The following is a 144179-nucleotide window of genomic DNA, read 5'->3' as shown; positions in this document are numbered from 1 at the left end:
AGAGAGCATACAGGTACCTTTCTGTTTTTAAAAATGAAATACTTTCAAGTGACTTCTTTGAAAGAAGATTCAAAGCACAAAATTTGTCGGATGGCAAAAGGGTACGTGGTAAAAAGCCTCGAAGCTTGTTTCCACCCAGCCCCCCAGCTCCTAACCCCGAAAGCACGCATGGTTGAGCAGGCTTTTATGCAACCTTACAGATATATTACGTGAAAAAATGCGGCATTGGTACACAAAGCCAAGTGGATACTTGGGACATTTGTCAGGGCAGTTCATTTCCCTCACTTTATGAACAACTATAGCTGTATCTTTAAAGTCTCTCAGTAGTTCAACCGAAAGTCTTCAAGGCCCAAACAATCCAGATATGAGCCTCAGCTCTAGCTAGATTTCTAGGTTCTAGTGTAGTGTTTTAAATCCAATTATTCAGAAGCCTAACAGTTGTGGAAGATTACTATCCCCCGATGTGATTAATTGTCTTAAAAGATTGAAATTACACCTAAATTCCTGTCCTTTGCATTCACAGTTTAATGGAGTTGGAGAAATAAAATTATAAGCTCTAACAAACTCAGCCGATTAGGGGGAAAAGATCTGTCAATATTATTCTCTCTTTGTTTTTTCACAGTTTCACTCTCTCTTTTTCTTTAAGGTTTTTATTTAAATTCTAGTTTGTTAACTAACACACACTGTAGCAGTTTCAGGTTGTCAATATTATGCTTATGTTTCACCATCTGCCCTTCATGGACTCGATGCTGATCAGATCTGGTTTGAAAAAACAGCACCCCCCACTGCCCCTATCCCCACCCCCATCTTCGTAGCTATTTGAAAGGACTTGTTATAGGAATTGTCATCTGCTTGCTTGCTTCCCTTGCAGTGGTCTTTGACAAGACAATGTTTCCTTTTTGATAAGCATTAAATGTACACCTAAACAAACAAACAAACAAACAAACAAACAAAATGCCAACACACTGGGTCATTTCCTGAATCTACCATCCTTTTCTCTGAGAAAATAGAGCTTTTCCTTTTGAAGCTACTGCTAGCACTTAACCCTGATGGACGTCTTCCTTGATGCAGGTGGCTATTTTGACATACGTATAATGTTGTTCTATGAATCAGGCCAATATTAGCTATTTTTTGACCAGCCCCAGGGATCTTTAAAAGCTTTCTTAATGCAGATCACTATACAGCTATATTCAGTATTAGGGAGAGTCCTGGCTGGAGATGGGGATGAACGAGGTGACCTCTGGAGTTCCCTTTCAGCAATGAAAATGCTACAGAAATGATTCAATGACTTCTACATATTTTATTTTAGGCCTAGCATTGCAAAAAAGAGAGTTCTGCCCCAAGACAGTAAATGCAGTCCATGGGGTTACAGTGACACTGTGTACAGGAAAAGTAGATTTTAGACTTCATAAATACATCTTGTCAGTGGAGGTACCTAACCCATCTGGATTGTTTATAGAACATTCCCCTTCCCATTATTCAGAGCCTTGCGTTATTTTGAGTGAGATCACCCATGAAGTATGATGGTTACTATGCAAACTGTGAAACTGCTAAAACAATCCCATTTCTATTTTATAAGAATTCAAACTAAATATGCTAATTTCCCCTCCAGTGGTCCATTACAAGAATGAATACACAGTGGACAGTTCTGGCTGTTGTATAATTTACTGTTCAATGTTCCTTTGTCTTCACAGAATGACCATGTGTCTATTTTTCTGGATTCAGAATAGTTGGGGGTGAGGAAGAAGAAATAAAGCATTTAATAATATTTAAATTTCCATTACTTGAATACTAGCAAACAAAGGAGTTGCTAATGTAAAAACCTAAAGCAATGTCACCTAAATCCTCAAAAGATTAATTGTATGCATTCTGCCCCAGTCTCATACATGGTGAGGCCTGAGACCAGGGAGGTTATGTCTGATTATCATGTCATCAGAAAAGAGGGGCAGACTCAGGAGAGTTGCATTAGCTCTCAACTTCTTAATTATTTCTTACGGCCAAACAAATGCTCTACATTTGCCGAAGATTGAATTTAAAAACCTCAGGACCTAATCAGGTTCAGAGAAATGTTTAGTCTGACCACAGACCTCTTGAAAAGAAAAATGCCGATTGTTAAAACTTTATTTGTGGTTTTAAAGTGAAACCATACTGGACATATCTCACAAATAATGATAAATCTCCATCTAAATAGAAATCAAGATTTTCATGGTTTTGTCCTCTAAAGCATATTTCCAGAGCATGAGCATGCAACAAACATATAAAATAGTTTTATTTAACATCTCACTTAGTGGGTGGCTCAGAGTGTAGGAGGCTTAGTTGTTAAGCGTCTGCCTTCGGCTCAGGTCATGATCCCAGGGTCCTAGGATCGAGCCCTGCGTTGGGCTCCCTGCTCAGCGGGAAGCCTGCTTCTCTCTTTCCCACTCCCCTCCCCCTGCTTGTGTTCCCTCTCTTGCTCTCTCTCTCTGTCAAATAAGTAAATAAGATCTTTAAAAAAAACCATCTCACTTATAACTGCTTCTGAAGTTCTAATCGTTATGCAGAAATATACATTCAATAGAAACTGTTTAAATTCAATAGTGAACCAAGAGGAAAGAATTCTTAAATATTGGCATGAAAGGAAGGTCTATTACTTAGATTGTAAAGACTTAAACATTATCTCTTCCACTTCTAGTCTTATTGATATAATTTAATAAGTATAAAGGATGGCCACAGAGTGGTCATTTGGACTTGCAAGTAGCTAATAGAGCAAGTCACTGACACTTTGGAGGCATTTCTAGAGGGCACTAGACTATTTAGCACATCCCATTCTTAGGGGTTTTGTTGAGCCTAAACTACAATTTTAGGGATGTCTTTAAGAAAAAGAAATCATGAATACAAAATTGCTAGGGTATCTTTCAGGATCTGGAAGGGCCCAAGTGAGTGAAGCTTACATTTCTTTCTCTCTCTTTTTTTTAAGATTTTATTTTTAAGTAATCTCTACACCCAGTGTGGGGCTTGAACTCACCCCTAAGATCAAGAGTTGCATGCTCTACCCACTGAGCCAGCCAGGCTCCCCAAGTGTCTTTGGGTTCATCATAAATCCCTATCTGCTCTTTCTGAAATTGTTGCTCCATTCCCAATACCTAGCCATTGTTTGTAAGATGGTAGCAGTGACTGCTTTTCTCCAACATCTTGGAACCAGAATGACTGTTTGCTCCTCTTGAAGTGCATCAAATAGTAGATAACGCAGGCAAGGGCAGGTTGGGGCTCCGTTCATCTCAGTCCCACTCTGCTCTTCTGGGCTACTGGCTGGCCGAACTATGTCACTGTCTGGTAATGGGAGCTCTATTTCATCCAGGCAGTTCTTTTCTGTTGTAAATTGCTTCTCAATGATATAAACAGAAGAAAAATCTAGAACCGGGGATGACACAGCTACACAGCTAACTTCTAAGCATGTCACAGAAGGACAGAATCACTGAGGCTGAGGAAAGGGCTGTGGAAAAAAAAATAACATCGTTCTTATGGGAGAAGATGTGGGTTTTAGCACTGGTTGTGATTCCTAATCAAAAGGGAACATAACTTCCCTGGTCGCAGTTTCTTCTATAAAACAGAGGGGTTTGGTCTGGATGATCAGTAAGTTTCCTTTTCACCCTAATATTCTGTCACAATCCCCGGTGGTTATTACTGAGATTTTATTTAACAATAATGTAGCTGTGTAAGCTTAACATCAACAAGAGGCCTTACATTTTAAGCTATCTTTCTCTAGAATATGTGTGTGTAGGGGCACCGGGTGGCTCAGATGGTTACTCTTCGCCTTCGGCTCAGGTCATGATCCTGGAGTCCAGGTATCCAGCCCCCACATCAGGCTCCCTGCTCAGCAGGGAGTCTGCTTCTCCCTCTCCATCTGCTCCTTCCCCCCCACTCATGCTCTCTCTCTCTCTCACTTTTTTTTTATTTTTATTTTTTATTTATTTTTTTTTTAAAGATTTTATTTATTTATGTGACAGAGAGACAGCCAGCGAGAGAGGGAACACAGCAGGGGGAGTGGGAGAGGAAGAAGCAGGCTCATAGCGGAAGAGCCTGATGTGGGACTCGATCCCGGATCGCCAGGATCACGCCCTGAGCTGAAGGCAGACGCCTTAACGACTGCGCTACCCAGGCGCCCTCTCACTTTTTTTTTTAGAGAGTTTATTTATTTATTTGAAAGAGAGAGAGAACACAAACAGGGGGAGTGGTAGAGGGAGAGTGTAAAGCAGACCCCTGGGTGAGTGGGAAGCCAGATGTGGGACTCCATCCCAGGACCTTGGGATCATGACCTGAGCCGAAGGCAGACGCTTAACCCACTGAGCCACCCAGGCGCCCCTCAATCTCCTTATTCTTAATACTTCAAAGTCGACAGCTTTCAGAATAAAGAAATAATTGTGAATTTCTCTTCCTTGAAGATATGTGGGATTCCAAAGTAAATATGCTGTTCTGTTACAGAAAAGAGAAAAAAATATCCAACTTGTTCCTGCTTTCCATTAGTTACCCAAGCCCTACTTATTTTTCCTTCAAAATGTCTCATGTCTTTTTCGCTTCTCCGTTGGCTCAGGCTTTATCATCTCTCATTCAGCTACACGATGGATGTCCTGCTGATCTTCTTGCCTCCAGTCTCCTTCTCAGCCAATCCATTTTAAAGCCCTGTCTTCGTCGTGTTGTTCCATTTTAAATTCTCAGTAGCTCCTGGTTGCCAGTGGGAGAAACTCAAATGTTTTAGCCTGAGATTCGAGTCTCTCAACATCCATGTTGATCTCATGCTGTTGCCTGACGTAGAAACTTCACCCTAGTTAGTGTGATCTGTTCGTTCTTTTCCCCCAAGGAAATTTATGCTTTTCTGCCTCTGAACCTTTTCTAATGCTATCCCTCTCTCTTATAATTATCTCCCACCTTCTCTCCACCTATCCAGAGTCATCCTTTATGGCACAGCTCGAATCTCATCACTGTGAAATCTATTTGCACCGTCCAGATTTGCAGTGAGCGCCTCCCAGCTTCTGGAGGTTTGCGTTACTCATTTAGCATTCAGTCTCCTTCTGTCTCCCTCCCCGCCGCTGTCTCCCTCTTCCCTGTTCTCCATTAGTTTCCTCACCTTTGCTGTGTATTTCATCTCTCATGGAGTACCTTATACATAATGGTGATTCTGTACTTGTTGCTGAACGTTGGATGCAGTTTTATTAGATCATCACAAACAGGGCTGCTCACTAGTACTTCCTCTATCAGGGGAAGAACATTCTAACAATTTATTCGCTAAGTTGTTGTTTTTTTTACGTATTCTCTATGCCCAGGGAGGGCTCGAACTCACAATTCCAAGATCAAGAGTCACGTGCTCTACCCACTGAGTCAGCCAGGCTCCCCATGCTAAGTATTCTTTATATTTCATATTTCATTATTTATAGTAGAACACGAGCTATTCTTGACCACACAATGCAATACAAATAGGAGGCTAGGAGGTAAGGAGGAACCATAAACTTCCCTTCTTGTGCTTCAAGACACATTCTTTTGACTGAATACATTGTAAACCAATGGAGAGTGGGAATGTTATCTGAACTGATCCCTTTCATCCTTATAGAATATAATGTATAATGGACTTTTGCTGTTGTTTGAGGCTTTGTTCATTCATTACTTACTATCATCACTTGAGTACCTTATGGGAACAGGACCATTGGAAGAGGATTTTTGAAACCAAACAAGGTCTAGTGTGGGGTTTCTCAAGAAGGGTCTGGAGACAATAAATGTAGGGGTTACAAGAGTGCATCTTGGAGGCAGACAGGCTTGGGAGCAAATCCTAAAATGGACAATGCAGTGTCACCTCGCTCTACATTCCTCCCTTAAAAACCGGAATAATAACACCCTTATTTCATTGACTTGTGAGGATAAACAGAGGTAATACATGCAGATTGCTTAGCACAATACCTGATGCTTAATAAACATTCACAAATTATTTATACAGGATGAGAGTTATAACAGGCAGCTAGGATGGAAAGACACAGGCTGAGGGAGAGAAATATTCATATACATATATACAACAAATATTTATTGAGCTATTAGATACCAGGCACAGAATATTAACCATTAGAATTGAAGCGATATTGAGAAAGGAGCAAGAATTACAGGGAATCGGGTTGGAGAGAATAAGTAAAGGTCTAGGGTTATTGATAAAATTAGCAAAACATAGGTGGTACATCATAACAGACTAAAGTAGAATGGTAGTTAATGGATACTTGATGGGAGCAATGGCTAAGCACGCACTGAATTAAGAGCCCAGGACCTTAGAGGATCCCAACCTGGGAGAAATAAGGATGAAAGGGGCATTAAACCATTGACCATTGCTTCCAATTTACTGACCAGGCAATGCAGAAAACTTAAATTCATTACGCGTCTGCTTTATTTTTCCCCATCTAAAAGGACATATGAATTCACATGCATGGCATTTTGAGAGTCAGGTGTCATAAATTACATTGCTAAGTGATGATTTACATGAGTTTCCTACATTGTGGCGCTTCCCCAGGGTTGAATTTATCATCCTTAAACATAGAGACTCTGGTTGCTGTGTTCTGTTGACATCAAAGTTAAAGTAGGATCAACTACATTCTTGACTCTGTTGTTACAGAAAGAAGAAATTCCTCCCTCTACCTGCTCTGGCAGTGGGGAATCATGAATTGTCTTAACTGTGCATAAACCTGTAACATTTCCATTGTGCATTTATGAAAGCCTGCCCTTAAGCTGGAAAAAAAAAAGGCTTGCTGCAGAGGGACTTTCTGAGGTCTAATTAATGGCAAGACAGTCCTATGTAAATAGAAAGTATTTTATTTTACCTAAATGCCTATGACCTAATTGTCAAAATAGTGTTAGTATTCAATTGCTCGTATGAATAATTACTCTACCATATATAAATGTTTATATCTGCTCTTACATTTGAAACCTGAGCTACATTTCAAATTTGTGAAGTGTTTTGGCTTTACTATAGGGGGCAAGAAAAGAAATTACTAGCTTATTAAAGAATTGTAAAAAAGATAGGTTCACAGTAAATAAAACGAGCACAAAGGACAAGTTAAAAAATATAATATTTCTTATTCAGACAAGGATATGCACAATTTGTCCCTAAAAATGTTTGATCGACTTTAAAAACAATTTAAAGTTCCTTGGAGTGGGGTACCTGAGTGGCTCAGTTGGTTAAGCCTCTGACTCTTGGTTTCAGGTCAGGTCACGATCTCAGGGTCATGATCTCAGGGTCGTGATCTCGGGGTCATGAGATCAAACCCTGAGTTGAGCCTTGCACGGGGCTCTGTGCTCAGCCAGGAGTCTGCTTGATATTCTGTCTTCCCCTGCCCCTCCACCCACTTGCACTTTTCTCTCTCTGTCTCTCTCACATAAATAAATAAATAAATAAATAAATAAATAAATAAACAAACAAACAAACAAATCTTAAACAAAACAAAACTTCCTTGGGTTAACCTGCTAAGAAGCCCAATTTATTCTTGTTTTGACTGCAGATAAAAGCCCACATGCAAGCACAATAATCTATTTTTCTAGCAGCATATGGTTCCCTTGCAAACTTCAAAAACAGCTCTGTTTGTGTCTCTGAAGATGCTTTGGAAGTTGTTACATGGTGGTGCTATCCAAGAGCTGCCCAAGTTTACTTTTATTGAAAGTTTGTGATTTTTGGTTGGCCCTGAATTTTGAAAATTATATAGTTTATAAGAAAATGTTATTGATTTCTTAACTGGTCTCATATAAAGAAAAACTATTATAAGTTACATATTTTTATTATACCAATGGACTGAATGAATTTCAGTCTGATTGATCAAAAATGAACAAATGTATTGCTTTATACCTGTCCCTAACTTCATAAGCATCACAAAGACAAAGCAAGCTAACCCTAGATTATTTGTAAATAAAAGTTTCAGATTTTCCAATTCTATTCCTTTGCAATTTTAGTTGTAAAAGACAATTATCATTTTGAACTCAAGACAAGTAGAGTTAGCTTAAAGGTTTCTCCATTAAGACTATGTAGTATTAGGGGCACTTTAGTCTTATTTATTTATTTATTTGAGAGAGAGAGAGAGAGGGCACGAGCTGAGGGGAGGGGCAGAGGGAGAGGGAGAAGCAGATTCCCCACTGAGCCGGGAGCCTGATGAGGGACTCGATCTCTGGACCCTGGGATCACGACCTGAGCCCAAGGCAGATGCTCAACCCACTGAGCCACCCAGGTGCCCTAGTTTTTTTGTTTTTAAGTTTTATGTATTTACATGATTTCTACACCAGACATGGGGCTCGAACTCACAACCCTGAGATCAAGGGCTGCATGCTCCCCTGACTGAGCCAGCCAGGTGCCCCAGGGACACTTAAATAAAATTGAAAAACACATTTGGGTTGCTAAAAAATTCAAACTTTTAAATATTTTCACCCCTTATTGTCAGAAGGCTACTCTTCTAATAAAGAAGAAATAGTTATCTGTTAGTTTCATCGATTTCTCTTGTTTGTTAAATTTAACGTTTTTATTTAAAAAATAAAGTGCATGGTAGGTGCCTAATTTTATACAGTTATTCTGTGTACCAAACTCTCTCTCCATGTGTTCATCTACCATTCCTCCTATCTGCGTGTCTACATAGAGAGATGTCAAAACAGATGTTCCCCTAATGTTAATGATGATTATATCTACATGGTAGGCTTTTGTTGATTTTTTTCTTTGTAGTACTTTTCTATATTGCTTAAAATCTTAAAATAATGAATCATTAAATGTAGAGATAATAAAGTCATTACCTTAAAATATATGAAAAAGGGAAAATTGCATTTGATAGTCACAGTCTTTGCATTTATTTTTGCCAGTGGAAGACCCCAGAGGAATTAGATAATGCATCTCATGTGCCAATTCCTGAATAATTAAATAAAAATGTCTGTAATATACATGGGTGTACACATGAGCCGAATAAATGATAGATAAGGTCTATCATTCATTTCTTCAACAGGGAATTCAGCACTCGGGTGTCACATATGTTCAATTTTCATCCTACCAGTTGGAAACAAGCTCTGAATTGTGCTGATAAAAGCAGACTTCATGAACAGAAGAATAAGAAAAGAATATCTTTAGCTTAAGTAAAATGGAGAACCAAGAAATATGGAAAATGATACTCTATTTTATGGAGCTTATTTTTTTTTAATTGAAGTGTGGTAGACACACAATGTTACATTAGTTTCAGGTGTACAACACAGTAACTGTACAAGTTTATTATACGTTATGCTATGCTCACCACAAGTGTAGCTGCCATTTGCCACCACAGGACACTATTACAATCCCATTGACTATATTCCCTATGTTATACCTTTTATTCCCATGATGTATGCATTCTATAACTGGAAGCTTGTATCTCCCTCTCCCCTTCACCTGTTTTGCCCATCCCCCACCCCTCTAAAACAGTACGTCTCATTTTTCCATACTTACAAAGCAAAACTCAAGAAATGCTGCTTTTTATATTAAAAGCAAGTTTCTAAAGATACAAGCAAACTTTTTATGAGTATCTTTTTTTATTAAAGATTTATTTATTTAGAGAGACAGAGAGCATGAGCATGGCAGGGGGGTGGGGGCGGTGGGGGGGAGGGAACCGAGGGAAAGAATCCTTAAGCAGACTCCCTGCTGAGCACAGAGTCTGCTGCAAGGCTCCGTTCCAGAACCCTGAGATCATGACCTGAGCCCGAATCAAGAGTTGGCCGTTTAACCTACTGAGCCCCCCAGGTGCCCCAAGAATGAATATTCTTTTTTTTTAAAGATTGATTGATTTTTTAAAAGATTTTATTTATTTATTTGACAGAGAGACAGCGAGAGAGGGAACACAAGCAGGGGGAGTGTGAGAGGGAGAAGCAGGCTTCTTGCTTAACAGGGAGCCTGATGCGGGGCTCAATCCCAGGACCCTGGGATCATGACCTGAGCCAAAGGCAGACACTTAATGACTGAACCCCCCAGGCGTCCCAAGAATGAGTATTCTTAATATGCTTTGCATTTTTTTCTGGAGAGCAGCCCCAGAATATTCTTTGATATCTATCTTTCATTCTTTTGTAGAAAGACTTATGAAATTTCATGGTGGCCTATGAGAGAAACACACCAAAACACAGGTCTAGGTAAGCCTCTAGGAGGCTAGTGAAAGGTTAGATCACCACCATGAGAAAATGCTAGTTCTTTTGTTGGCTTTATTTCAAAGTTGTCATATTTTTATTAGCAGCTTGATACCTCTAAGTATGTGTGAGAAAATTTAAAATAGAGATGTATTCTCTCTAACTGTACTAGGTACCTTCATTTGGCTGAAATTACTAAAATTCTGTGGGGCATCTCCATTGCTGCTGCCATTGGTTTGGTTGCTTCGCCTGGCCTAGTGCCTACTCCTTCTTCCTCTAGCAGCTTTCCACTTTTTCTGGGGGTAAAGGACTGTCAGATTCTCCTGCCCATGGCAGCAATGCCGGCTCTGGGACCTGCACTGGCTGCCACCGAGGGAGGTGCTCCTGGCTGGCTGTAGACCTCCTCTGAGTGTAGTTCCGTGGCCCTCCTAGAGTAACTAAAACCTAACCCCCCCCCCCCATTTCAGTGAGCTTGTGTGGGTCCCATGTTTGCCTCTCAGAACACCGTGGGATGCACTGCCCTCAAGGAACTTAAAAACTCCTAGTAAGGGAGATCAGACAAGTCCCAAAATAACTTTAAGTGCTTTAGGGGAACTTCACATGCTTAGGACTGCGTCTACACAGCACAAAATGAAGTGGCAGTCTGGCGTGCATCCCGCCGCTTTAGCAAACTTGGCAGCCCGCTGGATACACAAGACTTCAAAGCCTATCATGAGATCTCTGGAGAAGGGCTTCCCCAAGTTCGGCTGGAAACGCATGTGAGCTGCTTCATAGACTGGCACTGGGGATGTGGAGCAGGTTTTCTCCCTTTCATCTCTTTTGGTTTCCAGGAACTTTCTCAGCTCACAGCAGGAATTTGAAATGAAATGATGACAAAGATCCCACTACCAATTGCTTCTTGCTTTGTTTCATAGTTTGATTAACTTTGATTCTTTCCGTTTCTAAACCCTTCTGCACTCCGCTTTGCCTTTTGCACAAACCTTTATTATGGAACGACTGCTGTTGCAGTGAACTGCACCGACGTCTGTCTTCCCGGGAAAGGAGCTGGGATATTCATCTTCCTAACACTGGACTCCCTACTGTGTCTGTTTAGCGTTATGCTGGGTTTCTACACTTACTGAAGAGGTTTTTTTTTTTTTTTTAAGGAATTGTCCATGGGCCCCACTCTGGTCCTGCTAGAAGGTGCTGCCCCCCATGCTTGGGTTAAGATGATAAAGTAAGAGATATGCGTCTCTGTATCTTCTTTCCGATCACTTTCTACTCCTCCTCCATCTACCCATTCCTTCCCGTCAGTTAGCGCTAGGCACCAGCCAGCAATGTTCTCTGTTAACCTGGTTACACGAGTGGGTGAACGTGTACACGAAAGTTTAATGTACCCTTCTGCAGGATATGCTGTATCTCACAATCGAAGTAAGTGAGGGGCACCTGGCCGGCTCAGTTGGAAGAGCACGTGACTGTTAATCTCAGGGTGGTGAGTTCTAGCCCCATGTGTGGCATAGAGTTTACTTAAAATACAATTTAAAAAATAAGTCAAATAATGCTCACTCGAAACAGGTGTCCAGCCTGGTTTCCCACTGAATGAGAGAGAAAACTGTTTTAATATGTGTTAAGCTTCTTCTAAAGGCAAGAGTGAGGCACTGAGAAAGTTAAACTCTGGGGTGACATAGAAAACAGTGCTGCGGGGGCGCCTGGGTGGCACAGCGGTTAGGCGTCTGCCTTCGGCTCAGGGCGTGATGCCGGCGTTATGGGATCGAGCCCCACATCAGGCTCCTCCACTGTGAGCCTGCTTCTTCCTCTCCCACTCCCCCTGCTTGTGTTCCCTCTCTCGCTGGCTGTCTCTATCTCTGTCAAATAAATAGATAAAATCTTAAAAAAAAAAGAAAAAGAAAAAGAAAACAGTGCTGTGAGACAGACTGGATAGGAAGAGGCAGAATCAGCGAGGCCATTTAAGGGCTCATGTCGATAGCCTTCACGAGAGGTGATGAAGGCTTGAGGCAAGGAAGAAGACGGGAAAACGTCAGACAGACACTTTGGAGGAAAAACGGGAAGGAGTTAGTAAGACCAGATACAGACCTTGGAGCTCTAGCAATAGAAAAGATTGGAGAAAAAAAATTTTTTATTATGGTAAAATATACATAAATGAAAAGTTATCATTTTACCCACTTTAAAATGTACAATTCAGTGGCATGAAGTGCATTCACATTGTTGTGCAATCATCACTACTATCCATCACCAGGACGTTGTCATCTCTCCAAACTGAAGCTCTGCACCCATTAAACACTAACTCCCCAGTCCCTCCTCTCCCCAGCCCCTGGTAACCACCATTCTCATTTCTGTCTCTATGAATTTGCCTATTCCTGATACCTCGCATAAGTGGAATCAAATAATATTTGTCTTTTTGTGTCTGGTTTATTTAAATTAGCATAATGTTTTCAAAACAGAAATGATTTTTCTGTGCTTCACCTCCATTACAAGTCATTTAAGATAAAATTGTTTTTCAAAATGACACCAAATTATACATAGGCTTAAATTTAAGAAAACATATCTCAGGGCTTTCTGATTGCAAATTTTGGATAATTGAAGCTGGACGTTCCTTTCGTTCTGCATCTGGGGTGTGAGTGGGATGCGGGGGCAGGAGGTGCTCTCGCTTCACCTACTAGGTATTCAGCTGCTCAGAGGCCTTCCAACACCTGGAAATGCTGCAGTGTCAGCTCTTTCTCAAATTATCCCTAAACTCCAATATATGTCCCAGGTCTCCTATTTCCCTCGGGCTCTGTTCTCTGCTAACAGGTCAAAGATGGTGACAACGAGTTGGTGTACATTTCCCAGGGAACATATTTAAATTTTAATCAGGGATTTTTTTTTTTTTTTACTAGACCCTAATGAGTCCTAGAAACAATGTGGAAGTGGAAACTTAAAGAGAGAGGATGTGAGACTTCGGCCAGAGCAGACTTGGGACTCTCCCGAGGCTCTTGTGCAGAATTGCACCTAGGATGTCTGTATGGTCCCAGCAACGGCCACTAAAGATGGTTGGTGCTGTAGGTGCCATGAAGCAAGGAGTAGAGGAGGAGCTTTTCACAGCATAGAATCCTCTCTGTTTGGGCTGGAAAGAGCCTTAGTGATTTCCCACTCCAGTCCCAAAACATGGGCATGGAAATCAGAGGACCTGTGTTCAAATTTGGACTCCACTCTACTATTTGACCTCGGGCAAGCCATTTGACCTCTCCTGCGCTTCACTTTCCTTATGGGGGAATGAACAAAATGGTATCTACCTCATGACTGTGGTAAGGATTAAATAAAACAATACGTAAAAAGTATTTCTGTATTTGTAAACTTCGTAGCTTAGAGCAGCAGTAACCGTCCATAACCTCACCGTTTCTGTGGGTCGGGAATCCTGGAGTGGCTTGGCTGGGTTGTTCTGGCTCAGGATTTCTCACAAGGTTACAGCCAGATGTCAGCTGCTCTGCAGCGGTCTGATGGCTTGGCTGGGCCTGAAGGATTCACTCCTAACATGGCTCCCTCACAATGCTGGCAGGTCAGTGCTCTCCGTGGGGCCTCTCTGTGTTGCTGCCTGAGTGGCTTCATGACATGGCTACTGCCTCCCTCCAAAACAAGCAATTCAGGACACGAAGGCAAAAGCCCCAATACCCTAACTCCCCCGAAGTGACACACTACACTGCGGAATGTTCTACTAGGCACACAGGCCTGCTCTGATCCAGTGTGGGAGGGGACTCCACAAGGTTGTGAAGAGCAGGAAGCCAGGACCTTGGAGGCTGGCCACCACTCCCGTCTTCAGCTCCATTTCTAGTTATGAATTACCCCAGGAATAGGACAAGCACGGGGATGGGGTGAGGTCAGGAGGGAGGCCTGAAATTGGTCCTGAGGGGGGAGGCAGGAAGACATGGAAGCGAGCCTCATCTACCTTTCCCCGCCCCAAGAGAGGGTCCGAGAGGCAGCTTGAGTCAGGAAGGTGCAGCCCCTGAAGGGAGCTACAGACCTTGGGAGCATGCTGGGGCCTGGAAAATATAGATAAAATGATTCCTCTTTTAAGCAAATTGGGTACAACTTTGAAACGTTTGACAAATGTCCTAGTGATCCCTGTCACCTGGCTGGGCCAGCAGTTTTATTTATTTACTAAAAAAATTTTTTTTAAGATTTTATTTATTTATTTGACAGAGAGAGAGAGCACAAGCAGGGGGAGAGGCAGGCAAAGGGAGAAGCAGGCTCCCTGCTGAGCAGGAAGCCCGATGCAGGGCTCGATCCCAGGATCTGGAACTCGATCCCAGGACCCTGGGATCATGACCCGAGCTGAAGGCAGACGCCTCACCGACTGAGCCACCCAGGTGCCTGGCCAGCAGTTTTAGACAGCCGCTACTGCTCCGGCCAACATATTGTATGTGACAGCAAGTCCATCTCTTCATGTCTTACTGCCTCCCATCTTGGAAATGGGTTTGACAATACTAATTCATTGGTGGTTATTTTGAAAAACAAGTTCATCATTACAAATATGAAGTATATTTATTTTCATGTTATTATTTTACTTTAAAATATTCATTAGTTTGTTTAAAAGATAGCATAAAGATCCTCATAGATGCATTAATCAACACATTTACTTGCTCATTTTTCTTCTAATTTTAGTTTTCAGAAATACCCCAAGGCTACATCCATTACAGGGTAATGGACTGCAAAATCTTATTTAATTGCAATGAACATATTTAGTGGAGTTATAAAAAGGAAAAAAATATGTAATTCTGTGAACATATGTCAGCTTAAAAGAATCAAAACCATTGTTCTCTCCTCTACTGCCCCCCTTCCAACCTCATTCACTCCGACTTCACAGACCTTGAGAGAGCAGGTGATCCTGGGTGTCTACACGCAGAAGCCTCAGAGACCCACGGCGCAGGACTCCAGGGAGACGGATGTATCGAACACGCTCTAGGTTTGATTCTAATATAGGGCTTTAGGGTGGCTCGCCACCAGCCATTTCCAGAGCCTTCCTCCTCTGCAGACTGAGAATGTTCAGNNGGCAGATTGTGTTGGGGGACACTCGGGCCACAGGCAGTCCCACTGTCTCTGAGCTATTCTGGTGCCTTCTCTGCTACCTTGAAGACAGCATGAGCATTTTTTTAGGTGATTAACTATGGCCTTATTTATGATTCTTGAATTATAAAATGTTTTAATGGAAAAATTTTCCCAGAAATTTAAAAGCAATAATTAAAAATAGATAAAACACACAAGTTCAGGAAAACTTATTCTTCCAGCAGATCCCGGTACCATTACATATATGATTATATTTAATTCAATCTGAGATGATTACTTCAAACTGGATTCTCTTGCTGTCTATTTCTGGTTCCTCAGGGATCCTATGAAAAATCTGAGGAAATTTCTTGCTGATTGGGGCGATATTAAACTGCAACATATGGCGCACACATGTGATTAGTATTCCTCTAAGGAAAAATGCAAAGGATTATATTTAGAATACAGGGTATGTGTTCAGTGGTTCTGGATGACCCAGGGGATTATTAGGTTGTTCTTGTGGAATTTTCTATAGTTAAAAGATAAATCCGGAATTCTGAATGTTTGGTGTGGACACTGGAGCTCATCTGTAAGATTTTGCAGGTGTGAGGCCTGCCAAATTTTCAATATCATGTAGTTTCTTGAAAGATATTCACATTGTTCTTCAGAGATTTTCTGAGTTTCAGGGTCTCTGCCATATATTTTAGAGGAGTCTTTTCACACAGGTATCTTCTGAGGTAAAAAATTAATAACAATATGTTATTGGCTCCCAAATAAAATGGGTTGAGCCTGTGATACCATTGCTGGTTTTGTGCCTACAGGACCTTAAATGAAATCATTCAAATTTCATTCCTTTTTGTTCTGATGTTTCACCATGAATATGTTTTACCACATATTCGATCATGGAACTAGGGAATGGGCATAGTTTCTGATGAAATTCTGACTCTTACATTGTGGTTCTGGAAGTCCAGGGGCAGATATCAGGATGACCTGCTGCCTTGCCATCTGACCATGTCAGAAGTTCCTCAGTACCTTTTCCATCTTCTGGTAAAATGTCCTACGCTGCAATGTGAACTCCTTGTTTTGTAAGTATCCGACTGCAACCACTAAAGTCCTCAAGAATGTAAGGGCTCCCAGCTGTCTCTATGTGGCCTTTCCACTTGAATATCCTACTGTCAACTCAAAATCAATATCCCCTGCCCAACTCACCCCTCCAGCAAACTGGTTCTCCTTCCTGGTTACCTGACTGCTGTCAGTTTAGTGACACCAACTTCTCCTCATTTCCAGTCACTCAGGTGAGAATTTTGGGGAAGTACACTTTTGTTCATTCTCTTACACTAACCTCTTTCTAAGTCCCTTTACTCATTTTTCTCTTCAAGCTTTCGGATTCGCTTTCCACATTCCTCTCCTTTGACAGCACATGGGAAGTTTTGATTCTAGCTCTTTTCCACTACTCCGGTGTCCTTCCTGTCCAGCTCAGCCTCAGTTCTGTCCAGTGATTCTTCATGAACCATCTCCCTCTCAGTTGTGCTACCGCCTGGGGTTCTAGGCAAGCTTCAACTATTTTATCTCACTCTCAAGGTCAAGGGCCACCTCTAATAAGAATCTACTCATCTGGCCTGATCTCCCACTATTACCAAAAAAACCTTCTACTTCTATCAGATTAATTTCCTTCTGTTTTTTTTCCTCCCCCCCCCCATATTAGGTTCTTACTTGTTTCTGTTTCATTTTTTTCTTCCTGAAATATTTCTTTTCCCACCTTTCAAATCTCTATATTCAGACCTCTGTTAATCCTACCTCACAGCAGCTGCTTTCCCTGCACTTAAAACCAACAAAAGCAAATCAAAACCATAAAAATGTGATACGTTTCAATCCAGTAATACCATTGCTAGAACTGTATCTTAAAACATGAACATTGACGAATTAGAAAAAGCTTTTGTGCACAGTTTCCCCTCCCTCCCACCGCTACTGATGATACTACTGAAGAATTGCGAAAGAACTGTGTGTCCCGAGATGGAAATAAGTTATTAGCGTGCATCACTTTACAGCATGCCCAAAATGAATATTATAAAGACTACGTAATTATATAAAATTTCTAAAAATATAAAGCTAACTGGACAGTAGCAACAGAATGTAATATTGTATGCATATAAACATGTTAAATCAGTCCTTAATATGCAAAACACTTTAAATCAGCCCTTAATATCCCAGATGTACATAAGCTGGATTATGAAATGGTGAAGGGATAATTTAACCCTAAAGACAGTGCTGACACAAGAAAAACTCATCCACTTACAAGTTTCTATGTAAATAAATTTGGACTTTTGTTAAAAAGAATCTAATATCTCTTATGTGCCTCTGGCATTCTAGTTATTTTATATCTCATTTAATCCTTACAACCTACCCAGGGAAGGAGGGATTATTAGCTCCATTTAACAGATGGATAAAACAGGCTGCAAGAGGTTAAATAATTTCCCCAGGACCACACAGTTAGGAAATGGAAGGTTCAGGAACACTTCTTTATTCTTAATACAATTTCTGTTATTGAGGACTTGATTATTAAATAATGTGCCTATTGTAAACTTTAAAAAGTAGGGGACAAGAAAAAGGGGGGGGAGTTTGGGATTTATTTACATGGACTTCTTAAGAAGTAGTCAGAAACAATACGGACGTTAATGATAAAAGCCATGCTGGTGGACAGGGTGCCTTCTGGGAGCTCTGGTTCACCATTTTTAGCTTAACATTTATGATTCAGAGGTGACAATTACGCAGCTATGCAAGCGCTTGGGTGATTTGAGCAGGATGCAACCCACCCTCAAAATCAGATAGAAGAATGGATGCTACCACCTTTCTATAGACCAGAAATTCAGCTGGTCCTTTAGGAGTCGGGTTTCAAGTAATCTTGCGGCTTTCCAAAGATAGTTGGCTCTCCAGACTCAAGTCTGTTTCTGTGGCAGAGGATTCTGTAGTCATGCCCCATATATGGACCATAAGAAGCTCTGAAATTTTGGCAATCTTTGATGGCAAGTAGTATGTCCATCTGCAGAGAATCTTGCAAAACTAATGTTGGCAGAAACCTGATATTACTAAATTCATGGAACTGGTAGCCACCTGGGAAAGGTGTTATTTCGGAGATCCATACATTTTCCCCTGGAGACTTGAAAACATGGATTCCCCATTGAATAGGACAGGCGAGATGTTTCTGAGCTTCTTCCACGGAGGTCAAGCTACGTGGGGGGTTGCCTAGGCACTGTGGATGAAGTGCTAGTGAGAAGTGGAATCTTACAGTGACTTGGTTATTAGGTCAGTCTTTGTCTCCACCCAAAGTATACTGTACTTCTCAGAGCCTACTGATAAATAATGCCATTAGTTAAAAAGATGAGGCTGTTTGTGCCTAAAAGAGCTCAAAATTTATTTCACATTGGTGTGGCCAAAAAAAGTTCTGTTGTCAATTTATTTACTCACAAGCACCAGCAGATAATTTTCAGAAGAGTCTATGGGGGTAGCATGAATTGGAGTGCCATTGCCTGGAAAGCCCTTCGTTGCCAGACTGACAGAGATAGGCAAGGAAGGACTGGACGTCTGCTGTGTGGGAGGGGTGTTCAGGGAAGAAGGCTGAAGCTCAACAAGGTTAAAGGGCAACGGTACTGCCTCTCCCCTTCCTGTACACGCAGTTCAGGCTTCATGTTATATTGTTTTGACTCCTTTTTTTTTCATCCTAGTTTTGTCACCAACATCTTGTGAAAGAATTCAGAAGAATTCAGTTGTGTGGTATTTGCTAATGTGGTATTGAAATCTTGAACAGTTTTAAGGTGTTTGTTATTATTATTCATTTGAGAGAGAGAGAGAGACAGAGAGAATGGGGGGGGGAGGCAGAGGGAGAGGGAGAAGCAGACTCCCCACTGAGCTGGGAGCCTGACGCGGGGCTCAATCTCAGGACCCAGAGATCATGACCTGAGGCACCCAGACACGCCCCCCTTTAAGATTTTTTTTTATTCATTTGAGAGAGAGAGAGTGAGAGAGCACATTGAACAGTTTTAAAAATTAAAATTCTTCACATGAACAGCTTTAGCAGATAGGAAATGCTGAAATTAGCCAAGGTGCACGGAATGACTCAGAACGTCCCCCAGCCCTTCTATCTGATGACCGTCACTGCTGTGGGAGAGAGGAGAGGCCCAGTGGAGCTCTTTGTCTCTTCTTTAAAATACCTTTATGCCTACCTAAAATCTCTTTTTATTATGAAACGTTAGAAACAGTTTGGCTTCTAAACTTAAGAATTAATGAAATAAAATAAGACGAAATCAGAGAGGGAGACAAAACATAAAAGACTCTTAACGCTAGGAAACAAACTGAGGGTTGTTGGAAGGGAGGCGGGTGGGGAATGGGTAACTGCGTGATGGGCATTAAGGAGGGCACGTGATGTAATGAGCACTGGGTGTAGTATGCAACCGATGAATCAGGAAACTCTACCTCTCAAACTAATAATACACTATATGTTAATTAATTGAATTTAAATAAAAAAGTCAATAAACAAATAAACAAAACAGATAAAGAATTCTATTCATTTGAATGATTTTCAAGCTAGATGACTAGTGATTCAACTTGATATTTTCTAAGCTGCTATTTTCTCAAAAAGAATTGAATGTTTTACTTTTTTTTTTTTTAAAGATTTTATTTATTTATGTGACAGAGAGACAGCCAGCGAGAGAGGGAACACAGCAGGGGAGAGGGAGAGGAAGAAGCAGGCTCCCAGCCAAGGAGCCCGATGTGGGACTCGATCCCAGAACGCCGGGATCACGCCCTGAGCCGAAGGCGGATGCTTAACGACTGTACTACCCAGGTGCCCCTTTACTTTTGATGTATATCAGATGAGCAGAGTATAGGTTACATGACTAAGTATACTATCTAGGGATTCTATTATGGAGAAATTTTAGAGTTTATCCTATCATATTGTTACATGAATGGTAGTATTTTTAATAAAAGCATGATAATAAACGTATTTTTAACAAAAGCATTTTATTTCCCCTTCACTGGGGTATAAGCAGCATCAGACTTTCTTCAGATTGTGAAGGGAAAGCCCTATTATTCTATCAGTGACCTTTGGCAAGCAGCTGCTCTCTTGAACTCTTCATGTCTCTGGAGTGTTTGACTAAGGTTTCTTCTGGTCAAGTCATCGACAATCCAAATGTCAAACAACAATGTGGCCATTTTTCATCTTGAGATAAGTGTTTCTTCAATAAGATGATCAATTAGTCTTATTCACATTACAACACACCTCCCCATGTATTTTTATGCCGTACACAGATCTCTATAGTCCTATTACCTTCTTATTAAAAACCCTCTTCATTTAGATTTCAGGCTATTAGAATGTATAATCAATCCAAACACAGCTCATGTAGGACCTATGCGTATTGACATTCTTTATACCAATGCATCCTCCAAAGAAAAATCTCTATTCTCAAGGATATGAACTAAAGTCTTTCATAGAAAATGTTCCACTTTTGGTAGAACTAATGTTCTGGAAATGGGCTTTTCACAGAAGCAGCACTTACATTTAATTACAATTCCTTGGGATCTTTTTCACTTGGAAACCAGGCATTTCATGGAATGCTTTACAAGAAAAATTCTAAAATTTGTTTGCTTTTTGCTGGAAGACACTTAAGATCCCATGCCTGCTTCTAAAGAAGAGTCTAATGTGGGAAACATTGGGTGTACATTTTGGGAAGAATTCTCAGCCCATCATTACAGGTCACTTCGGGAAGTTTTGACTGCTGTCTGGGGTTGTGTACATAAAGCTGCTTCAAATGCGGCCAGATTTGAAATAGGAACTACTGCTTTTTCCTAGTTCCTTGGTAATGGTAGTATCCTTCACATCTACCTACATTTTCAAAAGTGTTTTACATTACAGTTGGGCAATTTATAAATCCTTCCCAAGAGATACCTATGGTTTAGAGAGACCTGTGAATGCTCTCATTTTTAGAGATCTTCTTTTTAATTAATGAAACTTAAAAAGGCCCTTTCTGAGAATGTTACTTGGAGCTCAGAGTGCTTATACCTCTGAATATAAACTGTTGTAAGTCATTTTGGGGAGCATAATAAAAATATAGTACTACAGATATATGAGCCTGTGAGCCTGTGTGTAGGGAAGGAGAAAAAAATTCCATGTCCAGAATCAGTCTTTAGCAACACATTTCAGAAATTTGGAGTATTTAACATATTCAAAATAGCTGGCTTAAAATAATAACAAAATACTCTCCTACATTGAAAGTGAAACAGCAGTTCCAGTAAGCATTATAAATAGAACAATGTTCCCCGGTTTATTAATTCATTCTCTTTTTCCTATGACAAGCCAGTGACAAGCACCTAATCTGGGCCAGGTAAGTACAAGGCACTGGAAATACAAAGATAAATGACAATCCGTGCGCTCCTGGAGATATTTTTCCTCCTGGAGTTTTAATGTTTAATTTCATTCGTGCTTTTATTAGGAAGGAAAGGCAGAAGAGGAGGGAAATGACTGTCTAAAAAAGGGATGGGAGTTTGAGTCAGAAGTTATTATTCAGCTTTTCTTGGGAGATTCTGAACTCATTCTGTTATTATAAAGTTCTCACTTTCTTCTTCATCTGAAATGAAACATACACACCCCCTTTCTCTCCCACAAAGATAGAATGAATGGTAACAAGCTAAGATCATGGGGTCTGGGGTCAGATAGGTATGGTATGGAATACTAATCTTGCTACCAATTCGATTGTACCTTTCCATAGTTTACTTAGTTAGCCTCTCTGTGTATTGCTTTTCTCATTACAGAATGGGAGTAAAAATATCAGTTGGTCCTTGCTAAAGGCTGTTTCTTTCCTCTTCTAAGCTCTTCCTTTCCCTTCACGCACTGAATATTATTGATCTGAAAATGAGGCACCACACAAAAAATTTAAAATAATTTGAAACTTGGGAATTGTATCTTTCAAATGATGTAGCCTAAGTGCTAACCATGATGTTTTATAAGGCACTGGAGTAAAAATGATGTCAGGGCTCCCTAATCCCGTGGTCTGGCTATACATGTTTGGCACAGATCCCAGACTAAATATAGCAAGTCTTGCTTCTTGGGTCAATATAATTTCTAATCCCTAGGTTGAATGAGCAAATCTTCCCAGACAAGACTTAATTCACAAATGCGTTTAGGTAGACCCTGGATCTATCTAACAGTACATCGTCAGGTGAAAACAGATCATCAGCATCAGCTTGACTAACTGAAAAGAAACTTGCATTAGGAAACCAACAATCTCACCAACAAATCCTGCTGGGGTTTGACTAAACATAATTGTTAATTGAAAAAAATTAAAAATAGAGTATTAGGGATATATTCTCCCACTGATAGTTGCACGTAGTTCCCTGAAGTGTTAATGGAAGCTCAGCAAGTGCACCATCAGGAAACCCTCTTAACGTCCATGTTCATCTGTCCGTCTCCATTCACAGACTCTTGAAGTGGAGTGGAAAGGGAAAAAAAATCCCATGGAATTTTCAGGTAAGAGAAGTCCATCTCTCTGTACTTAACAATTCACCACACTACAGCCTTAGTTTTAAAATGGCTAAACTATTTGGAATCATGTGTTCCCAAGCCTGGAGGATGGACTTTGCTGTCTTTGCCTTTCTAGAATAGAAAGGGATTAATGGGATTCCATCTAATTTAACCCATGAAGGACAAGTTTTAAGCCAGGTCCCTCTTACTTACATGGACATTATAGGATTTTCCCTTCTTTTCTTCCTTCCTCCCTTCCTCCCTCCCTCCCCTTTCCCTCCCTCCCTTCCTCCCTCCCTCTCTTCCTTCCTGCCTGCCTGCCTTTGCCTTTGCCAAAATGTCTCTGCATTCTTGGACTTAGAGCTGAGAACAGGCTTTGTATTCCTAGAGTATCAGAAAAAGTTAAATGTCTTTATTTTTTCATTCATTTCTATTGAAATAAACAAGCATATATTTTCCAATTTCTCTGCTAACTAAAATCAATTTCTGTGGTGGGTGAAAGTTACTATCACAGCTCGGTGTGAGAAGTCAATGAGAAATTGAAGACCGCTTTTTCTGTGACTCCTAATGATTGCAATGGCAGGCTTAAACTGCTTTCACTAGAGTCCTGTAAGCCAGGCCCCAAAGAATTCTTATATTTCTGTATAACCCCTTGGAGGAAAACAGCATTCAATCTAACTGAGACTGGGTAAGCTATACTTCCGTGATTTGCTTGGCTTGTGGCTTCTATTGGTTTTCTACTACTGCCTTAGCAAATTATCACAAACTTAGTGGTGTAAAACAACCCAAATTTATCATCTCCAGGACCATCAGTTCTGAAGGCAGAAGGCTGATGCAGGTCTCACTGGCCTAAAAGCCTAAAACTAAGGTGTTGGCAGGGGTACGGTCCTTTCTAGAGGCCTGAGGGGAAAACAGGTTTGCTGGTATTTCCAGTTTCTAGAGGCACGTGTGTTCAAAGAAGTTGCTGAGTCCTAGTCCCCAAAAATAATGGGTCATGGGTGGGATGATAAAAAGAAAAGAGGAGCTCTATTTCATGAGTCTTTCATTTTAATGACCACTGTGGTAGGCAGCCTTTAATGTGGTAGGCAGCCTTTAAGGTGACCCCAATGATTCCAATTCCTTGAGTGTGAGCTGGACCTAGTGACTTGCTTCCAACCAACAGAATATGGCAAAGACAATGAGATTTTGGTTCTGAGATCAGGCCACAGGAAGACTCTGGCTTGCATCATGCTTGCCCGCATGTGTTTGTGCTGATGAAGATCAGCTGCCATGTTTTGAGTGCTCTCCAGAGGGGCCGCATGGCAAGGAACCAAAGCAGGCTCCCGGGTGACAGAGAGTTGAAACCCAGGCCCTCAATGCAAGAACCTCAGAGGAACCGAATCCTGTCAACAACTGCTTGAGTGCACTTGGAAGCGGGTCTTTTCTTGCTCAGGCCTTGAGGCAGCTGCCGTCCTTGAGGCTGAGGCGACCGGCAAAGCTGGATTGCCTGGATTTCTGATTCACAACACTGTGGGGAAACAAATGCTTGTTGTCTTAAGCCTCTAAATTTGGGGATAATTTGTGTGATAACAATAGATAACTAATACAACAATGAGATGGCATTACGGAAAGTTTAGAAAACGGGGGAGGGGAAGTCACCCAGAATTCTACCACTCAATCACAACTCTGGCTCTATTTTTGCGTGTTTTGTTTCAGTCTGCATACATATATACACAAACATTTCTATTGCTGATGAACAGAATGTGAATAAAATTTTGCATCCTATTTTTTTTCATTTAACACTAAAGCCATAAGTATTTCCATGTTGCTGTAAGAATTTTTCTACTTACGTGGTGCCTGGCTGGCTCAGTCAGAAGAGCATGCCACTCTTGTTTTTTTTTGTTTTTTTTTTTTTTTTAGTACTAAGTTTTTTTTCCATTTTATTTAAATTCAAGTTAGTTAACATACCGTGTTTTGTTCTAAGTAAGCTCCACAACCACCATGGAGGGCTTGAACTCACGACCTTGAAATCAAGACCTGAGCTGATATCAAGAGTCAGATTTTTTTTTTAATAATGATTTTTTATTATATTATGTTAGTCACCATACAGTACATCCCTGCTTTCTGCTGTAAGGTTCGATGATTCATTAGTGAGCATGCCACTCTTGATCTCGGGGTTGTGAGTTCAAGCCCCGCGTTGGGCGTAGAGAATACTTAAATAAATACGAATCTTTTCTAAAAAAATTTTTTTGTACTTACAATTTTTAATGCCTGCATTATAGTCACTCAAGAGGAAGTACCGTAATTTAACTAACTTCCTCATTCTCTTTGGGCATTTCCATTACTTCTTCTTTAATTTGTAATTAAACATAATGTGACAACCATCATCTTGTGGATGTGGTTCTTCTTCTTTTTTTCTCTCTTTTACCACTTTAATTTTTCCCATCTCTTTCTCTTTCTTGGTACACGTCTCAATTTGCTCTAATAACTCTTCAGATAATTCTCAGTGGTTGGTGGATGGCAAAATTTCTGAGTCACTTCTTGCTAAAGCTGTCTTTGTTTTTCTGTTCATTAAATATTAATTTAGATGGCTATTGATTTTTGGTTGAAAATTGCCATGCCCAAATATATAGCAATATCAAACCTGAGAAAAATTCCACCTCTCCAATAAGAATATAGTTTCAAAGTTTTTAGTCAGCTTGAGTAGACAATTTTAGACATGGAAACAATATAGGTAATGTATATTTATAATTAATTTTGTCACACAAGCATTTAAATCGACATATTACAAAAATCAATTTTTTAAAATTTTGAATTACTGCCTTCTTTTTTTTCTTGTTGAATTCTTAAATATTTTTTATTGTGGTAGAATACACATAATATAAAATTTGCCATTTTGATAATTTTTAAGTGTACGATTTAGTAGCATTAAGTACATTTATGTTGTGCAACTATCACCGTTGTCCATTTCCAGAATGGTATTGCCCGTCTTTCTTTCTTTCTTTCTTTCTTTCTTTCTTTCTTTCTTTCTTTCTTTCTTTCTCGACAGAGATAGAGACAGCCAGCGAGAGAGGGAACACAAGCAGAGGGAGTAGGGGAGGAAGAAGCAGGCTCCCAATGGAGGAGCCTGATGTGGGGCTCGATCCCAGAACGCCAGGATCACGCCCTGAGCCGAAGGCAGAAGCTTAACAACTGAGCCACCCAGGCGCCCCTGCCTTTCTTTTGGAGTAGGAAAACTTCTTGTAAGTGGGATTACTGGGTCAGAGAGTTTGAATTATGTGCCCTTTTTGTTTGTTTGTTTATTTTTAAAAGATTTTATTTATTTATTTGACTGAAAGAGAGAGAGAGAAAACTGGCAGGGGGAGCAGCAGAGAGAAAGGGAGAAGCAGGCTCCCTGCTGAACAGGAAGCCTGACTCGGGCTCCATCCCAGGACTCCAGGATCATGAACTGAGCCAAAAGCAGACGCCCAACTAACTGAGCCACCCAGGCGCCCCTATGTGCGCTTTATGAAATTCAGTTATATTGTAGTGTCTAAGAACCTGGGCTATGGGGGCGCCTGGGTGGCACAGCGGTTAAGCGTCTGCCTTCGGCTCAGGTCGTGATCCTGGCGTTATGGAATCGAGCCCCACATCAGGCTCCTCCGCTATGAGCCTGCTTCTTCCTCTCCCACTCCCCCTGCTTGTGTTCCCTCTCTCGCTGGCTGTCTCTATCTCTGTCGAATAAATAAATAAAATCTTTAAAAACAAAAACAAAAACAAAAAAAACAAGACAAAACAAAAAAAAGAACCTGAGCTATGGAGGTAGACCAAATTGGATTTGAATCCTGAATCTGGGTAATACTTGGCAACCTTTGGGAAGTAATCTACTTTTTCTAAGTCTCATGTTCCTCTTCTACAAAGTGGAACCCAATAATACCTAATAATATTTGGTATGAAATTTTATGTCTAAAATACTTAGGATGATGCCTGGCACAGAATGCCCATCATTTCTTTTGTAATATGTAAACATATGTAAATGTAAACTCCTATTATTTATCACCATTATCATCATTATTATCATCATATTCATGACCCTATAGAATCAGTTATTCTTTATATATGTGGCTTCTGGCACTTTACTGCTTCTGTAGGGAGATTTTCAACAATATCTGTGAACAGTATTTGTGTTTTGAACAAGTGGTGATACTATCAGGGTTATAGAAGATGCTATTGCTGTGGTTCTCCTGAAACTTGAAGGTTCAGCTTTTTACAGAGCTTAACAACAGATGCAACGAACATGGAATCGAGCCACAAGAATATTCATAGTACATCACCACAGAGCAGGTTTCAGTATCAGATGAAATGCGGGGGAAAAGAATATAAAACAATGATGGGAGGGATGGGCGTGGAGAGAGATCTTGAGATTTTGAAGGAATGACTGGAAAGAAATAGGGAAGTTCCTGGTTATCGAAAATTAAGGAAAGCGAGTGCGGCCAACACGTAGTCAGGTGCTGCAAATTTCCTCACAATACTCTAGTGAGATAGTGATGAGTAGACAGACAAGAAAGCCTAAATACAGAAAACTTACTTTCCCAGCATCACACAGCCAATTATTGGCAGAAGTGAGATTGTCATTAGGCTCCTGATTCCATGATTCTATTTGTTTGTTGCTCACTGCATTAGTCTGATTAAGGACTAATTCTAGAAGGAGGTTTTTTCTATTTGAAATGAATGAGTCTTTACCAGACACAGACTCATGGAGAATGAATAAAGCACAGCTGTGCCGGAGAGCTTCGGTTTGCCCCCGGAGATCCACGCCTCTGCTTCCCCCTCTCGCTGTCTACATCAGAACTGACCTGTAGAGATAGCATCAGCGCGCTCCCTTGCCCCAGCTTCCTGTTGGTATTGGTAAAGGAGATTAGAGGGAAGAGAGTATGGTTTCCTCCCTGAGGGCTTTCATTAGGCTGACTGTGTTCTGGCTGCTGTCTGCTGTCCCTCTGTGCAAAATCTTCAGGTTCCAGTAACTTCTCTACACCCTTGTTATTGCAGGGTGGTGGCAGTCCCTGGGGCACTACAGTACTATGCTTTGTTGATTCCCTATATCCCGCTCACATCTTTGTAAATAGCCCCTTTACCAAACTCGCCTCAAATTACCCCACTTTGAGTATACCATCTGTTTGCTAATGGGCCTCTGACTGACACACAGCTTTATTGCCACTAACCAGAACTTTTGGGGAAGAAAGAGGAGGTGACTTGACCAGAGAAGGATCCGACTTCTCACCACTCCAGACTGGGTTTGGCCTATGAGGATGGCAAAGAAAGGTGGGTGGAGTTACTTCCGTATCTGTGAATCCTCAAGAAAACTGGATTCTTCCTCTTCCAGTTGAAGGTGAGATGACATTTCCATCACTGGGGTCTCACCAGGTCGAGAAAAGAGGCCTGGACGGAGTGGTGTCCTGTTGCCTTGGGCGATCCTGGAGAGATGGCCATTACGTTCTGCGTCTGGCTGTGGCCTGGCCTCTTGTCGGGAGTAGTCAGGCAATCCTGGGCTGAGCTGCCCAGCCATCTACTTACTAACTCTTAAAAGTCATAGAGCTAAAAGCAACCAAATCCTCACATTTCAGAACTATCATGGCATCTAAATTATGGTATTATAATTAAGCTTTATATCCAAGGCTTTCAGGCTTTGGATACTTTAAGAAATAGTGTAGTGACCAAAGAAATCTCATTACTAGGTGTCATTCGTTTGAAGGTCTCTGGACTCCAGAGAACAGATTACTCTGGGAACTGTACCAAGATATCACCATTGTCCCATCTGGGATAGACAGCTTTGACATTGAAATTGGGGGACTTTCTGTTCTATGTCCTCTCTTGAGAATGCTTTATACATTTGACAGGACGCAGAGCCCCAGAGCTGCCAGGCTCTATCAGCTCTGAGAGCTTCTTTTATCTTGCACACAGTGATAACCTCCAAAGCCATTGACTGTCCACTTAGCTATCTTTGCTTTTCTAACTGATTCTAGCTTTATTTCTCATGTACCCCACACTTTGGTACATGATTATGTAGAGGCTGCCTTTTGTCGTTTCTTCAGTGGCATATGTTCATTCGTTTATTCAAGTATCTATCGAGTGGGCAGGGACTGGGCAAGAATGGGCAGCTGTGAATATGAAGAATATAGTTAGTCCCTACTGTCATGGAACTTAGTGGAAGATACAGATACACAGAAAGATAATTACCCACAGTTGTTCCTTGTTTCGTCAATTTTATTTTAAGTAGAAGGTAGAATTCATCTCTACTGTTTTGTATCCATTGAGTATCCAAGCACATAGGTGACATTCAGTAGGTGCTTTGTTTTATACATTTTCTGCTAATAGTTCCGAGTTTCTTACTCTGTCTGCCTTGGTGTCAAAGGTATCAGATCTGGCCGTGAGGCAAAGAAGGAAATCAGATTGGAAACTGATGCTTGTTACACTCGTTCTATACACTCCGGGACAGCTGTCATATCAGACTAGATAGCTCCAGATGTCCAATAGATTGGGCTAGTTCCCCCGTCCTAGTCCTTCTTCTGGGAGACACAGCAGTGCGCCTTACTGATGAGCCTCCCTGGCCCACTGCTAAGAACCATTTTCCAGTAAAGAGAAAAAAAAAGAGGGAAGAACAGCAAGCTCTGTGACTAGGGCAGCCGCGGCTCTCAGGGATAAGGAATCGTTCTCCAAATCGCCTCATTAAAGGGAACAGGAAAGACTATCTGAGGATCGCTGGAGTATAGTCACAATCTATTCCTTTAGTTTTCTTGCTCAATTCTGGATATTTATTATCTTTTGCTCTTGCTTTTTTAGGGACTAAAGTGCCCAGTTATTCAAACCAGTATATTCTGAGATTGTTGGGGAATGGTTTGTTCCAATCATTAATTTAATTTCCAACATTCTTGGTGTTTTTTTCACTTTCAGTTAAAATGCATTTCGTTTGTTGAATGCATCAGGATTTGCACGACATTTAAAATGATTCTTTGTCAGGAAACCGAGTCACTTAAAATGGATGGTAGCTCTTACATTGGTGATGATCGTTTGGTATTAATAGCACCTCTTCCACGTAGCCCCAGCCCCCGCAAAATTCAAATTAAAGAGTTAAATCAATTATGGGATCATAATTACAGTCATAAATTTCTTCCAGTTTTTGATTTTTGTGCAGTTATCTATTTATGTACCTTAATTTTCATTCATCTTAACCAGTTATGACTTTCCCTTAAGATTGTCACCTTAACCTGCCATCATGTCCAGCTCGTACTTACAGTGATTTCCTTATGGTCTTAAGCTCTATTTTTAATTTTAAGGCCATTGGAACTTTTCTTATTTGTGTCTGTAGGGAACTAGGTAAAGGGATCCCCCGCTGCTTACTCTGCCTCACGACTAAATCTTAAACTGCTCTTTCAGACCCAGTGGGGTCCTCCCCCATCCCATTGAGACTTTCTCCACTAGGGACTCTATAACTCATTTACCCACCTACTTTATTATCCATCTAGTTCTCACCTTGTCCTTCGGATTGCAAGCACACCACTTGTCTCCTGGCTCACAGCTTTGGCATGTGCTGACTCCTCCATTCCAGCAACAGCCTCATGGCTGTCGCAGGAAACACTCTTCCGACCTCCACTTAGGAAGGGAAATGATGCTTCTATCAGACTTGGTCCAGGCTTGAAGTGGAATCCAGATGCCCTATTTCTTTAGGTTTTATTTACTTGAGAGGGAGAGAGTGAGCGAGAGCATGAGAGGGGAGAGGGTCAGAGGGAGAAGCAGACTCCCTGCTGAGCAGGGAGCCCGATGCAGGACTTGATCCTAAGACTCCAGGATCATGACCTGAGCTGAAGGCAGTCGCTTAACCAACTGAGCCACCCAGGTGCCCCAAGATGCTCTATTTCTTAAAAGCTTTTTTTTTTTTTTTTTCCTAATTGAAGGTCAAATTGTGGAATTTCTGGTGGGATGGGTGGGATCAGAAACTGAACTAGAGGTGGGCTTAGAGCTGAGTGCTTTAGATAGAACTAGAATATAGAATAGATGGAATTTTGTAGCAGAATTAGAATATGCGTTGGCAGAAGACCAATAACCGGTATTTGTAGCTATCGATATAATATTTGCAGCTGTTATGCTGTCTAAATCCTTTTTAAAACTAGACTTAACTGGAGCTGTGAGAAGCATAACTTTCCTTAAGGAATCTGTAGCAGAAGGAGCATTTTATTTATTTATTTATTTTATTTATTTATTTATTTATTTTTAATAATGATTTTTTATTATATTATGTTAGTCACCATACAGTACATCCCCGGTTTTCGATGTAAGGCTCGATGATTCATTAGTTGTGTATAACACCCAGTGCACCATGCAATATGTGCCCTCCTTAATTCCCATCACCTATTTAACCCATCTCCCCACCCCCTCCTCTGTAGCCCTCAGTTTGTTTCTCATAGTCCATAGTCTCTCATGTTTCATTCCCCCTTCTGATTACCCCCCTTCTTTATCCCTCTCTTCCCCTACTGATCATTCTAGTTCTTATGTTCCATAGATGAGAGAAATCATATGATAGTTGTCTTTCTCTGCTTGACTTATTTCACTAAGCATTATCTCCTCCAGTGCCGTCCATGTCGTAGCAAATGTTGAGAACTCATTCTTTCTGATTGCTGAGTAATATTCCATTGTATATATGGACCACAACTTTTTTTTTTTAAATGATTTTTTATTATATTATGTTAGTCACCATACAGTACATCCCCGGTTTCCGATGTAAGGCTCGATGATTCATTAGTTGTGTATAACACCCAGTGCACCATGCAATACGTGCCCTCCTTACTACCCATCACTGGTCTATCCCATTCCCCACCCCTCCCCTCTGAAGTCCTCAGTTTTGTTTCTCACTCCATAGTCTCTCATGGTTCTCTTCCCTTTCTGATTTCCCAGTTTCCCTCCCTTCCCCTGTGGTCCTCCACACTATTCCTTATGTTCCGCATATGAGTGAAACTATGATAGTTGTCTTTCTCTGCTTGACTTATTTCACTTAGCATTATCTCCTCCAGTGCTGTCCATGTTGTAGCAAATGTTGAGAACTCGTTCTTTCTGATAGCTGAGTAATATTCCATTGTATATATGGACCACAACTTCTTAATCCAGTCATCTGTTGAAGGGCATCTCGGCTCCTTCCACGATTTAGCTATTGTGGACATTGCTGCTATGAAAGAAGGAGCATTTTAAAGGTAGAAAAAAAAGTATAAATATTAAGACTGAGTTTACCTAAGACAGATGAAACAAGCATCTAAAAGAAAATGTATCCATTGGGATTAGATCTAGCAGCAAGTAACAGAAAACCAAAATAATAGTGACTTTAACAAGATAGCTTTATTCTTCTCCATGTAAAAGTCTAGAAATAAGCAGTGTCTGAAGTCATCAGGGACGTATGTTCTTCTGGTCTGTTTTACTGTCTTTAGAGTTCCATCTTCTGGTCCAAAGTGGATGCTAAGCCCCCAGCTGTCACATTTGCATTCCAGCCAACAGAAAAGAAGGATATTATATACATATATCTTGCTTTTATCACGTTAGATAAAATATCGTCATATGGCCATTCCTAGTTGCTAAGGAAGCTGGGAAATGTCTTCATACCAGGTGGCCATGTGCTCAGCTAAAATCAGGAATACTACTGCCAAGAAGAAGGAAAGAATAGATGTTGGCGAATAGATAAATATTATGTAATTGGGGACTGTTTGGGGTAAAGGATCCACAAGCATTTCATGAAAACAAGTTCCAAAGAATTTCTGTCTCCCAGCATTAAATAAATAATTTTAAACGTATGTTAAATCATGTTCAGGAACATGTCTATGACAGAACCACAAGCCAACCCTCAAGAGCCCAGTATTAGAAGCACATCGCAAGTTATTATTGCTAATGTAGGAGTTGGGAATGAAGAAGAGTGAGTGAATGTTGAAGAAAAGACCTCAGAGACTTATGGATAAACGGACTCCAGGAGTGTAAGAGCACCTGTCACAACTCGAGGAATGATCTTGATCATTGTCAATGGAGTTACTCAGAATCGCAGATTTGGGACTTGGGGAGTTTTATTTTGGTTAGATTCTCCAAAGCAGCATTTCTGTCCTTAGATTTTCAAATCAGAGAAACTGAAACTTCAACTCATAAGGATAGTAGCTTTTTTCAAAAGAGCATTTTTCCTCCCAAATGAGTCACTTTTAACCCCTTCTTGTCATTTCTGGCAGCATTAATCTATTTATCCAGTGGTACGCTAAGTTAACTCAATGTGCTCAGCTTGCTATCAGGGGTGATTTATGTACCACGGGAGATAAAGTTCATTCGTTTGTGTGGGGAAAAAAGAAAACAAAAGAATATACCCTAGAAGCCACCAGATCTCTCACCATCAAATTTTGGCCCTAGTTGCTCCCTCTGGAGGATTTTTCCATCCAAATACCTTGAGGCCAGGGAGTCTTCCTGTTTCCCCGAGTGCCTAGCACAAAGCTAGCTCTCAATAAATATTTGTTGAAGTATTCTGAAGAGGGTTCATCAGAGACAGTGACAGAAAAGCACATAATGAAAATTAACAATACAGTTTTTGGTTAGTCTTGCGCCATTTCTAGTAGTTCTTTTTTTAAAAAAGATTTTATTTGTTTATTTATTTGATGGAGAGCGAGCACAAGCAGGGGGAGCGGCAGGCAGAGGGAGGAGTAGGCTCTCCCCTGAGCAGGGAGCCCGATGCGGGGCTCGATTCCAGAACTCTGGGATCATGACCTGAGCTGAAGGCAGACGCCCAACCGACTGAGCCACCCAGGCGCCCCCCCCTTCATTTTTAAAGATTTATTTATTTACTTGAGAGAGAGTGAGAGCAGAGAGAGAATCTCCAGCAGATGGCCCGCTGCTCCCAGAGCCCGATGCAGGGCCGATCCCACCACCCTGAGATCATGATCTTAGCCAAGGTGACTAACATAATATAATAAAAAATATTATTATTAAAAAAAAAAAAGTCAGGCACTTAAGTCAGTGAGCCACCCTGGCGCCCCGCTAGTAGTCCTAAGAGAAAAGAAAATTCCCAGCAAGACAGCGCTGGGACATCCTGAGCTTCTGTAAGGAAGTGATGAAGGAAAAACATCTATTTTGACAACTGCTCCTCGGTGTGAAAAATTCACAGCTGTAAACAGCAACAAAGGAAAGAAAACCTAATTTAGAAGAGCCTCAGCATTTACCATACTAGAGTTCAGGACACACGATTATTCCTTCTGCTACTTCTGTTTGCTAGTGCCGCCCATTTGCCAAAATAAAGATGTGCTTTCTCCAGCCAAACCCGAGCTGCCGGAGTGAACTAATGACTTCAGAATGGAAGACAGATGCTTCCTGCGGGAGGATTCCTGGGCAGACAGAGAACCCGTACAGAGCTGGTTACGGAATTTGTGAGGCCCAGTGCAAAATGAAAATGGAGGACCGCTTGTTCAAAAGTTAGGGAAGAAAGTGCCATTAAAGGGACTAAAATATAAAGCTTTTCTCCTTCTCCCACAGTATCTCTGTTGACTTGTCATGGTGCTTTTTATTTATTTAATGCTGATCTAAGTAAGGAAGTTTTTTTTTTTTAAAGATTTTATTTATTTATTTGACAGAGAGACAGCCAGCGAGAGAGGGAACACAGCAGGGGAAGTGGGAGAGGAAGAAGCAGGCTCCCAGCGGAGGAGCCTGATGTGGGGCTTGATCCTGGAATGCCGGGCTCACGCCCTGAGCCAAAGGCAGACGCTTAAGGACTGCGCTACCCAGGCGCCCCTGAGTAAGGAAGTATTAAGTATTTCAAGTTACTGGCATTTTTTTTTTTAACCATTCATCTTTCAATTGTGGAATTCCAGTCTTAAATTTATTCAAATATATTTATTCAAATTATAAGAGAACATTTAACTTGCATGCAGGATCACCAAAATTGTGCAGTTTGTGTTTCGTGCAGTTTACATATGCATGTAGCTTGTGTATATGTATTTTGTTCTTTTTTAAAAGGTTTTATTTATTTGAGAGAGACAGAGAAAGAGCACAAGTAGGGGTGGGGCAGGGGAAGAGGGAGAAGCAGGCTCCCCACTGAGCAGGGAGCCAGATGCGGGGCTTGATGCCGGCTGGATGCGGGCTGGATCCCAGGACCCTGGGATCGCAACCAGAGTTGAAGGCAGATGCTTAACTGACAGCCACCCAGGTGCCCCTGTATTTTGTTCTTACCACCACACTGGATATGCTGCAAAAAACCGCCTCACCTGTTTTTTTCTTTCGCTTCTTGATTTATGCACATTCTCCTAACACTCTGTGGAAGCCAACAGCTTCCATAAAGTGCTTGCCTTGTGCTTGCTTTGAGTCCCCTTGAACTCAATGCTGGATCTGCTGGAATTCCAAGTTCATGAAGCATCAGAAATGCTATACGAAAATGGGGTGGCAAGAGACGACAGACACACATACAGTGTGCGTTATCTGCTCATGCCATGCTACGTTGTCCCTTTGGACTTCACTTATAAAATACCCAAGTTCAAGAATGAAATTATTATGAATTTCAACACCGTGATAGTAGAGCATTGAACCAAAGGTGGGGCTCTTTTGAACCTGGGACCCTGTGTGCCTGCACAGGTCACGCGCCCATGAAGAACAGTCCTGCATGCAACCCAAGTAGGAGTTACCTTTTCTTTTCTTTTTCAGTAGTTTGAAAAACCAGCAGTCATTGGAAGAGCACAAACAAGAGGAACACATGTCAATAGGGGCCATCTTGAAAAAGAATATTGTATTGGCTAACTGGAGCCTAAGACAAATCCTGATATATCGTGAAAAAATTAACAAGAAGGGCTCCTGGCTGGCTCAGTCAGAAGACCATGGGACTCATGATCTCAGGGTCATGAGCTCAAGCCCCACATTGGGTGTAGAGATTACTAAAATAAATAAATAAATAAACTTAACAAAAGAAAGATCAACAGGAAAAAAAGAATTTATAGTCAGTGTCCAATCGAGGATTATCGTAAGTGCAATAATTATATAGTTGTGTGGAAAGTAAGTGAATTAAAGTTTTTTAAAGAATAGAAATTTTTTTTTATTGCTATAAACCTTACAACAACAAAAAAAGGCTAATCATTACAGAGAGGTAATATAAAAAGCTACTCTCACAAGTTAACGTATCTTGAAAAACTTGTTGCATATATTTAAACAAAACCATTTTTACTTCTAATTCAGGTAGATGACATAAGAATAAGTCAAGATATCGATCTTGTTCCTTTCTTTTCATGCACTAAAATTCTGTGTGACTTCATTGATGACAGCACTGTAATAGCCCCAAAGGAAAATCCATCTAAATATTTTCAATTTGAAGGGTTTAAAAAAACAACAAGTAAGCCCATTAACTTGTTTTCATCTTAATGTATTTTCTTTCTTTCTTTTTTTAAAGATTTTATTTATTTATTTATTTGAGAGAGAGAGCAGGAGCTCGAGTGGGTGGGGGGAAGGGTAGAGGGAAAGGGAGAAGCAGAGCCCAGCTGAGCAGGGAGCCTGATGTGGGGCTCGATCCCAGGAACCTGAGATCATGACCTGAGCTGAAGGCAGACGCTTAACCGACTGAACCACCCAGGTGCCCCAATGTATTTCTTTTATATTAAGGTGAAAGATTCAGCTATATTTTCAAATGATCAACAAAAATATAAATAACTATATTAGGATGATATGGGAAATCATATGTGACAAGAGGGCTGAGATGAAGTTCTACGGATATACAACTTTGAGAATATAAAAGTGTCACCACAAAATAAAGATGTATTATATGTTCACTAATAATTGTTTATGATAAAGTCAACCAAAAGCCAGTTTATCCAAATAGTCTTTTTTTTTTAAAGATTTTATTTATCCATTTGACAGAGATAGAGACATCCAGTGAGAGAGGGAACACAAGCAGGGGGAGTGGGAGAGGAAGAAGCAGGCTCCCAGCAGAGAAGCCTCATGTGGGGCTCGATCTCATAACGCTGGGATCACGCCCTGAGCCTAAGGCAGACGCTTAACGACTGCGCCACCCAGGCGCCCCTCAAATAGTCTTTAACAATAACTTTCCCAAACACACATACACGCACCCACACAGCTATACAACCACACGTGTGATTATGCATTGAGCATCTCAGGAAGGACTCTCGGTGTGTTAATTAGGTGGTTCTATCTAATGAGACTGATGTTGAGAGAAAGAATTTTACTTTTCACCTTTTCTTCATCTTCTGTACTATTTGGATATTTTTTACCATGAGCGTGATTTTATTTTAATAATTTTAAGACTGGCTTGTTAAAAGGTAGTCATTCAGTGAGTATGCACTAAAACACGTACTGCGGTCTACAGGCATACATTGGGCGTATGTGTCTCTATCAGGATTTCATTTCATTCTTCAGTTGGTTGGAGCCACTCTTGGCCCAGGGGGATCCTTGCATTAACACAATGTCATTGAGGGTCTCCAGAGGAACAAGCATCTACAAAGGGAGAAGGGCTTTTTGCAATAGTAGGGCTTAATTGTCAATCATGACAAAGAGCAGTATCCGTGAAACTTTTCCTGTCACATGGTGTACGTAAATGATATTCTTTCATAATTTTAAAACATCTTTTTAAATGGAGAAGTTTGAACATACACAAAGGTAGAAGAAATGAGCCCCCCATGTATTCAGCAACCAGCTTCAGCAATGGTCAATTCATGTACAATCTTGTTTTGTTTATACCCCACCCACTCCCTCATCTCATTGAATTATTTTGGCACAAAGCCAGATATCATATCTTTTCTTCCATAAATATTTCAGTATGTATCGCCGTAAGAACTAAAAAAAAAAAAACAAAAACCCACGATAACATTATCACATCTAAAAAAATCCCCAAGGATTCCTTAATATTATTAAATATTTAATTATTACTAAAATTTCTCTGATAGGCTCATAAATGTGTTCTTCCGGTTGTCTCATGTATAAATTATCGACTGTCTTTTAGCCCAAAGATTACCCACTCCCTATTTTTCTCTTATTCTTTTTTTATTGAAGGAGCAAGGTATTTTATCCCATAGAGTTTTCCATAGCTTGGATTTTACAGACGCATTTCTGTTATTAACATGTTTTCTGTCCCCTGAATTTTTTGTAAATTAGAAGTTAGATCTGGATGCTTAGAGCAGTTGCCATTGTTTGGGAAGACTACCTCATGAGTGGCACAGAATGTCTCTTGTCTCTCTTTTTGTGATGTTAGCACTGATCCTAGTTTAGGGGCTGTCATTAGAGCATATTGCAGTAGACTCTTCACTGGTCCCCCCACTTTGCCCTGTCTCCCACCCCCAGGGGGTATTACCCATGTAGGACTGAGCCGTGGGTTGGCTGGGCAATTCTGCTCCTCTTGGCTGAGCTTGATTGGTTGATTTTTTCTGGATCCAGCTAGGACTTCCACATTAATTGGGCAACTTAGTTGTCTGATCCAGAATGTCCTCCGGTGCGGTGGCTCATCTGTTCTTTGGTCTCAATCTATAGCGGGCTAGCCCAGGCACGTTCTCCTGCTATTACAAAGGCCAAGAGCCTTCCAGGTTTGCAATCATCTGCCTCGATAAAAAGATCATTCTTTCTTAGCGATGCAAATTCTTTCTTAAACTTGCAATTAGTCCTCAGTATGAGCATTCAGTACAGATACGTGTATGATAGAGCTGACCTTTCTGAAGTTTTGGCAGTTCATTTTGTCTCTTTATGTAATTGGGTAAGGTTTTTTATTAACGTTTTCTAGTCCTTATACTTACACAACATTATGGACTTTCTGACGTGATGAAAGGTCTTTATCATTTTGTTCTTGAGCTTGTCAGTTCAATTCACACCAGAATTCTTTATTTCCTTTAATTTGTCTCATTGACTGTTTTACTTCCTGCACAATGCTTCTTCTCTTTCTTTTGACAGCCCAAGCAGGTTTACAGACAGTCCAGTTTCAGCAACGCTGACCTATGTGTTCAGCTTATCCTTGGGACATTCAGGAGAAACCTGTTGCGGTCAGTGTTGATGAGCTTTTATGATATTTACTTAACAAATGTGGCCTTTAGAAGACCAAGGTAGGCGTTGACTGAGTTGGGGACAAGGAAAATAGAGGATGGCAAATGCAGGTACAGGTAGATGGGAGAGACACTCTGGAAAGATGCTTATATGAAATGAGGAATATTTTCCCCCTCATGTTAGAAGAAACTCGCCTAGTCATTCATTTATTTAGTAATTTACAGAATCTTGGCTCTCTTGAAGTATAAAAACTATGCATATAAAATCTATAATATACATATATATTTCCCTTGACCAAATATAATAGTATATAATTTATACTATATACTTACTTGTACTGTATACTTACACTTGATTGTTTCATCCGGTTCAAACTATTTAAAAAATAATACAGACAACACCTTGCGACATACTGGAGGAGGTACTGAGTTTATAGGCGAAGAAGCTGAAGCTCGGGCAGGTGGCTTTCCTCCAACGCAGGGCAACGCAGAGGACTAGGGGAGAACACACAAGCCTAACTCTACGCCCAAAGGCAACTTCTTCCTCATCCCACACACAACGGCAAGATAACTTACAGCCCAAACTCGAAGGATCTTATATAATAACGTATTTTACTGGAAAGCAACAATGGAAAGCCTTGGATGGATTTTGCTAAACAATACAGCAATCTGGGAATGTCAAAGAAGTAGGAAAAAAAAAAAAGAAAAAAAGAAAAAGAAATCTCTTATCAGACTTAGCCAGGCTTATGAGGGTCACTAGGCAGTAAGCTCAATACTAATTAAACACTATAAAGTGCTTGAGTGTCCTAAATTATAAACGCCTTTACAATCTTGGAATTACAAAAACCTTCTTAAACACCACTATCACTCATCGGTTTAAAATATTATCAATTTAACACTGATTATCAGCAGAAAAACACTATCGGTTTAAAAATATTTCTTGAATGTCTTAACGCTGTGTTCTGTACTTCCAAGGAATGCAGATGAAAATAAAATTTGCCCTTTTAAAGAGAGAGTAATCTCTCTTGAGTCATAAACTATTTAAGATATTTTGGAAGCTATGAATTTTCTCCTTAGAAAATGCACATTTGGACATATAGTCAAGAGTTAATATTTAGCTTTTGGCGTTTTATGGGCATTTCAGAAGCTCTCCCGTGGATCTTGCAGGGGTGAGTTGTGGACTCTACGTGCTCCTTGTGTACTAGGAAGAAACTTAGTAGGAGTCACATATGCCCCTAACTGGCCGTCTCATCTTGATGAAGGCTTTCAGCATCTTAGGGACTCAGTTTCCTCTTCTGTGAAGAAAAGAAGCATGGAGTAGATAACATTCTGGGCATAACTTTTTCTGTCCTTTAGGAGCTAATAATCTGTCTGGGAACATGAAATGATCATAAACATATTCAAGGCAATATTTTTCCAACATTTATGACAATTTTCAAACAAATAGCAAAATGGAAAGAAATTATAGTGACCACCCATATCTCCATCACTTAAATTCTAATATTCAGATTTTCACGTATTTACCCATCTAACCACTCCTCCAGCAGTTTAAAAAGTGCATTTCAAAGTAAATTACAGGCATCCCTACTTTCTTCCTACATTTTTCAGCACGCATATCACGGAGTTCAATATTTGTTTACAGTTTTCTTCTTTTGATGTAAAATTCACATACAAAGGAATGCATAAATCTAAATTTCACATTTGTTGAGTTTTGGCAAACCCTATGGTCGCTCTTTGTAATCGATTCCTTGCTATACCCCAACTCTCTTATCCCTTCTCTCTTTACTCACCTGGAGAAACCAAAACCCTGCTTAAACCCAACTCTCCAACCAATAAAAAAATTATCTGTACAGTTGAATAAGACTAGACAAAAGCAACTCTGTTGACTGTGTTTTAAATTCATGATTATTGACATAATGCTTCCCAGCAGTTATACCCTCCAGTCTCTCCCACTCTCTAAACAAGTGTTTCTCTATCTGGGTGAAGGGTCAACTTCTTATCATTTTAAATCTATTTTCGAATAATACTTTTGTAAAATACAACTTAAATGAGTTATAAGAAAAATGAAATAAAACAAAGACATACAAAATGCAAGCCCCCAATTTTTATCATTAAGCTTAGCAGTCATAAAATTATTCCATTCCATTGCTATAAAAGCTTCTACACACTTACCCCTAATTCCTATACTTGTCTTTTCACGGACAGATAACAAAGACTTTGTGAAAAAACACTGGTCCCCAGACTACACTGTGAGTAGCTATTAACTAAAGTGGAGAGGACTGAGAAAGCATTTGGGGACAGAGGGGGATATCTGGAGCTGTGCTTAGACATGTTCAGTTTGAGACGCTCAGGTGCTCATTAGATACCAATGGGAGAAGACAAATAGGAAATCTGAGTGAGATTCAGAGGAGAGGTTCAGAGAACTTGAGGTTCATCAGCCTATTGATGGTACTTAAAGTCATAAAATTGCATGTAATCATGGAGGGGATAAGTGTAGACAGAGAAGAGGAGAGGTCGAAGGATTGGATACTCCAACATTTCCAGGTCAGCAAAGGAAATGGAAAAGGAAAAGCCAGAAAATTTGGAGGAAAAGCAAACTAGAATGGTACCCTAGAAGACAGAAGAAAATGTTTCAAGGAACAGAACCATTAACTGTCAAATGTTGCCAATGGGTCAAGGAAACCGAGGGCTGAGAAATGAATGCTAATTTGGAAATGTGAAAGCATTGGTGACCTTAGAAAGAGAGCGGATTTAATGCAGCAGGTGAAGGTGAGAATCTGCCTAAAGTGGGTCCAAGAGAGAATAGGGCAAAGACGTTAAATATGGCTGGTATAAACAACCAATTCAAGGAGTTTTGCAGAAAGGGACAGAGAAGTCAAGTGTGTAGCTGGACAGGGAGAGAAGGCCAAGAGGTTTCTAAGGTGGGAGAAATAACAGCATGATTATATGCTGATGTGAATGACAGAGTAGAGAGGGGAAGGGGGAGTCATGACGCAAAAGGGAGGGGGAGACTTGCCAGAGCCCCATTCCTGAGTTGAGGCGGCATGACCCTAGTGTACATTGAAAGGATTGGTCTTTTCTAGAAGTATGGCACTTCACCCATATAGTAATATGAGAAAGGATGCTGTATGTGGGCGCAGGTAGAGGCCGGTGAGTAGACGTGATGATAAGAGCTTGTGGGATTCTCTTCTGATTCCTTCACGTGTCTCAGTGAAGCAAAATCATCAGTTCACAGGAGGAAGGGCGGGAAAATAGGAGAGGTTTGAGGAGGGAGGAGAAGGTACAAAGTAATCATTTAGAGCAGCGCTACTCACAGTGCAGCCCTCTCAGTTTACAGGAGACCCAAATGAGGAACAGTTTTTGCATAAAGATCAAAGAGTAAAGTTTTTTTAAAACAGAAATATTAGGAGAATGCCAAGGTTGCCTCTGGGCTCATTGACGGTAAGGGGTGGAAAATGAGCAGCCCCCACTCTGCAGGGCTGTAGTGGGGTGGCTGGGGCACAGAGAGTCTCCAAGTTCTCCATACGCCAGAGGTGAGTCAGATTTTGTGAGGAGGCTGAGAATGAAAGGAAGTGGCTAACAATGAAATGACTTCCGGAGGGCAAGAAGAAGGAAGCAGGGGCAACAAGAGCGGAAGGATACATCATCATCACCATCATACAGTCCAATCTCCCGTTAGAAGGATAAAGATACCTTTACACATAGGTGCCTTGAGTTAGACCGTAACACCTCGAATGCAATATACACATGGAAGCGTTAAATCAATAATTTAATGCCAACACAAGGTAATCAAGAGCGACGTCCCAAATAGTTAATTTTATAAGAGTCGAAGAAAAAGGGACAAATATTATACAAATCCACTTATATGAGATACCTGGAGTAGTCAAAGTCAGAGACACGGAAAGTAGAATTGTGGTTGCCAGGGTCCTGGGGGAGACTGAAGAGTTAGTGTTGAATGGGTGCAGAGTTTCAGTTTGGGAAGATGGAAAAGTTCTGGAGACGGATGGCGGTGGTGGTTATACAACGGTGTGAATGTACTCCATGCCACTGAACTGTATTTAAAATGGTTAACATGGTAAATTTTGTACTATGTATTTTTTACTATGAAAATTAAAAAAAGGAATTGAAGCAGTGTGCATATTAATACTTGCTAATCCAAGTCAGTTCAGAGAATGTCAATTCAGAGACCCTCATAGGGGTCTGACACTGTGGAAAGTGTTCCATTCACCTCCTCTAATTTAATCCTCACTGAAGCCTAATCATGAAAGTACTGCCTCCATCTTGGAAGAAGGAAAACTGGGAGCCCCAAAGCGTTCTTACCCAAAGCCACAGGGCTAGTAAATAACGGAGCTAGGCATTATATCCGAGCATACGTGTCTCCAAAGTCTCGGTGCTTTCTATGTGCTAACTCCATTACACTGGCATGGGGAAGATGTAAACTCCGCTTTAGAAAGTTACAAAGTCCACGTTTTAAGCATGTGGCACAGTGGTGGACTCCTGGTCAGCACTAGCAACAGATGGTTGAAGGCTGCTCCTTTTACTTTATTTTTTACTAGTCTCAGAGGTAGAATTTAGTGATTCATCTGTTGCGTATAACCACCAGCGCCCTCCTTAATGCCCATCACCCAATTACCGTTTCCCCCCACCAGCCACCTCTCCAGCAACCCTCAGTTTGTTCCCCACAGTCCAGCATTTCTTATGGTTTGAAAGGCAGCTCCTTTTAAACATAAGCCAGACCGTGCTCAAGGTGAGAAACCGGTGGTGTGAACAGGTGCGAGCTCCACGAGAAGCGGCCGAGGCCTTGAATGGAAGAACTGTGTCCATCGGCAACACGGCGGAAGGACTCATGATTACACGTCGGATTCATCCGCCGCCGCCTCCTCGCACGCAGAAGATAATTGCCATCCGGGCATCACCCCCTGGTTAGTGCACAACCAAAATATGATGTGCCCAGAGGTAAAATGAAAATTTCATATCTGTACTTTAGAAATATGAGTGTTTCGTAAATATGAGGCATTAAAATGATTTAGATTCCACAAAGCAGTCTGGCAACAGGAACGGTTTTATCAGATGGGTATCATAAAGCTCACTGACGGCCAACACAACAGTGCCAAAAAGGAATTAGGTCCAGACTACTCAGGGAAGCTTTGTATAATGGCAACTTGAACTTTTCTTCTTTTTTTATTCCCACCAAAGCGTGTTTTGGAAAATCAATGTATGTCTCCTATTGTATAGAGAACTTCAAAAGACTAAAGTGGACCACTGCAGAAACCTCAGAATACTGTCTTGAGAATACTTCAAATATTTCCAAAACACATCAGTATAAAACATCTGCACTATAAATTCAAGATGCCAACTGGGTTGCCAGTGAAGGCAAAGTCTAATATTCCCAGATGTTATTATAGAGTATCTTACGATATGCTGGCTGGGTAGAGTACGCACATTTGTACCTCACGGTGTTTTTTCAAAATGTAAATCTAATCCCTGGAGATAGAACCATAGCAAGACTGAATAAATTGTCTGAAAAGTAAAATTTGTTTTTCTCTTTTTTTATTGTCAGTTTAAAGGATGGGGGAAGGGAAAGAGCAAGAAAATGAATTCTTCTATTAAATGGTACTTTTGTCTTATCGAGGTAGAAAAATCTTTTTTCCCCCGGAGGGTAATTGAGATAATATTATATTAGTTGTGAGTGTATACGATGATTTGGTATTTGTATAGTCACTACTATGATCAGCGCAGTTAAGTCTAGTCGCCATCCATCCCCTTACGTAGTTACAGATTCTTTTTCTTGTGATGAGAACTTCTAACATTTACTCTCTTAGTAACTTTCAAATATGCAATACCATGTTATTGGCTATAGTCACCATGCTTTACATGACATCCTATGACTTACTTATTTTATAACTGGAAGTCTGCAGCTTTTGACCCACCTCACCCATTTTGCCCATTCCCCAACCCAACTCCCCTCTGGCAACCACCAATCTGTTCTCTGGATCTATGAGCTTGATTTTGTGTTCTTTATTCATTTGTTTTGTTTTCACATTCCACATATAAGTGAAATCATATGGTATTTGGCTTTCTCTATCTGACTTATTTCACTTAGTACAATACTCTGAAGGTCCATCCATATTGTTGCAAATGGCAAAAATTGTTTTCATGGCTGAGTAATATTCCATTGTGTGTATGTGTGTGTATGTATACATATATATATCTACACACATTTGAACATATACCATACACGTGTATATATCATATCTTCTTTATCCATTCATCCATCGGTGGACACTTAGGTTGTTTCTATATCTTGGCTTTCGTAATAATGCTGCAATGAACATATGGATGCATACCTCTTCTCGAATTAGTGTTTTCTTTTCTTTGGATAAATACCCCAAAGTGGAATTGCTGGATAATATGGCAGTTCTATTTTTATCTTTTTGAGGAAACTCCATACTGTTTTCCATGGTGGCTGCACCAATTTACATTTCCACTAACAGTGCACAAGGGTTCCTTTTTCTCCACATCTTTGTAACTCTCATTATTTCTTGTCTTTTTGATAATGGCCGTTCTGACTGGTGTGAGATAATATCTCATTGTGGTTTTGATGATTGGTGATGCTGAGAATCTTTTCACGTGTCTGTTGGCCAGTTGGATGTCTTCCCCGAAAAAATGTCTATTCGATCCTCTGCTCATTTTTTAATCAGATCACTTTTTTAATTGTTACGGAGTTGTATAAGTTCTTTATATATTTCAGATTTTAACCCCTTATCAGATATATGATTTGAAAATATCTTCTTCCAGTTGGTAGGTTGCCTTTTTAATTTTTGTTGATTGTTTCCTTTGCTGTGCAGAAGCCTTCTAGTTGATGTAGTTTCATTTCTTATTTTTGCTTTTTTTGCCTTTGCCCTTGGAGTCACATTCAAAAAATCATCTCTAAGACCCATGTCAAGGAGCTTACCGCTTATGTTTTCTCCTAGGAGTTTTGTAGTTTCAGGTCTTAAATTCAAGTGTTTAATCCATTTTGAGTTAATTTTTGTGTATGATGTAAGATAGTGGTTCAGTTTTATTCCTTTGCATGTGGCTGTCCAGTTTTCCGAACACCATTTTTGAAGAGATAGTCTCTTGCCCATTGTATATTTTTGGCTCTTTTGTCATAAATTAATTGATCATGTATTTGTGGGTTTATTTCTGGGCTCTCTTTTCTGTTCCATTGATCTATGTGTCTGTTTTTATGCCAATACAACTCTGTTTTGATTACTATACTGTAGCTTTGTAATATCGTTTGAAATCAGGGAGTGTGATGCTTCCAGCTTTGTTCTTGTTTTCCAGATTGCTTTGGTTAAGCAGTATCTTTTATGGTTCTATGCAAATTTTAGGATTCTTTGTTCTCTTTTTGTGAGAAATATGATTGGAATTTTGATAGGGATTACAATGAATCTATAGATTACTTTGGGTAACAATATTAATTCTTCCAATCCGTGAGCATGGATTACCTTCCCATTTGTGTCTTCAATTTCTTTAATCACTGTCTTACATTTTCAATGTACAAGTCTTTTACCTTCTTGGTTAAATTTATTTATAGGTATTTTATTCTTTCTTTCTTTCTTTCTTTCTTTCTTTCTTTCTTTCTTTCTTCTTTCTTTCTCTTTTTGTTACTTATTCTTTCTGACGCAATTGTAAATGGGGTTGTTTTCTGCATTTCTCTAATAGTTTGTTGTTATTGCATAGAAACACAATAATTTTTGTGATCTTGATTTTGTACTCAGTAACTTTACTGAATTTCTTAGGTCTAGTAGTTCTTGGTAGAGTCTTTAAGGTTTTCGATATATAAAATCATATTGTCTGCAAATGGTGTGAGTTTTACTTCTTCCTTTCCAATTTGGATGCCTTTTATTTCTTTTTAATGCCTAATTGTTCTGTCTGGGACTTCCAATACTATGTTGAATAAAAGTGGCAAGGCTGCACACCCTTATTTTGTTCTTGATCTTAGAGGAAAACCTTTCTGTTTTTTCACTTTTGAGTGTGATATTAGCTGTGGGCTTGTCATATACGACTTTTATTTTGTTGAAATACATTCCCTCTATTCCTACTTTGTTGAGAGTTCTTATCATAAATGGATGTTGTATTTTGTCAAATGTTTTTTCTTCATCTGTTGAGATGATCACATGATTTTTACCCTTCATGATCCTTTTAATGTATTGTTGAATTCAGTTTGCTAATATTTTGTTGACAATTTTTGCATATGTTCGATGGGGATACCCCCAATTTTTTATAAGCATAGATATGAAATGAATAGTTTCTTTTTAAATTTCCGCATTGATTACTCCCATTGCAGACTTTGGAGAGGATGCAATGGAAGCTAAATATGCTTATTTACTTAGTAAACTCTCTTTTTGAGGTATTGGCCATGTTATGGCATACTCTATTTTTAGAATTTCCTATATTTTAAGACTATTGGTTGAATTCTGTCTAGCATGTTCAAAATAAATTATGCATAGTAGGGGTGCTTCGGTGGCTCAGTTGGTTAAGTGTCTGACTTTTGATCTCAGCTCAGGCCTTGATCTCAGGGTCATTAGTTCAAGCCCCATGTTGGGCTCCATGCTGGGCATGGAGCCTACTTAAAAAAAAAAAACGACGAAGCATGGTAATTTCACAACACCAAAAAAGCCATATTTACATTATAGAAGTATTTTGGAGGATTTAGTAATTCACCGCATCCTTGCCCTGTGGAATTGGTAACAAGGATAAAATAGTGGAAGCAGTTTCATTCTGGAAGCTTTCTCCTACTTTACTCCATTTGGAGTCAAGCTTCAGTGGTAATAACCATGGAGAACATTTTTAAGTCCAAAGTTATTTTGGTTAATTCAAAAGACTATTTTTATCCAATCACTCTCTAGTTCAATTATTCAATAGATTTTGAACTCAAAATATCATTATCAAAAGCAGAAAGGGAAAGTTGTTAAGTATGTATGTCCTTTATATAGGTAATATAGCTAAGGTACCAGTCTCCAAATACTTTGGCATTATGCAAAACCTTCAGGGGTCAGTAAACTAGGTTTCTAGATTCTATCACTAGCCAGTTGCGCAACCTCAGAAAATTAATTTCAGCTTTTTGGAACTATGTTTTTTCATTTCCAAAATAGGAAAGTTGGGTTAGACTGGTTTGTTTGTTTGTTGTTGTTGTTGTTTTGACCTGGCTCATCATCAGAGGACCTCATTTTAGCACTTGTCTGGGGAACCCTAGTTGGGAAACTCCAATTAGCTTATGTGGTCAATTTGAGGACAAGTGCACAATGTTTATTAGGTGTTAGGCTGGCATCACAGAATTCCCAAAGTTTCCTTCAGATTCTAATATTCTATGATCCTATGACTTATTTGGTGCCTATCTTCCCTCAAACATCATCAACAAAAATGAGTTCTGGGGTACCTATTATTTTACCATACTGGACTAGGCAAGAGGATACCAAAAAGTTAAAAAGACTCCTCTTCAGTCTGGCCGGGAAGATAGGCTACATGGATAAAATTGAGGAAACAGGGTGATGTGTATTGGGTGGTAATGATAACCCAGGGACAGAGAGTTTAGGAAGGCCTTTACAGACAGGACTTGAGAAAGGTTGACAAGGTAGAAGAAGGTGGACCTGTGGGAAAAAGTGACAGGGTCTTTCAAGGTGGGATAAATGGAGGCATCAGAAACACGGGAGCAGGAACATTCAATGCCTGTCTTCGAAAAATGAGCAGGCCATTCCGACTGGAGAGAATTGTATTATTATTTAATGGTCTTTAATCCCAAATTGTGTATAGCAACTTAGCTGTTATTTTAGCAAATGTGGTAGTTATTATTGCTATATTTAGCCAGCCTGTGGTACATCAGACTATCCAACTGTTTACAATTACTCTTATTAACCCTAGGGAAATTATTGACGTGTCTTCGAATCTAACACGGACATGGTGGAACAATCGGCAAATATTTATTGAATCCATATAGTATGCGAATCTTTATGAGGCATAAAGCTAGATTGGAAAGGTTCTAGCCCTAAGGGAGCAGACTAGTTGCTGTTATAAAATCCCCTCGAGGAAAAAAACACAATAAAATACAAGAGCATACTGCCATTTTAGCACTTTAAAAAATAAACCTCCAAGCAACCTATACTTACAAAAGTGATCTTACTCAGACTTACGATGAGAATGAATCGCTGACAAATCTAAACCCCTAGCTCAGGTCCGGGTCACTTCTTATCCCCATAAACTCCAAGACAGTATCTCCTTTCTTTTTCACGCTACAGATCTCTTCATGGTGTCCCATAGCATGCCAAACTTTAAGTCCCAAAAGGACACATCATCTTTTCTCCCCAACACACCATCTCCCTCCAAACAAAATATAACAATAGCAGAAACCACTTTCATTGTCACTACTATCACAAAAAGCTGGCCATCAAAAAAACTCCAACGCAAGCAAAACCAAGCCCGTCCTTTCTCTGGTAATTCCCACGCTGGTGAATGGCCTACTTCTGACAATCAAGTCTCCGGGTCAGAAACTTTGGGCCTGGAAGAAGGGCACGTTGAGATGGGGGAAGATGGCATACGTGAAGGGGGTAGGGATGAGACTGTTGGGAGGCCAAGGGATGTGTCTGTCTTGATCACTATTTCTACAGTACCTGGCACTTAGTAATCGTCCAATAAATATTTATTAAATTAAGTAGAAATTTACCTAAGAGTGGACATTATTGCTTTATCAAAAGGGAGAGATAAATTAATATTCATCTTTTGCTTTTTCTAGATAGCATAAAATTTGACCTACAGATTCTTGGATTGTTACTGTTGGTACCTTGGTTCAGTTTCCTCAGGGGCTGAATAGAATTCTGAGAGCTACCTTCAAAATCTAACCAGTAGTTACAATCTGACTTCTGAGGGAAACCGAACGCAGTGTTTTAAGCAGCCAATTTACAAAAATACTTTTGGAACACACTTGTTTGAAAACCGAGGATTCACTGTTCTGTATGATAAATGCTAAATGACTATTTCAGGTGCTAGACACCAACAGTGTCTAAGGAGGGCAAGATTGCTTCCAGGGGGGTAAATGAGAGAACCTTTCAAGATGGAACATTTATACAGAACCTTTAAGAGTGGGCAGGAGTTGGGAAGGCAGAGAAAAGGAAGAAGGGCCTTCTAGATGAGAGAAAAATTATGAACAAAAGCAAGAATTACAGGGGGTCAAGAGGGATAGTGAGTAACTGTCTAAGTTGTGTGGAGAAGTATCAGAGATATGTAGAAAGAATGTTACTGCAAGAGCAGCATTTTTAGGAAGATTAATTGGTGGCATGATTTGGAGCCGAGAGAGACTGGAAATGTGAAAATTAACTGAGAGTCTATTTCATAAATCCTGGCATGAGATAATGGTCTAACCCAGAGTGGTAGTGGATATACCGAGAACATGGAAAAAGATAACAGGAAACGAATGATATTTTGTTATTTCACAGAGCAGAAATTATTTTCCAGGATTTCTGATTTATAACAAATACATAAACTTCAGAGAGAGATTCTCTCAAAGACATCATTGCAAGGCCTTGTATTATTTTTCTTGAAGGTAGTTTTTGTTTATATAAAAATCATATAATGATATATAATTATACTGATACAGTAACCAGTTGAACTTTCATTGTAAAAAAGGCTTCTATTTTCAGCAAAATCATGGATTAGACAAACTGAAAAAGTCTCTCATTATAAAACAGTTGGAAATCAGGGTAAAATAAAGCATCCCCATACACCAAAAGTGAAGACTGAATTGCGACTCAAAACGGCGTGGCGAAAGATGATGTTATGACTTCCCTGGAGAGTTTCTTGGTCTTGTTAACACAAACCTGGCGTTTATTATCCCGTGCAAGAACACGAGAGGCTTTGAGCCAGTGTCACGTTGGACACCCCCACAATGCTAAAGCCCTCAAGGATTGTGCCCTCAGAGAAAGGGCAAGCTAGCAAAAATCTCTACCAACACAAGGAGGCAACCAGGAACTTTTCACCTGTATTCTAGGTGGACTGAAATCATATCCACTTTAAGTGTGTAATCACAAGTCCTCATATGGATTTGTTGTTTGCATTTACACTATCTGTAGAGGCTCAGGAACTCTCCTAAACTGAGAAATCAACGCCCCCCACCCCCATGAGGTCTAGGCTAGACTGGTACTACTCCTAGAGTTCTTGGTAGAAGCAAATGAAAAAGTCTTCTGGAAGGGTATGCCTTTAATCATAGTGGCACATAATTCCCACGGAGGAAGCCTCACAGACTAAAATTATAGAATACACAGGAAATAATCTACTATGAGTGAAGGTCAGCAAATACATCATATGGCATGATTAGACCCCAAGAACTTCAATTAATGGAAGCATTGGTTAGATATTACAAAATATCTGATTTATACAACTGTGGACTCCAAAGAAGAAATTAAGAACATAAGAAAAGAACAAGTTACTAACATTTTTTTAAAAGATTTTATTTATTTATTTGACAGAAAGAGACAGCGAGAGAGGGAACACAAGCAAGGGGAGTGTGAGAGGGAGAAGCAGGCTTCCCGCTGAGCAGGGAGCCCGATGCGGGGCTTGATCCCAGGACCCTGGGATCATGATCTGAGCCGAAGGCAGACTCTTAACGGCTGAGCCACCCAGGTGCCCCAGTTACTAACATTTTTTAAAAAGTATTTTGGGGCCTCATTCTGGGCAGATTGCTGAGAAAGGGGAGCTATTTGGGCCTAAGCAGGACTAAGACTGATGGTTGGGAGTTGTCAGCATTCCAAATCATGATGTCCAGCGAACTGATAGGAACTTTCATCCTCTTCAATTAGAGCCTATGCTAAAAATATCAGATATTTGGGGTGCGGCCTTGGGGCAGGGATCTCCATGAGGCAGTGATAATTTAAGTCAAATGGTGAAAGAACAGTGGTTGTGAGATTTCTGTCCGGTTGGAAGCAAGACCCCAGCAGTCAGGTAGAGTGTAGGGGTAGTGATGGTGTCGGGGAGTTGTCGAGGTTAGCTACTGACAAAGACTAGGGTGACTGTCAAGATCCCAGTCAAAAGGGCTTGAATTTAGGACAGATATATCTAGGAGAAAACTGGGTTACCAAATAAACTGGGAAAGAAGTCCCGTAATGCAGGTTAGGCACGCACAAAGAAGAGAGGGGGCAGAGAAGATGGAAGTCAAGTAAGTACGGATGCCCAGGATACCAGAGTTAGAATAACAAGACTCATTCCAGACCCTACTTGCTGATGGGAATGGGGTTTCCAATATGCTACCAGGCTTGGTTCGGACTGGCTCACAAGTGGAGCAAATTTAGGACCTGAAGTTGGGTGAAGTTCCGTGAGGCAGGCACCGATCCAGCTGACTGTATTTATATACCCACTTATCTCCAGACTGTGCAATGCCTTTAGGCCTTAAAAACAATTAAGAATCTTGCATTAGTATTGGATAATCAAGCAATTGCCATGCCTTTTAATTTACTACAAAATATCATGCAAAAGATTTCTTTTTGCACATGACTTCTTTTTAAATGAATGCTACATTCCAATGAACAGATTTATGATAAATCCATCCAACTCTTTGCTGTCTTCCACTGTCACTATAATTTCTGTTAATGTGTTTATTGAGAGACGCGCTTTCTCCTATGCTGACAATGTATTTCTTGAGCAGTGACTTTTCATTTAAAATTTTCAATTTATAATTTCATTTAGAATATTGGAATATTTAGGATGTTTTCTATTTGAGAAATCCCAGAAATAGGATGTTTTCTATTTGAGAAATAGAATCCCTGTCCTCACCCTGCCTACCATGTTGTTGCCCACTTACAGGCTTAGTCTGGAAGGACACTGGCAGGAGCTGCTCACTTCTGGAAAGAGCCTGCAGCTTCTGGATTCCCAGGGTTGGGGATTTGCTTCTGAGAACAACTGAGTCTTTCTGACCCTCCTGGGTCAGACCTCTTGGGAACTGTGTTGCCAGATTGCTTGTGAGTTTCCAGAAACTCCTGGGCCTTTTGACTGGAATGGTTCCTTGCTTCCCCCTGCCCTCAGCAGAACCCCCTCTTCCTCAGCGCACCCTCCTGCTGTCTCCAGCTCTGGGCACCTGCTTTGGAGTGGCTTTCAGTGTGCTGTTCAGCTGTGGCTGTGGTGTGACAACACGAGCAGTACTTCGTGGCAATCTTCCAGAGTTAGAAAGTTCTGTTTCCTGAAAAATAGAAATAAAATTCCTAGATTGTGTTTGACTTTGAGGGCAGAGAGGAGGCTAGGGAAAATTGGTTTACAGTGTGCTCTAAAATTTCCAAAGTATATTCCAAGATGCAGCTCATCTTGAAAAATTCTTTTGGAAAAAAAAAAAGATTGCTTAAGGACACTGTAGGTTAGTTGGAAAACAGGTGTAGAAATCTGCATACCACTCTCTATTATGGAAACTCAGAATTCCTAGGAGCATGTTAATAATTCTAAGAAGTCCCATAGCAAAGAAACCTATTTAATTTGGATTAATCAGTGCTTTCCAAACTTTCTGATCTCAATAACATTTTTTTTCCATATCGTTTTTTTGAAGAATACATATTATTATCTTGAAGGAACTAGAATGCTGGGGACCAAGCTTTGGAAAACACTAAGTACCTGGATCTAATGGCATTTGCTTAGGCTTCATTGTCTTTGTAGCTTCTGCCACAGAGGCCCACTTTTACTCTTTGGATCTTTCTTCTTTGTTGGTTTTGTGACTTCCCTTATTCTGACGTTCCTTCTACCTCCTCTCTGTGTCCTAAACCTGAGTGTTCTCCAACATTCAGGCCTCAACTTGCAGTTCTTTATTTTATTTTTATTTTTTTTAGTAACTCTCTTCCTTTGGGATCACATTTTACCTTCTGGTTTCAATCACCGCCCATATAGATTAAAAAAAAAAATCAATCCCTAATATCTCTCCTAGCTCTAGTCCTGCATTTCAAAATGCTTCCAGAACATTTCCCTTGTATATTCTGCTGTTACCTCAAGTTCAATATGCCTACGCTTGTCTTCCCACAATATGTACCCCTTTTGGTGCACATACACAAAAAATAACCAGTTACAGTTCATACAGGTAGAGAAAGCCCCATATTAGTAGCAATAAAAAGATGAAGTACTCAGAAATACACATAATAATAAATGTGTAAAACCTAGATGTGAAAAATTTAAAACACTCCTGGAAGCCAAAAATGTAGACTTGAACAAATGGAAAGACGTCATCTATTCTTGGATAGAATGAGTCAACATTATAAAGATGTCTTTAAGTCAATTTATAGATTTAATGCAATTCCAAAAAAAAAATATCAACAAGGTTTTTTTTTTTTTTTTTTTAGTGGAGCTATATATATTGATACTAAAGTTTTTGTGGAAAAATAAACAGGCAAGAATATCCAGGATAACGTTCGAGAAGTATGAGAAAAGAAAGACACCAAAGAAGATAAATCCCCTCATGTTAAAAGGAAGGAGATTTTAAGAAAATAAACATTTATCTGCTTATTTGTGCAAAAGAAATGCAGAAAGGGTAAACCAGATGAGATCAGTTACCTCCAGGGAGTGAGTGTGAGTGGGTGAAACAACGTGCAGTAAGAATGAGGAGGAGTGACACTTATCTGTGTATGCCTTTTTATATTGCTTTGACTCAGAACCATGGTAATGTTTCACATGCTCCCCCTGCTCCCTGCAAAATAAGGACTTGGGGAGACCCTTAAACATGAAAAGTAATAAATGCACTTAAGTGTATTATTAAATGAATTAAATGAACAACATAATTGCACTGAAGTAGGTGGGGAAGAAAAGAACTAACCTAACTAACCTTGGACAACAGTTTTTGACCGTAAACTGTAAGGCTAAAGCCCCAAATCCTGCACGGAAATACTGTACTCTTCTTTTTTCTCACGGGGGATATGAGCTTGCAATTCTGAAACTACTTTATGTGTATACTGTAATTGAACAAATAAGAAAATATATTATGGATAATGAGAACCAGGTTTCTTCCTGTCAGAGAAAGAACATATTTGTATTGTTACAAATAATAAAAGGGGGAAAACCTAGAATGAATTTCATGGTATTGGATTAAAAGTGAAGGTATTAGTATGAACTCATGGTTTTATTCATATATATATGTATATATATATATTTGTATGTGTGTATGCATGAAGGTATTCATATGAAACATGGTTATATATATATATAAACATATATATGCATATAAAACATATACATACACACAGAGATGGATAGTTTGGAAATAAATATAGATGTGTGTGCGTGTGTTACTACGTGCACATGTATTTCCTATCTTTGTTTACTGAGTGGGCCTGGAAGCAATGACAACCCAGTAGCATTGGGCATATCTAGCAACCAGATCTTGGTTTCTAAATATCATTCTCCACTAAAAGAAACCAGAATTTTTTGGAAAATGGTTGATTCCATGGCTAGGGCAGAGAAAATACAAAATGCACCTGGAACAACTTCTAGTGCCAGAAAATAAGGAAATGCTCAAAAAATGATAGAAGTATTTTGAAAAGACACAGGAATCAACTTGAACAATTTACCAATAACCAAGTCTGCGGAAATTTGAGCAAGAAAATAAACAATGACAGTTTGGGATTACAACCAAGAGAATAAAATAAATATCCATGAATCCATACTGAAATAAATACTTGAATGAATAAATAAATAAATAGAAGTGGAGAAGGCACAGCTCTTCCTTTCAGTAGGATTCTAATCAATGAATGTAGAAAGAACAATAAAAATAGAAAATCACCATCAGGTAAACACCGAAGTAAAAATTCTTGCAGGCAAGACTCATCAACAGATAGTAAAATTCGTGGACAAAAGTATGATCAGAGACAAGATCGCAGAATCTCAAAGTATCTCTTACAATGTACTTCTTACTTACAAAGAAAAATGTAACTGTACAGTAAAGTCACAGATTCTACCTTAACCAAGGGATCAAATTTAACATGACCAGTAACAAGATATATTGACTTGAACCCTGATATGATGTACTGAAAAAAGCACAACACTGCTTCCGAGGTACTTTTACCAAAAATGTATAACGTCAATTTATCATGGAAATATCAGAGAAACCCAGATTGAGAAACATTCTACAAAACAACTGAACAGTATTTTTCAAAAGTGTCAAAGTCATGGAAGACAAAGGAAAAATAAAAGCAGGGTAACTGTCATGTATTGGATGAGACTAGAAACATGACAACTAAATGCATTGGGGGAGCCTGAATTAGAAAAAGGAAGTTAGGGGGAAAACTGGATAAATTAGTATATGGTATGGAGATTGGTTAATTGTGTCACATCAATGTTAATTTCTTGGTTTCAGTAACTTTACTATGTTATAGTTTATATTTACAAATACACATATGTTTTACAAACACAAATACATTACATTTGCAGATTCAACTTTGTATGTACGTAAAATAAAAAATTATATTTTACTAGCAGATATAGATATTAGGGAAAACTGAGTGAAGGGTAAATGGGAACTGTACAATTTTTGGCACTTTTCTATAAGATTAAAATTATTCAAAAAAAAGTTAGAGCAATTAAGTAAGACAGGACACAACTTCAGCTATTAGGAGTACATACTTTAAAACTCACAAACTGATTTAAAATTACTGGGAAGGTTATGATATTAATTTTACTTTTAAGCCTATTATAATGCATTTTAATCTGACTTACACTTTCCTTGATATGCTTTCTTACTACCATAAGATTGTCGGGGCTGGTAAGCTTAAAGTGTTTTCCAATATGCTATTCTTTTTTAAAAAGCCTTATGTCTTCTGTAATCATATATTTCAACAAAATAAAGGGCATTAAATAAAAGTGGAAAGAAACATTGATAGTTTATCATAAGAAAAACATATAGGCTACTTATATGACCTTTATTTATTTATTTATTTATTTATTTTTACTTTTATTTTTTATTTCAAATAATGCATCTTTGTGGTTTTAAAAATCAATTAAAAGGCCCAGGATTTTTTTTTTAAAAGATTTTATTTATTTACTCGACAGAGATAGAGACAGCCAGCGAGAGAGGGAACAAAGCAGGGGGAGTGGGAGAGGAAGAAGCAGGCTCATAGCGGAGGAGCCTGATGTGGGATTCGATCCCATAACACCGGGATCACGCCCTGAGCCGAAGGCAGACGCCCAACCGCTGTGCCAGGCAGGGGCCCCAAGGCCCAGGATTTTTAAGGTGCTTGGTTCCTCTACCCCTGTTTTTCACTCCTTAGAGCAATCACTTACAACTCCTATAGTTTTTCTCTGGCATTTACTTCTATTTCATTAAATAATGTGCTTATATTGTTATTTCTTGAGTACTTGCTCCTACCTCATTTTAGACATTATCTAGTTTTTCTGCTATAAAGTTTTACACTTGTTCATTTACTAACATTTATGTTTAATTTTACAAAAAATGAATATTCTGTATTCTTTCACCTGTTGTATCTTGGACTTTTTAAGTATGTTTAGAGGTAAGTGGAATATTTCATTTCTTTTGAAATTTATAAAAAAATTAAATATCATTGATCTCTACCTCATCTTTTTAAAAAGATCATACTCAATTTATGTTTCTTCCATTTATTTAACCAATCCTCTATTGGGCCTTTTAGATTATTTCTCTTAATGGCTGGCTGGCTGCCCGCCCGCCTGCCAGCCCACCCCCCCATCCCACTCCCCCCACCCCACTCCCCCACCCTCCATATGTAAATATTCTTTTTCAGTTTTTCAGAATCAGCATTATTTCTGAAGTCTTCTACATGGATACATGTAGATGTGGTTTATTTATGGTTATTGGTGATTAGATTCCATCATATAACTGCACTAAAATTTGCACAGTCTATTTTGTTATTTTTTTATGTTTTCCTTTAATTTAGCCCTACAGCCATGATCATTTAAATTGTTATTAGATATCAAGGTAAATTTTTATTATTATCTTTAAAATTTACTTTTTTTTTTTTTTTTTTTTTTTTAGGTAGGCTCCATGCCAGTGTGGAGCCCAACGCGGGGCCCAAACCCACAACCCTGAGATCAAGACCCAAGCTAAGACCAGGAGTCAGTCAATCAACCAGCAGAGCCACCCAGGCAACCCTAAAATTTATTCTTTTAGGTATCATCTTTGCTCACTCTATCTTCATCTCATTTTAATGTACTGAGATACTTTGTTTTTCCTATTTGTGTTTAAGTATGTGTGTAATGACACTTCTGTAGATACGTCATATAGGCAGGCTCTCTTCTCTCAGATAGGGGGTTCTCTTCTCTCAGTCTGGCTATAAATCCTCTGGAGAAAACTGGATGAGGGCATCCTGTGTGGAGACACTGAATTCCCTTCCTTCCTCCCTCCCTTCCTCCCTCCCTCCCTCCCTCCCTCCCTTCCTTCCTTCCTTCCTTCCTTAAGATTTTATCTATTTATTTGACAGAGAGTGAGAGCACAAGCAGGGAGCAGCAGGCAGAGGGAGAGGGAGAAGCAGGCTCCCCGCTGGTGCCCCTCTCTCATCCTTCCTTAAGCTAGTGAAAGGCCTTCTTATTTGAGTTTCTGATACTTCGGTTGCAGTCTACATACAACTAATGTACTTTGAGTGCTCCACATGCAATATCTCTTTTTCCTGAATTGGAAGAGCAGCCTGATGACACTACTAGTGGGGGGACCTGAGTGGCTCGGTTGGTTAAGCGTCTGACTTCAGCTCAGGTCATGATCTCGGGATCCTAGGATTGAACCCGTGGATCGGCTCCAAGCTCAGAGAGGAGTCTGTTGGTCCCTCTGTCCCCCCCCCCCACTTGTGTACTCTCTCTCTGTCTCAAATAAATTAATAAAATCTTAAAAAGTAATACAACTTCGAACAAAGCAGAGGCAGATGTTCTTGGTGATTTTTATACTTGGAATTAGATTCTCTACTAACAGTAAAATACAGACAAAACTAAATAGAAGATCTCACCAAGATACTAGCCAATAGGATCCAATAGTACATTAAAAGGATCATTCACCACAACCAAGTGAGATTTATTCCTGGGCTGCAAGGGTGGTTCAACATTCACAAATCAATCAATGTGATACACTACATTAGTAAAAGAAAGAACAAGAACCTTATGATCCTCTCAATAGATACAGGAAAAGCATTTGACAAAGAACAGCATCCTTTCCTGATTAAAACTCTTCACAGTGTAGGGATAGAGGAAACATACCTCAGGATCATAAAAGCCATCTATGAAAGGCCTACTGTGAATATCATTCTCAATGGGGAAAAACTGGGAGCTTTTCCCCTAAGGTCAGGAACATGGCAGGGATGTCCACTCCCACCACTGCTGTTCAACATAGTACTAGAAATCCTAGCATCAGCAATCAGACAACAACAACAAAAAAATAAAAGGCATCCAAATCGGCAAAGAAGTCAAACTCTCACTCTTCGCAGATGACATGATACTCTATGTGGAAAACCCAAGAGACTCCACCCCAAATTGATAGAACTAATACAGGAATTGAGCAAAGTGGCAGGATATGCACAGAAATCAGTTGCATTTCTATACACTAACAATGAGGCAGAAGAAAGAGAAATTAAGGGGTTGATCCCATTTACAATTGCACCAAAAACAATAAGATACCTAGGAATAAACCTAACCAAAGAGGCAAAGAATCTGTACTCAGAAAACTATAGGACACTCTTGAAAGAAATTTAGGAAGACACGAAGAAATGGAAAAACGTTCCATGCTCATGGATTGGAAGAATAAATATTGTTAAAATATCTACACTACTTGAAGCAATCTATACATTCAAAGCAATCCCTATCAAAATACCATCAACTTTTTTCACAGAGCTGGAACAAATACCCTAAAATTTGTATGGAACCAGAAAAGACCCCCAGTAGCCAAAGGAATGTTGAAAAAGAAAACCAAAGATGGAGGCATCACAATTCCAGACTTCAAGCTCTATTACAGAGCTGTAACCAGCAAGACAGTACGGTACTGGCACAAAAACAGACACATAGACCAATGGAACAGAATACAGAGCCCAGAAATGGACCCTCGGCTCTTTGGGCAACTAATATTTGATAAAGCAGGAAAAAACATCCGGTGGGAAAAAGACAGTCTCTTCAATAAATGGTGCTGGGAAAATTGGACAGCTACATGCAAGAGAATGAAACTTGACCACTATCTCACACCATACACAAAAATAAACTCCAAATGGATGAAAGACCTCGATGTGAGACAGGAATCCATCAAAATTCTAGAGGAGAACATAGGCAACAACCTCTACGACATCGGCCAAAGCAACCTTTTTCATGACACATCCCCAAAGGCAAGAGAAACAAAAGATAAAATGAACTTATGGGACTTCATCAAGATTAAAAGTTTCTGCACATCCAAGGAAACAGTCAGAAAAACTAAGAGGCAGCCCACGGAATGGGAGAAGATATTTGCAAATGACACTACAGATAAAGGACTGGTATCCAAGATCTACAAAGAACTTCTCAAACTCAATACACGAGAAACAAATAAACAAATCAAAAAATGGGCAGAAGATATGAACAGACACTTTTCCAATGAAGACATACAAATGGCTAACAGACACATGAAAAAATGTTCAAAATCATTAGCCATCAAGGAAATCCAAATCAAAACCACACTGAGATACCACCTTACGCCAGTTAGAATGGCAAAAATAGACAAGGCAAGAAACAACAATTGTTGGAGAGGATGTGGAGAAAGGGGATCCCTCCTACATTGTTGGTGGGAATGCAAGTTGGTACAACCACTCTGGAAAACAGTGTGGAGGTCCCTTAAAAAGTTAAAAATTGAGCTACCCTATGATCCAGCCATTGCACTACTGGGTATTTACCCCAAAGATACAGACGTAGTGAAGAGAAGGGCCATATGCACCCCAATGTTCATAGCAGCAATGTCCACAATAGCTAAATCGTGGAAGGAGCCGAGATGCCCTTCAACAGATGACTGGATTAAGAAGTTGTGGTCCATATATACAATGGAATATTACTCAGCTATCAGAAAGAACGAGTTCTCAACATTTGCTACAACATGGACGGCACTGGAGGAGATAATGCTTAGTGAAATAAGTCAAGCAGAGAAAGACAACTATCATATGATTTCTCTCATCTATGGAACATAAGAACTAGGATGATTGGTAGGGGAAGAAAGGGATAAAGAAAGGGGGGGTAATCAGAAGGGGGAATGAAACATGAGAGACTATGGACTATGAGAAACAAAGTGAGGACTTCAGAGGGGAGGGGGGTGGGGGAATGGGATAGACCGATGATGGGTAGTAAGGAGGGCACGTATTGCATGGTGCACTGGGTGTTATACACAACTAATGAATCATCGAGCCTTACATCGGAAACCGGGGATGTACTGTATGGTGACTAACATAATATAATAAAAAATCATTAAAAAAAAAAAAGTAGATAAGACATTTTTCAACCACCCGTGAAAATCACCCTCACTAGATATAGTTAAAAGACTCAGCTCCCAATAATAACATAAAGCTATGGAAGTGCCTAATTTGGCAGAATATTTTGGAAATTTAGCATTTTAATTACAGTTGGAAACCAGTCAATATTAGAAGAATTCAGGCCCACTATAATCGATAGCGTAGATATTTCCCAAAGTGTAGTGTTGTAGTCAATATGCCTGTAGTTCATTTGAGGGTGTGCTAGCCTAAAATACAAGAGGGTGGGATCAGAAAGTGAGAAAATGATAAGAACTTAGTTCTGGGTCGATCATGATGTCTTAGGAATTAAACAAAATGGATGAAAGAGGAGTTGAGAGATGTGAGGACAAATGGTTGCCACATTTCTGTATCCTTTAAAAAATATCTTTGCAAACCCCATATATTAGATCGCTTGTAGTTGTCTACAATTCCATTATTTTTAAAGAAGTAAAAACTGTTAACAGATGAAGAAAAAAGCTCCAGGGCATAACATGGTTACCTTAGTGTTTTTAATGGTATTCACACTTTATTTGGATTGATTGAATTATCCATAATTAATTCTGTTGATGGGGGTGGGAAGCAGGAGACTAATTTGATAAAAAAGGCCTGAATTTATCTTATCATTGTCAAGTAAATAGTATAATTTTGAAGGAATCTCAGCCTAAATTTTATCTTGCAGGCATTTTTCAAAAAAGAAAATATTTACATTTAAAATGTTAACATTCTGTCAGAGAAAAATGAAATGCAAATAAAATGCCTTAGTATTTTAATGTTAATAAAGTATATATTCATCATGATAGCTCTGTATTTCCTATTTAATATAGTAATATAAAATCTAGATTAGAGACATGAAAAAATTTTCATGATAGAACAGTTTTGCAAGAAAACTGATTTTATTAGGGCAAACAATGTTCACATCATGCATTAATATTTTATTTTAAATAATTGTGTGATTACCCTTTTAGTAACATATGGATTCCCTAGCACTTTTGTTTTATAACCTCATCCTTAAAAATTCCAGTGGCTTGTTTTCTTGTATTTTCCTTAATTGTGATCTTAAACAGATCTTCAGTTTTAAATCTGCTAGTTGTTCTTATACAGATGCATAAAAACATTTACTCCAGTTGGTTATTTATTCAAAGACAGCTTGTTTGTGGATACCATCAGGACATCTGCATTTTATTGGATCTAATTTTTAGTAATAAAGACCTCCCACATTATAGATTCTTTCCAGTCTAAATTAGCCTGTGTGGGAAGCAAAGGAACCATCAGTCAGGGAGAAAAAGTGAATCCATATGGTGCTGATGAGTCTGTTTCCCCAGCTACAATGATGAAAGGGTTGAGCATAGACAGTGCCCCTAGCAGATCCCTGTTTCTTTCTCAAAAGTTTGCTAGAATAGGGTTGGTGTCAGTCCCGAGCCAGTACCTTTGAACCAGCCCAGTTCGTCAATGTGCTATGCATCAAACATAGACACCTAACTGAAATTTTGAGGGCACATTCTCCTTTGCCTCTAATCTTGCTCTGTTTCTCTTACATGTATGCCCAGTCCCTGGATTTTGCTGTTCTCCTACTTTGGGGCTCACCTTTGCCCTTTGGATTTGTTGGATTTTGGATTTTCTGGTGGAATCCTAAGGCCTTTGGTTCAGGTTCCCACATAAACTCTATGATACGGAGAAATCTTAAAAAAAAAACCTGCAAGTGTCAAAAAGTAGTCAAAAATTTTATTCCAGCTTTTAAAAAGTGACAAACCAAACTTGGTAACAGAACTAGAACAGGTGACAGATCTTCACTTTCACAAGTTATACTAGTTCACTGTGCAGAGAAGCAGATAGGAATTGAAAGCTTTTTTTTTCAATCGACTCCCCATATTCTGGAACAGTTAATTTTTCTTGGTCAGTATTATTCATGGGATAAGGAGGAAGAAACTGGGCACAGCATATTCTTTACCATCAGTGTTATCTCCCTCAGCACAAAGAAGAAAAACCTATTATTTCAACTCTGAATCTCAGCCAGTGAGAAGATACTGTTTCTTAAAACACTGCTGTATTTATGTTCATGTACATTTTTGGGTAAATTTAAATTTAGTTGAACAAGTTTCCTAATTGCAAAGGTGATGCAAATATTAATGATTTATCCTTCAAAAAACTTATTATTTAGTGTGGTGGGTAGAATTGTGTCCCCCCCATCCCAAAAAGAAAAAAAAAGTTATGTTCAAGTTTGTAATCTCTGGTACCTGTGAATGTGAGCTTATTTGGAAATAGTCTTTGCAGATAAAATCAGTTAAGATGAGGTCATGCCAGATTAGGGTAGCCTCTAATTCAATGACTGGTGTCCTTATTAAGAAGAGGGAAATTTGGATACAAACATACTCTGCCATGTGATGATGAAACCGGAGACTTGAGTTGATGGGTCTATAAACCAAGGAAGGCCAAAGATTGCTGGCACCTCCAGAAGCTACAAAGAGTCAGGAAAAAGATTTTTCGTATTGAGAGAAAGCATGGCCCTGTGGACACCTTGACTTTGGACTTCCAACTTCTAAAATTGGGATAGAACAAATTTCTGTTGTTTTAAGCCCTTTAGTTTGTGGTAGTCTGTTATGAATTTCTCATCAGTGAAAGGGGGCCTTGGCTCACCAGATGATCTCTGAAGTCAGTTGCACTTGTAATATTTTATGCTTCTAAATCTGTAACATACCCTGATGTTTCTTTAATTATATGCTTGTATAAACTGTATAAAAAGTCACTTATGGATTTAATGTCTCCTCCTCTTCCTCCCCTCTCACCCCCAAAAAGGGAGAAGTGTGTGAAACTTATCTCATTCTACAAGATGAGCCTCTTTTCACGTGTCCAGAATTGAAGGGCACACTACCTCTCAGCTTAGGAGCTGCTCATGCCTCCTCTCTGGCAAGCACGTTTGAATAACGGAATAAACACTAATGTCTGTCATGGACTTTTCGAGCTAGCAGTCTAGTGAAACAGAGGAAATGCAACATGTATTTGAATCTGGGCCCCATCATACTCCCTGAGCAGGCAGTTTAAACTCTCTAAGCCTGTTTCCTTATCCATAAAATGGCGATAACAATATTGACTTCTTGGTTGTTGAGAAGTTGACATGAAATGGAATGCTGTATACATTTTTTAAAGGAACTGGTATGGTGCGCTTAAAAACATTACTTGCGGGGGCGCCTGGGTGGCTCAGTCTGTTCAGCACCCCACTGAGGTCATGATCTCAGGGTTGTGAGATCCAGCTCTGCGCCCCGCGCTGGCCCCGCAGCAGGGAGTCTGCCCCTACCCCCGCTCGCGCTCTCGCATAAAGAACTAATTCTTAAAAAAGAAAAAAATCATAACTTGCTTAGAAAATTCTCACTTACAGAAAGGATACTGAAAACCTCCAGGATCTCTCTTTCTGCGGAGCCTAGAGCGCTCGGGAAGCAGGCACCCCGCCCCCGGACGCCGGGCGGCCGGGAGGAGATTGGGACTCGGGAACTCGGACTGGGGGAGGAGCGCGGTGGTGGCGCTGGCGGAAGTGCTCTCCCTCCACTGTCAGCCGCGCCGGAAGTTCCCGGCCAGGCCTGGCGGTAACCTTGGGGTCTTCACCGCCTCCACGGGCGCCTGGGTGGGCTGTGCGAGTCCGAGCCCCGAGCCGGGATCACGCTTGGTAGCAGCAGGAGACGCCGGGGTTTCAGAAGAAGACGCTGAGGGCCGTGGGGAGTAGAAACCGCGGGCGCAGGGCCGCCCAGCAGACATGTCTCTAGTGGCGGAAGCCTTCGTCTCGCAGATCGCAGGTAGCGCGCCTGGCCTCGGGCTGCGGGTGGAGGCGGGGGCGGCGCGGGGCAGTGGCGGGGAGCAGCGTGGGGTTTAAGGGCTGCAGCTTTGCCTTTTGTGGCATTAGGTGCTGCACCCAGGCCTGGGGATACAGGCGGGCATGGAGTACCAGCCTCATCTCACGAATGAGAAAACTGAGGGGGAGACACTTAGCCAAGGTCACACCGCAGGGGCAGTAATACCGTCTTCCTTCTCGTGGGCGTACTTTGTGCAGCTCCGGGTTGGGTCCGGAGGGGCTAGGGTGCGTGGAGGAGGCTGTGGGTTGGTTTGGGGGGCGTGGCCACAAGGGCCAGGTATTAATAAGGCTTCAGTCTGAGAGTGGGGGTAGCCTCGGTCGTGAGATCTGAAGTTTAAGGTGATTGTCACCAATGAGTTGCCCTTGTTGCCTGATGCCATTTAACGGCCACCGAAGTTCTTGCTTCCTCTCCAAGCAATACAGTATTGTCATTTGCTAAATCTCTAGGATTCACCGAAAAGTCTTTCGGTCTACATATACTTTTTAGAAACACCTTTGATTTGATGGACTGAACGTGGCTGATGTAAATAGATTTCTGTTTTCGAGGTTCTTATTTACCGTAGTGAAAGAAATTAAATACTGTTGAGGAAGTGAGACTAGACATAGGTATTGTAGGTGTAGGTCGAGGGGTAATAGCTGATCTTTAAATGGAGTTAATCTTAATTTCCTAGCAGTATTTTCAACATGAGTAAAGAGACAGTTACCAGGATAAATAGGTACATTTGAAATGAAGTAGTATTTTGGAAATGGAAAGTACTGAATGTGTCATAAAATTTGCCAAAATGTTTTTCATTGCATTGCATTTGTGTGAACATACATTTCTTTTTTTCTTTTTTCATTTAAATACATTGTTTCTGGAGGAGAGAGAAGCTCTCACTAGATTACAGGCTTCATGAAAGTAGGAATCTACTTGTTTTGGCCCACATTATATCCTGAACACCTGTTAGTTGGTGCTCAATAAATATTTGTGACTTGAATCAATGAATAAGCTTGAGATTTCAAACAATGACTATTTCTATTTTTACTGTTTATGTTAAAAGTTAGCTCAGGGGCGCCTAGGTGGCGCAGTCATGAAGCGTCTGCCTTCGGCTCAGGGCGTGATCCCGGCTTTCTGGGATCGAGCCCCATGTCAGGCTCATCTGCTAGGAGCCTGCTTCTTCCTCTCCCACTCCCCCTGCTTGTGTTCCCTCTCTCGCTGGCTGTCTCTCTCTGTCAAATAAATAAATAAAATCTTTAAAAAAAAAGTTAGCTCATTGATTTAATTTCCATTTCTGCTATGTTAAAAAAAATCAACTATTTCACCATTGTGTGCTGATTCTGGTATACTGTATACATTATGTCCCAAAGTGTGATTTCTTCTAAAGAAAAAATGATAAATCTCTTTTAATAAACTTTTGATAAGTTTGGAACTTTGTTTCAGTTAGTGAAATTTAAGAATTCCTAGGAATTTCATTTGTGTGCCATCTTAGCTATTTCTAATCTATTACTCTAGAAGGAGGGATTTAAAGATGAATAATTCAATAAATGGTGTTGGGACAACTCCTAAGTCATACACCACAAGAATAAATTCCAAATGAATTAAAGATCTAAATGTAAAATAAGGACAAAAACCAAATTGTAATAAAATAATTAGGAGAAAATATAGGAGATAGTTTCAGTAATCTCGGGTAGCAGAGGAGGGCTAAGCAAGACACAGAATCCAAAATCCCTGGGAGAAAAAATTGGCAGATTTGATTGCAGAAAAATTTAAAAAGATTTATATGATAAACACATAAGTTTCTACAAAAATTAGTGAAAAAGAAAACAGGATCAAGAGTAAAGGATAGGAACAGGCAATTCACAAATGGGGAAATGCAAATAGACAATGAGCATATGAAAAGATGCTGTCACTAAAAGTAGATAAAGTTTTCCATTTAGTCAAATGGGCAAAAATGAATATAATTTCTAGAACTGACAAGGGTGTGGGGGAAAACATCTGCCCTCAGACTATTGATGAGTCTGTAAATTATTATTAGTTTTTGAGAACTTAATATAGCAATATTGATTAAAATGCTATCCTTTGACCCAGAAACTTTTCAGGGAATTTATCTGATAGAAATATAAGTACCATTATTTAAAACAATATATAGCAGTATTCATTATAGCATAAATTTTAATAGCAAAAAACCAGAAATGTCCTCAATATATGTAAAATTATGGTATGCCCACATTATTACAAATAATAGAAATGAAGAAATATACCTGTTAAATATATTGGCTTGAAATTTATGATTATCCTAAGTAAAAACAAGTTATAGGATAATATATATACTGTATGAACCCATTGTTGTTAAATAAACCCTATACAAACCTGTATATGTTTATGTAAGCAAAGAAAAACATAGAATGTTCAACTCATTTTTTTTTTTTGAAAGATTTTATTTATTTATTTGACAGAGATAGAGACAGCCAGCGAGAGAGGGAACACAAGCAGGGGGAGTGGGAGAGGAAGAAGCAGGCTCATAGCGGAGGAGCCTGATGTGGGGCTCGATCCCATAACACCAGGATCACGCCCTGAGCCGAAGGCAGACGCTTAACCGCTGTGCCACCCAGGCGCCCCTGTTCAACTCATTTTAACCAGTAATTTCAGAGTAATAAGGATAGGGAGTTGGTGGAGGGTAGAGGAACTACATTTCTGAATAGTTTGAATTGTTATAGTGAGAATATTTTACTTGTGTAGTTTAAACGATTGTAATTTAAAAAATTTAAAAGATTGTATTTGGGCAAGCAGTGAAATAAGGGGTGGCTAAAATAATTAATTTATATGAAACATTATGTTTGACTTATAAGTGACTTATAAGTGTGAGTCAGATCAAGCAACTATGCGGAGTATTTTATTTCTGGCAGTAATTTGATTTTCTTGGAAGACGTCAACCTCAAGAGATTAGAGATACATATCTATATAGTCCTATTATAAATATAATAAGTAACTGTGAATCTGTTTTCTTGGATGAATGCTCTCATTTTTAGTGTTTGCTTATTATTCTTCCTTTCAGTGGGTGTGAGCCAACACACTGGTATTTCTTTTGGAAACGTTTAAAGGCGTCTTGCATCTATCTGTAATATTCTTGAGAGCCTTATTCTTAAGGCATCTTTTTGGAAGACTTCTCTGAACTCCCCAGGTTAAGTGAACCAATTTTGTCTCTTTACTATCAGTGTATTCTCCACCAAACTCCCCCAGTTTTTAATCCTTACTGTACTTTAGTGGCTTACTTTCTTTATCTCCACTGCTATTACCTGAGTTCAGGACTTCGTCATTTCTCACTTGGATTACCTTGGTAGTGTCTGAATTGGTTTCCGTGTTTCTAGTATGGCCTCCTTCCAATACAGTCTCCGCACTGCAGCCTCAGTGGGGTTTTGCTTATATTATTTTATTGTTATTTTCCTAAAATGCAAATGTGACTCCTCTTGTTTTAACATCTTCATTAGTTCGGGACTGTCATATGGCATATAAGACCCGCCATAAGTTAGTCCATCTCTTCAGCCTCATCTCTTGTCTCTCTTAAATTCTTACCTTTCTAAACTATTTGTAGAGTTCATCTTTGGCACATACTGTACTCTGCCTGAAATGCCCACTTTGCTTGGTTAACTCTTGTTTGTCCCTTAAGACTGGGCACATTTTAACCTGTTAGTCTCTCTTACATTTTTTCCGGCCAAATGAGAACTGGTTCTTTTTCTCTCTTTTTTTTTTTCTGATAATAATTATGGTACATGGCCATTGTAGACAATGAGGTAATCCAAAAGGATCTGAAGAAGAAAATAACAATCGCCTAAAATCATAACACCCAGATTTAGACTTTAAAGTTTCACCGTCATCATTAAAACTTTGGTGAGCAGAGCTATCTTGTTCTCTGCCCCTAAATTAAAAAAAAAAAACAACACATAAATAATACAAAACGTACATACTTTTTTGTAACCTATTTTGTCGTATAACATTGAGATGTTTCCTTGTCTGCAAATGGAATTACATATCATCATTTTCAGTGGTTACACAGTATTTCATTACATATCATCATTTTCAGTGGTTACACAGTATTTCAATGAAGAAATCATAGTTTACTTATCTAGTCTCGTTTTTGTGGTTATTTAGTGTGTTAGATTAATTCAACCAGAGAAGCAGAAACTGTAGGACCTTGATCTCTAGGCTCTAGCTTTGGCTCTAGCTCTAGCTTTGTATCTGTGTCTCTACACATGCATGCATGCGCGCGCACATACACACACACACACACACACACACAGGGAATTGGCTTGTGCTGTTGTGGGGGTTGGCCAACCAAGGACCATGTCCACAAAGTAGGCAGCCAGGAAGGGGAGCTCCAGGAGGAAGAAAAGGCATATGCAGCAGGTGCTGCTTGCAGTGTATGAACTCTTAGGCCCTCTGTTAAAAGACTTCCAAAAGATTAGATCAGGCACACCCAGGATAATCTCCCTTTAGATGAATGTAAAGTCAACTGATTGGGGACTTAATTTGTATCAGCAAAATCCCTTCACAGCAGCACCTAAATTAGTGTTTGGATAACGGGGAGAAGGTGTTTGTATGCTACAAAATGGCTGTTGCTTCTCTTTTGTCCTCCCAGAGCCTGCTAGAGAATGTCCCTTGTAGCTCACTGTAATCAGAAACAGTAGAAAGGGAACTCTGGCAACTGTAGTTCAGTCTAGCCAAGTTGATGTATCCTAAAGCCGTCACTGGTATATATCATTTTTCTCTGATGTGAACAGTGCTTTCATAGACATAATTGTGGATCTACTGAGTAGTTTCTTTGGATAAATTTCTTAAAGTGGAAAAAGATTTTGAATTGTTCTTGTTATTTAATAATACGGAAAGAAAGGATAAATTATTTTGAATTTTAATTCTGAATTTTCTTAATTTTTAATTTTTGAATTAATAGCTTGGATCTTTAGATGATGATATCCTTGATTTAGAACTTTGGAAGAGGGATAAAAATAATCCTGGATATTGAATCATTTTCAAAATCTTTTATAACAGCCTATGTATTTTAAATTCTCATTTGATTGGTGTTTTTTTTTTTAATGGTAAGATTTTCCACATTATGAAGTTTTTATTTTTCTTTTTAATTTTTTACTGTCACTGGGGTATATATCCTAGGGGAGAGTTGAGTATCCCCATTTGGGTTGTGTGAGCACATTTGGAGCAGCCACTGTAGCCAAAAGGATGGAGTACTGTGATGGACAAACCTTGACTCCCTTGCTTATCCCTGTGCTAGAAGTGGCTCCAGGCTTAAGGACTCCACAGAGCCATCAAATGCACACAAAAGGAGAGAGAGGTGCTGAGCACTAAACAGCAGAAATCTCCCACAGTGTCAGTCACTTTTAGTGTCAATCACTTTTTTTTTTTTAAGATTTTATTTTTAAGTGTTCTCTACACCCAACGTGGGGCTCGAACTTCCAGCCCCTGAGATCAAGGGAGTCATATGCTCCACAGACTGAGTCAGCCTATGTGCCGTATCAGTCATTTCTTTCACCTTGCTTTTACACTTCCGATGGACTTTGGAGTACATCAGACATGACTACTTACTAAATGTGTGACCTTGGGCAAATTACTTGCCTTTTTAAGCCTTAGGTTTTTTATTTGCAAAATGGCAAAGATAATTTTATCTTTTTTAAAGATGATGAGAAAAGATAATAATGCTTAGCCTTGTGTCCGACACACTGTAAGCACTCCATAAGTGTTCATTAATATCATTGTTAGCTGTTTGCCTGTCAGTTTTTCTCTTTTACCAGATTTTGCCTCTGATGGAGTGGCAGTCTGTTTATTAGACATTGCCAAGACGTTTTGGCCTTAAAAACTTAGCTGGTGGGGCGCCTGGGTGGTGCAGTGGTTAAGCGTCTGCCTTCAGCTCAGGGCGTGATCCCAGGGTCCTGGGATGGAGCCCTGTATCGGGCTCCTCGGCAGGGAGCCTGCTTCTTCCTCTCCCACTCCCCCTGCTTGTGTTCCCTCTCTCGCTGGCCGTCTCTCTCTCTGTCAAATAAAATAAAATCTTAAAAAAAGGAAACTTAGCTGGTAATTATCTAGTTACTGATAATAAGAGTAAGCATCCCTTTTTGAGCCACTGTTCTGGATGATTTAGATACATAATTGCTAATATTAACAATTTGATCCTGTTTGATAGATATTATTCTTGTTTTATAGATGAGGAAATTGAAGCTCCTTCGGTAACAGAATATAAAGGTTAGGAACCGGGCCTTAGGAGTAAGACAGAACTGAGTTCTAAGTTCAGCTCTCTGCCTCTTGCTCTGTGATTTTGGGCAGACTGTCCCAGGCCACGGTTTCCTTATTTGTAAAAGGGGTAAAATATTTTATAACATATCAAACATCTAGTTTATAGTGGTACATAGTAGTTTCTGTTACCACTTTTATTGCCCGAGTGCCTTTGAGGATGTTATATTTTTAAGTTACTCTTTTGCTGTATTGGACAGCATGTTGTCCAGAGTGTCTTTATTTCTAGTAACCCTATACCATCTTTCTGAATGACCTTATTACTTCACCACAGCCTTGCTATATTTTAAGCATATCAGTTAATTTCATACTGTAATTATTAATCTTTTGAAATCAGTACAGTATCTGTTCTGTTCTTTATTTAGAAGCTCAGTAAACTATATAAAGGATAAAAAAAGACTTGCAATATTTCATTTATCTCATTGTGGGCATGTGGGTGCTTAATTATTTAAATTTATTAATAACTTCATTCTAGCAGTAGCATTAATTTATATTATGATCTGGAAAAGTAGTTTTATGGGTTCCATGGAACCCATATGTAAGCATCTTGAAAGTAAGTATTATCAGGAGAGGCATGTTTACAACATTTTATTTTTATATCATCAGTAAAATATTTTCCGTTTCATCTCTATTCCACGTAAGTACCAGGAAATGTGGACTTTATTTATTTATTTTTGAGAGAGAGAGAGAGAGAATTTTATTTAAGAGCGAGCATGGGGTGGGGGAGGGCGGGGCAGAGGGAAAGGGGGAGAGAGAGAGAGAGAGAATCTTAAGCAGCCTCGCGTTTAGCACAGAGCCGGGCTTGGGGCTCAGTCTCACAATCCTGAGATCATGACCTGAGCTGAAGTTAAGAGTCAGACATTTAACAGATTGAGCCAGCCAGGCACCCCGGAAATGTGGGCTTTAAAAAGCAGTTTGGAAGGGTACTAGAAGCTCAAAGAAGTGGAAAACATAGTTTAAAAGTCCTTTGTAAAATAAAAGTGATGCTATTGCTCACAAGGTTTATTGAGAATGCAGAAAGTGATAGTCAGAGCTATTATATCTGATACTCAAAGCTCTATATCTGCATGCCTGACTATCTAATGATGATGATTGTAGCAGATAATTAAAATACAATGCGTTCAATTCTTTTGTTCTTGAAAAAAAGATACATCGTTAGTTTTGCTTAGTATTCTGAGAATTCTCCGAGATTGAGGTAGGCATTGAGGAATTATTGGGAAGTTACTGAACTGGCCATCACATTTCAGAGAATCTTCTTTCATTTATATGAGTCATGTGAATAGTCTCATACTATAGTGCTTATCACCTGGCACGAGTGAAGGGGAATTGAGAGGGCAGATGGAAAAGCAAAGACAAAATAGGTTCTACTTCAGAGTGGAGGCAAAGTACACTTATATTCATGAATAGGTTGGAAACCAAATTCTCAGAGGCAATGTTTCATTGCCTTTTAGAAAACTTTGATATGATGTGAAGATCAGTTGAAAGTTTCTGATCCTACAGTAGTCCATAGTTAATCATAATGTGAATTTTAATTTTCTTGTATGCTTTATTAACATTCCATGCTCTGAAATTACATGATTTTTAGTTTTTTATTTAAAAGATTTGATGATTGGTTACCCCATAAAGATTTGCTAGTCTTTTTTCTGTGAAGACTTGAGTTATTAACGTTAGCTCAAGCCTTCCCTGAGTGAAAATTGAAAGAAAATATCATCAAACTTTTTAACATTTTTCAAACATTTTTGAAATTTCTTGATAAGCAGTTATCAGATGGACTGAAGATACCGAATGGAGATGAGATATTAAATTCAGGCTTCTCATTTTTTGTTCAAAGACAGAAATTATAATATTCAGCAAATGTGTAGAAGTATTTGCCTTGCCAGTAAGAGCAATGCACGTTTTAATTTTTTATTGCTTTGTAAATGATCCTCTGTTCTTGAACACTTATTTTTGTATGCTGTATAAATGAATCATGGTTTTGAACTTTTCTACATCAGTAATAAAAATGAAATTTGATTGGTTAGTGATAAAGAGGGTTCTTTTCATAAAAACAATCATTTTGTCATGGCAATTCCCATTAACTGTAACTGCGTTAGCAAAATAGAAACCGTAAAAGGCGTTTCATTGTGCTTATACACTTAACTATGTTTTTGTGCTGATTATATATTTTTATCTTTAAGAACTTTTATAAACCAAAGAAGTTTCATCATGACTTAAACTGCATTTGGATTTTCAAGAAAGTTTGTTGGGTAAATTTATCCCAGGGGATATAGCATCCTTAAATATTGTCATGGAATTGCCCCCATGTCCTATTCTACTACCTGATAAACTAGAGCACTGACTAGAACTTCATACAAATAAATTGTATCATTTGTTAGATGGGAAGAGGGCCATAATTTCTCCAGCATTTTTTTTCTGTAAGCTAATATTGGCAGCTGATGCTTTAATGATCTGGCCTTTTGTTAACATCCTTTTCTTTTGATTATTAGTCTTTACATTATAGGGGAATGTTTTGGCATCATGCATAATAAGCTTCTGATTTTTTTATTTTATAAATTAAAAAAAGATTAAATGTTAATAAGACTGTAAAAGTAAAAGCTACTTTTTTTTTCATTAGACATTGTTATAATTTAATTTTTACTATTCATCCGTTTAACACTTTAGTTTGGCTAGTGGATGAGAACTGGTTATATAATGTTAACTATGTGGTAATTTGTATTTATTTTTTAGTTGAGATTGTGAATTATTTTTTTTTTTGAGATTGTGAATTTTTTTTAAAGATTTTATTTACTTCAGAGAGAGAGACAGAGAGAAAACAAGCGCAAGCAGGTGGGGGGAAGGGTAGAGGGAAAGGGAGATGTAGACTCCCCACTGAGCGGGGAGCCCGACCCAGGGCTGGATCCCAGGTCCCCGAGATCATGACCTGAGCCACATGGGCACCCCAAGATTGTGAATTATTCTTGATGTATTTTCTTTTCAAACAGATTACTCCTTGCCATATATACTTGTACTGATTTCCCCATATTGTCATTTTGTGACTGTTCAGAGAAGGTAAAGTAATTTTAATATTAAATATTTTGAAAGGGAGATAATGTTTTAGAAATGATAGAGTGCAGTTTAAAGACACATATAAAGTATGTTTCATTATTCACTGTTTTGGATTATCTTTGTATCATAGGTAAATGGCTTTACTGGTCTGCTTCTTATAAAAAGATTATAGTAAGCTTTGAGTTTAGCTAGCATAATTACATCATTTTTCTCTTGGATTCTTTTTTTTCTCATTTCCTGAATGATGTAGCAACTGCCGACAGACCAGAGTTTCTGATGGAGGTAAGCCATTGTAGTCACTGGGTTCCAAATTCTGGGGACTGGAGGTCAAGGAGTGGTGATGTGGTCAGGAAGTTGGAGAGTGAAATTTCAGGAAGGTAAATTTCAAGTAATGCGTTAATAAAATGGCACTGACTAGAGGGAGGATAGAAATGTCAAAATCTATGCCTGAAGCAGTAAATGGAATTTATAAATGTAGCATGGTCAGGAGTCAGTTTGGTAACTGATTTAGGTGGAGTTCTGAGGCTTCATTCAGATGGATTGATACTTAATTCTGTCTTTAATGATAGATCTGTAACTAAGAGTAACTATTAAAACTGTAACTGTTCAGTTACTATTGTAGTATACAAATCACACCACAACTTAGGGATGTAAAGCAGCCATTTTATTATGTTCATGGATCCTGTGGGTCAATTCAGACATCACAGGTGAGATGGCTTGTTTCTACCTCACAATGTCTGGGTCTTCATCTGGAAAGACTCAAAGGCTAGGGATCCAACATTTGAGGGCTGGAAACATCTGGAAGCCTCTTCACTCACGTGCCTAAGAATTGCTGACAAGGAACTCAGCTGTGGTTGTCTTCTGGAATATTTTATACATGGCCTTTCCATGTGGCCTGGCTTCCTTGGAGTGTGGGAGCTTCAGAGTAGTCAGACATTTTGCTCAATGCTCCAAAGGCGTGTGTTCAAGCTACCGAAGGAGAAGATGCATTACCTTTTATGACCTTGCCTTGGAAATCTTGAAGCATCACTTCTGCCATATTCTGTCGGTTACAACAGAGTTAGAAGTCTGCCCAGATCAAAGGGGAGGGGATTTAACTTTACCCCTTGATGGGTGGATGGGATAGGTGGGGTCTTGGTGAGGTTCTAGAAGAGCTTGTAGGACAGGTTATACTGTTGTGGCCATTTTTAAGAACGTAATATGCCACAGTGGACAAGGTGGTAATATACTGGTGCAGAGGGGTCAGCTGAGTCTGTTTTAATTAGATCTGGGAACGGGCTAGTCCCATTCATATAGGTTCTAAAACAAGATGGGGGTGGATGAGAGGTGGGTGTAGGTAGAATGGTGTGTAAAGGTGGTAAGGTGTTATTGCACATTACAGTCAGTTATCTGTGGGGCTCTCTAAAACAAGCCAGGCTTGTATTGCATGGCGTTTCTCAAACCTCATGCACGCACTTGCAACACATGTTCCCTTTTTTCTCACCAAAGGCCTGTTAAATGTGAAGGTTGAGGGCAGCTTGAGGGCAAGTATATTTTTAAAACACTCCATAGGTGATTGGGCTGTGCACCTCTTGTTAGGAACCATTAAACAATTTGGAGAGAAAGTGAATTTATGAGTTTCCACTGTTGAATTTGTAAATATTATTGAGATTTTATCATTCCTTAATTTGCTTTGATGGTTTATTTCCAGAATTACAGCAATTTTTTGCTGTCAGGCATCTTTCAGGCTTTAGATAGCAAAAGACCTGCTTGATTTCCTACAGAATATATTTATTTGTAGGTTGAGTACCTAATTTGCAACTAGGTCCTCTGCTGGGTGCTGAGTTACCTAGAAAAGTAAAACAATTCTTGCTTTTGATAAACTTAATTCTTATGTAGGACACATCCATTGGAATGGATGGTTTCGATATAAAGTGGTGTATTGTTTAATACAAATGGTAATTTAGGAAGTCTTTACTGAGCGTGTTTTTTCCCTTCTCAAACTGAATTGGGGTGTTAGATTTTTAGTAAACATCTCAACTCCTCTCCCTGCCCCTCACCTTCTGTCTGGCACACTTCTGATTATATTGGACCCAGTTCAGATTTTATCTCTTCTTGTGAATTCTTTCTTGTCTTCCTCGGGCAGAATATGTACTTTTGGTCTGACACTTCTGTTAATAGTAAATATTGATATATTCTGTAAGCTAGAGACTGTATAAGGCACTTACATGATTTATCAGATTTTATTCTTCCAACAACGTTACAAGGGAGGTAATATTTTCCCTTTTTACAGATGAAGTAGTTGAGGCAAGAATAGGTTAAGCAACTTGGTCAAGATTACTCAGATAATAAGCTGTAGAGTTGGGAGGGGAACTCAGATATGTCTGACTTTAATACGTATGTTTTTCCCTATACCACCCGTATTCACTTAGTGTATTTTAATTTTTTAAAAAAAGATTTAATTTATTTTGGGGGGGGGAAGAGAGAGCGTGTATGCGCACACGCAGCGGGGGGAGGGGGAGAGACAAGCTGACTCTGAGCTGAGCATGGAGCCCGTTGTGGGGCTTGATCTCAGGACCCTGAGATCATGACCTGAGCTGAAACCAAGAATCCCTAACCGACTAAGCCATTCAGGTTTCCCTCACTTGTTGTATTCTAAGTCGTTATATATATCTTAGTCATCTGTGCTTCTCCCTGCAAACCCGTCTGTGCGCTATTCCCCCTTACCCACTCAACAAAGTTAGATCCTAGAGAGCAATGAGAGTTTTATATTCATATTTGTCTTTTTATCATATTTTGGTAGTCTAGTAGTTTATAAAAACCTATGTTTGTTCAGTTAAATGCCTTTAATATGTATTTTTCCTATGTCTCTGAGGATTTTCTACTTCTGTGCTCTTATTCATGAAGGGATTCTGTGATGGTTGGGCTATGTTATCTTGTTTCTTGTTTTTTTGTTTTTGTTCTTGGGGAATCTTGCAGTTTTGCCGAGATTTTAGAAGGTGTAATGACACATTAAATACTCTGTAGGATCATTTGTTTCATGGCGAGCTGGGAGGAGTGAGAGGAGGAATGGAAGGGGGTTGGAAAGGAATGGTCACCTACCTTGATGTGACTGAGTGTATGTAGAGTACTGAGAGTAGTTTAGTACATAGTAGATACTTAAAAACATAGGTGCTGTTACTACAGTGATTGCGTCTGATTTAGAGTAGGGGGAGAATTGCTCCTTAGTTTGAGAGACATCTATTTTCAATTTTCAAGGATTAGATTTGGAGAACTATTACACACCTTGAATATTAACATTGTTAACATTGTTGAGGTCTGATAACTTGTGTGCGGCTGTTTTGTCTTCTCTTGTGTTTTTGTGGGTTTTTTTGGCCAGAAATTGCACTTTTCATCATAACCAGCTGTTATTGTATAGTTCTGCTATTGATCTCATATTCATCTCCATTTCTGAGAAAAGTTCAGACATGGTGTCAGTGTTTCTTCTTTATAAATTTCAGATTACCATTTTTTAAAAGAGAATTCAGATTTTGAGTCCTGGCTACCAGGTTCATATCTATTCATTATCATGTAGTTGGCCTGCTTTTTATTGGAAATTAATGAAAAACGGCCGATTATTTTTATCATGTGACAAAGTCTAAACATGACTATTTGAGAAGATGACGTGTTCTTACTAAGAAAGAATGAAAGGTTTTACATTTAACTTGTATTCCTTTAACCTCAGTTATTGGCTTGTTGATGCTGGGAATTAGTTTTCTTGACCCTTGTTAACCTCCAGAAGTTTGTTAGTTTTATGAAATTGATCCTTGAGTGCCATTTTGAAATTGATCTCCAGTTTCACATAGACCGATTTAGATGGCTCATGTTCAAGCTTCATAATGACTAACTTAATTTTACTTTCCTTATTGATTACATCTAATGGAAAAACTATCATTTAACCACTTTGGTTCCAAAATAAGTGAGGCCTCCATTCATTAATCTTAAAGCCTTACCCTGGAACACTATAAAATTGCAACATGTCACTAAGGCATGTTTTAAAGCATGGCTTTAAGCCATACGTGCAAACATTTAAGTAGAATGAGATGGACAAAAATCTTCTTGAATAAATTAAACCACACAGGTCCTCACTACCACATTCTCTGAGGCAAGTGAATGAAACAGGTGAAAAGAATTTAATCATATCAGGTGTATTCTGTGTCCAAGGGACAGTCTTTTTTTGTGGTATTTACAGACCATCTGCATCAGATATACTGGGAGTGCTTGTGGCATGTTTGGATTCTTGGTCCTCATTTCTACGGTATTGGAATTTCAGAGTTTAGGGTTTGGTGGAAATACATAATTTTATGAAGTTCCACAGATGATGATTACTAAGGGTTGAGAACCACTGTTGTAGGATGATTATAATTGCTTTCATTCTAATAATTATTACGCAAGAGTGTTTATTTGTGGGCTGATAGAGCTGTGTGTTCACTGACTGGAGCCAGACTCCCTGGGGTCAAACCCTGGCTCTCGTTACTTACTAAAACACTTTGACTTTGAGCAAATTACTTATACTTGTGCCTCAGTTTTCTTACTGTAAAATAGGGATAATAATAATAATAGTGTCTACCTCATGAAGTTGTGAGATAGTTAACATATCAAGCACTTAAGTGCACAATAAACACAGTAAGAGTGTTTAAATTTTCTATTTCCCTCAACTTTATTGAGGTATAGTTTTACATATGCTTTTAAAGTATACAATTCAGCAATTTCTTAGGGTATTTACAGAGTTGTGATTATTACCACAAATTGTAGAACATTTCCATCACTCCAAAAAGAAATCTCTTGCCCATTTCCAGTCACTTTCTATGTGACTAACAACTGTTAATCTACTTTCTATCTTTGTAGATTTGCCTATTCGGAACATTCCATATAAATGGAATAATACAATTTGTTTTCATTAGTGACTGGCTTCTTTCACTGGGCATAATGCTTTTGAAGTTCATCCCTGTTACAGCATGTATCAATACTTGGTTCTTTTCATTGCCAGATGCTCTTCTATTGTATGGATGTACCACATTTTGTTCATTCATCAGTAGTTGGTCTTTTGGGTTTTTCCACTTTTTGGCTATTGTTAGAAATGCTGGTGTGAACATTCATGTACAAGTTTTCATGGATATATGTTTTTTTCCATTTCTCCTGGGTGAATACCTAGAAGTAGAATTGCTGAGTCATATGGTAATTCTGTGTTTAACATTTTAAGAAACTGCCAAACTTTTTATATTCCTACCAGCATTGTGTGAGTTCCAAATTCTCTACATCTTTTTTTTTTTTAAATTTTTTAATAGAAAAACATTTTTATTTTTAATTTTTAATTTTTATTTATTTATTTTATAACCATATTTTTAAAATTATGTTAATCACCATACAGCACATCCCTGGCTTTTGATGCAAAGTTCGATGATTCACCAGTTGCGTACAACACCCAGTGCACAATGGAATACGTGCCCTCCTCACTACCTATCACCAGCCTATCCCATTCCCCCACTCCCCTCCCCTCTGAAGCCCTCAGTTTGTTTCTCAGAGTCCGTAGTCTCTCATGCTTCATTCCCCCCTCTAGTTACCCCCCCCTTTCTTTATCCCTCTCTTCTCCTACCGATCTTCCTAGTTCTTATGTTCCATAAATGAGAGAAACCATATGATAATTGTCTTTCTCTGCTTGACTTATTTCACTTAGCATTATCTCCTCCAGGTACCAACCTTTTTAAGAACCATGTTTCTTCTTTTTCTTTTCTTTCTTTTTGTTTTTGTCTTTTTGTTGCTATTGTTTGTTTTTAAGATATTTATTTATGAGGGAGAGACCAACAATGTAGGAGGGATCCCCTTTCTCCACATCCTCTCCAACAATTGTTGTTTCTTGCCTTGTCAATTTTTGCCATTCTAACTGGAGTAAGGTGGTATCTTAGTGTGATTTTGATTTGAATTTCCCTGATGGCTAATGATTTTGAACATTTTTTCATGTGTCTGTTAGCCATTTGTATGTCTTCGTTGGAAAAGTGTCTGTTCATATCTTCTGCCCATTTTTTTGATTTGTTTATTTGTTTCTCGTGTATTGAGTTTGAGAAGTTCTTTGTAGATCTTGGATACCAGTCTTTTATCTGTAGTGTCATTTGCAAATATCTTCTCCCATTCCGTGGGCTGCCTCTTAGTTTTTTTGACTGTTTCCTTGGCTGTGCAGAAAATTAAAAAAAAAAATTTTTTTTTATTTTAAAGATTTATTTATTTGACACAGAGAGAGACAGCCAGCAAGAGAGGGAACACAGGCAGGGAGAGTGGGAGAGGAAGAAGCAGGCTCCCAGCGGAGGACCCCGATGTGGGGCTCGATCCCAGGACTCTGGGATCACTCCCTGAGCCGAAGGCAGACGCTTAATGACTGAGCCACCTAGGCGCCCCCCAAATTCTCTACATCTTTTAAACATTTTTTATTTTCTGTTTTGTTGATGATAGCCGTTCTGTGCGTGTGAAGTAGTATCTCATTATTGTGGTTTTGACTTATATTTCTCTAATTACTAATGATATTGAGTATGTTTTCATGTGCTTGTTGGTTATTCATACATCTCCTTTGGAGAAAAGTCTGTTCAAATCTTATGCCCATTAAAAATTGTGTTATTTGTCTTTAATTACTGAGTTGTAATAGTTTTTTATGTATTCTGGATATAAGATTTATGAGTCTTGGGGAATCTTAGCTGTTACCACTGTCATCACCATTATCATTATCTACCTATGTAGAAGTTTATGTAGTGTTTGACCAGAAGGAGATAGAGTCTCATTATTTTTTAGTTTCATTTGAGGCCTAACATTGTGAAGGGGGTGGTTCTGCCATCTACTAGTTTTCTTGAAATTTGTTTGTTTGCTTTCTGTCCTCTGCTTTCTGAATGGCAGGTTATTAGAACTCATTTGTCTTGCATAGTAATTCTGCTCTACCATTCATTCCTGTACCCTCACTTTGGGTCATTTTAATTGCCCCTATAAAAGGGATCCCAGAGTGTTCCTTAGCCCCTTACACCATGTGAGAACAGAAGTCAGAGACTCAGAAGAGGACCTTCACCAGAACCTGACCATGCTGGCATCCTGATCTTGAACTTCCAGCCTCCAGAACTGTGAGAAAGAAATTTCTGTTGTTTATAAGCCCCCCAGTCTGTGGTATTTTGTTATTGCAGCCCGGATGGACTAGGACAGTACTAGCCTTACCACCATGTTACAGGATGCTTACCTGCCAGTGTTTTTAGGTTAATGGAAGTGGCACCGTGACACTGTACTTCATTTCTCCAACAGGAGCTGTTTTCTGACATGAACATTGATCTCTGCCTATTGAGGTGATGGGAGAATGGTTTTAAACTCCTTTTGTGGGAATAGTCACTTCCTGCTTATACATTCTGTGTAATATCTTTAAACATCCCCTGTGAAACAGTAGCTCAGGGACATTGCTGTTTAATACTTCTTGATCAGTATTTTCTCGGATACGGTGTTACTTTGAATTGTACTGTAGTCTGCAGGTTGAATTGTTTTAAATCTAAGACATAGTTCTTAAAATTCTAGTTTTGGTAAAATCCCATGCCATCATACTGAAAGTCTAAACATCTTAGAAATCTATTTTAAATGAAAGCTTTATATCATAACTACCTAAAACTTGATAGGTGTCTGTGTTGATATCACGGAGATCATCAGCATAGTAATTATGTCAAACTAGTAAACTTATTTCCTTCTTTTCTCTTTGTGTCCTGCAGTAACTTGTCCATGTTTGTGAGCTGCCAAATGCTTTTTTAATATTTTGTTATCTCAGTAGTATTTGCATTTATACCTTTGGTAGAAAGCCACCCAAATTTGGAGATAGGTTATACATGTTTCTTACTCCTTTTGTATAACACTGTCTAAATAGTTTTAGGAAGCTGAAGAGATGACGTCTATGAGCTTTTGGAATCTAGTTGCCTAAGGATAAACTGGGTTTGACTTCATTAGTGCACAAATGATAGGGTTGTGTAGAGTTATTATAGCATTAATCAATTTGATGGATTGGAAATATGACAGTACTGAAGCAGCATGTAATATTAGTGCCTATTATTCTACAAATTATGTCTTCACCTACATTCATATGCCAGAAGAGTCATGTTGTGCATTAAGAATGCCGAACTTAAAAAACAACAAAAGAGGGCACTTCTTTCCATGGCCCTTCTCTTGTCTCTTAGATTAGATCATCAAGAAATAGACTTTGGAATTAGGCTTGTTTATTAGGTCATAGCACTTTCATACTATGGAATACTCTGTATTTAATCGCATAGATAGATTATCTTCCCCTAGAATGACCCAACTTGATACTTGAGAAAATATTGCAGGTAAAATGTAGCATGTGTAAGAGACGTAAGCATGTATATATGTGAATTTATGGGCCAGTAGTTACTTCTCTATAAGTTATAAGGGACTAGTAGTAGATTTTTTTTTGTTATATTGTATTGGTTGATAAAGCTGAAAAATAGTGGGTACCTTAAAGATAATAAATGAGAAGCAAATATGTATTTTGGGGGGCTGTGGGTATTGTTTTACTCTGTGTGCATTTCTAACATTTATTTATTTATCCTTTTATTTTATTTACAGCTTTCAAAAGTGCTAGAGTATGTATCCTCTCTCTCTTTTAAAATTTTATTTATTTTATTTAAAAAAAAAGATTTATCCACTTGTTTCAGAGAGAGAGATAGCATATACACACCAGTAGGGGGAAGGGCAGGGGAAGAGAACCTTCAAGCAGACTCCCTGCAGAGTGCAGAGCCCCATGTGGGGCTCGATCTCACAACCCATGAGATCATGATCTGAGCTGAAACCAAGAGTGGGACGCTTAACCGACTGAGCCATTCAGGCACCCCCTCTCTCTTTTTTTTAAACTTTGTTCTTCTCCAACATAAATACTTACAGGAGTGGAGAAAGTGTCTTTGAAAAATTTAAGAGCACTCATTTGGATAAAAAAACTCCCATTCCACCAAAGACTGAAACTTTAGGAAGTGTCTCTGTTGCTTCTGGTAAAAAAGACACTAAATGTAAAATAACTATGACAATTTTGCCTCTGCAGAATTGGAAAATTGGTAAAAGACTTTCAACAAAGTTTGTTGCATAGAAACTTAGCTATGAGGTGCTCTGATATTTGCTTGATTTCTAGATGTTCTTTTATTTATATCTATAAAATAGGAATATCTTTTTTCTTTATAAAAATAATAAAAACTTTCATGGGTCTTTTGCTAAGGAATAAGAAGTCATTCTAATTTGAGATAATGAATTAATGTGGGTCCACTAAGTACCTTAGAGTAAGTTATTGCTGTGTTATGAAAATGGTATATAGTAGTTTCTTATTAGGAGTTTCTGAAACTCTTTGAGTTTGAAACTCTTTGAAACTCTTGAAATAAAGATGTTAGCTTTAAATGATACTTATACAAGAAATTAAATCTAGCTTAATTTGTATTTCATATTTTAGCTTATATTACTGTAAATGCCACATACAGTTTGGAGCAATTGAGAAATCAAGTCTTTAATAAATAATCTCAGGACCATAGGATTTTTCACATTCTAGGGACTTACCGCTTAGAAAGAGAGATAAGATATTGACAGAATAGAGTAGAAAGTAATATATGATATAAGACAAGTACAAACTGCTATGGACAGTATAGATAAAAGAGAAATTAAGTTTGTTCAGTTCAAAAGCCTTGATGTAGGCGGCATTTAACCTTGGTGTTGAAAAAGGTATAGGATTTGGGTGTGTGGTGGTGCAGGGAGTATTCTGGACAGAGGGGAAGAAGTTGAACAAAGTCACAAAGGTGAGGAAATAAGTATGTAGGGGAAATTTTAGGTACTCTGGTAGGATGGGAGGGTCTTGTTGTACTCTCCCCCCAGCCCCCATTAATTTGTGTGTGTTTTTTCCAGCCTTTTCTCATAATCAAAAAAGATGATTTCACTAGAATAGAGGAGGACTCATCTTTGTTCAAGGGTATGTGAACAGCTGGGTTCCCTGCTAAAATGTCAAATAAGTAGTTATTTAATGAGAGCAGTGTTTTTCAAAGTGGAGTGGGGTGTATGGGAAGAAAGTATTGAAGCTTGGACTTCAATTTATTTTTTGACACTATTTTATGTTTTAATGTATGCTTTATAATATGCATGATTTGTTAGCTTAGGAGTACTGACCATATGATTTCTGAATCTATTTGGGCCTGATGGGGACGTTAGATTTTAAGAAGTGGTGGTGCCTGGGTTAGAGTTGTAGGCTGTAGAAAGGGGAGTACTGAGGTGACATGTCAGATAATTGAGGGCCTTGGGTTAGTCTTAGAAGGGCTGTAACAGTAATATCAATTGGCAACTGTACATTTGGTAGGAAACAAAGAAGCATTTTCAGGTTTATGGTCAGTGCAGAGGTAAATGTATGGAATTAGATTCTGCCAACTATTTAGGCAGCTGTTTGATATTTTTATATTTGTATTATTTGTTGTAGTATTAAGGTTTTCCTGGTCAAGTTTCCCTTTTTCGGCCATGTTGTGTAATTTCCTTATCTTCTCTGCTGCATTGTTAGCCTAAACAGTACAGAATAATAACAGTACTGATAGTGGTAATAATAAAAACATTTATTCAACATTTACTGATTAGGTACTAAGTTCTGGGGATGAAGTGGTAAGCAAAGATCAGAAATAAACACTGGATTCATGGTGTTTATGTTCTATTAGGGGAGGTAAACAATCAGATAGTCCTCAGATCAGTCTGAACTGCTGTCTGTGGTAAGTGGTACAAAGGACAGTGCGTGCTGTCAAGCTTGTAAAGAGAGTGTTTGAACTATTCAGGGAGGGTCAATAAAGGCTTCCCTGAGGACAGGACTGGCTACAGAATGTGTAGGGTCCAGTGCAAAATGATAACATGAGGCCCTTTGTTCAAAAAAATTCCAAAATTGGGGCGCCTGGGTGGCTCAGTTCGTTGAGCAACTGCCTTCGGCACAGGTCATGATCCTGGAGTCCTGGGATCAAGTCCCGTACCAGGCTCCCTGCTCAGTGGGGAGTCTGCTTCTCCCTCTGACCCTCCCCCCTCTCGTGCTCTCTCTCTCTCCCAAATAAATAAAACCAAGAAAAAAAAAATTCCAAGACTAACGGCAGAACATGAAACCCAGTGCGGAGCCCTTCTAAGCACGGCCCTGTGCGGTTGCTCAGGTAGCACGTCCAGGAAGCCAGCCCAACATCTCAGCATGTTTGAGCGGAGACACAGTAGGAGTGGAAGATAGCTCCAGGGCAGAGGATACAGCACAAATGAATCTCCGGGGCAGGAACATGGTGCATGCAGAAACTGGCTGAAGGCCAGTGTGACTGGAGTGTAGAGTAGGCGGAGAGGAGTTACGATGAGGCCAGAAGGCCAGAGAGGTAGAGAGGGTAATGTGTAAGGCCACATTGAGGAATCTGATCTTTATTCTAAGAGCCACACCAGCTGTTGATGTGTGGGAGCCATAAAGTTTACTTTTGATGTGCTAATGATACCAGCGTCTTGCACCTTGATGGCATTGCACAACAGTCTCTTTCAGTTACCATTTCCTAGCAAACTTTTTTTCAGAAGCTTTGAGTTTCACCTTCTATATGTGTTCTAAGGCCGATCTTTGCCAAAGGCAAGCTTAAAAAGGCACCTCACACTGGGAGTGTTTTTGGTGGTAGAAATTGAAAATAGAGTAGAAGAGTCATGGAATTTTATTCACTATTGAATTAGTTTATGGTCTAAAACATTTTAGGTCAATGGAAGTAAAACTAGTAAGAGAAAAATGTTTTATTATTGTTTAAGATGTTTCTTTTTAAATGCTACAGATTTTTAAGGTCTGTTGTTAGCACTATAATTATAAATTCTTAATCTCCCTGTCTTTTTCACACGGTCAGGAGCAAGAGGTGGATATTGACTTGCCTAACCTTGGGACAGAGGAATAAGGAAGCAGTTGCATTTTTGGACTGTGTCTTTCATGTAATAGCGTTCTTAGTAAAGAAAACTTCAATTAATATTATCCAAACCAAGAAATAGGCATTGTTCTTGGTCATGTGTGGATAACAGTGTTCATGATTCATGGATTTACTTATGAAGGCAGTTAATAGAGTTCATTTCCTAGAAAGATACTTGCATGGTTGGTTTGTAGATCCATTGCCATGCCACACAACTTAGGATTTTCACTTTTGGCACTCTATCGTATAACACTCTAGCTGTTTCTTCTCCCATGTCATGTTTAAAATGTAATTATTTGAGCTGGTTCATGTAGGCGATGCACTTAAATCAGTGATGTTTGTATACTTTGAGCTGCTCATGGGTGAGATAGGTAGTTGATCATTCCTTGCATACTGTACCATTTCTTGACTCCTGGTCCATGGATACACTGGAATGCCATGCTGCTAAACGGACATATATCTATAGGGTTATAACAACCTTCTTGCCTTTTCTTTTTAAATGATAGGTTCTATTTGTGAAGATAACATCAGATGTTTTGTCAGAGTTACTTTCTGAGAATTTATTTTCAACAGTATTTTCTAAGTTGGGATATATTTTGTATTCTGGGTCAAGGAAAACATACCCCTTCACCTCAGTTTCCATCTTTAGATTCTTTTTTTTTTTTTGAAGATTTTATTTATTTATTTGACAGAGAGGCAGCGAGAGAGGGAACACAAGCAGGGGGAGTGGGAGAGGGAGAAGCAGGCTTCATGCCGAGCAAGGAGCCCGATGCGGGGCTTGATCCCAGAACGCTGGGATCATGACCTGAGCCGAAGGCAGACGCTTAACGACTGAGCCACCCAGGCGCCCCTAGATTCTTGTTAATAACAGGAATTTTAGTATTCCTAGGCAACTTCCTTATTTTTATTTGTAATCAGGTAATATGTCTCAAGATTTCTTTACTTTCACATATGTTGTTGTATTAGATCCGGAGAATCCGTGGTGGTGGTAATAAATTAACTTTTACTTGGAACACATAAATCGCTGCTCATATGAGAACTCTGCGATATTGCTGAGTAGTAAAGTAGCTTCTGATTAATCAGAGAATACTTAAATTATATGGAGCATATGCTTAATGCTAAGTATATGTTACTCCATTGTTTTGAAAACTTGTAATCCATGTCTAGTACATATAAGACCTAGCTAACCATAAGTTGAAATTACCAGAATATTTAATTAGAACATCCCATTGCTTTAACATAGTTCAATATATTAAGTTGAGTAAAACTTTGATTAGCCAGAATGTTTAGGGAACAGAGTAGTAGGTTTAATCAAATATCCCGTCTTTCTTTCTACACACAGTTAACATATGCAAAACACAGAACAGGGTAGCATATACAGATGGTACGTATCTGTGCCCTCAAGAAACTTAGTTTCAATATCTTTGAAATTTTTGTAAATTTTACTTTTATGCTTTATTGCTTTAATTAGATTTAGATGCATATAATTGAATCTTTTTAAAAATCATTGTATCTTCAGTGATGTGGGATCTTATAACGAATGAACCTTATCGTACTGTTTCTCATACAGATGTAAAAGGTATAGGTGTGCTGACCATACAGTTTATCCTAAAATGTTATTTCTTAGTAATTTGCTGATGTCAGCTTGTTTTTGTTTCCTTGACTTTTATTTTAAAAACTATGTTACACAGGTTAATTGGGTTCTTATGGAAATTCTACTCTGTTAAGCGTTTACAGTAACATACAATAAATATTTAGTTTTACTGCCTTTTTGGTATGTGAGTTGAAATTCAGTAGCTTTTATATATATGTATAATATTATGAGCAACAGGATACAAAATTATGTATGGTGCATTATTTGCTCAAGGTTTTCATGGTATTATCCCTAAATATGAGTCTAATTTTATGTAGCCCAAGCCAAACCAAAAGTAGCATTCATAAAAATATGACCTTTTTCCTTTTCATTCTGAAGTATGAGTAAAAGCAAATTAAAGGGTTCCTCCCCTCCACTCCCTGGACTGTTTAGTGAATCTTAATGCGAGGTTGAGTTATGGTTAAACCTGGCTTCAGGCCTAAAATTAGTTTTACTAACTTTATTTACATTGTAGGTACTTAATGCTTCATAATGCTATTCCACTTTGTTTTTGTGAAGTGGTGGTTATGGGTTCAAGGTAATGGAATGTTCTATAATACAACAGGCTTCTTCTGTATGTTTAAATACTACCAGCTTAGAAGGAAAGATGCATAGCCTGAAAGAGATATATTTGATTCTTTAATATAGTGTTAACCTGTTTGAAAATTGACTTTGTTAATAAAGTTTATAGTAAAATATATTGTTTCACTATTTTTTTGATAGTGAATCAAATTCAGTATTTTATTTTTTTTAAGATTTATTTATTTAAGTAATCTGTGCACCAGTGTGGAGCTTGAATTTACAACCCTGAGATCAAGAATCACATGCTCTTCTGACTGAGCCAGCCAGGCACCCCCAAATTAAGTATCTTATAAGTAACATTTTGGAATGTCTGTGTTTGGAAGCTAAAGGAAGAGTAGCATATAGGCTGTTTTAGTTTTTAAATTTTCACTTTTGATTGGGCAAGATGTCTTCCACCTCTTCTGTCAAAACAATAACAACAACAACAACAACAACAACAATAACAACACTATTCCCTACCAAATAATAAACCAAACATGCACTTAAAAGAACAACAACAATAACAACACTATTCCCTACCAAATAATAAACCAAACATGCACTTAAAAGAAATTATCTAATCCTCTTATACAGGATACCATGCAACCTAAGGTAGTATGATTAGTTGCCGTATTTAAGGTAACCTTTGCAATTGACTTTAATTAAATGCTCTAGGCAAATGTTTGTGCTTATTAATTTGGTTGTTGGTATGTTTTTGCCCTATGTACCTAATTATCACTGCCTTGTTTCCACAGCTGCAGAGCCTTGGCCTGAAAATGCTACCTTATATCAGCAACTGAAAGGTAGGTACTTGTTCACGTTAAAAATGGCTACATATCAAAATGTATCTAGGGGCACCTGGGTGGCTCAGTCAGTTAAGCATTTGCCTTTGGCTCAGGTCATGGATCTCAGTGTCCTGGGATGGAGGCCTGCATCAGACTCCCTGCTCAGTGGGAAGTCGGCTTTCTTCTCTCTCTCCCTTAGCCCCCCCTTCCCGCTCATGCTCTCGGTTTGTGTCTCAAATATATAAATAAAATCCTAAAAAAAAATTTGTTACCAAAAAAACACAACCCCTTAGTAATATCATTTACTTCTGAGAGAACATAAAGAAGGGATTCTCTTGTATAATTTGTCTAAGAGATTTTGCCTAAACTTGTATCTGCCAGTGTAAACCAACTATTCATGGCCTATAAGGTCCTTAGTTTATTATTGACTCATTACATTGGCTGCTGTAGGCAGTGTAAAATGATGTGGTTGCAGGAGCAGTTGGCAGATTTACTGCACCCATAGCTGACGCAGCAGATTTTTGAAGTCCTGTGGTAAAGTGGGCTCTCAGTAAAAAGGAACTGTTAAAATGTATAGGCTAGGATGGTTCAGGCTCCCTTTAGCAGCTCTTCATATATCATCAGATCACATTATGGACCCCATTTGGGGCTCAGCAGCCTGCTGCAGTTGTCAGAAGACTGCAAAGTAATGAAGACTAATAGGCAGCAGCCCTAGTCTTCTAAGCATGGAATTTTTATTGCAGCAAACTTGTCATCTTTCTTTTGTGTGACAGACCTAGACACACTGTGCAATATTAACTGCAGGCTGGTTTTATATGATTTTGAATGCTTTTACTTCTAACTAGAGGGGTTTGAGCCCATACTATTTTACTTAATTTTAACGGAAAGAAGAGGAATAGTATTTCTTGAAAAGTTGAAAAATGAATTTGTTTTTAAGTGAGTGATTTTAATTAAGTATTGTTGATAAAATGCGAAAAAAGATCAAATAGTTTTAGAGGAAATAGTCTATGTTATGTACATATTGTGGTAATCAAAACTATGATTATACAATAAGTATGATCTAGAACTTCATAGTTACTTTGGTGAAAGGCTGTACCTTTTATTTTTAAAAATAGGAATAATGTTTTAAAATAAAAATATTTATAAGTATATTTTGCTTGTTTAGCAATCTTACTTTTGACTCAGATTTCATTGTATTTCCACAGGGGAGCAAATTTTGCTTTCTGACAATGCAGCTTCTCTTGCTGTGCAGGTAAATATGTAAATAATGTAATAATTTTCACTTTGAGTTGCAACTGTTTATTCCCTCTCTGGGCAGTCTGTAATGTTGTATGTATAATTTTTCTGTGTGATTTACCATTATCAATATGATATCTCTTCTGTGAGGTATAATTTTATTATGTAATATTTTCAGTAAATTATTGTCAGTATATAAAATAAAAGTCTTCATTCTTTTGATAAAAATCACTTATATGCTAGATATATTCTCTTAGTAGTTTAGCTTTTGGCTAGATATGATGGTATTGATTATTTGTGGTGATACGTTCATTTTTGGACACAATTATTTTCTAACTTATTTGTAAAGATTTATTTACCACATATTTTTAAGCATCATTCTTTCACTGTGCTCATTCTAGCCTAATCCATTTGTTAATCTTGAAGCAGACATACTCTTCTCTAGCTATTCCTTGTATATTTATTGATTACATTAGTGTCTCTTATTCCCAAACCACTTATTGAATGCAATAGCTCCTCACATTGAATATCATAGTTGTGTAATCCAAAAAAGGTTAGTGGTCCTGTAAACTTCAAACTGCACCACAGGAAGAATAGAATACTTACGGATTTTTTGCTTTAAAAAACGAATACAACACTGTATATTAACTAACAGGAAGAATAGAATACTTACGGATTTTTTGCTTTAAAAACAAATATAACACTGTATATTAACTAACTGGAATTAAAATAAAAACTTAAAAAAAACCCAAACCCTTACAGATACTGCTAAAGGGCTCTATATAACCTTCACCAATTCTGTTTCCCTCTCCTTTCTTTTTCATTATCCTGAATTTGCTTATCATATGATGGGACTATAGATAACTTATGCATACATAAAAAGGGAACAAAAATAACTAGTATTAAAGATTGGTTTTTTAATTCATGTAAATTTAACAAATTGTGTATGTTGTTTGTTTTTTTTGGTACTGACTTTGTTTTTTATGTTTGCCCATATTGATAGATATACCTCTGATTTACTCATTTTTATTGATGTATGTTTTCCCACTGTACGAATACACCACAATTTACTTAAGAGAAAGGGAGAGAAATATTTACCGGAGATTATAGAATTAAAATTATTCAAATGTTTTGCATATTTAGCTGTTATTTATTTAGTTAGCTTACATAGTTTGAATCACAAAGAGGATTTTATTGTGCAGCACTAAAAGATAACTTAGAAACCTAAGACATATGGCATTTTTGGAGATGGGACTATGAGCTTCTGGAGGACAGAAAGAAAGGCAGGAGAGAAGCCTGTGAGCTTTTGCTGTGTTCTAGGCATGATGGTAAGCACTTGGTCATCTCACATTTTTTTATTCAACTTGATATTCTCTGCATTTAGTTTCTGTGTCTGATAGCATGTCATTAAGTATATCTTTGCTTTCATTAAGGTAGGGAAAGAAGGAAAAGATGGAAAGAAATGTATTTGGACAATAATTTATTCATATGAGTATCTATGGGTATCTTTAAGTTTCTTTCTTTTAGATATATTTTAAATCTTTTTACCAAAAATGTAATTACATATATTTTATTTATTTACCTTTGTTTTATCTTTATTTTTAAAGATTTTATTTATTTGAGAGAGAGAGAGAGAGGGAGAGCACAAAGAGAGAGGGAGAGGGAGAAGCAGACTCCCCACTGAGCAGATAGCCTGTTGTGTGACTTGATCCCAGGACCCTGAGATCATGACCTGAGCTGAAGGCAGACGTTTAACCAACTGAGCCACTCAGGCGCCCCCCTTATTTTATCTTTAGATACTACTATTATAACTAGTGTATTTTTTCCCTTATGTTAACTTTTGAGAAGCAGAAGTTCTCAGTTGATTATATGCAATAAATGTGGACTTTATACTGCTATTAATCATTTTTTTTCTTTTTTTAGGTGAGGGTGAATTTAAATTTAGCTTTCAGATACTAATAACAGAGCAGATAGCATACAAGATGTACTCGGTAAATGTTGAGTGAAAGGTTTATAAGTGTGGTAAAAGCAATTTTGCCTGATAACTGAAAGCACAAGCAAATTAATTTACTGTGTATAAAATAGTATTTTCAGTGTTTATCTTTTGAAAAAATAGCTTCATAACACCGTGAATATTTTTGTTGAAGCAGTAATTCTTAACCCTTTTTTAATTGCCATTTTTGGGATAACTTAGGACCTCGTGAAAACTGGACAACATTTCTCCAGAAAACATTCCAGCACCCACACACAAATAGACACATACCTAAGCAATTCTGCATATGGGTTCAGGGGGTTTACTGATCTTGCTGAAGCTATTTGGGGGTCCCCTGTGAAAAGACCCTAATTTTCACCAAGTAGAAAGGTATTTTGAGAAGGAATAGCGCAGTGGTTCTTAACTGAAGGAGATTTCTACCCGACAGAAGACATTTGACAGTGTTTAGACATTTCTCGTTGTCATAACTGTTGGGGAGGGTGCTGTTGGCATCTACTGGGTAAATGCCAGGGATGCTGCTAAACGGCTTACAGTGCACAGGGCAGTCCCTCCACAACAAAGAATTACCCAGCCCCAAAGGTAAATAGTGTCAATGTTGAGAAGCCCTGGAATGAATTAGTTTTCAGTACAAACCAAGATACCGGTATGTTACCATTAAAAAAAAATAATGTTTTAAGTAGTCTGGGGAAGGGAAGAAAAAAGAAATCTTAGTAATTTATTTAGCAACTCTGTTTTTATGGTTCCTATTAATTTACTGTCTCACCATAGCTTCTCAAATCATAGTTGTAATTAACAATAAAACCAGAAAAAAAAGAATCTTTTAAAATGCAGAATTTGCTTAACCATTTCAATTTTTTTGTTATCCTACATATGTCACTTAGATGATAAATTAACCAGCATATATTAAAAATTCTTAGTTTTCTTCAATATTCTTTGACTTGACAGCTGATAGTAGCCATGACTATAAATGTGACTTTTCCAGATATCTGATGTAAACTTTATGGAGTAATTTTCTTCTATATAGTGGACCAGTATCCGTTTAGAAGAATCAGTTAAATGTGTAAAATTGATCAAAACAATGTGACAGGTATCCATAAACTGGATATATTTTCTAGAAGATACCAGATATCAAGCATCAGATATTTTAATAGTCTGCCAGTTAAGCCATCAGGAAATTTAAATTTTACCTACCACATAGACTTGGCATTTATTATATTCCTGGAACTAAGTGGTTAGATCTTTTTTGATTAAAGGAACCCTTATGATTTCAGTTTAAAAGAAAATAAATTTTTTTCCCATGGCTGTTATTTCCTCGTAGATTTGCTTTTCCCCCCTCATCCACAAAGTATTGGTATTACCTGAAATGTTTGTTTAGTCATATAACAATCTTGTATGTTGAATGTAATGAAGTATTAGTGTAGCATGTTCCTGTGGTTCTCATGAGTAGGGTGTGTGTGCACGTGTGTAGCAGGATGTGCGTACATATGTAATCAATCTGTGCGGGTGTGTAATTGGGAAAAGAACTTTGATAATAATTCTCTGTTACTGAACAGGCAAATCCACCGAGAGAGAAAGTATATTAGTGCTTGCCAGGAGCTGGGGAGAGGTAGAAATAGGAAGTGAGAAGTATTGGGAATAACAGTTAATGGGTACAGGGTTTCTTTTTGAGGTGATGAATATGTTCTAAAATTAGACAGTGGTGATAGTTGAACAATTTTATGAATATACTAAAAATTGAACTGAACACATTAATAATATGAATTGTATGGTATATAAATTATATGTCAATAAATCTGTTATTTTTTAAATTAAAAAAAAATAATTCTCTGTTACTAGTCTCTTACCTCCTAAACCTGAACCACTGTCCAATAGGTATATAATGTATATAATGTTGGCCTCATATGTAGTTACAAATTTTGTAGTAGTCCCATTAAAAAACGTAAAGAGAAACAGATGAAATGAATTTTAATCATGTTTTATTTAACCCAGTTTATCCAAAAGTTATTATTTTAACATGTGATCAGTACAAAATTTATTAATGGGATGTTTTACTTTTTCTATATTAGGTTCAAAATCTGATGTGTATTTTACACTTAGAGCGCATCTCGATTTGTGCTAGCCACATGGCTCTTGTACTGAAAAGCGCATGTCTAGAAATACAATATGAGCAAATATATATGAACTCCCCTTCAGTTTTTCTGAGTAAAATGTCTTATTTTCTTGAAGAAGTTTATGACTTTACTGATTTGGTATATGCTGTCTTTTCTCGCACCTTCCACAAGTGAAATGGGAGTTGGTCTCTTCCAAATACCGTGTACCTTAGGCATTACTCTTTGTTCCTCATCCGTAAAACGGAGATATAATAGAAGCTATTTTATTAGATGTCATGAGGATTGGATGTGTTAATATATATAAAGTACTTAGAAAAGTACTTGGCACAATGTAAATATGCAATGAGTGTTGATTATTATTTTCTTCTCTCCTATTCATTGACAGAAGTGTGGATAATCAGTGTAGCAGGAGGAATGGAAGCTTGCAGGCTTTATAATGCCTAAACACACTGAAGTAATTAAAATAAATGTTAGGTTTAAGAATTTTTTTGGAGGGGTGCCTGGGTGGCTCAGTCAGTTAAGTGTCCGACTCTTGATTTCGGCTCACGTCATGATCTTGGGGTCCTGGGATGGAGCCTTGTGTCGGGCTCTGCACTCAGTGTGGGAGTCGGCTTGTCTCTCTCCCTCCACCTCTGCTCCTCCCCTAGCTTGCGTGCTCTCTCTCTCAAATAAATAAAATCTTAAAAAAATTTTTTTTGGGGGGGACATATTTAGATTTGTGTGAACATTGTTAATTTTTGAATTCATTCATGCCATACCTAAAAGTTAATGTTGAATATTTTAGTTCAAAGTATTTTTTAAAAAAATGCTGAATAAGATTTGTTTTAAAAGTGAGTTTTTATTGACTACTTTTATTGTTTAAGGCATTCTATTGAGAACGTTTATGTGAAGTATCTCATACAATCCTTATCATAACCATGGTGGAAGGGACTATTATGAACCTCATTTTAGAGATGTGGAAACTGGAACTAAAGAGAGCTTTGCCCAAGGTCATAGAGCCCACAGAATGTGGAGGTGAACAGACAGTAACAACAATAATGGTTGAGTACCTACCATGTGCTCATCACTGTGCTGAGCCCCTAATTCTTATTAACTCATTTAATCCTTAAGACAACTTAAGGGGTAGGTGGTGTTATAATCCGCATTCTGCAGGTAATGTTAGTAAGAACAACAATAGTAACTGAAGCTAAAATGTACACAGCACTTACTCCATGTGCCAGGTCTTGTTAAATGTACCTTACATGTCATAGATAATTTTCACACACAGCAACTCTAGGAGGTGGGTAGTAGTATTCCCATTTTACAAATTAGCAAGTTAAAGTGGAGAGGTTAAGCAAGTGGCTCAGACTTACACGGGTGGTAACTTGGCCGAGATGGAATGCAAACCCAGGGAGTCTAGAGTCAAGAATTCATGCTTGTAACACTTTGTTGCGTATCAGTTCAGTCCAGAGACACAGATCTTTGAATTTTTGTTTAAAAACAAGTGGACATTTAATTCAAAATCATTTCTGACATTTCCTAGCAAATTATATCTTACAATTTATAGATTACTTTAAGATGTGAAAGATAAACGTGTCTCAGCTTTTGGATCTCTGAAATGTGATAAAGGCAGTCTTACCTATATTATCAGTTATTGTGAAGCTCAAGTTAAATAATAAATGAGAAATTCTTTTGAAAAAAATGAAAGCAATAGAAATACAAGATGATGTTGAATGTTGAATTAGTGCCTGTATACATATTTTATGAATGTATATAATAAAATTGTTACTTTGTAAGTTTTAGAAAGGATGTTGTTTTTTATAGGAAGCCAATTAAAAAGAAACCTATTTTCCCTTTTTGTATGGCTTAATCTTTTGTAAAAGCTTGAATTTATTTTAGGAGATAGTCTCAAACTGATGATCATTAATAGAATGCTGCATAAAAGAGAATGCTACTTTTTACTTACTCAGTTTTTATATTCACTTCCAGTAAGAGTAACATTTAAGCTCAGATTAAGGGAAATATCACTATTTTACTTAATATTCTCATTTCCCCCTACTTTTTTGTGAATGAATACTCTGTCTCTAAAAATGAAAGGGCAGACAACAAAAAAACTATTTTTTTTCTGTGGAATATGTTGTATCATTTAAAAAAGTCAGCATTTTTATGGGCCTATTAATTCTGGGCCATGAATACTTACATGTCAGATCTGCTGATAAATTGTTAGCTGACCCTTGCTTTTTCCTTTTAGCAAATGATGCCTTTTAGGTAGACATATTAATTAGGAGTTAAATGATAATATCCTCCTGTAGTGATTGGGAAGAGCAGGAGAGAGGAGTATCTCTCTCCTTTGGACTGCGAGTCAATTGTGCCATTGGAGAAATAACAGTGATTATGAAAATACATCCGCTGTAAGATGTCAGGTCATTCAGATGGCTGCTGCGGACAGCTTACCTTGACAATTGTAGAGGAAGTGATTTGAATTTTCAGTGTGGTTAGATACATTTTTTTCTTTAAACAAGTTGTTCATGGTTGTATGCAGTTTTTCTAAGTGTCTGTTCAAACCTGATAAAAATACAGGTAGGATGCCACCAGTGTATATGTTCTAATAGAGAATTAAGAGAATACTGTTTTATGAAAAACATTTTTAAAATGATGTAACTTAAAGTTTCATAGAGCGTAAAAGTTTTTTGAAGTTTGTTCATCCCTCCATTTTGATCATCCTCTATAAAATGAAGCTTTTGTATTTACTTTCAGGATTAAAAGAAGGAAAGAAAAGCTTAGAGGTAGAGAGAATTTAGGGCACATTTATTACATAAGGGGACTTGTAAAATCCTTTTCAATATTTTAGTAAAATGAGAAAAATGGAGGCTGTAGGATTTTTTTCTTGATATCACTGAGTTTAAACTTCAGTTTCATTCTTCAGATTGAATGTCTTGTATCACCTTTTATATACCAGCAGTATTAAAGTATTTTGGTGATGGGGGCGCCTGGGTGGCACAGCGGTTAAGCATTTGCCTTCGGCTCAGGGCGTGATCCCTGCGTTATGGGATCGAGCCCCACATCAGGCTCCTCTGCTATGAGCCTGCTTCTTCCTCTCCCACTCCCCCTGCTTGTGTTCCCTCTCTCACTGGCTGTCTCTATCTCTGTCGAATAAATAAATAAAATCTTAAAAAAAAAAGTATTTTGGTGATTTGTGCTTATAAAACTTGGAAGGATTTAAATATATAAAATATGATCTTCAGAAAAGATAATTTATATTGAGATAATTAAAACTGAATTTAAATTACAAACAGATTAAAAACATTTTCAGTATTAATATGAATTCCTCAACATAAATGATATGTATGGTATATACAGAGCATTTAAATTAGTCTTAAAGGATTTGTGAAATGAAGCATATTCAGAATAGAATAAGGTGGCTATTAATGTTGTCATTTTTATGGCAAAAATGGACAAGGCAAGAAACAACAATTGTTGGAGAGGATGTGGAGAAAGGGGATCCCTCCTACATTGTTGGTGGGAATGCAAGTTGGTACAGCCACTCTGGAAAACAGTGTGGAGGTCCCTTAAAAAGTTAAAAATTGAGCTACCCTATGATCCAGCCATTGCACTACTGGGTGTTTACCCCAAAGATACAGACGTAGTGAAGAGAAGGGCCATATGCACACCAATGTTCATAGCAGCAATGTCCACAATAGCTAAATCGTGGAAGGAGCCGAGATGCCCTGCAACAGATGACTGGATTAAGAAGTTGTCCATATATACAATGGAATATTACTCAGCAATCAGAAAGAACGAGTTCTCAACATTTGCTACAACATGGACGGCACTGGAGGAGATAATGCTAAGTGAAATAAGTCAAGCAGAGAAAGACAACTATCATATGATTTCTCTCATCTATGGAACATAAGAACTAGAATGATCAGTAGGGGAAGAAAGGGATAAAGAAATGGGGGGGTAATCAGAAGGGGGAATGAAACATGAGAGACTATGGACTATGAGAAACAAACTGAGGGCTACAGAGGGGAGGGGTGTGGGGGAATGGGATAGGCCGGTGATGGGTAGTAAGGAGGGCACATATTGCATGGTGCACTGGGTGTTATACACAACTAATGAATCATTGAGCCTTACATCGAAAACCGGGGATGTACTGTATGGTGACTAACATAATATAATAAAAAATCATTATAAAAAAAAAAGTTGTCATTTTTAGTAAATAGTGAAATAAAATAGTTTTGTAAGATGATGGTTTGCTAACATAAGTACCTATTTAACTTAGAAAAAATGTACTTTCCTGCAGTCAAGAGAGATTGCAAGTTAGAATATCAACCATAGACTTTTCTGTTTAAAAAGTAAATAGCGAGCAGGATTTTAAAATTTGTTGCTGTTAAACAGAACAATGAAGACATAGCAGTAAGATGAAAAAATGACAGTCTATTTTTTAAACAGCAAAGGGCTAGAATTCTTCATTATTAGATATACAGTATCAGCATAATCGATCTAGCAGCATTATATTTGAGCTGAAAATACACTTAAATTTGAGGCCATACACTAGCCTGTGTGAACGAAACATCTTTCATATAGTTCTAAGATGAAATTACCCTTGAATGAATAGCATCTTCATTTATCTTCAAACCTCTTCTGTGCTCTTAGTGTATCTACTCTTTCAACATTCCACAACAAGAATTACATTACACCATTATACCAGAGTACTGCAGTGTGAAATAGATTGGTTTGGAAAATGAACCTGGCTTTGCTATAAATTACATTCTCAGGTACAAAGGAATTTGTTATTTTGTTTAAAATAGTCACAAATATAATTAAGGTCTTAATTTATGTTAAACTACAAATATGGCTATTACTTTAACTGGATTAGGAACTTAGAACTTAATCTGTCACTTCAAGAATGATACCTAACACTTTTCATTTGTAACCTTAGATACATTATTTCAATTACAGGGTCTGCAGCTGTTTGATATAAAAAATGAATCATTTTGTAGGTAGATTTGTTCATGGTTTTTAATTTTAAAACATGCTTCTTCAGTAAGGTGGAAAATAATTCTTTGGTTGTCGTCACAGATTTTCTTTTGTGTCCTGGTAAAATAAGATATGAATTAAAATTCAGAACCATTTTCATTTTGTGCCCTGAGAATAGTATTGCTTGCTTTAGAACAGTCCTTAGTGAATTCTTATGTGAAATATTTCAAATTTAATTATGAAATGAATCGAAGCTTTGTCCTGAAGAGGAAAACCCAAGGTCTGCTCTCTAAGGATAGCTTTACATGGTTAGACTGAAAATAGCTTGTTCCCTACCTAGAATTTGGATAACTTTGTTAATGGGATCTCCATACATTTAGAAGCTATGTTTGTAGTCACTTAAATTCCACAGTATTAAGCTGTGTAAGGTACTTAATCTTTTAAACATTCAAGAATTCTTTAAAATTTTGTATTTTTATATTTTTATTGGCAAGCAATGTTGATTTTATTGCTTAAATGCAAAGAGCATTCTTATGTATTTAACTTGTAAGACAAGTAAATGTTCATTTTGTTTTTGGCATGAAGAAGAGGAAAGAAGATAGTTGGTGCTGTTTATTGGTAAATGATCCAGTATTCAGTTACTATTAGTTTATCAAAATGAATACATTTTATATCCTTGCCATCTGCTTATCCTAAGCCATTTAGCTTATCCTAAGAATTTAAAATTTGTTGGAGCTTTTTTTGTTGTTATTTTTCTCAGTTGGGAATATTTATCTGTAAATAATAAAACACTCATTATAGGAGCTGAAAAAAGTAGTTTCCTTTTTTTACTCCCAAACTGTTCATTACTGAGTGCCAAGTATTTGACTGGTGTTGCTTTAGCTTCTTGGGTTATAGGAATTATTCTCTGTGCCTTTGACTGTTTTATAGCTCCTTATACTTAATATTGACCTTACAACTTACTTTTATTTATATTTAATTCTAACAGGGAGAGCTTGTATCTTGTCCTATTCTGCTTATCTTTTTTTGTGGCTTTCTTTCTGAACTTGATTTTTTTTCTACAGCTGTCAGGTGTTGATGTATCTAAAGTTGAGTCAGATATTCCAAAAATAGTTATCAGGTGAGAGTTGTGTTAAGGATCTGTTCTCTGATGTGATCTGTCTCATATGTGCTCTCAATAGCATTTCATGTTTTGATAGCAAATTTGCTCTATTTAAAGCTATTTATGCTCATTGAATTGTGGTTTCTGATAATTTTTTAAGTTAAATTCCTGTTACCATTTTTCTAAAACATTATCTCCTTATCGATGTATTTGTCATTTTATTGATTTTTAAAAATAACTCTGAATTTAACAGCAGTTACATCTAACTTTTTCATGCAGTGGGCTTTGGTTCCATAAAATAACAAAATATGAATCTTTGTCGTAGCTTACTAGTTTTCTACAAATTTAGGTATGTTTTCATTTATTATTGTGAATATCTATGGCTTAGTCATTGAGCAAATGTTACATGAGAGCCTATAGTATGCTGAGGATAAAGTAGTAAACAAGATAGACGTGGTCAGTGTGTGCTAAGAGAGCTTACAGTCTGGAGGCCTTTTATCAGTTCATATATCAGTTTCATCAGTATGTGTGACTTTGAAAAATTATTCATAAAGTATAAGTTTATGTTAATACCAAAACGTTTTTATTCACTTGTTTTTGCCTTGTTTAAAAGATTTTATATAAGGTATATACTGCGATCATAGGAATCATATTATTTACTCTTTACCTTATTCTTTTAAAAAGTACTTTTGGTTATGTTCTCTTATTTATCCTTTTAATATCTATTTAGGGATTTTTAAAAATCTTACGCACAGTTTTACTGTTTTGATAATAAAGGAAATTAATTACCTTTTTCTCTTAAGGAGGTGCTAAAGGGTAATAAGCGAAGTCAGCTTTCTTTTGAAATAGGTGAACATAGGGGTACAGATATCTTTTTGAATTAGTGTTTTTGTTTTCTTCAGATAAATGTCCAGGAATGGAATATACCGGATCATATGGTATTTCTGTTTTTAATTTTTTGAGGAACCTCCATGCTGTTGTGCATAGTGGTTGCACCAGTTTTCATTCTTACCAACAGTACGTGAGGGTTCCCTTTTCTCCACATCCTCACCAAGACTTTTTATTTCTTGTCTTTCTGATACGAGTCATTCTGACAAGTGTTAAGGTGATAAATCTCATTGTGGTTTTGATTTACATTTCCCTGATGATTAGTGATGTTGAGCCTCTTTTCATGTGTCTGTTGACCATTTTTATGTCATCTTTGGAAAAATATCTGTTCAGGTCCTTTGCTCACTTTTTTTTTTTTTTAAAGATTTATTTATTTATTTATTTTAGAGAGAGAGAAAGAGTGTGCACGCGTGCCTGCGCAGGTGTCTACACAAGCAGGGGAGAGGGAGATGGAGAGAATCCCAAGCAGACTCCCTGCGGGGTGCAGAGCCCAAGGTGGGGCTCAGTCTGACGACCCTGAGATCATGACCTGAACCAAAATTGAGTCAGACACTTAACCGAGTGAGCCACCCCGACATCCCCTTCTGCTCACTTTTTAACCAGATTATTTGGAGTTTTTTTGGGTGTTAACTTATGTCAGTTCTTTTTATGTTTTGGAAATTGACTTTTCAGTTTTTAAACTTGGTGGGCCATAGATGCAGGGGACAGTAGAGATCAAAGATAACAACTCTTCTTGGTTGTGTTTTTATTCTGCATAATAATTACAGTTCTACCCTTTTCTTAACACCTCAGTATTACCATACTTGCAGGAAAATATTGACAAAAATTATACTGATTTGTAGGTACTTTTGTCACCTTTTCCACAAAAGAAATGGGGATGGCCTTTAATAAAGGTTGGGCTTCTCAACATTTGAGTAGAATTGCTTATATGGTTTCAAAGCATATAACTGTGCCTTAGGGACCAGGTCTTTGAAAAGAGAGCTGAGTTGTCTGCCAAGTGATATTAAAGTCCATCTTAAAGACTCCCAAGTCTCCCTCTTCCCACCCAAACCTGCTCATCCCACAGTTTTTCCTATTTTGGTAAATGGCGGTTCCACCATTCTAGTTGTTTATGTCAGAAACTTTGAGCCTTCTTTGAAGTCCTCTTTTTCCAATATTCACATCCAGTTGTCAGCAAAACCTTTTGGCCCTAGCTTAAAAATACAGCCAGAATCTGACTTCTTTTTCCCTTCAGCACTCTTGTCTTGATTCAGGCCACCATCATTTCTTGCCTGGATTGTTGCAGAATCCTTTTAACTAGTGCTTCTGCTTCTGTTCTTCTACTCTCTACAGTTTAATCTCTGTATAGCTGCTTGTAATCCTTTAAAATGTTAGTCAGATTCTAGCAGTCTTCAGCTCAACACCTTCGTATGATTGTTCATCTCACTCAAAGTAAAGGTCAGAATCCTTAAAATTATCTGTAAGTCCTGCATGATTTCCTGGTCATCTTTGATGTCATCTCTTAACCACTCACTTCCTTAATCTGTACTGTCAGACTGGTCTTGTTCCTCAGACACACCAGTTGAAGCATAAGACTGCATCAGCTCCTTTGAACCTGGACTGCTCTTCTCTTAGATTATACATGGCTTACTCCCTAACTTTCTTCAGGTTTATGCTCAAAATGTTACCTTACTGGTGGGCCCTTATCTGACCACTCTACATATAAGAGCAGGACCTTCAGACTGCTTTGTATTTCTAAGTAGCAGGGATCACCATACATAATTTCTAGCTTATTTGCTTATCGTCTGTCTCCACTGGAATGTAAACTCCATGAAGGCCTAGATTTTATGTTCACTGCTCTATGCTCAGTGTCTAGAACAGTCGTGATACATAGTACCTGCTTAGTAAATCTGTATCAAGTATGTGGATGAATGCATAAATGCTTTCCATTCATTCTTCTAGATAATCAGAGTTGTGTTTGCCTATCGAGTTAGTTCACAAGAAGCTATGCATTGGACCAAATAAATTAGCCTTTTTCAGGCCTTATTGAGTTGTGTTTTAATGTTTTTAATCTTTTGCTCCAGGGCTTTAGAAGAAAAATAACACAAAGAGCAGTTCTGCATTTGGCCTGTGTTGTCTCATGTCATTCAGTAGCCCTTACAGAAGATTCCAGATGAGAAATGTCTTTTGGAGTTTAGTATGAGAAGTTCAGTTGAGGACTGAGTGACCCCATTCTCTTTTGAAGACTGCAAATATTTCATTGATGGATTCACTGCAGTTTATAGAATCAGTCTCTTATTGATGAACATTAGGCTACTGTTATTATAATATTACAAGTATACTACAAGTAGGGCTTAGGCATGAATATCATTACATATATCTTATAAAATTTTATGCAGATATGTTCATATACTTCAAGCAGTACAATTGTGGGGTCAAAGGATATGTACATTTAGGATTTTTGTAGCTGTTGCCAAACTAACCTTGAAAAAGATTGCATTGATTTATACTCCAGCCACTGGTTGAGTATAAATTTTGGGTTTTGAATTTTGACTAAGCAGTCTTTTAAAAAATGTTTTTATTATCAGAAGTTTCTGTTGCTTCATTAAAGAAATTCACATAGGATTAGAACTAGAAGATTTACTGAGTTTTAGACTTCTTTAGTCTTCGTTTTGTGATTTGATGTATTTTCAGATTTTCATGTTTGTTCATTCATTCATTGAGCTGATAATCATTATCTGGCACATAACTGGGAATTACAGTAGTAAATGCTAGTTTTAGAAGACAGGTATCTGAAAGGAGAAGCAAGAAGCATCAGAAGCTTGCCCTCATGTTACTGAAAGATGTATAGGATCCCTGTCTGTATTCCTGATATTCTGTTATCTACAACATTTGAAAGGGTTTTCCCAACATTTAAACTGCTAGTTTTATAATCTAATCAAAGCAGTGGCATTATTATTCACAATAACAACTTTTGAATTTAGGATTTAAGGTATTTTTGTAAGGATCGAATTGGCTGGTAACATAGTTCTTGTTCTTTATACTTTTGCTTTTGCTTTCACTTATGTGCAAATAAAATATATTGTATTTTTCAAAATCATTCTTTACAAAAAAATCTGAGCCATGGTTCCCAGAAGATATGATTCAGAAGTAATTACCGAAGAAATAGAATTTAGAATCTTCATGGAATTTTGTAGGTGTCATCTTCTGGGATTGTTTCTAGAATTTCTCTGATTTAAAAGTTCTCAGTGAGGGGCGCCTGGGTGGCACAGTGGTTGAGCGTCTGCCTTCGGCTCAGGGCGTGATCCCGGCGTTGTGGGATCGAGCCCCACATCAGGCTCCTCCGCTATGAGCCTGCTTCTTCCTCTCCCACTCCCCCTGCTTGTGTTCCCTCTCTCGCTGGCTGTCTCTATCTCTGTCGAATAAATAAATAAAATCTTAAAAAAAAAAAAAAAGTTCTCAGTGAATGCTCTTTCTAAAGAATTCAGAGAACAGAAAAATATATAATCCTTTTGTATTTACTTTTTTCCTTCCTCATAATAATGGTTGGTGACATTGTATATCCTTTTTAGCTCGGAGTTAGGAATTTTAGAATCAAATTTGCTACCTTATTAATAGACATTTGAATTGTTCCCAGTATTTGATGATTATGGATCAGACTGCTATGAGCATTGCTGTACATGTAAGTTAATGACTATATGCCCTTTTTTTGGGGGGGGGGTGTATTTCTGGGAATGGAATTGTTGGCTGATAGGGTAGGCATATGCTTAGTAGTAATTACCAAACAGTTTCAAGGTGGTTGGATTAATTTACACTCCCACTTGTAATGTGTATGAAAGGCTTGTCTCACACACACACACACACACACACACACACACACACACACAGAGTCTGCTGTCCCACCCTTACCCCATCCTCAAATCTGGATACCCACAGACAACCAACTTTCAATTCTTTTAGCTATATTATTTTTCCAGGTATTTACCTCTGTATTTTTAAGATACTTGTGTTACTATTTCATTTAAAAATTTTAAAGTATCTATTGAATTACACTATGAAATTCCCCGCTTACAACTCACTTTTTTCTCCTTCCCCATCTTCCCAATTGTGTTCTCACTTTTTTGTTAAGTTAATACTAATACTTAGTATTTATATTATAATTAGAATGTAAATATTGATCTCAGTTGAGTAGCTCAGTGTTCTATGAACATATTCTTTCTGTATGATTTCCCCCCTCAGGTTAGTAATTGCTTTATTTAATTCATTTGGGTGGTGTTCTCTCCTAAACTCTAACTGAACTATAATGCTTTCCCTCACAATGCTCAAATACATCAGATTCTTTTTTTTCTTTTTTCTCAGAAATACTACCTTTGAAACTTATGTTCCTTCTACTCTAATTGGAATAGTTCTTTTCTCTGCTGGCATCAGAGCTGTTTTCTTATGACTGCTATTCATCATCCAGCGAATTCTTTTTGCTTTTCTTTTATGTTGGATCCCTTATTCTCTGGATCCCATATTCTTTTTTTTTTCTTGGTTTATTATTTTTATATTATATTATATATAATATATATTTTTATATATTATATATAATAATATATACTATATTATTATATATAATATATATATATTTATTATTTTTATTTTGTGCAGCACATTTTTCCTTAGCTTCCTGAGAAGGGAAATAAAAATTTAAAGACCTTGTTTAGATGATACTATTTTTATTCTTTCTTTCTTTCTTTCTTTCTTTCTTTCTTTCTTTCTTTCTTTCTTTCTTTCTTTCTTTCTTTCTTTCTTTTTAAAGATTTTATTTATTTATTCGACAGAGATAGAGACAGCCAGGGAGAGAGGGAACACAAGCAGGGGGAGTGGGAGAGGAAGAAGCAGGCTCACAGCGGAGGAGCCTGATGTGGGGCTCGATCCCGGACCGCTGGGATCACGCCCTGAGCCGAAGGCAAATGCTTAACCGCTGTGCCACCCAGGCGCCCCTATTTTTATTCTTTCTTTACACTTGACCAATACCTTGGCCACATGTAGAATCTTAGTTGGCAAGATTTTTTTCTTAGTATTTTGAAGGCCTTGTATTACCATAAAGCTTTCAGAGTTACTATTGAGACATGAATGTCATCTATTTGCTCAGTCCTTTGTATGCTTCACTTTTCATTTTTCTTTTTCCCCTTTCTTTTCTTTCCTTTCTTCCTTTCTCTCCTTTCTTCTCTCCCTTCTTTCCTCCTTCCTTTCCTTTCTTCCTTCTTACATGCCGTGATCAGATCCCTTAAACTCTTTGTATATTTGTGTGTTCCCATTTTAAAATAGGCATATTTATTGTACCTACCTCTTGGGCAAAGCTCTTATGCAAGTACCTGGCACATGGTAGTCAGTGCTCAATAAATATTAACCATTATAATTTTTCTTTGAAGTTGTCTCTTTTCTGCAATTTTTCTTTCCTGTCACTTCCTTTTTTGTGGCTTATTTTGGCCTAAATTTTATGTTCTAGGCTTTCCTCAAATATCTGTTGGTCTGTGCTATAACCATTTATATTTAAGAGTGAGGCACTAAAAAACTGATGGGGAGATGCAGGACTTTTTGACATGTAGGCTTTGCTGTAGGCTGATTGCACGATGAGCTGCTATTTTTGTTGGCTACTGTCTCACCCTCCCCCACCCCTATCCAGACTATCAGCATTTGTATGGCTTTTCTATAGTTATCTCTCTTATCTTAGAGGGACTTAATTTGGTTGTCATTGTTTGGGAGCTGAGAGGGAGAGGGGTGCTGTGGGTCTCTTCAGTCAATGTGTGCACTCTCCCTTAACCTTTCTCTTTTCAGTGTGACTCCTCCTCCCCCCAGTGCCCTCTGCTATGTTTGAGACTTGAGTCAGGAGTCTCTCTGGTTCCATTTCTTCAGAAAATGAACCTCAGTCTCCTGCCAGATTGGGGGTGGGCTAGTTGTGTGATGCTTATACAGACTTTCAGCCACTCCTCCTATTTTTAGTCCTTTACCTCACCTCCGCCTTCTGTAGTACTTGGTACCTCCAGTTGTGGAATCTCCTAGTTTCTGTGATTTGGGTGCATTGATTTTTTTCCCTCTGCATACTCTTAGATTTCAGCTTCCTCTGCCCTGCTAAGTCTGCTCTCCATCTGACAGAAATGGGCAGACATCTCTGGTCTGCTTTGGTCACCTCTCCCCGTCTTTGTGTCATTCTGGGTTTATCAGTTTTCTGTTTCTTCACTGTTACTTTAGTGGAGGTTTTTGTTTTTGTTTTTTTTTAATAAGATTTATGTATTTGAGAGAGAGAGAAAGAGAAATGTGTGTGTGAGTGGGGGGGCAGAGGCAGCGTAAGAGAGAATCTTAAAGAGACTCCCTGAGGAATGCAGAGCCCAATGTGGGGCTCGATCTCATGACCCCAAGACCATGACTTAGGCCGAAATTAAGGGTCGGATGCTCAACTGACTGAGCCATCTAGGCGCCCTTATTTTAGTAGAATTTTTGAAAGATTGCAGAGATAAGTGTGTAACTTCAGTTCTTCATGTTTAACTAGTTATCCATGATCTGGTATTACTCTTTTGTTTTTTTTAAAGGAAATTAAAAAGTGTATCAATATCACTTCACTGAGTTTTTTTGATGTTATGAATTTCATTAGTTTATTCAATATGTTGAAACTACATTAAGCTTACTAAATTTCAGGTAGTGGGTACTATGTTTTATGTGTATGTATGTGTGTTTAAAAAATTTCTTACCATTCAAAGAATGAATGTATTGACTCTAGTTTTAATTTATTCATTCTTAAGTTGTTAGTTTTCACATGTTAATAAATTTGTCTGACCATTTTATCAGTTGGAGTTGCTCAGCAGAGTAAGCCCTATATTAGTTCTTTTTAAAATTGAAAATATTGTGGTGCTTAGTGTGTCACTGTCATCAAAAGTTGATCACTTGCAGAGTTTGCGGACACTCTAATACTGTACAGATTACTTTTATAATATCTAACCTGATGACTTTCAGATGATGTCAGCCTCTCTTGTTAGATGTCTTTTATGCACTGATTACCATTGCTATAGATCCATGTTGTCTAGTAGAACTACCTGTGATGATGTAAATGTACTGTTATTTGTATTGTCCAATAAACACGGTAGCCGTTAGCCACATGTGGCTATAGAGCACTTGAAATATGGCTAGTGTGACTGGGAAACGGAATTAAAAATTGTATTGAATTTTATTTTATTTATTTTTTATTTTTTATTTTTTTTTTAAAGATTTTATTTATTTATTTGACAGAGATAGAGACAGCCAGCGAGAGAGGGAACACAAGCAGGGGGAGTGGGAGAGGAAGAAGCAGGCTCATAGAGGAGGAGCCTGACGTGGGGCTCGATCCTGGAACGCCGGGATCACTCCCTGAGCCGAAGGCAGACGCTTTAACCGCTGTGCCACCCAGGCGCCCCTAAATTTTAATTTATTTAAATTTAAGTTAAATAACCACAGGTGACTGGTGACTACCATATTGGACAGCACAGTTCTAGATTCAGATAGTATGTGCAAAGTTTTGGGTGCAAATTCTTTTATATTGTTCATCGTGTGAATTAGTTTGGAATAAAATATCCCACTGAAGAATAGGAGTTAGCGGAGTTATCCTAAACTTATTTATTATAATTAGAACTACATTTTTTCTTTGGATTTACATAAGAATAAAAATATGAAGACTTCAACTTCAGAATTGAAAATAAAATGTGTTTTAGGTTGGTGTATCATGCTATTTTATTTGGGGGCTGATGAGAGACGGAAAGTGAAAGTTGAAATTATTATTTTGGAACGTCTCAGGAATTTTCTTCCATCCTGCAAAAGAAAGGAGAAATACTGTTTGAATCGAAGCCTGGTTTGGATTTAACTTTTTTATATTCTCAAAGACAGTCACAGTAGTGCTCTGTTTTGCATTTTTAATGTTTGAATGAAAATATTGTGTTTGTGACATCAGACTTCTTTGTGAACTACAGGTTAATACATAAAATTTCTTTCAAATCAAGAGTGAAGAGTAATTGTAGTAAATGTTGTAAAATTAATCTTTGGCTAACTAAAATTATGCCATCAGTTGAGGTCTGTGGTGAGTTGAGTGTTGCTACATTGGTCAAGATGCAATCAGTTACATTTTAGTAAAAATGAAAAATTCACAGGACTGGAAACGTGGCTGTGATTGCAGAACATTTTCACTTTGCTTAATCTTTTTTTAGTGAAATATAGCTTTTTGGAATAGTGATTAATGCAGTTACCACTGCATATTTAAGTTTAGCAAAATATACAGTATTTACTATTTTTATAATCGTATAATTGTTAACTAACAAGAGAATATTATTCAGACATTTGAGAAGATAATATTAAGTAGTTCTTTCAGATTCTTTTTGTTCTTCTCTGAAGGCCTCAATCCCCTTTTATTCCTTCATTCTCAGAAGATGATTTCTTCTCCCATTTCATAGAATGTGAACATTCTCTCATTTTCTTGTCCGTCTTGCTTATCAGCTCGCAGTTATTACTGACTGCACCCACCTCTTGCGTTATTTGGAAAAGTGTCCTGTTTCCTGACAGAAGACCAGATACCTGTACCTATGCTCTTAGTCCCTTTTTACCTTCTCATGGATCTTGTATGCCTGTGATTCTACCTGTTTTTTGTCATTTCAGTGTGCTTCCGCTGTGTTTTTTTCTTTTCTGTTTATGTTTTAACAAGTTCAACCTTTCTTCATCATCGGGTACAGATACATATGTAATAGAAGGAAGACCCTTCTAATCCCTTCCTTCTTCTTTTTCTTATCCGTTCTTCTTGAAAGAACTGCTGATACTTCTTGTCTCTAATTCTTTCATTCCTAGGATTCTGTGTTTTAATAAGCCTTCCACGTGATTTTGATCCTAGTCTATACTTGTGGGTCAGTCAAGTAAGTAGTTCACTATCATTGTTATAATCTGGGCGCACAGGTTATAGTGTCTAGAGGACAGTGTACACTTAGACACAGAAGAATCAACTTTTGGTTGGTTGAGGTGGTGTTTAAAGCTAGAAACAGTAATTGTTGGTGAGTTAGTTAGAATTCAGTTTGACGATGAGTTACAGAAAACCCAAAATAGCAGAGACTTAAAAAGATAGAAGTTGATTTCTTCTTATAAGTCCAGGTGATCCAGGTTCGGTGACTCCATGATTCTTGAGGAACCAGGCTTCTTTACTCTTGTTGGTCTGCCATCCTCAGCTCTCAGCTTCTGTCTCATGGTTCAGTTTGACTGCTGTGGCTATAGTCATCCTTTTCATTGTCTAGTGAGCAGGAAGGAAAAAAAGAGGAGGAGAGGCCATAGCCCTTCCTTTTAAAGAAACTTCTAGCAGTGGCCCAGACTGTAAGGCCCATTGGCCTTCAGGGTTTTTAAAAGGGATTGCATAACATTCCATGATTTGGATTCACCATAAATGATTTAGTTGTTCCTTACTGTTAAACATTTAAGTTGCTTTTGAGATTTTTGTTACTATAACAAAGTGCAAATCAACAACTTATGTCTTTAAAAAGTGAATTACTGAGCATAAAAGCTACATGTTAGAATACTGAGTATTATAGGAGAGAACTTGGAAGTAGAAGAATAACATTTTGAGAGTTTTTCTCGAAGTCAAGAAAGGTGAAGATCCTCTAAAGAGTAGTAGAATTAAGCAATACCTCATAAAATTTGGACTTTAGTCATCATTAAAGAAAATTAAACCAATGTATAGTACATTGGCTTACACAAAAAAATGTGGTAAAATAAGTGTAGATAATTGACTTTTGTTTTCTGCAGAGTGTATAAATGCTTTAAGTGTCATACGTTTACTGGTGTCTAAGTTATATTGATTTTTTTTAGTACTGAAAATCAGATCTTTGTTTGGAATACAGATCTTTCACTTTAAATTGTTTCATTCTTTTCCAGTGAAGTGTTACTATATGAGCTATTACGTAAGTTTAGAAAATAAATAAATAAAAGGTTGTGTTCAAATATATATATATATATGTACTTTCACTAGGCTAACTATACTTCTCTTGAATTTCAGGCCTTTTTGCAAATGTGTAATCTGCCTATCAAAGTGGTTTGTAGGGCAAATGCAGAATATATGTCTCCATCTGGTAAGTTTTTAAAAATTCTCTGTTAATATTCTATGTTGACAAAATTATAGTGATAGTCCAGTTTGTATCTACAATTTTAAAAGGCCTATTTTTGTTTGTTTGTATACCCTTTGAAGAATTTTCCCATGGTTTTGTAAAGTAACAGTTGTAAACTTGATAGTCTTTGGGTGGACATGGCTATCCATTTCAGTTCTATGGTCATAGTTGGTTACTGGAAAGTTACAGAAAATTTTTAAAGTAGTAAATATTAAGAAAATACATAATCTCAGATATCCCCAGGCTTATTTACATAGGACCATTTCCACTTCAGAAAACAAATTTTGATATTAATGAATCCATTCATTATTAAACACATTTCTCTAAACTATGTTCTCCTATTATACAGAGGGAAGAAGAGAGATTGTGGAATAATTAAATTTACTTGTCAAAGATGTTAAGTTCATCTTTGAATGCTTTTGGTTTCTAATTATTTCTTTTTTTAAAAATTTTTATTTCAACAAATTATAAGATACTTACTAAGATTTTAGCCTTTCTTCTATTTTTTATAATCAGTATTGCTTTTTCTGTGTGTTATGTATTAGTAGATTAAGGTAAAGTTTTAAATAAATACGGTTCAGATAATTTTTAATATAAAAATAGAGCGCCACAAAGCTGATAAATAAATGTTAACTAGAATTGGTATGGATTATAATTATGGTTCTGCTGGTGTAATAATAACACAGAATCACTCCTTTATGGGTAAATCCATTGAGTATAAATGATTGGGATAAATGCGTTACATTGCTTTTAAGGGAGACATTTATCTCCTCACTCTGAAGATAACTTAGAAATGATTTGTGTAAAACATTTTTTTTCTTTTTATCTTAGGTTCTTAAAGGTGGTAATAATTGTCAAAAGCTGTGAAGACAACCTTCATACACACTGAAAATTCTACACTAATACATCTACACTTACAGATTTATGAATATACATTTGAAAACATCTCCATGAAAGAATTTTAGACTTGTAAACATAGACATATTTTAGGTTGTTGAAGGCCATTAATTGACTCATTTTCTGTTAATTTTGAATGTGGGTTTTATAAGCTTTCTGAATTTTGATGAGATGAGTTATATTGGGTTCTGTCCATCTTTTTCCTTTATGTAGTCATACAAAAAGAGTGTAGCTATACATATAAAAAAGTTAATAATCTAATACTAAAGTTGATATCTTTGGCAAATGAAGATAAGCTATAGAGTTCACCCCCACCTGTTTCCTCAAATGACTATAGTAAGTACCACCCAGGTAGATATCTTCTTATAGACTCTATGAAAGACAGATAATAGAGGCTATAGGACACACACACACACACACACACACACATACATACGTACATTCGTAGGAGGAGTCTCTTGTAGGTAGATGAAAATGGCACTTTCTATTAAGGCATTTATTTAAATTTCATCATAACTCTAGTATTATTCTCTTTTATCGTATGATTTGGGGTGTCAGGGAAATGTTTTGTTTGCTTGATCTTGTTGTATATTTTTACAGCAGAGAATATTGTGGAGTAGTCGGAAATCAAGTCACTCTTGGCTAAGAGTTAGGAAGTTTCTACTTCTGTGACCTTGTCACATATTGACAGTTTCCTTGGGAGATTTCACTTCTCTTTTTTGAGCTTTAGTGACTTCATCTGTAATATGTGGTGGTTGGATTAGATTGTATTTGGGGCTCTTTTTATTTCTAATGTTTTCTGAATACACAAACTTGCTTGCTTTCTTCTTGCTTCCTTTAAGTTCTAAAAATGATTATTCTGTCTAAAATAAGAAAGAGGGCCCTCAGTTTGTTATTTTTAAATGATTTTTGATTGGTGCCAGAGAATAAATGTCTCACCATGCTTTTGCTTGATACCTGCAATAATAAGGATATCACATTGGCTCCACTTTAAGTCAGGCGAGTGACAAAAACATTATTTACTTCTAATTTGTTGCCTTGATTTTTACATTTTTCTTTATATTTAAGGATACATGAGTACTCAAGTTGACTACCCACACTGCTTTCCTGCTTCAGAATCTACAATACTGAAAGTATTTTTTAAAAAAGAAAATATGAACTCCTTCCAAGAATGCCAAACTGGATATTGAAAATGAGAAATATACTTTCCTTTCAAAATGTTACAACCTGAAAATAGCCTTCAGTCTAGGCATTTATCCACACATAGTTTTCATTCTCAGATCATTTTATCTCAGAGGACCTGTACTATTTCTAGCATTAGAGTATTTACAAAGATTTTATCTCAAGATAAAAAACAGTATGACCTAATACCCAGATAAATTCTTTTGTTTTTTGCAAGATTTATAAAGCAGTGGAAGAAAGGAATGTGGAATTCAGTGTTTTTATATTGGTAACATGGAAATGTCTTCTAAATATATCTATTGAGTTGTTGTTTCCCTGAAGGCCTGCCTGCCTTTTGTAATGCGTGTTATCCTATGGATGTAGATGAAGCTTTTGTTGGTGTTAGGCACCTCATCCATTAACCTTGGGCTGGGTGAGACAGAGAGGAGTGAATCTGTTGAAAAGGACCATGAAGAACCCTGTTGTTAGTGTGAACTCTTTTTGAACTAGGTCTGATAACAAGTTTCATCCTCTAGCTTTTGGGGTGAAATATTGCTATTTGGAGACTATTTTGTTATCATCTCTGGGATAATTTCATCAACTATTAGTATTTATAAAAATAAAATACTACTTTTTTAATGTGACATTTATTTAGAGAAGCCAGTTTTTATAAGCATACTACTTACTTTTTTCCCCCCAAGTGTGTCTGGGAACATACTTTGTATTATAATTCATAAACTAGCGTATCTTCAAAGATTGCTAATTCTCTTAATTCCTGATTTTTTTTGAGCCCAAGACATTTATTGTACCATTATGTGCTTAAAATATTGAATTTAATGGGTATCTGAGATTTAAAAGTAGATGTAAAAAAGAGGTCATATTCTTAAATGTAGTTTAAAATATAGATTGATTCATTGTACTCTTAAGAGAAAGTTCCATTACATTTCTTTCAAATCTGTCAGTGTTTATGAACCAGTGTTCTGCCTTGGTTCATGTAATTTCAATAATTAGTATTTACTGCTATATTATATAGCGATTTGTTAGTGTTCTGAAAAGGGAATATTGTGATCAGTTATTATATACAAGTGAGAACTCTAGAAATGAATCTCCTTTTTCTTTTAAAATCAGTCAGTAATCTTTGTTTTAAAGTTTATAGAATTTAATGTACACATTGAATTATAATTTTCAAAAGTTATAGGGTTATGAAATGAGTATATTAATAAAACACATTCTGTTTTTGTATTAATTACATTTTTTCCCCCCTCCACAGGTAAAGTACCTTTTATTCATGTAGGAAATCAAGTAGTATCAGAACTTGGTCCAATTGTCCAATTCGTTAAAGCCAAGGTAATAAAAAAGATATTAAATACATTTGATCACAGTTAGTCTTAAATAAGTCATTCATCATTCTTTAGTGTGTCTTAACATTAATACTGATTTTAACCTGGTTTTATAAAATGCCAATATAAACTAGTGGAGAAATATTTCTGAAGTGTAAGGTTTTTTTCCCCACAATGTAAATCAATGGCAAAAGATGTAATTTGATCTTTACAAAATGGTAGATAATTTTCTAACTTACACTTACGAGAGTTTTGGTCATAAATGAAAACTTATGTTGTTATAAAATGTCAGGTTAACCTTTGAGAAGGGAGATATAGGATATATTTAGAAGTTGAGTGTATTAATATATACATTTGAATTCGGTTTAGGTTTTAATAGTTATAAAAGACAACCCCCATTAACATTTTGGGGAACATCCTTCCAGACTTTTCTCCTTGCATATACAGAAAATATAGATCATACTGTTTTGTGCTATTTTGCAGCCTGCCTTTTAAAATCATCAGTATGTTTGGGAATTCTTCCATGTTAATGACTATAGAAATATATCATCCTTTCAAGTTGTTATATAGTATTTTATTATATGGATGTATTATAATTTTTTTTACTTAAGCCTTTATTGGTGGACATGCCAATAGTTGTCAGTTTTTGGCTCTTACTGAGTGTTAAGATAAATATTGTTCTACAGACACCTTAGTACACTTGTCAGATTATCTCCTCAGGATAAATTCCTAAGAGTGATACTGCAATATTAAAGGGTATGCATTTTTAAAATCTCGCCACAGATGGCTGGATTGAACTAAAGGGTTACACCAGTTTATGTATCTACTCATTATTATAGTATATTAGAATTTTAAAATTAGTGTCTATTTCCCTATACATTTACTAACATTTATTTCCACCTTTGACCACTTTATAAGCAACACATGTCAATCTTTTGGCATTTATTTTATTACTAATAAGGTTAGTCTCTTAAAAAAAACAAGGTTTACTGACCATTCTGTTTTCTTCTTTTGTGAAATAATTGATAATGGAATTCTGTCCATTGAAAGATACATTTTAAAATGGCATATACATATTAATTAATATTTTGTAGTGATAGATTATTAACCATTTTTTCATACATAATTTTACGAGAGATTTTAGAAATTTATTAGACATTTATAGTAAAAACATTGATGTAGTAAAAACATTTATATTCACTTCGTAGTAAGATAACTGAAAGTTTTTGTCCATTTAATATGATGCTCTTTTAAATTTTTTTAAATTCCCTTTAGGGCCATTCTCTTAGTGATGGGCTGGATGAAGTCCAAAAAGCAGAAATGAAAGCCTACATGGAATTAGTCAACAATATGCTGTTGACTGCGGAGGTACAATAGAAGATAATAGGCCTTGAAAAGAAACTTTCCTCTCATAAAAGATCATCTTTCTTATGGGTTATTTTACAGTTATTGAGAAATAGGAATATAGTCAAGCAATTCTGGCTGGGGTGGTTACTAAAATTATTTGGTTATTATGTTTGAACAAGTTGTCTAACGTTTTCAGATCTAGTTTTTCTATTTGTAAAAAGGAGTGATTCTTACCCACTCATTATTTGACTTTGGCCTTGGGAGGTTTACTTAAATAATATCTGTAAAATACTTTAATGGTATTTAGAGATGTACTACTGTGTGAATAAGAAATACTTTTATTAAGTATTACCATTAATTAAATTTAATAGTGCTGTATAACAACATTAGTCAGAGGAGGGAAAACTCTCATATATGTGACTTTTATAAAGTTGGCTTATAAAAAATTACCATGGCAAGAAATAATTTTCTTTATCCATTTTCTCTTTGGTATTCTAAAGTTTTAGTGACTGTTCTTTTGTTCCTAGTTGTATCTTCAGTGGTGTGATGAAACTACAGTAGGGGAGGTGAGTGGTTCTGCAGCATTTATCTTAATTAAAATTTAATGAGAAAACACTTTTGCTCAGAATCGTAAGTCCCTGCTCATAAATGAAACATTGTGGTTTATACCATTAGTGATATAGTTTTTCACTTACTTTAATTTTGCTTGCACATACATTTTAGGGAAGCTATGTGTCATTGTTTGATATAACTGGTTGCAAAGTACATAAAAGTTTATATATTTTTAAAGGGAATGGCTTGAAATTTTAATTTTTTAGATTGCAAGCTATGTATTTTTTTTTTTTTTTTAGATTGCTGTACTTGTGTTCTGAAAATATATTTTCCTAAGAATTCTGTTTGTAAAAACAGGCTTTGTTTTTAGAAAGAATCATGTTTGTCACAAAATCTTTCTGCTCTAGATCACTCATGCCAGATATGGATCTCCCTACCCTTGGCCTCTGAATCATATTTTGGCCTATCAGAAACAGTGGGAAGTCAAACGTAAGATGAAAGCTATTGGATGGGGTAACAAGACTCTGGACCAGGTGAATTCAGATAATTCAGATTGAAGTTGAAATTCTCTTCAACTTTAATGCGTTAAGAATTCGTTTTTTTTTGTATTGATAGTCTTTAAAAATCTCAACATAATAAAAATATTAAGAAAACATTTGCTTTTATTTTTTTCTGACATGAAGTGGTTTTTTATAAAAATCACACGTGCTTATTGTAAAACAAACTATATAATACAGAAAATTTGAAAAAGGAAATAGAAATTGCTTGAAATCCTACCACCTAGAATTTTTCACTGCTAACTGTTTGGAGAACATTCTTCTAGATGTCTCTGAATAACATTTTCCTTAAATGGGATCATATTGTACCTGGCACTCTGTAATCTAATTTTTTTCCATTCACCAATACATTGTGGACGTCTTTTTTATTTCAATAAATATAGATCTGCAGCATTAGGGCTTTAAAAAAACCCTGTTAAATACAACTCTTAATATATCTATTTTTCTTTGGTCTTAAATTTACTGAAATAGCAAAATTTAAAAAATACATAGCTTTTCAAGGTCATGAGATTGAACTAATTCAGTCATTAAACTAATAATGTCTCTTTTCCAAGGTACTCGTAGTCCTAGCCAGCCAGTTTACTGATGTGTGCCATTGGCCACATGGGGGATTGGGTAAATGAAAAGGGATTGAATAAAAAAATCCATCTCCACTACTGGGAAAACAACTCAAATGCTTTTACTTGTGGTGGGTCAGCAGTGTCATCTTTATGAAGCAGATTTTTTTTATACATGTAAAGTCATTTGAATCTACGGATTCAGGAAAACATTTTTGTAGGGCGTGGAGTTTTGAAACTTTCTTAATAGTAATCGTCATAAGTAACTTTTAAATGTACTTCTGTTTAAAGGAAGTTGCTCTCAAATTTTCTTCCTATTATATAGGAAGTATTACTTATGTCCTATATGTGTTCTATAGTCTGATTTAAATATATGATAAAAGGTTACCTCAATTTACAGTTTTGTTATAAACTGTGATACAAATTAAGTTTTAGACACGTTTTATTGTTTTGCTAACTTAAATATTTTCCTTTGGATCTGTTGCCTATGTTAGGTCTTAGAAGATGTAGACCAGTGCTGTCAAGCGCTTTCTCAAAGACTGGGAACACAACCATATTTCTTCAATAAGCAGTAAGAAATTTTATCTATTTTTAGTTGGTTTCTTTTCTGTATTGTTAGGTTACAAGCTTATTTTACCATAGAGGAATTGTTTTATCAAGAAATACTTGTGAAAAGATTTTGTTTTATTTTTCATTTTCGCCCTCATTAAACATTTACGTCGTACTTCTTGGTTATCAGGCACAGCTCTAGACTCTGGGATACTAACATTTCTAAAATGCAGTTCTAAAATTAAAACTTTGTCTTAAGGGCAGACATGTAAACCAGTCATTATTTTATGATGTGATAGAGGTACTACTAGAGGTAGTTGGTGGTGCTAGTATGGAACTGCATCATCTTAACAAAATTCTACATTCGCAAAATACTGTTAAAACATGAAGTATAACCATACTAGTTCATACAGGGTGATACCCTGGGGACCAGAAAAATGAATAAAACTAAACAATTAAAAATTTGGTTGGATGGACAAGCACTATTATAAACTTATCTTTTAAAAGTTAATGAAAATATTTGTACTCACAGAAATTAATATGAAGGGTATAGATTATAGATTATATATGTACAGATATCTAAATTGAATACATGTTTCATTAAGACAGAATTATTTTGTAACCTGGAAAAGAATATCTAACATAGGCAAAGAATGAATTTCCCCCTTTTTAAAAAAAGTTAACAGTTTTAATGTATTAGAATCATCCTGTGATCCAGTTTAAGATGGGCTTAAATTAGCATTTTAATCTTAATGTTTTACTTAGAAATTCTAGGCTTTTCTTGGCTCTGTAATAAAAATTTTTGCTTTTTAGATTGATAATTTTTTAAAAGGTGTGTTTGCTATTATTATATCTTTATAGGCATTCATCTTCTGTAGCCATATCATATATCTTTTGATGGAGATGCTAATACTAGTAGCAAAAATAACAATGATGATAGCTTGGAAGTATTTGTTATATTAATGTATACTACATATAACTGAAATTTGGGGTCTTTTGATCTCTGTAGCACAAAGGTCATAGAATTCAAACCAGGAAATCCTGGTAGGTAAAGCTTCTCCAGTTATGTTCCTATTTCTAGTGATGTTCGCTATGCAGAGTCTATTTTTTTAGTCTCTAACACACAGAAGAAATGTATCTACATATTGGTACCACGTAGTTCCTTTTCTTGCTGATATAGGAATTCTTAGGTCTTGAAAAGGCCAGAAGAGGTGTGTTTTATTGTTTGAAGTGCATCATTATGTGTTAGGAGTTAGTTTTGTTATGTATGCTGTCTTCTTGGGAGGTCAGGAGAATATATCTGACTTCTTTTCCTCATTTAAACTCGGTGTCAAAGACTTCATTCATAACCAGATATCATTCAGCATGTGATTTAGTGGAAATATCAAAACATATTTTTTTTATAAGGGTACAATTATATTTAAGCTCATCATGAAAAACTCAAAATTTAGAAAAAGCACAAAACCAAAGATTTGCTATGGAGGAACTGTTTAATGGATGTTAAGATGTAGGTTTCTGAAATAATTATACCTTGTATGAGACTTACATAAACATTTTCCCCTAATGATTAAAAAATATATTTCATTTTTTTTAGATTTCATTTTTAATTTTAGTTTTACCCCATTGTCTAATTAGTAGTAGACTGTAATTAGGAAAAAGTCATTTGTATTTTCACTTCGATGTGATAAAATTTTTTTCACTCTTATCTGTCAGGAATCATTACTTTGTGAGTTACTGTAGTTTAGTGAATAGAGCACTGGCTTAAGTCTAGATAATGTAATATTGAATTTCAGGTCAGTGGCCCTGAATACTGTTCTTGGCTCTAGTGTATACCAGACGTTGGCAGGTTACTTTATTTCCTTGTGTACCCTCCCCTCACCCTCTAAAATAGAATAAATTTTTCTCCTAGCAAACCTCCTGGGGATGTTGAAAGGATTCATGAAAGAAACTCAGTAGTTTTACTTGATGGGAGAAGGGGAATGGGTAGGTGAGAGAGATCCTGCAGCAAGAATAGGAATTGGTAAAAGAGGACAAAGAAGATAAATGGTGGAAAGAAAAATTTAGGAAAGTGAAATTGAAAGAAATTAGAAATAACACGAGATAGATACTAACTCTGGTGGCCTTTGTTATCTTTTATAATATCTAGTGTTGGTTGGTAGCTTTTAAATATTTAAGTCATATTTCTGAAATGCAACTAAGACAAAATCTGTATTTCCTGTTGTATACAAGCTGTCTTACTAACGTGATATCTGTTAAAGACACCTATCCAAAGGCTACTAGGTCATTTGTTCTTTTTCATATGGTGAGCATGGACTTGGAATGAAAAAGTAAAACTTTTCTTAAGGTGTTATTTTTATGTTACCTTTTTTCCCCTACGTGTAGTCAGGATAGAATGAATTATACCGTTATAAAGGATTTATGAGCTCCTTGCAGGTCTGTATGTTTTCTAAACAAAACCTACCTGTCAGCAGAGGATCAGTAAGAGTTGGTTAAAAGTAGCTTTAATTGGGAAATTGGAAGAGGAGTTACATTTGAAAAAGAAGGAGTTCTATATAAACTATTAAATGGTAAAATTACCCTCATATACTGATGGGAAATGGTATTGAAGAAATGCTGCAAAAATTATACATGGGAATCTTAAGATGAAAAATTTCAGGGAAGAATTGGATTTTACTGAGGTTTATTTAATAAAGAAATTACCAGTTGAGAAATTGAATCAGTAGTCAGAACACTCCCAACAAACAAAAGTCTAAGACCAGACGGTTTCACAGGTGAATTCTACCAGACATTTAAAGAAGAGTTAATACCTATTCTTTTTAAGCTGTTCCAAAATACAGAAGAGGAAGGAAAACTTCCAAATTCATTCTATAAGGCCAAAACCAGGCAAAGGTACTACAAAAAAAGACGACTAGGCTAGTACCTGTGATGAGCATCGATGCAAAAATACTCAACAAAATATTAGCAAACTGAATTCAGTAGTATATTAAAAGAATCATTCACCAAGATTAAGTGGGATTTACTTTATTTTTCTAAAGATTTGTTTTAGAGAGAGCGTGTGCACATGTGAGCAGGGGGAGGGGCAAAAGGAGAGGGAGAGAGAAAATCTCAAGCAGACTCCCTGCTGAGTGTGGAGCTAACTTGGGGCTTGATCTCTCTACCCAAGATCATGACCTGAGCTGAAAATCAAGAGTGGACGTTTGACCGACTGAACTGCCCAGGCACCCCGAGATTAAGTGGAATTTATTCCATGGATGCAAGGGTGGTTCACTGTTCTCAAATCAATCAGTATGATATATCACATTAATGAGGAAGGATAAAAACCATATGATCATCTCAATAGATTCAGAAAAGGCATTTAACAAAATATGACATCTCTCCACAAAGTGGGCATAGAGGGAACATACCTCAACATAATAAATGCCATATAGGAAAAATCCATTTAACATATTCAGTGGTGAAAAACTAGAAGTTTTTCCTTTAAAAGTAGGAACGAGGCAAGAATATCCATTCCTACCACTTTTATTCAACATAGTACTGAAAGTCTTAACCACAGCAATCAGGTAAGAATTAAAGGCATTAATTAAAGAATTAATTCGGCATCCAGATTGTTAAGGAAGAAGTAAAACTCACTATTTGCAGATGACATGATTCTGTATGTAGAAAATCCTAAAGACTCCGTCAGAAAACTATTAGAGCTCATAAGTTAATTCAGTAAAGTTGTAGGATACAAAATTAATATATAGAAATCTGTTGCATTTCTATGCACTAACAGACGAACAGAGAGATTAAGAAAACAATCTCATTTACAATTGCATCAAAAAGAATAAAAATACCAGGGAATAAATTTAACCAGAGAAGTGAAAGACCTATACTATGAAAACTATAAGACATTGATGAAAGAAATTTAGTATGACACGAATGGAAAGATATAGCATGCTCATGAATTTGAAGAATTAATACTGTTAAAATGTCCATACTACTCAAAGTAATCTACAGATTGAATGCAATCCCTATCAAAACACCAATGACACTTCTCACAGAACTAGAACAAATATATCCAAAGTATGTATGGAACCACAAAAAAACCTCGAATAGCCAAAGCAATCTTGAGAAAGAAGAACAAAGCTGGAAGTATCATAATCCCAGGTTTCAAGATATACTACTAATCTATAATCATCAAAACAGTATGGTATTGGTACCAAATCAGATACATAGATCAATGGAACAGGATAGAAAGTCCAGAAATAAACTCATACATGGTCAATAAATCTATGACAAAGGAGGCAAAAATTATACAATGGAGAAAAGGATAGTCTTTTCAATAAATGGTGTTGGGTAAACTGGACAGCCACATATACAAGAATGAAACTGGACCCCTTTCTCATCACCTTTCTATATATTCAAAATGGATTTCTATATATTCAAAATGGATTAAAGACCTGAATGTGAGATCTGAAACCATAAACCTAAAAAAAAAACATAGGCAGGAATGCTTTAGACATCAGTCTTAGCAACATATTTATGGGTATGTCTCCTCAGGCAAGGGAAACAAAAGCAAAAATATACTTGGAACTACAACAAAATAAAAAGGCAACCTACTGAATGGAAGAAGATATTTGCAAATGATACATCTGATAAGGGGCCAATATAGAAAGTATATGAAGAACTCCTACAGCTCAACATCAGAAAACCATTCTGATTAAAAATGGGCAGAGGACCTGAATAGATACTTTTCCAAAGACACACAGCTGGCCAACAGACACATGGAGAGATGCTCCACATCACTAATCATCAGGGAGATGCAAATCAAAACTAGAATGAGATATCACTTCACCAGTCAGAATGGCTATTATCAATAAATAAAAAGTTGGTGAGGATAGAGAAATTGTGCAATACTGGTGGGAATGTAAATTGGTACAGCCACTGTGGAAAACAGTATGGAGTTTCCTCAAAAAATTAAAAATAGAAATATGATACAGTAATTTTACTACCAGGTATTTTCCCAAAGAAAATGAAAACACTAATTTGAAAAAAATATATGCACCCCTATGTTTATCGAAGCATTATTTATAATAGCCAAGAAATAGAAGCAAGCCAAGTGTCTATCAATAGGTGAATGGATAAAGTATACACACACACACAGAAACGGGCGCACACATATATGAAATATATAATTCTCTATAATATATGTGCATATAATATGGAATATTAATCATAAGGAATGAGATCTTGCCATTTGCAACAACATGAATTGACCTAGAAGGTATTATGCCAAATGAAATAAGTCAGACAAAGAAAGACCATATGATTTTACTTACATTTGGAATCTAAAAAACAAAACAAATGAACAAATTAAAAAAATAGACAAATAAAACAAACTGGCAGTTACTAGAAGGGAGGTGGGTAGGAGGGATAAGCAAAATAGATAAAGGTGATTAAGAGGTGCAAACTTCTAGTTATGAGTCATGGAAATGAAAAGTAGAGCATAGGGAATATAGTCAATAATATTGTAATGTATGGTTTCTGTAGTTATTGTGGTGAGCATTGAGTAATGTATAGAATTGTTGAATCAATATGTTCTACATCTGAAGCTAATCTAACATTGCATGTCAATGAAACTTTAATAATAATAATTTTAAACATCACCACTTGAGAAATTAAGGGGAAATTGCTCAAAATTTCAAAGGCAAAATATAAAAAAGGTTGATGGCAAGGGGCTTGATTTACAAACTTGAATGACAGTCCTAAGATCAATGGTTGGTATATAAAGAGGGAATATGTAGATTACTCCTAGTAGTATGAAGACATGGCAAGGTAATAGTGTAAGGGAAAGAAAAATTACTGAACACTGAGACAAAAGTAATGTTTTTGAAACTATACTGACTATAAAAGGTATCAGAAAGAAAGAAATATGCAATCATAATAAAGAAAGCAAAATTGAGTATAGAAAAATTCTAAATGGGAAAGATTAGGAAAACATTCACATTTTACAGTATTTTTATTTTGATATTCAAATGAAAGAATAGTAGATAACCAATGGATATATTAGCTGGACCTTTTGGTATATCATTTCATAATATATGTAAATCACACCACCATGCTTGTATACCTTAAACTTATACAATGATGCATGTCAATTATTTCTCAGTAAAACTAGGGAAGAAAAGAATAGTAATAACCAGTGGATATGTGGAAAGAATGATAATGCAAGATAAGGCAACACATTTCTTAGGATCTTAAAAATATATTTATGATCCTGGAATATTTTTCTATGAAAGGTCTATAAAGATAGATGTAATATATATATGAAAGATGTTAAAAGTCTTAGGAGGAGAGTCGCTATCGGTATTCAAATTACAGACCACTACTTAGTAAGCTTAAGGGTGGAAATGTTGTTCTCCCTTTATATGGTACAGGAAAGGTAATTAAAACTGGATGTTCATCAAGATCTTGGCTTGATTAAACAATTCAGTACAAATATTGGGCAAAGTGTGTTTTTTTTGTTGTTCTTGTCTCAAATGAATTGCAAATATTTTTCTGAGTTTATTGCTTTTTTTAAAAAATCAGGTTTATTATGGTATTTACATATGGTAAAATTGACACTTTTATGTTTATAGCTCTAAGTTTTAGTAACGGTATGCAGTTGTGGAACCACTACCACAAGTGTACTTTTTAAAAAGAAGAAATTGGTTATTTATATATGTCATATATATATATATATATATAAATTAATATAAGTAATTGCTGAAATTTGTAAGGATTGCAAAAAATATGCATTAGAAATTATGTATGTGTGTTTCATTTGATTTAGTATATTGTATTCTACTTCCTGTGAGGTGTTCTAAAGTAACTTGCCACCAAGTTGCTGTCTTTATGTAATGTGAGATCAATTGCTATATGCTCATTACCCATATAATTCAGCACCTTTTGAGTTACATGGATGTGTGTTTGCAGCAAGTAACATTTTGATCACTTTAGAGTTACTTCTAGACCACCGTAGTTTGAATATACACTTATACTTGAACTCCTTCAGATCTTCCATTTATTGATAAAGGATGTCCATCTATTATCACTGGACGTTGCATCAGGAAATAAATTCACTTTTTAAATGATCTAATTCAAGAAGCAAAGAGTAGTTAACCCTGCACAAGAATTAGGAAAAAAATAAATCCTAAATTGGTGAGGTAAGGTACACCTTTTAAGAAATATGCTTAGGGATATGGAAGAGTTAGTGTTTGTATTACTTCTCACAAAGTGCCTCTACATTTATCCACCTTCTACATCCCTGGTTCTTTTCACATAATCATTTGTTATTGATTCTTCATTTGTAATGATATTATTCATGGTGCTATTTAGTCCAAGGACACTTGTGATTTTTTTAAACTATCCTGTTGGCTACCCTCTTAAACATGACCATTGACTGCACATCTGACTTTGATTAATAATTCATCACGAATGTGTCAAAAAAAGGGGAAGGCTTTGAAAGAATGTGAGTAACTACTATTGAAAACTTAAATATCCTACATACCTCAGGCAGGATGCTTTCTCTCTGTTTGCATTCAGCAAATGCCAATTCAGTTCCTTTCATCCTTTTCTAAGAAGTGGGGATATAAAAGATGTATGTAGTGTCACCTCTAAAGAGCTTAGAGTATAATGAGGGGAAACAGTTAAGTAGACACAGGTATAGTGTGGCATGAGAAATGCATCACCTTTTTGTTGATTCACTCAAAACATTTATTAAGGACACTACTTTGTCTTAGGCATTGTTCTAAGTATTGGGGACATAGCAGGAAACTAGAGAAGATCTTGGTAGAGGGAGACAGACAATTAACAGCAAATATTAGATAATATTAAGTGCTACTTGGAGAATTCAAATAAGATCACATGGTAGTAAGTGACTGCATGTCCACTTTAGTTTGGGTATTCAGATGTGACATTTAAGCCTTGTTCTGAAAAACCAGAAGGAGCCAGCAATGTGAAGTCAAGGGAAGAGTGTGCCAGGCAGCAGGAATAATTGGATCAAGGCCCTAAGCTTGGCTTGAGTTTGTTATGTTCAAATGGAGGAGGCAAGGCCAGTATTGGTTGTGTGTTGACAGTGGTATGAGATGAGACTGAAGGGAAAAGCGGGGGCCAGGTCATCTAGGCTTTCTATGCTTCAGGTAAGGAGCTTGACATTTTAGTGTAAGTGGAATGGATATTCATTAGAATAGTTTATGCTTGGAGTGGTATGGTCAGGTGACATTGTAAAAAAATCACTCTGGCTACTATGTGGACAATAAATAGAAGCAGGAAGGCATGTTAGGAGGCTATTCTAGTGGTCTCGGTGCGAGATGATGGTGGCTCAGAGTAGATGATAATGGAAAGTAGTAATCAGGACATATTTGGCGGTCCTGTCTCACAACACTTGCTGATGTAAATGAGAGGGTAAGAGAAAGCGAAGACTGAAGAGTAAACGTGAGATTTTTGGCTGAGTGGATAATGGTGCCTTTTATTTTGGGAATATGGGATGAGCAAGTTTGAGATGCTTAATCAGCATTCAAGTAGAGACGGTATGTAGGCATTCAAATTTATGATTCTTGACTTTAGGGGAGGGACTGGGATTGGAGATAAATATGGGGGAATTAGTGGCACAAAGAGGTATTTAAAACCATGCAACAGCATGAGGTCATTCATCATCAGTGATCAAGACCACATAGCTAGTAAGTAAGTGGCAGAGTTAGGATTCAGACATAGATCTGATGGACCCCCGAATCTATGCTTCCAAACCGGATTACTGAAACGTACTTTCACATTTAGGTAGGCTAACACATATTTTTCAAAACTTTATCACTATGGGACTGACAGCAATAATTAGTTCATAATTATGGTGATATTTTTTCCCTTCAGTAATATTTTAAAACTATTGGCAATTATTTTAATATAATGTAGTTTGGTGATGCTTCATCTATAGACCATTAGTAGTAAGGTAGATAAATTTCAGTTTTTTGTTACTAATACATAATTAAAGGGAAAAAAGCTCTAGAAAATTTTTGTTGAAGACATCTTTATTTCTCCTTCTGAAAGCTAAATTATTGGGGCTTCTGGGTGGCTCAGTTCGTTAAGGGTCCAACTCTTGATTTCAGCTCAGGTCATGATCTCATGGGTCCTGAGACTGAGCTCCACATGGGGCTCTGAGCTTATCGGGCAGTGTGCTTGAGATTCTCTCCTCTCCATTTGCCCACCCTCCAACCCCCGGTCTCAAAATAAATAAACGAATCTTTAAAAAAAAAAAAGCTAAATTATTTTAAAAGTGGTAAAGTTAAAATTAAATCATATGATTGGGTAATCAGGTGTCATGTCCCAGCACCACAGTGAAATCCTCTGTGCTTTGATACCATTTTGTTTATGCTTTTTTTAAAACACTTACTAAACTGTGTTGTAATTTATGTTCTGGGTCCATGTCTTAGAATGTCTTTCGTGTTATTACATCTCTATCATCTAGCACAGTTCCTGGCACATTGGAGACCTGCTGTATTCATTTAGTGGATAAATGAATGAGTAAAATGAATATGATCAGTTGCACCAATATTATTTTAACACATTATTACTTTAAAAAGCAAGTTACACAACTAGCAAATTATAATTTAAAAGGTTTTTTTTTTCATATCTTAAAACAGAAGCTCCAAGTGAAAACAAAATAAATTCTATCAAGTTGAGGTAGGACTTAATCTCTTATGTGACTTTTTCTTTTAAATAGATGAATAAAATGTTTAAAAAAGTAGTGTATATTCTGCCATACAAATTAAATGCTATTCATGTTACTTTCATTTCTACTTTTGTTTTAGGCCTACTGAACTAGATGCACTGGTATTTGGCCATTTGTATACCATTCTTACCACACAGTTGACCAATGATGAACTTTCTGAGAAGGTGAAAAACTATAGCAACCTCCTTGCTTTCTGTAGAAGAATTGAACAGCACTATTTTGAAGATCGTGGTAAAGGCAGCTCATCTATCAGATCATCTTAGAGATAATGTCTTAATTTAGTCATTATTTTTTAAAAAAATTTAACTTGAAATACGTTACTTGAAAGTTAAAGTAAATAATGGTATCAGAATTTTAAAACCAAAAACACTGCTTTTTGAAACCTCAGAATAAATTATATAATACATCCTATACATGTACTTTATACTGTTAATTAAAATAATTCTGAATGATTTCATTTGATATGTTGTACTCAATATCTTGAAATTTTTGTTTTCTTGAAATGTATGCATATAAAAATAAAGCTCAAAGAACTGTATGGCTGGTGTATTTACTTCCTTGATCTTTCTGAAAGCTACTCTGAGCTTTTTTGTACATGGAATAAACTGTCTTTTCTAAGGCAAGTAATTTGTGTTCCATACTTTTAAGATGACTTTAATACATACATGGTGAACCTGGGCATGGGAAAAATGTTCTTAACAAGTATGCACTTAGAAAATGTAAATAATTGCAAAGCAATTAAATCCTGGAGCAGATTACCATTTAAGAGCATTCTTCATATCTAAACCTAATTGAATTTGTAAACATTTCATCAGAGCAGCTATATTTTTATATTTGGTAAAGGGATAGTTTCAGGGACCTTATTTTCTTGAGTCAAGAATATTTTAATAGTATTTTATTCCTCTTACGGGGAAGAGAGTACAGTTTTCACAGTGGTATCAACAGGAATTTGTATATAAGCACTAAGGATTATAGGTTTTGTCCCGTTTCAAATTATTAATATTTTGTATAAAACCAAGGATGCTGTAAAGAGATGTGAAAATCATGTCATTTTTTGAAAATATCTAGAATAATGGTACTTTTTTTTTTTTTTTTTTAAGATTTTATTTATTCGACAGAGATAGAGACAGCCAGCGAGAGAGGGAACACAAGCAGGGGGCGTGGGAGAGGAAGAAGCAGGCTCATAGCGGAGGAGCCTGATGTGGGGCTCGATCCCAGAAAGCCGGGATCACGCCCTGAGCCGAAGGCAGACGCTTAACCGCTGTGCCCCCCAGGCGCCCCTAGAATAATGGTACTTTTATGTGTTCTTTTTATGTAATACCAGGCATTTTTACCTCATTTAATCCTTACTAAAACACTATGAAGGATATTATTCCCAGTTTACAGAGGAGAGAATGGTAGAAAGCATAATGCCTCCCCAAGGTCACAGAGTTGGAATTCAAACACAGGCAGTCTGGCATCTGTTTGGCTTTTAGTGAACATTACACTTTATTTTTTTTTGTTAAGATTATAGATTTATACCATGTAAGGGATATATTAGGTTCTCCTTAGTCTAAATCCCACATAAACTTTGGGTACTCTCTTTGGACTATGGTGCTATTTATAGCTTTCCTAAACTAGTTAGTTTTGTAATGCGTATTATTAAAATAAAAAATCCCAAGTTACCTGTGTTTTTGCAAAATTTTTATGATGGTGTTTTTTTTTTTATTTTGGTATATGTTTTTGTATATTTGTTTTTATCGTAACATTCATTTAATTGAACCAAAACCATTTGTACTTCAGTAAATAAAATCTAGACTTTTTTCTTTGAGTTTTTTGATATTAAGATATTCCATCAAAATAGTTGTGGTATTTTTATCTTTACTACTGACTGTGTTCTTATTTTAAAATGAGGAACATTGGGAGACTATGGTTATTTATTCCAAGTTGAGTTATTTACTCTTCCTTAAGACTTACTTGATCTGTGGATCACTCTGGGAGGCCTTGTTTTTCTCGAGTGTTGAGTGAATCAACATCAAAACAATGCATCAGAAAGTAGAAACCTTGATTATCCCATTATGGTGATTCAGTTACCTCCTTTTATCTTTTAAATTTGGGCCCACAGAACCAATTCATAGTAGCTAAAAATGATCACTGAAAAGCTAGTTTGCTGTCTAAAAAGTTAAATGTTGTTTTACTGCCAAGATACTTAATGGGTGTACTGAATTTGAGAATAACTAGCATGATCCTTTATTTAAATTAAAATTTAAATCATGAGTAGTGAGAAAGTCTCAAGATGGATACAGTCTACAGTGTCATTTGATGACTTCTGAATGATGTACATTATTTGGTTTAATATTTCCTCTATGAAACCCTTTAGAAGTCCAACTTGTTACTTTTTAATTGACTTGACTATTGGACAAGTAGACATTGTATTAATTCTTTAGGAGCCCCAATCCAGGAAAAGTAGTAATATAAAATGTCAATCTGAGAGAATCACTTAATACATCTTGATACTTTTTTTTTTTTTAAGATTTTATTTATTTACTTAGAGCAGAGCAGGAGCAGAGGGAGAGGGAGAAGCAGACTCCCCACTGAGCAGGAGCCTGACATGGTCTGATCCCAGGGTCCTGGGCCATGACTTGAGCCCATGAAGGCAGCCGCTTAACAGACTGAGCCACCCACGTGCCCCCATCTTGATACTTTCTTGATGAACAGATAGTAGTATTTTTCTTACTGTTTTGTATGATTGTCATTTAATGAGGTTGAGTAAAATGTAGCTGTACATTGAGATATTTCAAGATACTGTATTCTAAAGTAAAAATAACTTTTTTGAACTTAACATTGTTTTCAAGTATTATAACCAGTTGTTTCTTATGAGCTAATTTATATATTTTATTGAGTCTTAAAAGGAAATATTGAAAAGATTGTTTATATCTAGACTAATATAAATATTTTTCTAATCTGTTTTTAAGTTCCTAAGAGTTGGGGTTAGATTACAGCTTTGGGGGTTTTTGTTTGTTTCCTTATGTTTTTGTCAAATTACAGTAATTGAATTTGTGATAAAACTGTAGTAGATTCTTCGGGATTTTCTACTTTGACAATCCTGTGTTCTGTGAATAGGAATGGTTTTATTTAATTCTTTCTAATCCATATGCCTTTTGCTTGTATTGTTTTCTTTATTTGTTTCGTCTACAGCACTGACTAGGACTTCTAGTACAGTGCTGAACAGGAGTAATGAGAATGGACGTCTTTGCCTTATTCATGATCTTAGGGAGGAATTATTCAGTCCACTATTAAGTGTGATTATAGGCTTTTTTGGATGTCCTTTATTAGGTTGAGAAAGTTCTTTTCTGTTTCTAGTTTGTACAGATTTTGTGTATGTATGTTTAAATCATGAATGAATGGTATATTTTATCAAAGGTCTTTTCTGTACCCATTGAGATGATCATATTTTTTTTCTTTAGTGTGTGGAAAGGAAGAGTTAAATTAATTGATTTTCAAATGTTGAATTGGCTTTAGTTTCCTGGGATAAATCCCATAGGATGTGATTTCCTAGATTTTGTTAAGGATTTTTTTGTGTCTATATTCATGAGAAATGTTGGTCTCCAGTTATCTTGTAATGCCTTGGCTTTGGTGTCAGGTTAATGCTGGCCTCATTAAATGGGTCAGGAAGTATTCCTTCCTCTTAGAAGAGTTTACGTTGGTATTATTTCTTTCTTAAATGTTTGGTATTTACCAATGCAGGTGTCTAGGCCTAGAGATTTCTTTGTTGGAAGATTTTAAACTTAAAATTTTAACTTATTTAGTAGATTTAGGACTTTTTAGGTTATGTGTTTCCTCTTGAGTGAGCTTTGGTGTGTTCCTTTCCAAGGAACTTAATTTTATCCATGTTGTTGAATTTATGGCCATAGAGTTATTCTTGTTATTTTACTACCCTTTTAATGTCTGTAGCATCTGTAGTGATGTCCCTTCTTTCCTCCTTCATATTTGTAATTTTTGTCTTCTCTTTTTCTTAGTCTGGTTAGAGATTTATCAATTTGATTGATTGTTTTTCCAGAAATCCAGTTTTTGGTTTCCCTAATTTTTATGTGTACTTTGTTGCTCTCAGTTTCTTCTTTGTCCTTATTATTTCCTTTCTTCTACTTGCTCTATATTTTTTTAAAGCTTATTTAAGTAATACCCACACTGAAGATGGGGCTCAGATTCACGACCCCAAGATCAAGAGCTGCATGCTCTACCAACTGAGCCAGCCAGGTGCCCCTACTTGTTCTACATTTTACAGTTTGATGTGGAAGCTTAGACTGACTTGAAAAGTTTCTTGTCTAATATAGCTTTTAATACGATATATTTTCCTCTAAGTATTGCTTGAAGGGAAATCTGAGGTGTTGTGCTTTTATTTTCATTCAGTTTGAAATACTTTCTAATTCCCGTGTGATTTACTCTTTGACTCATGGATTATTTATAAGTATATTCTTTTATTTGAAAATATTTGAGGATTTTCCAGATATCATTCTATTATTGACTTCTAGTTTAATTCTGTTATATTTCTAGGACATACTTTATATTTCATTTCTTTTAAGTTTGTTAAAATTTGTGTTATGGTCCAGAATAGAGTTTATCTTGGTGAATGTTTATCAAATTATGGTAACTGAATTTGTGATAAGTGTGCAGTCGAAAAGAGTGTATTTTGCTATTATGGGATAACAGTATTCTATAAATGTTAAGTTAATCTAATTTGGTTGATACTATTGTTCAGGTCTTTTATGTCCTTATTGATTTTCTGCAACTTGTTCTACATTACTGAGAGGAGTGTAAAATTTTTTTTTTTTTTTTTTTACTCCTTCCATTTCTATTAGATTTTCTTCATGCATTTTGAAGATCTTTTGTTAGGTGTATATAGATATTTAAGGATATTATTTCTTCTTGGAAAATTGATCCCTTTATTGATGTGTACTATCCTTCCTTATTTCGGGTAATGTTCCTTGCGCTAAAGTTTTTTGTCTGATACTTAGTTATTTCAGTTAATTTAGTTATTTATTTGATACAGCTACTCTATATTTCTTTAGATTAATATTTGCAAGGTCTGTTTATTTTTATCATTTTACTTGTAGCCTATTTATATCCTTTTATTTAAAATGTTTTTCTTATAAACAGCTTAGAATTGGATCTTGGATAACCTGAGAATTTCTGTCTTTTAATTGATGTGTTTAATGTGTTAACATTTAAAGTAATTATTGATGTAGGTGGATTCAAATATATCATCTTGCCAGGTACTTTTTATTTGTTCTACTTATTCCATGTTTCTTTAACTCTTCTTTCAGATTGAGTTTGTTTTTAATGAGGCCATTTTATCTCTACTGTTGGCTTATTATTTATACATTAAAATTTTTTATACTGGTTATAGGGTTTACAAGATATATCTTTAATCAGAGCCTATGTTCAAATAATGTATACTGCTTTACTCCCAGTCTATGACTTGACTTTTCATTTTCTCAGTGGTGGATTTAGAAAAGCAGAAATTTTTAATTTTGATGAAGTCCAGTTTATCACATTTTTCTTCTATGGATTATGCTTTTGTTGTCATATCTAAGAAATTTTTACCTAATGCAAAGTCTTAAAGATTTTCTTCTGTGTTTTCTTTTAGAAGTTTTATTGTTTTAGCTCTTATATCATTAAATTCTGTGATCTATATTGAGTTAATTTTAGTGGAATGATTAAAGAGTCTAAATTAGGGTTTTTTTGCATATGGATATACAATTGCTTTTGTTTGTCACCATTTGTTCCATGTGAGAAATAGGGGGGAAGGATCCAGGTGGGGGTTTTGTGCCTTTACTGAAACTACTGCTGTTCTCCTCTCTAAGGGACCACAAGGGACACTTTCTTAGATTCCCACCATGTCTTCAGTTTTTTTTGGTAAACTTCTGTGAGGTCCGTGGACAAGAGCCTGTGAGTGAATGTGAATTACTCTTTTGTCTTTGGCCCCAAAGGTTTTAATACTCTTTTGTGAGGCCACACTCAGCTTTTAACAATTAATTAGAAATTTTAGCTAAGTTCTTACCGTTGACCAGTATTTTTAAAGTGAACAAATGCTTGTGTATCTTTTCTTCTTAGACTGGGTCAGTCGGCCCTGCAACCTCAGCTCTCTGCTGGTCAAGAGCTGGGGTGAATTTGTAGATTGTCTGTTCATCATTATTCTAAGGATGGGAGCAATGCTCTTTTCAGCTTTCTACATTCTAAAAATGGAAATCTGGAGGAGATAATGCTAAGTGAAATAAGTCAAGCAGAGAAAGACAATTATCATATGGTTTCTCTCATCTATGGAACATAAGAACTAGGAAGATTGGTAGGAGAAGAAAGGGATAAAGAAAGGGGGGTAATCAGAAGGGGGAATGAAGCATGAGAGACTATGGACTCTGAGAAACAAACTGAGGGCTTCAGAGGGGAGGGGGTGGGGGAATGGGATAGTCTGGTGATGGGTAGTAAGGAGGGCACGTATTGCATGGTGCACTGGGGTGTTATATGCAAGTAATGAATCATCGAACTTTACATCAAAAACTAGGGATGTACTGTATGGTGACTAACATAATATAATAAAAAATATTACTATAAAAAATTTAAAAAATATATAAAAATAAAATAAAAATGGAAATCTGGAAATCTAGGCTGCTTTTTAATCTTGAGATAAGAAATGCTCATTTAGAATCAAAAGTGCTTATTCTTGGGGCGCCTGGGTGGCTCAGTCATTAAGCGTCTGCCTTCGCGCTCAGGGCGTGATCCCGGCGTTCTGGGATCGAGCCCCATGTCAGGCTCCGCTGGGAGCCTGCTTCTTCCTCTCCCACTCCCCCTGCTTGTGTTCCCTCTCTCGCTGGCTGTCTCTGTCAAATAAATAAATAAAATCTTAAAAAAAAAACAAAAGTGCTTATTCTCAAAGAGGTTTTATTATGTAAAATTTTAAACATGCAAAAAAGAGAGAAAACAATAAAAACTCCCATGTACCTATGAACCACTTCCTTGCCTCGAATGCTACCAACTGAGGGCAGTCTATAATCCCATTCTTTTTTATTTGCTTTATTTACTTAATGTATGTTGTACATAAGTTCATAGAAGTTTGCTTTTTAAGATACAAATATACAAATGCGTTCTTTTTTCTAATTACTGTTGCTATGTAGATCATATCCACACCTAGATAGATAGATAGATTTATTTATTTATTTATTTATTTATTTATTTATTTATTTATTTATTTATTTTTAAAAGGCAGTTTTTTGGTTTTTTTTAAAAGATTTTATTTATTTATTTGACAGAGAGAAAGCACGAGAGCACAAGCAGCGGGAGAGGGAGAAGCAGGCTCCCCAGTGAGTAGGGAGCCTTATGTGGGGACTCCATCCCAGGACCCTGGGATCATGACTTGAGCCTAAGGTAGGGGCTTAACCAACTAAGCCACCCAGGCACCCCCACACCTAAATTTAAAAATAGAACATTTACTAGTATCTTGAAGACCTCTGTATGACACTATTTTCGCCTAATCCCAGCTCTTTACCCTACCACTGGAGGTTGCCTGAATTTTGTGTCAATCATCCCCATGATTTAATTTTTTTGCTTTTGATCTTTCTATAAATGGAACCATACTATATGTATTGTTCTGTGTTTTGCTTCTTTCACACAGTATTACATTTTCTATTTCATCCATTTAGCAGTGGTTAATTATACAGTATTCTTTTATATGCAAATGTAACATTTGATTTCTCTGTTCTCTTGTCAGTTGACATTTTGGTTGTGTCCAGAGTTTTGCTGTTATAAAAAATGTTGTTTGTGAACAATCCTGTACATATGTCCTGGTATAAATGTGCAACAATTTTTCCAGGGCATATACTTAGGAGTCCAATTTCTGTGTTGTCAAGTATGTGTATACTTAACTTTACTAGGTAATTCCAAATTGTTTTCATAAATATTTGTGCCAGTTTGCAGTTTATACTTCTCTCTTTGCCAGCATTTGGAACTATTAGACACTTTTTAAAAATATGGTTATAATTTGTATTTTCTTTTTTTTTTTAATTTTAAGATTTTATTTATTTATTTGACAGAGAGAGCACAAGCAGGGGGAGCTGCAGGCAGATGGAGAGGAAGAAGCAGGCTCCCCGCTGAGCAGGGAGGCCAATGCAGGGCTCGAACCCAGGAGCCTGGGATCATGACCTGAGCCGAAGGCAGTCGCTTAACAAACTGAGCCACCCAGGCACTTCTATAATTTGTATTTTCAAGATTACCAATGGACTTAGTATAAATTTATATATTTGTAGGCCAGTGCTTTTTTTCTTTTTTTCTTTTTTTTGTGATATGACTGCTTACTTTGGCTTTGCCTGTTTTTCTTTGGGTTGTTTGCCTGTTCTTAGTAATTTATGGGAGTCCTATTTGTATTATAGATATTAATGCCTACTTGGTCATAAGTGCTACAAATATTTACTCCTAGTTTGTGGTATGTATAGAAGTTCTTAAGTTTTATATAGTTGAAGTGTTGGTCAGTCTTTTTCTTTATGATTTGAGGTTTTTTGCCTTGTTTATAAAAAAGGAAACCCTTCTGAGTCCTTATGTATAATTCAGGAGTCAGTTTTAGTGTCCCATCATTTGTGAGGATAAGAAGGCCTTTTGTTTTCCATGGGAAATGACCCCTAAGGCCTTGAGGGTGCCTTATTTTCTGTATTTTAACCTGTCAGATGGACACAGTCTTGAGAACCAATATGGTTATGGTGGATCTCAGTGTCATAGAGTCCATAACTGGAAACTAAATGCATTGTGTGGTGTTGAGTAAAATATTTCTTTGTATTTTAGTGTTTCCCTTGTAAGTTTCACCTACTTTATTAACCTAGGGGAGACTTTAAAAAACCATATGTAAAAGTAATATAGGCAAAGAACACTTTGTGTAATGCCTAAGCACATTCACTTTACTTTTCATTGAAATTTGTAGAGGAAGACAATGGGAAATCAGGTATGTTGAGAAAGATATAATTTTCACCTGCATAGCACACCTCTGTGGAAGTAAAGGAAAAAAATCAAGTTCTTCAGGTACTGGTTGGCATGAAGAATTGTCCTAAACTCTGCTTACTTGGCTCCTGTGTTCCTCACAGGGTATTTTGATGACAATTTATGATGACTATATTAATGAACAAATCTTCCAAAATATTAAGAAGCAAAACTAAAAATCCCACTAGAATTTACTCTAGGTGGTTTAAGCAAGAAGGAATTTATTACAAGATATTAATGGCTTACAGAATGTTTTAGCATACTGAAGAAACGCTCTAGGTTGTACTTTCAGGAACGATTCCACAGAACTCAGTCACCAGTGATGCTCCTGCCTCCTACAATCAGGAAACCATGCAACCCTTCCATCACTGCTGTGACCAGAAAGCTGCCATGATTGGGACACCGTTGCCATGCTGCAGCAATGAGCAAGAGTCAGACAATGCCTGCTGGCATATGCATTGGCGAAATGGATGCCCACACCCGGCTTCTTAACTTCACAAAGCTAATGATAGATTATCGGGACCTCTGCTGATGCTGCTACAGAAAAAACAACCTTTATGAAAACACTTGCTAGAGAAACAGAATTGTACCTTGCACCTTACTTTCACTTTTCAAATCTTTCACAAACGCATCTGAATGAATGAACCTAAATAACATCTAGAGCCCTGTTTGTAAAGGAGTCTAGAAAATACAAGTTTTAACTTTCTGGCTTCTGCAGGAGAGGAAGGCACCCTAAAAGAATGGTGTAATGGGTATTGAGCATCAGTCCACCATATTCATCAACTTTGAGGTTATAAAGCCACTCCTCAACATTTTCTTATACAAGTTTTGCCTCTCATATTAAAGTTCTTAGTGTACCTGGAATATCTTTTTTTTTTTTTTTAACGATATGAGGTAGCTATTTAATTTCATTCTTTTCTCAAAATGGGTAACTAATTTTCCCAGCACTGTTTATTCATCTTCTTGACTGGTCTGAGTTTTTTTGGCTGATAATGTAATCTCAATTATTACCTATCCCATTGCACATAGAATTGTTTCTTGGCTATCCTGTTACATTGGTTTATTAAGTTGACTGTCCTATTTTGCAACAAAATCAAATGCTCGTAATTACTGTAGTATATACCACGTTTGACATATGATAAGGCAAATATCCCATCTTATTCTTTGTCTTCAGGAATTGAAGTTGGATCTATGCACTTACATGCAAATTTTAGAATCAACTTTTAAAATTCCACCAAAAGCAAAAAAATAGGATTTTGATTGGCTTTACTTTGAATGGGTTATTTTGGGAAGAATCACTACCTTTCAAAATTGTGTATTTATATTCATGAATGTGTCATGCTTCCATATGTTTCTTTAATGTCCTTCAATGAAGTTTTTCTCCATAGAAGTCCATCTTGTTTGTTGATTTTGTTGCTATTTGCTCACTTTTTCTATTTTTAGCTATTATAAATAATTAAAATTTTAAATTGTTAGTATAAAGAGATGTTTTTGACTTTTGTGTGAAATCTATCCAGTAATCCTGTTGAACCTACTTATTCTTTTTTTTTTTTTTTTTTAAGATTTTATTTATTTATTTGAGAAAAAGAGTGCATGGGGGGAGGGGGGGTAGAGGGAAAGGGAGAGGGAAAAGCCGGAGGCAGCCACAGGGCTCCACAGCAGGACCTGGAGATTGTGAGCTGAGCTGAAGGTAGACGTTTTTAAAGATTTTATTTATTCATCTGACAGACAGTGAGAGAGGGAACACAAGCAGGGGGAGTGAGAGAGGGAGAAGCAGGGTTCCTGCTGAGCAGGGAGCCCGATACAGGACTCAGTCCCAGAACCCTGGGATCAGGATCTGAGCCCAAGGCAGCCACTTAACGCCTGAGTCACCCAGGAGCCCCTGAAGGTAGGTGTTGAACAGACTAAGCCAACCAGGCACCCCTGAACCTTCTTATTCTAATGATCTTTCTAAGGATCATTTTGGTTTTCTATGGACCAAAGAATATAATTCCCAGGAAATGGCAGTTTTGTTTCTTTTAAGTTTTTGTTTCTTTTTCTTGACATATTATGGTAACCAGCACCTCTAAGTTAATGCTAAATAAAAATAAAAGACCTTTTTATTTGCAGATTAATTAGATGGGAATTGACATTTTAAAAATACCGAGTGTCCTCTCTTAAAACATGGTAAATCTCTCCATTTATTTAGATTTTCTTTTGTGTACTTCATGCACATTTTGTTTTGCTACATATAGACTGATTTTTTTCTTTATTATAGGTTTTATCTTTCTGCTTTGCATGCCTGATAACTTTTCATTTGATGCCAAATATTACGAATTTTATCTTTTGGGGACATGCAAATTTTTGTATTCCTTTGACTATTCTCCCGCTTTGTTCTAGGAAGCAATTAAATTACTTGGAAATGGTTTGATCCTTTTAGGTCTTCTTTTTAATATTTGTCAGACATGAGATGAACAGTATTTAGTCTAGGGCTAATTATTTTCTCTTCTGAGACAAGACCTTTCTAAATACACTAACATTTTGTGAATTATAAAATTTTAAAATCTCAATGGTGGGAATAGGCACTCTCCTTACCCTTGTATGATTTCTGCTCCCTCTAATCCTTTCCTTGTGTTTTCCTGGCCTCAACCCCAAATAGTTTCCTCATACATGTGCACTGATCAGTATCCTGCTGAATATTCAAGGGGGATCCTCTGCAGATCCCTGGAGTTCTATTTCCTCTCTACTATTCTACCCTGCAAACTCTGCCTTTGTCTCCCTGGACTCTCCCCTCTACCTCCTCAATTTAGGGTGTCTTCCAGGCTCTGCTTGGGTTCCTCTTCCCTGTGCCCTATCCTGGAAACCCAAGACAATCAGGGGCAAACATAGGAATCACTTTGTTTCTTATCCCTTAGGGATCACTATCCTTTGTTTCCTGATACCCAGTGTCTTGAAACCATTGTTACATGTTTTTGTCTGGATTTTTAGGTATTTCAGGTTGGCGGATGAATCTGGTTTCTATTACTCTTATCTCAGCAGAAGCTGCTATCCAAATAAGAGTATTTTTAATTTCCAAGATTTCTATTTATTTTTGTTTCACAGATAACAGTATTCTCTTGAGTCTCTGAAGATCTTATTTTAAACTTATCTTTGGTTGCATAAATCACTCTTTTTGGATGATAGTTTCTCTTTTGAATTTGGAGTCTTTCTCATGGGGTTGGTTTTCTTTATGTGACAGTTCTTGGTTGTCTGCTTATCTTTCTTTGGATTTGAGAATTGTTACACATTTCTTTGTGGATGCTAGTAATATAACCTTTTCTGGTTCTTCTCATTTTTCATGATATACTTCTAAATTTAGTTTGGTGGCAGTTTGTCTTGTGAGTGTGTTGTTTCTCATTCTTGGGATTAGTTGTTCCTTGTGCACTTTGCTGTCTCTGTGATCCCAGATCTGTGCTCACTACATCATCCTGGGAGCAAATACTACTATTCAACCAACATTTGCTTCTTATTCTTAGCAAAAGCTGGAGATGGAGAAGAGCTCCATCAGCCTGGCTTCTCAGAATTCATTTTTCTAGTTAATCACTTGAATACATCCCTTCCTGCACTTTATATAAGGTGCCACTGACCGATGGAATTCCCTTAGACTCATTTTTTTTTTTGTGATAACCTTCTGCTATCATTTGGAGCTTTGGTTTCTTCCAAAATTATTTCTAGATAGATCTAATGCCATGAGCATTATTTTTTAATCAGGAATTCTTCAGAATTCTGGCCTTCTGGGAACATTTTTTCTTGCTTTCCGTTGTTGTTATGAATATATATATTTTAAAACTATATCTTTTTTGACATTTTAAGGCTATAGGGTAGAAGGAGATGTGTACACATGTTCAGTGGTTCCATAACATTTCATTATATGAAGATGTGCCATTAAGAGATTTTGGTGGCTTACGGTGTGTATAAGTTACATGCTTGAACATATATCTTTACGTGTTTATGTAATATTTCTGAAGGGTAAATTCCTAATAGTGGAAATTTTCTGTCAAAGAGCATGTGCCTCTTGCTTTTGATAAATCTGAAAAGTATGTATTGCCAAATTAACCTTCTAAAAAGTGTATTTACATTTGTCCAGACTCATCAAATGTACAGTACCAAAGTGAACTGTAATGCTCTATGAACTGTGGACTTTGAGTGATTATGTGTCTTTAGTGTGGGTTTGTCAGTTGTAACAAACGCACCACTCTGCTGGGGGATGTTGACAATGACTATGCATATGTGAGGGTAGGGAGTATATGAGAAATCTTTGTACTTTATCCTCAACTTTGCTGTGAACCTAAACTGCTCCAAAAAATAAAGTCTGAATTTTTAAAATGTATTTATTTAATGAAGACATATAGTGCTTACAGTGTATGAGGCACTGTTCTAAGCTCCTTACAGATATTAAATAATTTATTCTTCACAACCCTGTGATATAGTATCATCACCTTTTTTCAAGATGAGAAAACTAAGGAGGTACAGAGAGATTAAGAAATTTGTTCAAGGTCCACATAGCTAAGTTATATCAATTTAATTCCCATAAACCTTTTACTGTGAAACATATCTGCCAATCTAAGTGAAAAATATTATCTCATTACTCTTTGATTTTGTATCTCCAATTATACAAGTAAGGTTAAACATTGTCATATATTTATTGGTTATTTGTAATCTCTGGTTTTGTCTGTTGCCAGTTGGATTTTTTCTTTTCTTACTGATTTATGTGACATGTGATCTTTGTATCATAGATAAATTAACCCATTGTTTTCATAGGTATTGTGGGTATTTGTCCTCATTTAGCCATTTGTTTTTGACTTTATTTTCTCCAGAAGTAAATTTAAAAATTTTAATTGTGTTGAGTTGTATCATTCTCTTTCATTATGGCTTTCTGATCTGTGTGCTTCTTGTGGTCTGTCCAGAAATTGTGAGGCAAGAGATGAGAGAGTTAAGGACTTGGCTTTATTGTTTGTTTATATATTTATTTATTTACTTGTTTATGCAAATGGCTAGGCTGTTGTCCTAATACCATTTTATGAATTCAGTGATTAGAAATGCCATATTTATCTTACTAAATCGCAATTTGAAATTTTGTCCAGAAATGTTATAGTAACTTTAGTTATTATAGTAAGCTCTAGCTTTTCTTGTTACATGTATTATCAGTTTTCAAATAATTAAAATGCAATAGAACGTACCTAACAGTGAAATTGCATCTGGCATAATTTGAATTCCTCAGAATAAATCAAAGTATTCTAGGATATTGTACTGCTTTAGGGTTATTTCTATTAAAAGCAGTTATAATTAGAATGAAGAATTTTAGTGCCAATTAACTAATATATGTAGTTGCCAGAATGTTAGATATATGTTTATATTATAATTATTAATCTTCATAAAATTATAAAACTTTGATTTACCCACATCATTAGTATTTATTTATTTACTTCCAGTGTCATTGAGAAATAACTGAAATATATCACTGTATCATTTTAAGGTGTATAGCATGATGGCTTGATTTACATATATTGTGAAATGATTACCACAGTTAGTTCAGGTAATATCCGTCTTTTCATATATATTAAAGAAGGAAAAAGAAAGAAAAAAAGGAATACAAAATTTCTCCCTGTGATGAGAACTCTTAGGATCCACTCTTTTAGTAACTTTCCTGTGTATCATACAGCAGCTCTGGCTGTAGTCATCATGTTCTACATTATATCCACAATACTTGTTTCTTTTATAACTGGAAGTTTGTACTTTCTGACCACCTTCTGCCTCAGGTAACCACAAGTCTTATCTTTTCTTCTATGGGTTTGGTTTTTTGGTTTTTTGTTTTTGTTTTGTTTTAGGTTCCACATATAAGTGAAATCATACAGAATTTGTCTTTCTCTGACTTATTTCACTTAGCATAAGCCCTCAAGGTCCAATCATGTGGTTGCAAATGGTAGGATTTCCTCAATTTTTATGGCTGAACAATATTTCTCCTGGCTTGAAAAGTTTCTGTTGAGAAATCCACCAATAATCTTATGGGAGTTCCTTGTATATAACTTCTCTCTTTTGCTGCTCTTAAAATTCTTTCTTTGTGACTCTTGACAATTTAATTATAATGCATCTCTGTGTAACCCTACTGAGGTTCAACTTATTTTGTGTCCTTTTAGCCTCATGGGTCTAGATGTTCATTTCCCCAGGTTTGGGAAGTTTTCAGCCTTTGTCTCTTTAAATTTACTTTCTGTCCCCTTCTCTTCTCTTTTTTGGAATTCTCATAATGCAAATATTGTTTCTTTTCCTTGAGTCCCATAATTCCCATAGGCTTTCATTCTTTTATCCTTTTTAACTTATGATTCTCTGACCGGGTACTTTCCAATGTCCTATTCTTCAGGTCGCTGATTCTTTCTTCTGAATGGTTGACTACTTTTGTAACTATCAGTTCTTCAGTTATTGTGTTTTTCAGCTCTAGGATGTCTGTTTTTGTTTTTGTTTTTTAATGGTTGTTATTTCCTTGTTGAACTTCCTGTTTTGTTCATGTATTGTTTTCTTAATTCTTTTTTCTTGTAGTTTACTAAACTTCCTTAAGATGATTAGTCTGAATTAGTCTGACAGTTCATAGGTCTCTATTTCTTTAGGGTCAGTTATTGGAGATTTATTCATTTGCTTTGATGGTGTCATGTTTACTTGATTTTTCATATCCTTGATTCCTTACATTGCTCTCTGCACATTTGAGTAATCAGGCTTCTCTTTCAGACTTTACAGGTTTGCTTTGGTAGCCTAGCCATTCAGCTCATTTTGGGTTTCTAGGTGTGTCTTCTGGTAATGTCCTTGGGCAGGTGGGGCCTGCCATTATTTGTTTGTGGGTGAGGCA

The 144179-nt window shown here is 37.1% G+C and overlaps 1 protein-coding gene across 2 annotated transcripts; it reads left to right on the top strand.

Annotated features, from left to right (window-relative positions):
• The first annotated feature begins 64691 nt into the window (after positions 1–64691).
• MTX2 (metaxin 2) lies at positions 64692–128861 on the top strand. Of its 2 annotated transcripts, XM_040643558.1 has the most exons (10): positions 64692–64891; positions 89173–89220; positions 90408–90454; positions 111510–111582; positions 114947–115023; positions 116292–116384; positions 116891–116929; positions 117323–117448; positions 118524–118600; positions 128403–128861. In XM_040643558.1, the coding sequence occupies exons 1-10, from the start codon at positions 64852–64854 to the stop codon at positions 128584–128586; spliced, it is 804 nt and encodes a 267-aa protein (XP_040499492.1). In that variant the 5' UTR covers positions 64692–64851; the 3' UTR covers positions 128587–128861. The 2 variants fall into 2 exon arrangements, with proteins under 2 accessions (XP_040499492.1, XP_040499495.1); XM_040643561.1 differs by lacking the exons at positions 64692–64891; positions 89173–89220; positions 90408–90454; positions 111510–111582 and adding an exon at positions 113368–113514.
• The last annotated feature ends 15318 nt before the right edge of the window (positions 128862–144179 follow it).

The sequence above is a fragment of the Ursus maritimus genome, unplaced genomic scaffold (genome assembly GCF_017311325.1).
Source record: "Ursus maritimus isolate PB19 unplaced genomic scaffold, ASM1731132v1 scaffold_1, whole genome shotgun sequence".
In the NCBI taxonomy this organism is placed as follows: Eukaryota; Metazoa; Chordata; class Mammalia; order Carnivora; family Ursidae; genus Ursus; species Ursus maritimus.
The sequence above is the reverse complement of the archived record's forward strand: the minus strand, read 5'-3'. Positions and strand labels throughout refer to the sequence as shown.

Excerpts from the sequence above, each read along its gene's own strand:
- MTX2 (XM_040643558.1), top strand. The coding sequence starts at position 64,852 with ATGTCTCTAGTGGCGGAAGCCTTCGTCTCGCAGATCGCAG. Across the intron at positions 90,455-111,509 it reads CAGCTTCTCTTGCTGTGCAG|GCCTTTTTGCAAATGTGTAA; the intron begins GTAAATATGTAA and ends CTTGAATTTCAG. Across the intron at positions 116,930-117,322 it reads ATGAAACTACAGTAGGGGAG|ATCACTCATGCCAGATATGG; the intron begins GTGAGTGGTTCT and ends TTTCTGCTCTAG.